Genomic DNA, 144179 nt, shown 5'->3' on the forward strand with positions numbered 1-144179 from the left:
TCACAGCAGACTTCTCAACACAAACCCTCAAGGAAAGAAGAGCTTGGAGTGATGTATTTCAAGCCCTAAAGAAAAAAAGCCTCCAACAGACTGATGTACCCTGCAAAACTATCTTTCAAAATTGATGGAGAAATAAGATACTTTCATGAAAAAGAGCACCTTAGTAAATTCATGAACACCAAATCAGCACTCAAAAAAATTTTAGACAATATCCTAGGAACAGACAACGAGGATCACAACACCAGGAAGCCCAGCAAAATGAATCCATTGGGTATGACAAGAAACTGAATGCAAAGGGGGAGAATCCAACAAAAAGAAAAAGTCATGACAATGAAAAGTCAATATGATCAGTTATAACCATCAACGTTACCGGTCTCAATTCACCAATCAAAAGAATTAGACTGGCAGAAGGGGTCAAGAATCAAGATCTAACAATATGCTGCATATAAGAAACACATTTAATTTAAGAAAAACCCTCACAGACTGAAAGTTAAAAGGTGGAAAACAATACTCCGTGTGATAGGAACCCCCCCAAAAAGCAGGAGTAGCTATCCTCTTTGCAGATCAAGTGGATTACAAACCAACACTGATTAAGAGAAGGACACTATATCCTTCAGAAAGGAACAATCCAAGAAGAGGAGATGACAATCTTAAATATCTATGCATCAAACACTAGTGCACCCAACTATATAAAACAAATATGAACGGACAGGAAAAATCAAATAAGCACAAATACAATAGTAGTGGGGGACCTCAATATCTCACTGTCACAAACAGATCAACTAGGCAAAAAATAAGCAACGAAATATTAGAACTCAATCAAACTCTTGAACAAATGAACTTAACAGATATTTACAGTGTTCCACCCCACAAAACCAGAATACACATTCTTTTCAGCTGCACATGGATCATTCTTCAAAATAGACCATATACACACTCATAGAACATGTTTAAGTAAGAGCAAAGGAACTGAAGTTATCCCCTGTATACTATCAGACCATAGTGTGATGAAATTGGAGATCCACAGCAAAAGAAATTGGAAGAATTTCATAAACACATGGAAATCAAACAACACACTTCTGAATAACCAATGGGTCACAGAGAAAATTGAAGAAAAAATCAGAAAGTTCCTACAATTAAATGACAATGCCAATACAACATATCGAAGTCTATGGGACACAATGTAAGCAGTCTTATGAGGAAAATTCATAACAGTAAATACTCATATTAGGAAAACCAAGTGAGCCCAATTTAAGAACCTGATTTTGAACCTCAAGCTTGTAGAAAAAGAAGAGCAGGACTAACCCAAAGCTCATACAAGGGAGGAAATTATAAAGATCAGAACAAAAATCAATGCAATGGAGACTAAGAGAACCAAACAAAAAAATCAAAGAAGCCAAGAGTTGGTCCTTTGAAAGAATAAACAAAATTGACAAACTCTTAGCCAACTTTATCAAATATAGGAAAGAAAAGGCCCAAATCCATGCAATTAGGAATGAAAAGTGTGAAATTACAATGTACCCAGTAGAAATCAATACCTACTTCAAGACCTGATAAGATGGAAAACACAGAAGAAATGGACAGATTCCTAGATACATATAAATTACCAAAGTTGAATGAAGAAGACCTAAAAATTCTAAACAACCCAATATTAATCAATGAAATTGAAAATGTAATTAAAAACTTACTAAGAAAAGCCTGGGTTCTGATGGCTTTACTGCTGAATTCTATAAGACATTTAGAGGGGAACTACTGCCACTACTCTTTAAACTCTTCAATGATATTGAAAGGAAAACAATATTCCCAAATTCATTCCTGGAAATAAGCATCAACTTGATCCCCAAAGCAGAGAAAGACTCAACACAAACAGAGAGCTATATGGCAATCTCACTAATGAACATAGATGCAAAAATCCTTAATAAGATACTGGCAAATAGAATACAGAAGTTCATCAAGAAGTTCATACACCCTGACCAAGTGGGATTCATCCCATGGATGCAGGGATGGCTCAACATATGCAAATCAATCAATGTAATACACTATATCAAGAGAGCCAAGGACAAAAACCATATGATTATCTCCATAGATGCAGAGAAAGCATTCGACAAAATCCAACACGCATTTATGATTAAAACCCTACAAAAAATTGGAATAGACAGTCTCTACCTCAATCTGATAAAAGCCATCTATGAGAAACCAATAGCCAATATCATACTAAATCATCAAAAACTGAAATCCTTCACACTAAAATCAGGAGCAAGACAAGGATGTCCACTATCACCACCCTTGTTCAATATAGTTTTGGAAACATTAGCCACAGCAATTAGACAAGAGAAAGAAATAAAAGGAATAAAGATAGGAAATGAAGAAGTCAAATTGTCATTATTTGTAGATGACATGATACTCTATATAGAAGACCCCAAGAACTCCACCAAAAGTCTTTTAGACTTAATAACAAAATTCAGTAAAGTAGCTGGATACAAGGTCAACACACAAAAATCAATAGCTTTCCTCTACATGAACAACAGACTCACTGTGAGAGAAGTAGAGCAAACAATTTCTTTCACAATAACATCCAAAAAATTGAAATACCTAGGAATCAATCTAACAAAAGAAATCAAAGACCTCTTCTCTGAAAACTATAGCACTCTGAAAAGGGAGATTGAAGATGATATCAGAAAATGGAAAGACATCCCTTGCTCCTGGGTAGGAAGAATCAACATAGTGAAAATGGCCATTAATAAGATACAGCAATTTTGGGAATTCAGCTCAGTGGTACTAAGCGCAAGGTACCCTGATGATCCCTGGTACCAAAAAAAAAAAAAAGATATAACAATTATGAAAACTATTTGTTTCTTGTTATCACTTTCAGCAAAGAGCAAAATAAGTTACATTCCTGGTGTTTCTGTCAAAAGATTGAACTTAAATCTATACACACTGAAACATCAGACATTAGGATATCCCACAAAATATCAAGAATATCAAAGTAAAAACTGGAGAATGATTCCAAATTAGAAAAATTACAGATATTTAACAAATAAATCCAAGTTAAAATCCTTGATTGGACCAAAGACCTTTTTATCTTTTGCTATAAGTGATTTCAAGGGTAAAACAAGTAAAAATCTGATAAAAATTATTCAATTAAATAATACTAGAGTAACAAATATAATTTCCTAATTTTATAATCACATCATAAAGTACAATTTTTAATTTTCATCTCATATGCATAACTAAGAATAATTTTTACATTTAATAGACATAAACACTGTGTTATGACAACAAAAAATTAAAGTTTTTAAAATCATGATAGTCAGTATACAGTTTACCAGTCTGATTCTGCATGAGGAAGATGATTGCAGAAATTCACCATTCTAGATTTTCTATTTTTTTCATTTCAAAAAGATCAATAAACCTTTCAAACATAGTTTTAAACATGTATATTTTATATAAAAATTGCTCAAAACATTTCTGTTACTTGAATCACCATTATGTTTATATACATAAACCAAGAAATGTCTAATTGCTATTTGCATGGTTTATTTATAGCTAAGTGGTCTATGAAGAAATGAGAGTCCATAAAAATGCTGTTGTGTGCTAAAATCAATGTCTTGCTCATTTTAATTAAGAGAATATCAGTTTATAGGTTTTCGAAACAGGCTTAAAAATGTTTCTCACAAACAAGAACAAAGGTTAGAGAGGTAATCTATGAACTAAATGCCTTAACAGATATTTCATACAGAATGTTTTATTTTCTCAGTGAACTATGTCTGATGTTTCAGGGACTGTATCACTGCAAAAAGAAATATGCAATTTTTAAGTCACTAAGATGTCCCTATTACTGTATGGAACATACTTTTCTTTTTATCTGATATTGTAGTAGTCATTTAGCACTGGTGAGTATGAGAGCTGATACTGTTGTTTTGTAATGGATTAAATATGTTCGTATGGGAAATATATTTTTATTGCTTAAAAATAAAATCTTCTGATCTGGTGAAGCTGGAAGGGGCAGACCCAGGTGGGTTATAGATGTACTGTGCCTCTTTCCACCTACTTTGTTTTATTTTTTTCCTTTCATGTGACTGATCCTGAGTTTGTAACTTTTTTAATGAACCATGTGTGGTCAACAGTACTTGACTTCTTTCCATATTGCTTTGGGACTTGTAACAGAGAAAAGAAAAATTCAACGTTTGTTTTAAAAAATTAGTTGGCTCAGAATAAGAAAGATGAGTTTGATTCCTTGAGAGGCTAGAAAACAAAGAATCCAGGTGATGTTAGCACTTTTATGCCCATTTAAATGCAGTTTTTCAGGGAGACACTGGTGATATGGGGCACAGGTGGTCGTTAAAGACTTTCAGAAACTCTTCAAAAAGAAAAACAATCAAATTGAATAGTCCTCAGTACAAAAGACAGAGAAATTTCAGAAATAAAGTTGGTAGTGCTTTGTTTGGCATACTTGTAGAAAGGTCTTCCACATGATTCTTCTCCAGCCTAGGGAGGATGAATCACAATTGCCATGAAGTGATTATTCATTGGTTTATCTGTTAAAGTACTCACTCTTGACATCATGTACAAATGTCTAGAAACTCAAAAGATGTTTTACAGTTTTTTCAGTGAATTGTTAAAATATGAATTGTGTCCTCTGAATAACATATTTTCAGGATCCTTGTTGTGAACCTCGCTGGCTTCTGTTATAGAAACTAAAGACTATAGTAGGAAGAGGGTTTATCTAGCTACAACTTTAAAAGCAGATTATATGTCCATATTCTTTCTGCTCTGACTTCTCTGAAAAATTTATTTTGGGGTGATAGATCTGGAGTTCCCTCTTTTTCTTCTTGTCTCCAAAGTTCTGTTCTTTACAATGAAAGGATAAAGGTCTTGAGATTATTCATTTACCTCTTGAAAAAAATCACCCACTGTGAGGTTGATATATTAAAACTATCCTTTGAACAAATAACTGAAAAGTAACAATAATACTAGTAATGATAATGATGATGATTGCTAGACACCCAAGGAGTTATCTAATTTGTTCAAGTATTACTTTAGTGACATTATTTTAAAGATAAAATTAATGAACTAAATGTTAAAATAATACAGAAAACTAATATTGGTAATCACTTATCTTAGTACATTCACAATGAAACAGAACTCAGGAGCAAAACAGCTGCACTTTCTTCTTTTTTATTTTATTTACTTCTTTTGAGTAGTTTTTAAAATATGATTTAAAAGTATTATGTACCAGTACAATATGTTAATTTTACAAATTTAAAATTTTATCAGCTATTAAGGCATTTGTAAAAACTGTACATCCAACTTCCTCTTTATTTCTCTGTAACTATATGAAAATTTTAATTTTTAAGTTGGAAAACATGAAAATAACTTCAATATACATGATACAGATTGATTTCAAAGAAAATACTATATAAGAATGTCTACTTGGAAAAATAAACTTTCACAAGATTCTAAGCTGGACAAATGTTTTGGCAAATCTGCTACAAAGCTCTCTTTAAAACCAGTACAAGATTAAGATACTTAATCAAAATGAAATCACCTTTCTTTATTAGAAATCTATACACTATGAAATGACTTCTTATACAAAAAATAATCTATCAATTGTCAATTCTGAGCATTATGGGTATCTTTTACTGATCAAAAGCAACACTTCCAAATGAGTAGTCATTTGCAGGTGTTTTCCATCATGTAGATTATCTCTGGCCATTGTTTTTAATGACTACCTTGACCAATTTTAATTTATGCTGGTAGAAAAATAAGTTAAAAACATTTTAAACCCTTGCCCTTTACAAAAAATGGGTTTATAAATTTATGTCATAAAAATTAGTGTCTAGATTGTCAATATGGTTGTATGTTAGATGATTTTCCCAGAGTTGGGATGACTTTTGTCCAACTTTTCTATGTAGTGTAATCAGGAAATCAAACTGAGCACTAAAGCAGAACTTGAAGGCAGGTTAGTCAACAGGATTGCATGGTGAATTTTAGTGGGTTATAACTCTGGAACTATATAGCAATGTAGGTGTTAAAATAGGATAGCAAACCTCAATGGGAATTTAATTCACCTCAAGCAATAAACACAATCTGAGATGGAAAAGGAAAAAGGTTCACATCTTCATTACTGATGGGATTATGTGTGTCATTAAAAAGGAAATAAAATCTCATTTATTAGAACAAGAGTTCACCAGATTGATACATATATCAACTTCACATCTTTTCCTATTAAAGCATGTTGGTTCATTCTCAAGTGTTTTCAAAGTTATGCCTTTATGGCCTGGGAAATTATCCTTTGGAACTAATGGCCTTCATATGCAAAGTTAAATATATTATCACTTACGGAGAAATACTGGTTATGCACCCACAAGTTTGTTGAAGGTGGACAAATTATCAAAACTCCAGATGCTTATAAACAGTTTACATTATTCAGAATCTCTTCCTTAGAAATCAGAGTAGTTGTTTTTGTGGAACTGCATTTTTCAGAACTCCTTAATGCACCTCATCTAGACTACATCTATCTACAGACTTCAAAACATCATATATTTCACCTTTATGGATTTTATCATATACTTCCTTAAAGTCCTTCAGAATTTAATAAACTCTCACATTCCACTATAAAAAATGGAAACACTCATAGCCTGAAAATTTTCTGGGTTCCACCAAATCTTGTGTAAAGTGCAATTTCCTCACATACAAATTTTGAAAAAACCCCTGATCATCTATGTTGGCATAGTCAGCTAATGGACATAACACAGAAAATTTACATAGTAGTAGTAAATAGGTTAAAATCTATTCCATAAAATACAATTTTCTATGACTCTTCAACTTAAATACATATCTGAAAAGCAACATGTTTTATTTATTTCTGTTTGGTTATTTCAATGATGACTTTGTTCTACCCTTTGATTTGGTCACTAGATTGTCACAACATCATAGAATGTAAGTTACAAAGTGATTAATTATTTTAACATCTTTATCTTTACTCTAGTTATATCTTATTTTAAATTTTCCAGGATACTTTCATTTATTAACTAATTCTAATATATTCATCCAATAAGTATCTATTATGCTTTTATCACATATAAAGTACATAAATGGCAATACAACAATAAATGAGACATTCCTCTATCTCCACTAAGAAGTGAATAGATGGTTACGGAACCTAACTATGCAAACAGAATATTGGAATGCAGGTATAAATAGAGGAGACAGCGAAAATATAACTCTGAGAATATTTTTAAAACTCTGATTTGTCATTTTGTCCTTATTTCATACAATATTTCAGAAATCTATACTTCTATCCAATAGTGAAATGAATCGAAAATATATAAGTAATGTGAAGACATGCTGGGGAAAAAATAACCAAACTAATGCTCCACTATAGATTTTATTAGTTGAAAAAGTTTTTACTTTCAGTGATATTTAAAAAATAAACATGATTATAATAAAAGAAAAAAGATAATTGTCTTAACTGTCTCATATCTGAGATACAAAACACCCACAACTCTAATGAAGAGAGGTTTACTTTGGCTCACAGTTTGTAGAGGTTTCAGTCAATAGTTGGCTGGCTCCAAGGCACGTTAGTATGGATGAGGACAGATGCTTATGGGTTGGCACCCCAGAAGCAGGGACAGATAGAGAGAGGAGCTAGAGAGGGAGATAAACCTTCCCAGGCCTTTCCCAGCAAGCTGCCTCTTTCAACTAGACCCTGTCTTTTAATAGCAAGTCACTTATAAGCCCCCATAATCCAGTTGTAGAAAAATTTGACAGACAGGCAGGGAAAGCTAAAGGGCCTCAGGGAGGTTTCTGGAAAATAAAGAGTTCAACCCCTGCTAGAGAAAATAGCTATGAAGAACAAACAGAGAGAGCTGGTAAGGCTCTTGGCTCACTCCTGGGCTGGCTTTCTTCGTGACAAGACTGAATTCCCTCCTCCCTCCACCTCCAATTAAGCACAAAAGAAACAAAGAGGGGGCTATACTATACAAAGTTACTTAGTATATAAAATATGCATACACACACACACACACACACACACGTTTTTTAATTCTCTCATCATATTAATACACTAAAATGAACATGTAACTTTTTTACTATTTCAACCTTGAATGTAACTCTGCTATAACTTTCACAAGTTAAGCACCCAGACAGCACAAAGAGAGCAAAGAAGTGCTTTGCCAAGAATATACACATAGACAATGGAAAGGACAATGGCCAAGTCAAGGTACTCAGAGCCCAGAATAGTCAATCAAATTATAATAGCTCTCAAGGAAAGAGTCCCCTTCTCATCATGTAATAAAAGACGCTGAGACCAAAGACTTCCCGAGTGCCAACTCTGGGCTCCCTACTTTACTCCAACAAGATAGTTATCTATGTATTTTCTCTCCTTTTCCCAATAAAATGATTTTGCTTCCCCATTTCCCTTTCTTTTCCAGTAAAGTGATTTTGTTTGTCCTCCTGAACTTATATCTCTGGTTCTTTCATTGATGTAGGTTTTTTTATGAACTCTAGATAAAATTCTACCTTCATGAGACGTAACACAAGCACTATGCAAAAGATCACTACTGAGCACATACGACTTTGGGGAACATCTAGATACAGACTATAAAAATAATCTTTGATTATAGAGATAAATATTCAAGGAAAAATGCTGCTTCCATTAGAATTGAGATTTTTTCTGAAAGTATAATGCATCTGATTATATTGAATGAAAAGTTTAATTGGAATTATATTAGACAGGAAATTTATACATATTATTGAAAGCCAAATCTAAATTAGCCAACTTCTTTAGAATCTTTAGAGAAGCTTAACATAGGTTCTCTTCTAATATTTCCCCATTCAAAGAGGATATTTCAGAAATTTCTGGTTTGCAAGCTGTCATAATCTAAAACAGTTCTGGAATGAAAGTAGTTTGAAGCTATTTCAATTTGTAGATGTGGCTGTGTATTTAGTCAGCTATTCTTATAATCATTGTTCATATCTGTATGACAGAAATTCTTTTGCAATGGGTAGATTAACACTGATAATATGCTTATGAGTTAGACTGTAGTCATTTTCTTCTCTTAGAATATGGATAATTTTTTTAAATTTTAAAGGTAATTTTATAGATCATGTATATTTAAGCAGGCAGGTAAATATAATAATACCATATAAAATTGAAGTATGATATTTGCATTATCTGCATAACTAGTATGCACAAATAAAAACCTTTAAAATAGAATCTTTAATTTTGGTTATTAACATAATTCTCTATGTTTTAGTAGAATATATTTAAGAAGATATTTAGTGTAAACAACTAAATGTTGGTTAGAAGGGCTTCTTTGTCATTCTTTGATGAAATTCATACTTAACTTTAAAATTCTTATTAAAATAGCCAGAGTCCGGGGACTGAAATTAAATAAAATCTTACCTGGCAAATAAAATCTTACCTAGCAAATAAAATCTCACCTAAGATGAACATAATTAAGGATAAAATTTAAACTCTATTTAAGTTTAAAATATGACATTTAAATTTGAGATTCATCAAAGGTGAGATTTAGTGACACAGACAGGATAAAATCACTCCACAAAACCTGAGATTACTTGCTCAAAATTCATAGTTTATAGATTAACTGTTTTCTCTCATATAAACTTCTGTCCATATGTTAAACCCAAGGGCTGTTAAACTAATAACATGTTTTTGTTGTTGGTTGCCATCTCTCATGCCATTCCTACACATCTTGTGTTAGCATTTGTCTTAGACTATGTTTTCCCCAATGTTTATATAGCAAAGTGCCTTCCAAAGCATAGGTAGTGCACTCCTCCAGGGAATAAGGCAAAGTTATTCATGATCAGGAAAATAAAATTCCCCTGTGGTGCAATGCGCAGACAAGTTTACTCCTGGCCCTCTCACAGGATATGGGTTTCTTGAGCATGGATTGCTCAGCTTAAACAGAAACTCACAGAGTAGCAGGGATCCAATCAACCCATTCCATATGCTTCCGATGTGACTTTAGTTGCTTTAGATTTGCGGGTAAAGCTACATGCTGTTCAGCAAGCAATACATTGTTCTATTTCTGACTCAGAAGTTGCTTGTCTCCTCCAGCTTCTTTGAAAGGGCAGTGGGCTCATTTGTGTGGTCCAAGTAGGTAAAATTGAACTCATCACAGCTCTTGATGCACAGCACACTGTTCTCTGATGGCTTAACGGTAAACTTATTTGGAGGTGAAATAAAATCGAAGTTTGTATTCTATCCCATAAACATCAGTATATTCTTTCTTTTTCACTGTGCCCTGGCCACCCTTTCAAATACAAAGTGCATTTATACACACACACATGTGCGCGCGCACACACACACACACACACACTCCTCAGAAACTTTATTTATATCTAGACACTAAATTATTGAGTTTGGCTGGCAATAGATAAAATTGAGCAATTTATTATTATAAATATGCCTCATGTATACTAGCATTCTTGTGGAACATTTATATGTGTTTGCATCTAAAAATATATCTAATTTTGCATACTTAAAATTGCATTTGATTTCATCCAAGTTTTAGTTTTAAAATTCCTACAACTAACTTGTCTGAATTTCATTGAAAACTCAACTGAGAGTGGCTTTCACTAATGCTGTAGTATGCAAATCCACAGAAGTCTGCACACCAGCTGTCACACCAGTGTCTGTATTCTGTGATATGTCCAAGAGGATCATAATTGTGGAAACTGAAATCATAAAGATAAGCATGTGAAAAGAGAAAATACTTCCTTGAGATATTCCTGCATAGTAGTTATCATGGGAAACCACTAGATAATTTCAAAGAAGCAGTACATATACTGACTTCAATCTTGAAAAAAAAAGTTGTGTTTTTTGTGTAGCAAAAACTTATAGAAGACAAGACTGAGAAAAGACTCCAAGAATTTTGAACTTATTTAGATGAAAGACAGTGGAATAGGGAAGTAACTTTTAAAGATGATGTGAAATTAATGAGTCCAGAATGTATGTTGAAGTTAGATCCAATAGGATACAGACTAGTTTCTCAGTATGGAAAAATCAAAACATTAGTATTTTGGCCTGAGAAACTGTGAGGCTTTTGCAAATATAAAACACCATAAAAAATGGAGTTGGGAGAATAAATGCTTTGTTTTCTAACATATATTAATATGTTTATAATATCAAAATGAAGATGTATATTATATATTACAATATACTTGCTGGAGATGACAGATTTGTTCCTAGTGTAAATTAATTATGCAGGATATTGGGCTTCATTATTACATTTCTATACATGCAGATAACATACTTGGATCATACCTGCCACCTCAAAGCAGATAATTTAAATGGACTTGTTGACATCATTTTTAGAGACAAATCAATGTGCACCAAATATTTAGTGTCTATAAGTCATCTTAAAAATTTTCCTTTCTTCTTAATGGTTCAACAGCTGCCATTTACAATGGATTATTGAAGATTATATTAAACATAAAAAATTAGAAAATAAATGTCTCAGAATGTTGTTTCAATTTTACCCTAAAAGTTATAATTTTCAATCATAAATTTTAAATCATAAAGAAAAAAGAATAAATTATCTGCAAATGACCTTATCTGCCCTACAATTTAAATTTGAGAAATTTATTACATTGCAGAGCACATGCTATTGTCAGAAAACATGGTAATGATTTTGAAATAAACATGGATAATATACATATGGATATATAAAATTTAAGAAACACTGTATTTGTCATTTTCAAGTATGTATAATACACCTATAAAATGCGAATACTGATTTAAAAAGATTTGGGTATTAGTACATGTTTGTAGTATGTAGTGTTTATGCTCCTCTTAGGAAGTTGGTACATTTTAATTTCTGTTTGCATCTCCTTTCCTTCACTCCTTTCACCCTCCAGCCATCTGTTGATCCCCTTCATTTTTGGGGTTTTGTTCATGTTTGCAGTATACAATTATTACATATTTTTTCAGAATAACATTTCTGACTCACATCCAAGGTTAAACTTCTAACACTCGATCTTTTTTCCTTATTTTTAGTATAAGGCTATATTAAATAGAGTTGAAATTTTTGTTAATTTATAGTTGGAGTGCTTTTTATTTCTATTCAGATATAAAATATTTAAAATGTATGATATGCTCTGAAGTAGTGGTATATAACGTTATGTAAGTTACTTGTGAAATATTTCCTCCATGTAATAATGACAAAATTTATAACTGGCATAAGAAGCTTGAGAATAAGAATGGAGTGTCTAACTGACTTTTATGTGCAACTTACCACACATGACCTTAACTTGTGTTCAGCTTAAGTGCAAGAGGTGTGATAAAAAATTTGATGACTTTTAAATATTAAAATTTTACAGTAAAAGTCATTGCCATTAATCCTCCTTAAAATAATCCCACTAATTTTGAGCATAATTATTCCATCATTCTCACCACATTCCAAAGCATTTCTGTCAATTTTCTTTTATGAATATCTTTAATTATCCAGTTGTGGCTGCCTCTATGCCCTGAATTCATTCAAAACATTTACCTTTTGGGCCAGGGATTTAGCTCAGTGGTTCTGCCACCTGTCTCGCAAGTGCAAGGTCCTGAGTTCGATCCCCAGTACCAAAAAAAAAAGTACAATATTAAAGTCATGATAGTGTCGTATTCAGAAAAATACCTGTGTACATGGAGATTATAAAGAGAAACTGAGGCACACATTGATCAAAAAGCAATGTTTATTTGGATTGATCAGAGTTTTAGCTGGGACATTCAAATTTCAGGCAGGCTGAAATGTGCCTCTCGGTGCTAGAAATTTTTTTTTTTTTTTGAGACAGGGTCTCGCTATGCAGTTCAGGCTAACCTTGAACTCATAATGTAGCCAAGGATGGCCTCTAAATGCCAGTGATTCTCCTGCCTCAGCCACCTGAGTGCTGGAATTCCAGTTGTGTGCCACCATGCCCGGCAAGGGTCTTAGAGATTTAAAATAAATGCTTTTGTCTGTGTTGGAGACTCAGTTTAGTGCCCACTGTGCTATAGCACAAACCTTTATATACTGAATTTATTGGTAAATTTTAGGGATACATTAAGATCACATTCATCATTGGGAATTTGTATCTGTACATGATATATTTTGGTTCTTATTTATTTTCCCATTTACCTGCCTTCCTTTCAACCTCTCTACCCTTCCCTATTTACATAAGCTTTGTTTCCATTTTTTTCCTTTTTTTCTTTTCCTTCTTTCCTTTCCCATGTACCCCCTCCCTAGTTCTCTTCCCTTTTGAACATTTCCTTCTATTTCACAATATCTATTATGCATTTTGGTCTTCATTTACACTTTCAGTTTCTCACACCAGAAATATAATTTGGTATTTATCCACGTGTTGTATGTATTTCACTTGAGAAGTATGGCCTCAAGATGTATCCCCTTAGCTACAAATATCTCTAGTTTATCTTTATAGCTGAGTAGTACTCCATTTTATATTTTTAAAAGACACATCTTCATTATCCAATCACCTGTTGATGGGCAATTGGGCTGTTTCCAAGATTTACCTATTATAAATTGTGCAGCTATAAACATGGGTGCACATATATCGCTGTCATATGATGCTTTTAACTCTTTTGGAAATAAATCCAGCAAGGGAATAGCTGAGTCAAATAGGACCTCTAATCCTAATTTTTTTTGAGGTATCTCCATACCAATTTCCATGGTACAATCTACACTCCCACCAAGAGTGGAAAGTGTTCCTATTTCTCTACAACCCCACCAGGATTTGTCATTGGTTGATTTCTTGATAGCAGCCATGCTTTTTTGAGTGAGATGGAATCTAGGAATTGTTTTCATATGCATCTCTGAAATAACCAGTGATGTTGAACATTTTTTCATATGTTTATTTGCTGCTTCTACTTCTTTGTCTGAGAATACGTGTTCCTTTCAGATGCCCATTTTTGGACTGGGACTTTAAATTTGAGGGGTCTGGTTTTTTAAAGTTCTTTACATATTCTAGATAGCAGTCCTTGATCTGAGGAACAGCTGGTAAAAAATTTTCCCACATTGTTGATTGTCTCTTCATGCTGCTGGTGGTTTCTCTTGCTGTTCAGAGCTTTTTAATAAGATGAGATCCCAGTTGTTTATTCTTTGTGGTACTTCCTGTGTGACTGAGGTTTTGTTCATAAAGTCTTTTCCTATGCCAATGTCTTCAAAAGTTCTACCTAATCTTTCTTCCAGCAGGTTTAGTGTTTCTGTTTTAATATTTAGATCATTGATCCATTTCTATTTTAATTTAGTGCATGGTGAGAGACATAGGTCTAATTTTAATCTTTGGCAAGTAGAAACCCAGTTTTTCCAGCACCATTTATTAAAGAGGCTATGTTTCCTCTAGTGAGGGTGTTTGGCTCCTTTGTCAAAGATGAGGTAACTGTTTTTATCAAAGTATCTTTGTAGTATAGTTTCAAGTTGGGGATTGTGATACCTCCTGGCTTGTCTCTTTTGTCTAGAATTGGTTTTGCTATTCTGGGTCTCTTCTGGTTCCAAATGAATCTTTCAATTGTTTTCTTTAGTTCTGTGATATGTGCTTTTGAAATTTCAATCTGGATTGCATTGAACTATGTAGCAGTTTTGGAAGTAAGATGATTTTCACTATATTTGTTCTTCCTACACAAGAAAAAGGGATGCCTTTCCATTTTCTTATATCCTCTTCTATGTCTTTTTTCAGAGTGCTGTAGTTTTCCATGTGGTGGCCTTTTGCTTCCTTTGTTAGATTGATTCCTTGATATTTGATTTTATCAGATGCTATTGTGAAAGGAATTGTTTCCCCAGTTTCTCTCTCAATGAGACTGTTATTTATGTACAAGAAGGCTACTGATTTTTGAGTGTTGACCTTGTATAAAGCTACTCTACTGCATTTGGTTATAGTCTAGAAGTCTTTTGGTGGAATTTTTGAGATCTTCTATATAGAGTATCATGTCTGCAAATAATGACAGTTTAAATTATTCATTCTCTATCTTTATTCATTTTATTTGCTTCTGTTGTCTAATTGCTGTGGCTAATGTTTTCAGAACTATATTGAACAAGAGTGGTGATAGTAGACATTTTTGTCTTGATCCTGATTTTAGTGTGAAGCATTTCAATTTTTGACATTTTAGTACGATATTGGCTGCTGGTTTTTCAGGGATGGATTTTATCAGGTTTAGATAAACACCATCTATTCAAATTTTCTGTAAAGTTTTTACCATGAATGAGTGTTGGATTTTGTCAAATGCTTTTTCTGCATCTATTGAGATGCTCATAAGGTTTTTGTCCTTGACTCTTAATTATAGTGTGTTACATTTATTGATTTACATATGTTGAACATTCTTACATCCCTGGGATGAATCCAGTAACTTGTTCAGGGCATATGGTCTTCTTGATGATCTTTTGTATTGTTTGCCAGTATCTTATTGAGAATTTTTGCATCTATGTTCATTAAGGAGATTGACCTGTAGAACTCTATTTTGGTTGGGTCTTTCTCCGCTTTTGGGATCAAGGTAATGGTTACTTCCAGGAATGAATTTGAAATTATTGCCTCCCTTTCAGTTTCATTAAAGAGTTTGAGTAGTAGTGACATTAACTTTTCCCTAAATTTCTTGTAGAATTCAGCAGTGAAGCCACCAGGACCTGGACTTTTCTTTGTTGAGAAATTTCTAATTATGTTTTCAATTTCATTGATATTGGATTGTTTATAATTTTCATATCTTCTTGGTTCAACTTTGGTAATTCATAAGTATCTAGAAATCTGCCCATTTCTTCTATGTTTTTCATCTTATTGGAGTACAGATTCTCAAAGTAGGTATTGATGATCCACAGGATTTCTGCTGGATCTGCTCTAATTTTACCCTCTGCATTCCTAATTGCATGAATTTGAGCCTTTTCTTTCTTTCTTTCTTTCTTTCTTTCTTTCTTTCTTTCTTTCTTTCTTTCTTTCTTTCTTTCTTTTTGATTGGTTAGCTAAGGGTCCATTACTTTTATTTATTCTTTTGCATAAATAAATTCCAACTCTTTGATTTGTTGATTTTTTTGTATCATTCTCTTAGTCTCCATTGCATTCATTTCTGCTCTGATCTTTATAATTTCTTACCTTGTATGAGGTTTGCATTTGTCTTACTCTTCTTTATATAGGAGCTTGAGGTTCAGCATTAGGTTGTTTATTTAAGCTCACTCTGTTTTCCTAATATGAGCATTCACTGCTATGAATTTCCCTCATAGGACTTCTTTCATTGTGTCCCATAAATTTTGGTATGTTGTATTGGCATTATCATTTAATTGTAGAAAGTGTCTAATTTTTTCTTTAATTTCCTCTGGGACCCATTGGTTGTTTAAGAAAGTGTTGTTCAATTTCCATGTGTTTGTGAAATTTTTGTGTTTTCTTTTGCTATTTATATCCAATTTCATTATGCTATAGTCTGATAATATACAGGGGATAACTTCAGTTCCTTTGCATTTACTTAAACATATTCTATGAGCTAGCATGTGACCCATTTTGGAGAATGGCCTGTGTGTAGCTGAAAAGAGTGTATAGTCTGATTTTATGGTGTGGAACACTGTGTAGACATCTATTAAGTACAGTTGTTCAAAAGTTTGGTTGAGTTCTAGTATTTCATTGTTGATTTTTTGTCTAGTTGATCTATCTATTTGTGATAGTAGGGTATTGAGGTCCCACACTGGTATATTAGTGCTTATTCAATTTTTCATGTCCATTAATATTCATTTTATATGGTTGGATGTACTAGTATTTGCTGCAAAGACATTTATGATCGTCATTTCTTCCTCTTTGATTCTTCCCTTTACAAGGATATAGTAGCCTTCTTTGTCTCTCTTCATTAGTTTTAGTTTGAAATCCATTTTGTCTGCAAATAGGATAGCTAACCATGCTTTTTTCTGGGTTCCTGTTCCATGGAGTATTATTTTCCAGCTTTTGGCTTTCAGTTTATGAATTTATTTTTGAATTAAGTGTGTTTCTTGTATATAGAATATTGTTGGATCTTGCTTCTTGATTCATTCTGCCAGTCTACTTCTTTTGATTGGTGAATTGAAGCCATTGACATTGATGGTTATAATTGATAAGTATTTACTTATCCTTGTTATGATATTTTTCTGTTGTTGGCTCTTTCATTTTTTATTTTTTCCCCTTTCCATTTAATTTCTCGCCTTGCCTGAAGGCTTTATGAAATTGTGACCTTCATTGTTTTTCTCTGGGATATTGTTTAGAATGCTGGTTTGGTTTGCATGAAGTTTCTCAGGTGTTGTCTTGAAAGTATCTTATTTCTCCATCAATTCTGAAAGATAGTTTTGCAGGATACCTCAATCTGGGTTTGAGGTTGTCCCCCTTTAGGGCTTGTGCTGATAAGTCTGCTGTGATTCTCATGGGCTTTCCTTTGTATATGACTTGTTTGTTTTCTCTAACTGCTTTTAGTGTTTTGTTCTTCTGTTGGGTTTCTGGAATCTTGAGTATTATATACCCAGGTATGGATTTTTTAAAATCATGGCTAGTTAGAGTTCTATATGCCTCACTAATCTGTATGTCAAATTCTTTTCTGTTGCTTGGGAAGATTTCTGCCATTAATTCTGTGAAGAGATTTTTTTATGTCATTTGCAATATCTTTTGCTTTTTCCTTGACTCCAATCAGTTTTATGTTATTCTTCTTTGCATCATCTAGCAGCTGTTGGATTGAATTCTTATGATCCCCTTCTACTGTTAAGAAATCTCTCCTTTCATTTTCACTAATTGCAATCCTGTCTTCCATTCTGTTCTCACATTGGCTCATTCTGTTGCATATACTTTCAATGGAGATTTTAATCTCTTGGATATCTGTTTGAATCTTTCATAGATTCCATTTCTTTAAAATGCTGAGTGTTCATGATTTCCATCATACTCCTGAGGTCTATTTTTTTGTGACCACAGACTTTTTAAAAAAAAATTGTTTTGAGACAGGATCCTCCTATTGTCCTTATTTGCAGATGAAATGACATTCTGTATAGAAGACCCCAAGAACACCACCAAAAGTCTTCTAGACTTAATAACCAAATTCAGTAGAGTAGCTGGATACACGGTCAACACACAAAAATCAATAGCTTTCCTCTACACGAACAACAGACTCACTGAGACAGAAATAGGGCAAACAATTCCTTCCACAATAGCATCCAAAAAACTGAAATACCTAAGAATCAACCTAATGAAAGAAATCAAAGACCTTTTCCCTGAAAACTATAGCACTCTGAAAAGCGATTGAAGATGATATCAGAAAATGGAAAGACATCATGTCCCTTACAATTTTGAAGCAATTTTTCTTTTCCTGGTCACTAATTGCAATCTTATCTTCTATATCTGAAATTCTGTCCTCATGTTGCCTCATTCTGCTGTGTAGACTTTCAATGGAGTTTTTGATCTCCTGGAAATGTATTTGCATCTGTTTTATGGATTCCATTTGTTTCCTATGTTGGGATTCCATCATGTTCCTCAGCTCCTCTCTAGATTCATTAATCATGTCTTGCACTACAAGCACAATCTCTGCTTTTATCTGAGAAATTATTTCTGATTTCTTTTTTTCCAGATCCCCTTTTGTTGCCAGTTCAGGGAGTTCAGGTGGCTTAGTATCAGAGTGTTCCATCTCATTTCCCTTTGGGCTGGCTGTAGGCGATCTGGAAGTCTGGCTTTGAGATTTGTTTATGTGTCTTCTCATTTTGACTCAGGGTGGTGGGTTGTGCCATCGGTGCTGGTGCAGCTCACCTCCTCTGCTCTGGTAGTGGTGGGCTGGAGGCTCAGAAGCTCCTTTCTTTGGGCCAGGAGTGGTGGGATGGATGGCGGCCTGGAAGCCCCTTCCTCTGGGCTGGGAGTGTCAGGACAGACCAGACTTCAATATTGGTCATGCACAAAGCAGGCTGTAAAGAGTTAACCCCACAATTAAATTGTTCAGCGAAGGGAGTCCAGTTGAAGCCTACATGCCAAGGTCAGAGTAACTTGAACCCAAAATTCATTCCCATGACTAAACCCTTCTTACTATAATGACAATGTTCTAATTACAACCATATATTTTGTCTATTCTGTTCCTAATTTGAAAATTCATTGTTTCATTCCTTATGAGGCTTGTTTACATTAATTTCCATAGAAACCACACACAGTTCTGCCCTTGCATGTAGCTTGCCTTTACCTCGATTGATTGCCAATAAAATCAGTGCCTGGGACTGGGCAGTGCCTTTGTTTGTAGCACTGGCATTGGTAGTCCTGGCACTCTGCTTTCTCTCTCTTAGTTCTGTCTTTTAGTTTTTTTTCTGCAGGCCTGCATTGTACACTGGGCAGGATATTGGAACCTAACTGTAGATGTCCCCAGTAGTTTCCATCATGTTCTTGAGCTCTAGTTTTTTTTTTTAACCTATGATCACAGACCATTTTTTAAAAATATCATTTTATTTTGAGACAGAGTCCTCCTAAGTTTTTAAACTGCCCAAAGTGCCCATATCATTCTCCAAAAATTCTGGTATTACAGGTGTGTGCTTCCATGCAAGCTAAGTTTTAATGGTTAAAAATCACAAAAAGAGAGAGGAATATCTCAGTTGTTTGTCAAGCATTTAGTTTGGTGGAGGCAGAGAAGGACTGTCTTGTTAAAAAAAAAAAAAACATAATTTAAAGAATTACATGAATCAGTTCTTGGAAAAAGAAGGTGAAAAGTAACAAGAAGGAAGACATTGTGGGAAAGGATCAGAGTTAGGGACAGATGACCCTGTGGCTATTTGTGAGAATGGAATATTCTAGTTTAATGAAAACTATAGCTCTCAGCAGGTAAACTACAGGAAGTACTGTACTCTCCTGTGGAATTTCAAGGTGTGCTGGGAAAAGGTTAAACAGTTAGCACACAGGGAATAAGTGATTCAGTCCTGGTCTCTGATGTTCTTTCAATCTACTATTTTGTCATGTCTCCATCTGCCTTTATCTGTTTGATTTTAATTTTTTCACAAATATGTGTCCGTATTTCATTAAACATTTTTTCTGTTTTTAAATATTCTATAGTGAACAACTTAAAGTACTTTTTTTTAGTTTTATACACATATAAAACCTGTGTAAAGACTGACTGCATTTTGTCTTGAATGATAGTTTCTAAATGAAAGGAAGAAAATTATATTTTTTATTAATGGCATCTGCAGTATATGCACTGAAGGATGGATTTTATAAAAAACACCAGTCATTTCATATACAATTTGTCTGAGAAGGTGAAAAAGTAGATTTAGGTGTTTCTCTTTTATACCAGTTTGTTTCTGTACTATCCAGTTTCAGAGTCATGCAGAAAGTTCTATTTGACATCCAACTAAAACCCCTTTTTCCAGAGAGTGGACCTATTACACTGAGAGTGTCAGCTGCTAATAACTTTCATTCTTATGCCATTCTACTCTCAACTTTTAGGGAAAAATATTCTCTTTTATTAAATAAGGGTTGCCATTCCAGGAAGATATTTTCACCATCTCTAAGAGGAAACAATAACTACCAGAGCCAATAACTGACACAAGGGTAAAACAAAATTGTTAACCCCTTTTGGAAGCTCTGAGTGTCAAAACATGCTGAGGAAGTCCTCTGAGATCAGCTTTTGACATCTGTGCTCAGTTTTTCCCTTGCCTTCTATGACTTGCTCAGTTCCTTTCTCCTGAGGACCTCCCTCCAAAAAAACAAACGGTTCCAAATCCATAACTGTGTCACAGGAAACTGACAACCTAGGAAACAAAGAGAAATGATGGATAATGGAGGTGTATCTGTTTGAAATTGAATTTTGTTGCATAAAATGAAATTTACATTCTACTGGTAAATACACATCATATAAAACAGTTAAGTAAAAATCCAACACAAATTTGCAAATAGTAAATTTGAAACAGGAAGTAATGGCCGGCCAGCTTCAATTAAATTTATTTTCTCTCTGTGGATGAATCCTAAATTAAAATCTCTTACTTTAATCTATTGTTTTATGTTCATATCATTTCCAATAGCTTTATCTGCATTTATTTTCATGAAGCCTTCATATGAGTAAAAGGTGAACTCATTATCTGACTCTGAAAATTACATATTATTTCTGTTCTTCTTGAATTATCCCTTGCCATTTATTATTTCAATAGTAGAATTGTCTAAGACTGTGTGTGTGTGTTTGTGTGTGTGATCTTCCCCAGAAGTCCATACTCATGAAGTATCTTGTGTTATCCACAATGGTTCATCAGCCATTTTCTCTTTCTCTTACTATAAGTCACAGTCTTTTGCCTGATCCAATGCAGAAATTGCAGTATGTGGTAATGGCATTTTTCTTGCCTTTTCTCTTTAATCCATGATAAAACTAGCATCTAATGTAAGTTTTTAAAGCATAAACCTAGTGAAAATGTTCTTATGAATTGAAATTAGGAATCAGCAAACAAAAATTTCAAACATACTTCTTATTCCCTGCATAACTAAACGTATTTCACTCACTCAACAATAGATGCATCACCTACAAAATATCATTCTTTGCTAATGATCTTCTCTCAGAATCTCCTCTTATATCCAAACATTGCACAATAAATTATCACACTATTTAGCTTTCAAGGAATCTATTAATACTGAATAAAACTTAAAAAAGCTTTCTATGTATCAGGAATTTTGAATAATTTTGATATAATTTTCATGAAAATTATGAAATGAAATGATACAACTTTTATGATGTTACAGTTTACCAGTCAATAAGGGCCAGCACCTGGATTTGAATTACTGTTTTTTAATCTGAATTTACCTGATAGTTATTTATTCATCTACCTTAACATTCCTGAACTTATTCCCTGATTTTAATGTTGGTTGGAGTACAAAGATCTTGTTACTGATCTCAAATCCCGTGTCACTAACATTTGACTATGTACTGACTTGATAAGACTAACAGCTGTGTAAATATACAGAACACAGGTAGAATGAAACCTTTGTAAATGTTTACACCAATACTAATAATAGAATTAATTGCTTGAATTAAACACTGTTTTGTAATGCAAAATACAATTTCTTTGAATGTCACCTCATTATCTTGATATTATTCTTTACACTGAATTAATTCTCAAAATGTGAATCTCTCATGTTTATATCCAGAAAAGGTATTAGTTAATATGCTAATTAGTCCCCTTAAAGGGGGAAATATGAGCATGTTAACAAACATATGCTATAATGTGTTGAATGATTATTATAATAATCAACTAATTTAACTACATTTAACCAGTTTTAAAGGTTACAATAGAAATATAACAAATGCTTCTTATGTGGAGAATTATGAGGAATACTGGTTTCACTTATTTAAATTAGATATTTTCAGGAAAGTATTAAAATCAGCTATTGCCTATGAGTTTAGAATTATTATTATTATATACAATTATGAGTCAAAAAATCTCATGAATCATATTTTTTACTAGTGCATATTGGTTATTCAGATTAATGGCTTTCATGTTGGCAGATTTGTACATACACATAAAATACTTTAATCACTTCTCCCTTGACCTTTGTGGCCCAGTCTCTTTTAGTTTTACATATTTGAGGGAGGTTTAATATGTATAATGTAGTTTGAACACATTTGAGCCTCCTATTGCCCACTCTCACACTTCCCATTTCTCCCCCTTCTTCCCTTCTTCTTGACTAATAATACTCTCCATTATATTTTCTTTTATCATCTTTAGATTCCATGCATTATCAAAAACATATAATATTAATCTCCAATCTTGTTTATTTTGTTCAAAATGATGTTTTCCAGATCCATCCATTTTTTCCACATGATAAAAGTTTGTTCTTTTTATGGTTGAATAGTATTCCACTGTGCTTCACATTTTTCTTATCCATCTCAATCATATTTTCACAGGTGTTATGGATTGAATAAATAAAGAAAAACATTCAGAAAATGATGAGGGCATAACACTGTGACTAACCACACAGAACAGTCCAGAAAAAAAATGTAAGAATTTTTTTATTATTCTTTTATATTTTCCTTTCCAAAAAAATGATCTGGAAATTTGAATAGAAAGAATTCAAATTTGCAGATATCATGAAAAGACATTTGATCCACTCTCAGTTACCAAGCAAGAAAAAAACCTAACTTCCAACTTACGTCTTCCAATTTATCATGAACAAACACTATATAATGCCATTCAACAAAATAGTAGACTCTGAAATATGCCTTTGGTAGTTTACAAGAATGGAGATGTCTCAGTGTCCTTAGTTCTTTGCTGTGTGTATTTTTGATATCTTGCCATACTATAGCTCTACCTCAATCACTGTATCACTTTCTTATACATTTAAAGTAAGATATCTCCATTTGCTAGAAATTTCTAATCTCTCTTAATTATGGAATGACTTGTATTTATTGATTTTAATAAGAAATAAAACGTCAATTTTAAGCAACTTCACCTCCCCCTCACTAAAATATTTTTAGGGTAGTCAGTTTGGGAAGTATATCAATATCCTTTTTAAAATGATGTTAGCATATTACACAGGGCAAACAGTTTTACAATATGTTAAAGTCTTTACATTTAAATAGATCTATATTTAAAATATTTTGATTATGTAGTACTTTTGTCTTGCAATATACAAAATAACACCCTATTCTGGTGTTTTGTTGAATAAAATGTAGTGAGATAGAAAGCAGATTATTCTCTAATAACTATCTTGTATTCCTTTTATTAAAAATGTTGGAGGGGGCTGGAGGTTTGGCTTGCTGATAGAACTGGGTTTAATCCCTATCACAAAAACATTAAATTAAACTAAAATAAATGAAATTTTTAATATTTTCTTTGTATACACATCTATAAATTCTGATAAAACTTACAATGTTTTATTGTTTTGTTCCTTACTTTTTAAATGTTTTTGTTAAATGATTTTTCTGATGGGAAATATAAATGTGTTAGGAACTCAGTCCAATATCACTATGGAGACATGATCTCATGAACATTTAAAAAAAAATTGGGGGAATAAACATTGATTTTGAACCCTCACATAATTCTAGGGTTAAATATGCTGCTTCAGTTGTTGAGAGTTTGTACCTTTATTTAAAACTAACATTAATCTCATGTTGTTGTTCTAAAAATTAGGGAGAAAATATACATGAATAAAATCAATAATATTTTTAATTAAGAAACTAGTATAGTACTCAGTATAATACAAAATACTTTGTTATCCAATATTTGTATAGTCTTACAATATTTAAATTACTCTCAAGTCAATATGAAACCAAGGAACAAATATAGGATGGAAGCATGCATTAATTAATCAACTAATAGACTGTTTGATTAATACATAAATAAGATTAAGAAAGGAAATACATTAGGCATAAAGTTGATTTAGGGTTTTGGCATGGTAGGAAGCAGCAGACTTACTGTATAATCCATAAGCACATAATCTTATTATACAGATTACCTTGTGGGTGAAAATGATAAGAGAAATTCAGTCACTAAGAGAGAGTTGGCATCTAGAAAACATAGGAAATTATTTAAAATATAAGTAATATGTTTAATTTATTAATCCTGACCGAATGCAAAAAAATATATTGGATTGCATGGGTTTTACAAACATGAGTGTAAAAATACATACAAATTTATTACAGATTTCCAGAATGACACATAGATATTCACAAGCAAATGAATGATAAATGATATAACTTCTGACATATCACACCATGAAGCAAATGGGTACACTATCAAAATCAAAAGGGAAACTAAGGCAAATGAGTAAACTCTTACAGAAAATGAACAGGATTTTGATAAGGATTGTTGGTTTGATGAAAGACTATTTAAACCATGGGCTACCTCTCTTCACTCTTCAGGATTCTATTAAAGGAAATAACTAATGACATATTATGAGCAGTTTTTTTTTTGGAGACTGAAAAGAACAATTAATTGTTGCCCATTGGGAGAAGGGAACAAAGGAAACAAGAAATTATATTTTTATATTCCAAGAAAATTTTACTATTTTGAAACATTTAGAATAAGATGGAAGAAAACATAGGATATGTTTATGAATGATACCCTTACAAACTAAGCCATATCAATAAGAAAATGAATAACTGTTCCAAGCTCGCCATCTGCTGGAAGACAAGTTAAGAAACAAAACCACCTCAGGACAGGAACCTGTTCATTGATGCATGGTGGCAATGTCCTCCTCCTGATCTAAACTTCATGTTACTAAAATATACTTTTCAAGTTTTAATGCTCCCTTGAGGAAGCAATAATAACTATGAAAACTAATTGCATGATAAAAAATATAATAAAAACTACTAAGTAATTAGAGTAAGTCCCTTGTAAAATACAAATTCACAATTTGCATTCCAGAAAAATATTCCTTTCTTACAAAATAAATATACATACTAACAGCACTGATTATTATAACAGGTAATTTGCAACACTGATTATGATATCTTTTCTATTGGCATTTGAAAAGATACATTATTTTCTTTTACACAACTTGGGTAATAAAATTACTTGGTACAAAAAAGGCTATGTATTCTTTCATTATAGATTTTACATGTACTCTTCAATGAGTTACATGTGTAATACATAACTCATTTATATGTTCATATAAGTTTCAAAAATGTAAACAAAAAGAAATAAGCTTGAGTTTTTTTATAAATCATCAGCAGGATTTAAAATTCTTATTTTATTTCCTACCCATTTGCAATCTGTTTTAAGTCTCACTGACACTTTTACATCTAATCTTTTGTTCTTCTTTATATACAGATTTCAACTACTTACATCATTTTTCTACCAGTATCCTTTTTTTTATTGTTAGATATGGCCCTGCTACTCATATTCCTAACCATGCTTTCATGTCTTCCTTCCAACTCTCTGAAATCTCCACTTTACATTTATGGATCTAAGTAGACTTTCTTCTCAAACAGTTCTTGTGCCTACCTGTCACACTGTTACAGCTACCACAAATTTCACTATGTTTTTGGAATCCACTGCTCTGAAATAAAAATTTGTAACCAATACCTTGTAGAAAACATAAAAATGTGTTCATCATGCATTCATACTCATACATTTTGTGTATAATTGTTAAAATTTGTTATATTTTAAATTTCCAGAGTTTTTACTCCATTGAAAATTCACATGCCTCATCTTTTGATAATCCATTCATTTAAAAATATGTAGCATTTTTATTACAGTAGGAACTTCTGTAAAAAGTGATTATTCTATGATACATAGCAAACCAAGCAGAAGCTTTAATAAAATGTAATGGAAAATACAGTCACAAAGTAAACAAAATTAAAAAATTTTGAATTAAATTCTGTATAATTATCAAGTGTAATCAATGCTAGGAAGAACAGCATGATTCTATGACAGTACAAAACACACAAAAGTTGTAGGTGAAGGGGGCTTGTTCAGGAAGAACTTTCCCAATGAAGAGAAATCTGAACTGATATGCTAGATTAGTTGCAAGTATAGTTGTTATAATTTCTCTTATCCCTTTATGTGTTTCCCTTTTTGCTGTCACTTTGCCACTACTTCTACTGAGGACTGGGGTTGATTTCTATCTCTCTTGAGTCTGGGTCAATCATATGACTTCCTTACATGACCCCAAAGCAAGAATGGCCACAAAAAAGATTTGAAACATGCTTGTGCATAGGGACTTGATGGCTATGAACACCATCCATTATGTGGGCAAACCTATTCCAGACCATGATAGAGAGGCCCATTAGAATGAGGTGATTGTCTTAACTGATGACTCTTGGGAGGGAGTCCATGGAAGCTCACTGAGGTCCAGCCATGACAATGCAGACCCAATGGACCTTTCAATCAATTTACTGAATCAGGAGAAACGCTGCTACACTTTAAGTCTCTATGTTTCAGGCCTTTTATTGAAAATTTAAAAAGATAACCTATACAATTTTATGGAAGCAAATCAGCTGTGCTATAATGCTCTGGGTTGAAGGATGAAATCATGGCAAATCTAGAGTCTAGCACTGGAGGTTTAAAACAAGATGAAAAATGTTTCATGAAACTTAACACAAAAAAATGAGATTTGAAAGTAAAGCAGAATTTAGACTATCAATCCTAACTGGCCATTTATAAAAATTTCAATTTTATGTAGAGTTGAATGAGAAACAGTAGCTTTGCAAAGTCAATTGGAATGATGAGGTAAAGATTAGAAGAAGGGAATAAGGGCATTATTTTAGCAATAAGGATAAGTCGTAATTATAGCTTGACAAAGGACAGTAGCATTGGTGTGGTAGATATATTTTCGACCTTTGATTTTTTTCTTCTCCTTGTAAAAATATGTAATTTTCAATAATCTTCAAAGTTGAATAATATAACTAATATGTTGTCATTGAAATGTTATGGTATTTTATAATAAATTAATCCTGATAGCTTTTAGAATGATAGTGTCCTGGCTTATCCAGAAGTTACAGAGTTGTTTTTAAATAAACTGGCAGTTTTGAATGATTTCATTTTAATGTACCTATTTGTCAAGTCTCTCCTCGATAATAGGTCAGCGTCTCAGCACAATGTGTAAAATTGATTAGTGTCCATGGCAAAGTAAAAAATGTAGGAGATATGAAAGCAATATCCCCTGAAGCACAATGCATTGAGTGCCTTTATTATAAGTATGCATGAAGATAGATAATGTTAAAACACAACTTTACTTTGATTTGGAGTGTACTTAAAAAGACAAATATCTAAAAAAGACAAATATTTGACTTTATGGATTATGGTACTTGAAAAACAAATTAAAGTTTGTGTAGTCAAAAGTATTTATTGTTTACAAACTCCTGTTGATTATATTGAGATGCATAAAATTATTTGATTAATGTTTCACCAAAAATGAATATAAAATTAAGTATGTGTTAAGGTCTTTTTAAGATATATTTCCAGAGAAAACTAATACAAATAATTTCAAAATAGCTTGGCATAATAGAAATGATATTTATATACGTGTACATATACATAATTCATTTTCTGAATTTTTATTTGCTTGGGAACAGTACATTCAACATACCATTAACTCTGAGGAACTTCATATTGTAATAGAAAATTAGATATAATTTTGATATGAAAACTAGTAACAATGATTTCTTTAACATATAATTTAGAAAATATTACACATAAAAGTGAATTGTATTAGTTAACAAATACATAAATTTAAGATCTCATATAAATAAATGAGGAAGGAAGTTTGTATGTAAAGTTTAAAGTAAAGAAAGTGAAATTCAGAAAGTTCAATCACCATTAAAGATTTATCCCATTGCTTAGGAAAATGATCCTTTGAAAGAACTGTTGGAGACTTCTGATTTCTGATCTAACATGGACAGACCTTGGAAGTCATCACTCTTGTCCTCTAACTAACAAAAAAGAAACAAAGAAAAGAACAAAGCAAGCTAATAATAACTGACCTTTCTTAGTTTCATCAGGTAATTGAGGTCATAGAACAAAACACTTGAGCCTCTAACTGGTAGAAACCGTTAAGACCAAGACCGAGGCCCTTACCAAAAGCTCCAAGGAGCTGACTGCAGTGAAGAACACACCGGACAAGTTGGAAAGTAAAACAGACCTTAGTCTGGCCAGAGGGCACTCCCAAAGCAAAGTAGCTTAGAGAGACAACTAGCCCAGAGTCTGAGGCTCTTTTTATAGGGGGTTGCAGGGGAAGTTAACAGATGAAATTTACAGAAGAGGAACAAAGGTTAGTGGTCAGCTGACACACACGTACTGATGGTCAGCAGATGTTTGTAGATTGTTCTATAGATAGCGGTGTCCGGAACCTCAGTTTTGAACAAAGAAAGAGTTGAGTAATTTACTTTGGGGCCTTATGGCTGATACAGATCTTATCTAGTGTCTGGGAACTAACAACCATCTTTATCTATTAACTCACATTCAATCACACTTGGGGCTAGGGGAGTTTTATGATTACAGAGTTATGCAGTCCCACAAAACCAATTTAAGAAGGATTGAAAACTGGCTGGAGGCTGAGCATGGATCACCCAGAGAATGAAAACCTCCCTTGGCTCCAGTCTAACTCAAATGCTGCACTTTCAAGGGTTTTTCTTCCTAGAGCTTCACAAGTTCTTGTGGTTGTGATTGGAGAAAAATACCCCTGAGCTTCCTGCACTGAAAGTAAAAAAGTAACCCTTTGAAAGTAGGATAAAGACATAGTCCATAACAAGGGCTGGTCCTCAAGGGAAGCTCCTGCAGCAGAGCCTTATCTGACTGAGATAACATTGCAATTCAACAACTGTAACTTCCTCTAGCCTTCCAGTCATGCTTTGGGTGAAAATAGACTAAAGAGTAAATCTAAATACTCCAAAAACTCAGGCTCAATATACAACTGAAATGTAATTAGCATATAGAATGCTTCTCTCCAGGATTTTTAACACCACAACGAGGCTCCCCGCCTGTGGCTATAGCAGCCAGCTGTAACATACCTGGACTGCTTAATGAGTTCTTTGAGAAGCTCAAAAGAATGAGAAAAAAAAATAGACCAGGTAACTTAAGCATTTAGCAGCTATAGCTGCAACCCACATTAAACACATTGCAGTTTTTAGCCAGATTGACATGAAACTCCACACTAAAATCCTGATCAGAATGGAAATAATAGTATGTGAAGAAAAAGAAAGGATCAGAGAAATTATTTGAAGCAAAAATCATACATAATTTTCCAAAATTAAAGTCAGTCACAGATATCAAACTATAGAAACAGGGAGTGCAGAGGATTGAACTAGAAAGCAATATAAAAAAAGATAGCTGAAAAATAATAAATATTATCAGGGTGTGGTGGTGCACGCCTATTACTAGCACTATGGGTGGCTATGGCAAGGAAATCACAAGTTCAGCCCAGCCTGCACAATTTAGTGACCTAGGGAAACTTTATCTTCAAATAAAAGTACAAAAAGTGTTGTTTGGAATGTAGTTTAATGCAAATGCCCGGGGTTCCTTCCTCAGTACCAAAAACTAATAATAATAATGATGATAATGATGGTGATAATAATACTATTTAGATTAGCAATAGACTTGTATATAACAGATGGAACAAAGAATTCCCAAGAGAAATTTTTAAATGAATGAAAATGAAATTATAACTAACGAAAACTTATGAAATGCAGCAAAACCACTGTTTAGAGGAAAATTTATAGTGTGAATGTATGCATAGGAAAATAAAACAGATAATTAGTATAGTAACAAATATACACATTAATTCAAGATAACTAAGGGAAAATTTGGGGGAGTGCAAGGTATATATGTATTCTTTCAATTGTTTCTGCTCTATTTGTCTATAAATAAATATGATGTAGGAAATGTTTTTAATGAAAAATGTCATTAACAACCTTTCCATTTTACTTCTGTTTAATTGATAATTCATTTTCTTAAAGGCTAGAAATGATTGGAAGATTGTGGTCAAGTCATTAGTTAAATTGCTGTATCTATTATGCCAAGTAAAATTGAGCAAAGTTTAAAAATTATAGGGGTCAAAGATTTAGCTCAGTGGTTTCACCGCCTGTTGTGCAAGCCCAAGGAACCAAATTGCATCACAGTTACCCCCCAAAAAAATTATGTCTTCATATGGCTTCCTTGTCTTCCCCTCAGTCTCTTATCTCTGTGTCTTTCACACTAACTCTGTCTCTCCCACAAACACATATATATACACATATGGAAATCTAAAGTTATATAATACTGCCTTTGAATAGCTTTTATTTATTGTTGAGTCCTGCTCCAAAAAGTCATGAAATTTGTACTGTATTAGGTCACCTGTTGTTTTCCCCACTTTTCATTATAGATTGTTTACAAAACTAATCTTTTCCACTGAAAGAATTTAGGTAAATTGAACACTTTTGGGAGGGGATATTTAAAAACTGAAGACTAAAATATACAGCTGTAAAACAAGCATGGTAGTTCATTGGATAGGCATATTAGGTAAAACAATATTTCTTAGTCACATTTTAAATACAATTAGAAATTTTGGTTTCTAACAAAGGGTTACCAGTAAAATGTTAATGGAATATATTAATTCACCCTGAGATTTGTGAAAACATAGATCTCTAATAATACTGTTTAATAATAAAATTTTAGTAGTGCTACTTGGATATTTCTAAACTAATTTTTATTCAGTTAATTAAATTCTATTCAATACATCTGAGTGCTTAATATAGCAAGGTTATTTTCTTTTTCTTTTACTTTTTTGTTTTTTTCTTGCAGTCGTGAAGGCCCAGAATTGTCATGACACTCAATCTGATGTTTTGAATTCAGCCTCACATTAATCTTTTAATTCCCACTGAGCTTTTCAAGTCCTAGTTTCTTCTAATATCCAAATCAGAGATTTAGCTGGATGTTCTTGTGAATGTTATCTGTCTGTTTTTCTCCTGGTTCTGAGGTATAATGTCATCTATGATAGAAAGATGATACTGGTGGATTTATTGCTTTTGACATCAATGAGTATGACCTAAGGGTCACCTGAGTGGATGCTCAGCCACAAAATAGAAGTCTTGAGGATTAAGTGGTTTGCTGAGAATGTACTGCAATAGCAAAAGTAGATGCTTTGTGATAGGTCTCCCACCACCTCAGCAGCTATTATGTATAGTAGCTGCCCTCTTCCTATGGTGCCTTGCCCCCTCCTCTGTGTGATGTCATGCCAAGATGTTTGCTCCCACCAAAGAACAAACCCTTCTTCCCAGCATGACCCTGGTCCTACCTACAGAGTAACCTAATACTCTCTCACCTTCTACCACCTAGTGACGTCACTGGCTCCTCCACTCCCTGGTCACTACCTCACTCAACCCCACCTCAGCCCCTGCAAGTCCCACTCCAGTCTCTATAAAAGACTCTCCCTGCCCTGGCCATATTGCTTTTGTCTCTCCTTTGTTCAGAGACAGCCCAGCAGATCTATTCCCCTAATAAAGGATTGTTGTGGCCTGGTCTGGTCTTGGTTTTCAGCCCTTTTATCTGACATTTCTGGTGCCATGACTCAGATGGTAGATAGTCCATTAATGGACAATGCCCCACAGGACGGGGTTGATTGGCCTTTTGGTCATCTCCATTGGACCATATCTGCCATTGTCAGGACCCTCCGGGGCTTTCTACCTTTGCCGTTGCTGACACTACACATCCACACCTGTCACCAATGTCTGGGTGAGTAGGGAGTTCAACCTCCCTCTCATCAGTTCTCTGTCTCTCACTCCGAGGACTTCAGAAATCCAAGCGCTTGGTCAGAGAAACCCCCATGGCCACTGGGCCCAGGACCGTGCCCCTGGGAGACGTCCCATCAGCCCACCTCCTCTTGTTCTCTCCTTCTGGGAGACTCACTTGGAGATTGACAAAGGAGACAAGGACGCTTCTCCCCTTTGTCTTTCTCCCCTGGAGCTGCCTCCTCCTCACCCACTCTAACAAGGAGGCCGAACAATCCAAACCCTGCCCCTCAATGCCTCCAGGCTGCCTTCTGGCACAACTCGAACCCCTCAGATTGTTGGGACCAGACTTTAAGCCAAAAAGACTTGTTTTCTATTGTAATCAGGTTTGGCCTCAGTATAAACTAGACAATGGGTTTCCATGGCCCAAAAATGGGACTTTCAATTTTAACATACTATGTGATTTACACAACTTCAGTCAATGCGATGGCAAATGGTCAGAAATCCCCTTCATACAAGCCTTTTCTACCTATGCTCTTAACCCTCCGTCAAACCTGTTCACCTTCTCAAGTACTCCTAGCCTGAGCCGATCACTCACCGCTCATACCTCCCCTCACTTTATAACTCTGTTGATAGGAAAAAGTTTTAAAGTTTAATAGATTAGCTATTAAAGTAGTTGTGGAAGCAAACTAGGTAGTATATCCCTTTAAAAACTTGCCTTAGCCCATTGCTTCTGCTGTTTAAAGTGAAGGTTATATAGCTTCTTTGATTTGTAGCTCCACTAGAGATAACATCCTAGCTCTAAAGAACAAAGTGGGAATCCTTGAACAAACTTGTGATATATGTGCCTTAACTGTCATGTGTTTAGGGCTGTAATCAGTTACAGAAACCACCTGTGTCTAACCATTAAACAGGAATTGGAACTTTATTTACTTAACAAAGACCACTAGGGATGAGATAATGACTGACAAAAGTATAAAATGTTTATAGTGAGTTGGAGACAAAATATTTAAAAAGCTATAAGTAAAAGATTTTTTTTTTATATAAAAGGATTTTATATGTTTGTCTTGTTAATAGGACAATACCAAAAGGCCTAGGTACATCAAGAAGGTGTGCAGAAGTGATTTATAAAGGAAATATATTTGTTTACTTGTTGGTTTCAAGTTTGTTATAAAAGGTTTACAGGAATAGAGGTTTCATTGTTTCTGATTTTAATTCTACAAGAGATCTCTGTTAATTGACCTACAAAAAGTTTTAAATAGTCTTATTTATAATTATAAACATAAAATTATAAAGAGATTATAATTCCATTGGGGTAAATATATTTGAGTGCACTCTAGTTTTAGAAATTGTCTTATATCTTTGTTTTTTGTACAATTGTACAGCTCTTTTGTTTATAGATAAAGGCTATTAAGTTCAAGGCATACTCCCCTTGGTGAACAAAGGAGCAGCTGCATGGAAATATTTTCCAGTCTTTGTTCACTAGGGGGACCTCAACAGTTTTCATCTTACAACAGACTGACCCGATAGTTTTCATAGCCTTATAAAAGACTTACAGAAATAAATATTACTTAAATATATTATTATACTATGTTTAGATCAGTTGTCATCAGAGGGATAAATTCTAAATATGTTATTATGGTATGCTTACACTGGTCATTTTCAAAGGACTAAATAGCCTGTAAAAACAACAATAACAAGGTTTTATTTTTTCTGGTGCACTAAATGTACTAAATGTATTTATACTTGCTGGATGTATAGGTTTTCTAATATTTGTTTATGATAATAACTTCTTTCTGATTCAGGTATTTACCTTTTTCATACACTGCAGCTATTTATGACAACAGATGCATATATGGGCTGAGATATTTTCTTTAGATGGTATCCTATCAAAAGATAATAATTTTATTTATTTATTTTTAAAAATATTATAATTTAGGTAAAAACTTTTGGTGTTTTTTAAAAAAATTAGTGTTTAACAATGGCTATTTTATATCAAGATGGACATTTAAATGTGTTACAAAGGTAAAGTCATCATAGTTGTCATGTTAAAATATTATTTGTGGCTCTTTTTCTGTTGATATTCTACAGGAATTCAACTACTAAAACAACCATGACTGATAACAATAACAGTTCTCTATATTTAAATTCCAAAATGCTTGTTATTCAGGTAAAATCATAATATTTAAACTCATTACTCTTGTTACAATGCTAATGCTATTGACTTTCTCTCCTGGGTGTTCAATAACTAAAGTCTGGAGACCAAAACTAAAAAGGTAACTGGGCCATGAGGACAGCCAATATTTTGGCCCCAGCCCCTCAAGGTCAACAAAGATTCAGGACATGAGGGAACCTTCTCTACAGGGTCCTACATCTTTGGTAAGTCACTCAACCTCCTGAACAGGGAGATTTCTGGACACCAGAGGACAATGTACTGTGTGCCAAAGGAGGGTCACCAAGAAAAAATTTCCCATGCTTTCACTGAAAACAACTTGGTCAAGTAAGCCCATGACCCATCCAGGCGGCTGACACTGACAGAGGAGCAGAGAGGCTCTATACATGGTTCTATATAATGGCCTGGGGAGACTTAACTGACCTTAATAGATAACAAGAGGTGCATATTGATTGACACAGGTCTCACTTTAACTTGGTCTTAAACACCCAGCAGAAAAAATAACCAAAAGAGGTATAAAACAATGACATAATAATAAAGCTAGACTTCAGAACAATTAAGACATAGCCCACCCATCAAAATCTTTTGGTTCACTCATGACACAGCCATTTCAAAAAGACAAAACTTTGGGTACTAAATAGAAGGGAAAATCATTAATTAGCTACAAGTGTGTACAGATTCTTTTCAGAAAAATTAAAATAATTTCTTTACAGGTGTCCAATCCTAGAAACCACTGGTCTCCAGATTTCTCCTTTTAGATAAGTGTTTTTCTGATTCTGTGATAACTAATTAACTATTGTGTAGTGATCAAAAACAAAAAACCCAAAAAACCATAAAGTAAGAGTATTGGGAAAAAATCGCCTGCTTGTCAGCCACAGTCAGGATAAGTTCTGTACCAAGCAGCTTCAAGATTTATTCCTTTTAAAATAATCTATATCCTTGTTCTCTGTTTATGATGCCTCTTCTCTCATTGTGCTCATATTTCCTGGATACCTACCCGTGTCTAAAAATATCAGGCCTTTTATGTTACACTTGATTGCCTTAAGTTGGCCAGTGTCCTTGTTGAGGTCATCAGTTCTCTTTATTTTTAAATATATCTAGAAGGCCTCCAAAAACTGAGAGATACAGGAATAAAACTGTCCTTTACACAACTATTCCATGGCTTTGCTGGAACTATCAACCTAAAATGTGTGTTTTCATGGCCTTGAATTTAAAGGACAAGTCAAGTTCATAGTAACACTACACTCATGGGTATATTGGCCTCCAAAAGACATTTGCTCAGTTACATACACCTTTTATATTCCATAAAAAAGGATTATAAGGATTATATAAATTGTGTGTATCACTTTTCTACTCATTCTCTAAGAGCAAGGACATGATACGTGGGCCCTTAGATCAGGAGCTATGATCTCTTACTTCCATAACAGTCTCTTACTTCTATAACAAATGAGCCCCTAAACATCCAACTGTCTCTGTAAAACCTATGTAAATAATGGATAAAAAAATTACATGTCAAATGAAAAAAATTAAAACTCAATGAGCCAGATAGATATGCCCCCCAAGGTACTAATCAATGGTGGGGTACGTTTGGTTCCCGGAGCTCATGGCTCCCCTGGCAATTACTACTCTTGGGACCCCTCAGTATTATCTATTTAATTCTCTGTTTTGGACCTTGCCTGGTTCGCTGTTTTCAAAATTTCTTGCAGGAATGAATGAGGGCATTCACCAATCAGTCACAGAATTCATCATGGCAGGGTACCAGCCAGTACGGCAAAAGGAAGAGGTCACCACTTGTCACAGGCCTCATGAGATCCAGGTCTAGCCCCAATCTTCACCCCTTGTCTGCAGGAAGCAGCTCCAGAAGAAGAGAACTTTGCCTAACTGTCATAAAACAAAAGCCTGGAATGATAGGTCTCCCACTACCACAGCAGCTATTATGTATGGTAGCTGCCCTCTTCCTATCATGCCTTGCCCCCTCCCCTGTGTGATGTCACTCCAAGATGGTTGCTCCCACCAAAGAACAAACCCTTCTTCCCAGCATGACCCTGGTCCCACCTACAGAGTGACCTAATACTTGCTCACCTTCTACCACCTAGTAACATCACGGGTTCCTCCACTCCCTAGTCACTACCACACTCAACCCCACCTCAGCCCCTACAAGTCCCACCCCAGTCTCTATAAAAGACTCTCTCTGCCCTGGCCTTATTGCTTTTGTCTCTCTTTTGTTTAGAGACAGCCTGGCAGATCTATTCCCCTAATAAAGGCTTGTTGTGGCCTGGTCTGGTCTTGGTTTTCGGCCCTTTTACCTGACATTTTGTGACATACAAAAAACCTATCATGGGAAAAATGGAAATGTACAAGAGCTGAGGATATATGTTGTATATAACCATAGTTCAAAGAAAATCATGTGAGTACTAATCCCTCTAGCCATCTCAATAAATATGCTTAAACACTAGGATTAGTGACAATTAGTAGGAATGGATGAGTTGCTTAGAAATTAATACATTTTCATAATGTCTGAACAAAATCTCTGGTAGTCTGCAAAGTCAAAAAAGAGAAGCATGAAAAATTAAATTATTTTGTTAAAATGATATTTATCATATACGGGGAAGAAGCAAATTAAACTTAAACATTTAAAAAAAATTTCTCATTCCAATATGGTAAATCTGATTGCATATAATTAAATAAAATTTTAACAAAAAGTCATCAATTTTACTCTAAAATGGCATTACAAAACTATTACATGAATTACAACCATTATTTAGGCTTATCATCCAGGACTTTCCTTCAGTATATTAACGTAAATGTCTTTTTAGTGTTCAGTGAGTTATTTATCTAGCATTTTTCTCTTTTAACAAAGTACATCTTCAACATTGAAGACAAATATGAATATATCTCCTTCTGAGTTCATAACGAAGACATAAACACTTAAAAAGCAAGAGTGGATACATGGCCAGAATGCAATGCTTGACTATCCCTTCAAGAAAGTACTTGTCTTTTAACTTCTAGAGATTTATTTAGCCCACTGCACTCAGCTGTGGTACCTTTTGGATCTGCCTCTGATTTGGAGTTCAGGTCATGCTCCTCCCAGTCATTTGCCCCCAGCCAATTACTGAGCTCAGCATGGTAAATAGGATCTAGTTACTTTACTCCAGAGCTCCCTTTGGGTTGACTGAGGCATTCTTAAAAGTAATTACAGGCAAAGGCACTCTCTGCTTAGTTTGGCTTCCTGCTGTATTTCCTTTCACTGATGTCAGACTTGCTTCACAGTCAGAAGTCTTTTCCTATCTTCTGTCTGCTTCCTCCTCCTTTATTCCCTCACAGCATCATCCCTTTGACAAAACTCTACCATCAGCATCCACCTCCACTAAATTCTCAATTGAAAGTGTTGGAAAGCAGTTTGTTAGATCAATAGATAAACTGGAGTAAGGACTGAATCAGACTTATCTCACTGTCAAGGAGGAGCCCATCCATGGAAGAAAAGAGGGCATTGATAGTCTCTGCAGTTTGAAAACTCTACTGTTAAAATATTCATTAGGTGATTCCGAAAATTCAGTGGAGGCACTATTTCGACATTTTTCAATACATAGGCATTGGAAAACTAGGAGAACAGTGCATAAAGGACAATAGAACTGGGTGGTTGAGATTAAACTGCATTAATGCCCTTCAAGAGATAATGAAAAACTGAAGCCAGCTAATAAACAATGAAAATTAAGTGTGAAAGGCACAGGAAATTTTGATTGATAACAAACAGGGAAGGAGCAAGTAAATGGAAGGCTACATTTGGGAGTTAAAAGATTTATAGAGCTTCAAAAAGATTTGTGCTGAAGAGCTCTGTTATGCCACTGTAGTAAAAAATATATGGATATAGTCCCACAAAGGTTTTGATACCTCAAAATTCTTAGGTGGACATACTAAGTCTCAATACTTCTGAATATAACCTCATTTGGAGATAGAATCATTATGAAGTAATCAAGTTAAAACAAATGATTAATATTACCAATATTGGTAATGCTCTTAAGAAAAGGGAAGTAGTAATCAGAGTAATGCATCTATTAGCCAAGAAATGCTCAAGATTATTGGCAAATAACCTGGGAGAGAGGCATGAAACATATTCTTCCTTATCATTCTCAAAAGGAACTAAGCTTGCAATGACCTGATTTCCATCAAACCTGTGAGAAAATAAATGTCTGTAATTAAAGTCATCCAGCAGGTGGTATTATGTTACAACAGCCCTGGCAAAGCTAATATATAGGTAATAGTTCATTAATATTTAAAGTGAGTGATCCCTCTCTTGAAATTAGATTGGAAATCTTCATGGTAACAATGATGTGATAAAAATTTTTTTGTATTATCTCTGAAAATGTCTTTACACAAAGATAGATACTGACAAATACTGGTACAAATCAATGAGAATATAATTTCAATTGAATTTATTTAAGGCTTTAAATGCATTTATAGAATCCTCTTAGATTTCCTATTGATGTTTTCCTATAACTATGTCTTTATATTGCAGACTAACCACCTCCAATTATTAGGTGGAAGCTCTTCAATTAAAGATTGAAAAATATTTTGAAAAATGGAAACTTCCTTTGCGCTTTCATGAAGGTCTGAAAAAGCTGCCAAAACTGTAGTCTGAGCTCATAACTTATATCTGCTATGGATTTGGGTGGGGGAGGATGGTGATCTCACTTTTTAAAAAAATTTTGACAACATAGTGTATAACACAGTTTTACAATACCGGGATTAAAATAGCATTTATTTCCATCTAAATGACATTATTAAAGTATAAATTTTAGAAGTTAGCATTCCTTGCCTTGGAATTTTACATTGAATGCATTTAAATAAAACAATGAACTCAGCATCCAAAGATAATTTCTAAAGCAAATCAGTATTTGAAAATAGTGGTAAAAATTGTTAAATTTTGCAAAAATTTCAAGGTCACACTTAAGGCTAAGTGATAAAGTGAGACTTTACCATGTTTACTCCATCAAGTTGTTGCATGGAAGGACAAGTCCACATGGTCACCTTCTATTTCAAATAAATAAATAAATAAAAAGTAAGCAAGCAATTGATATTGGTTAAATCTATAAGATGGACCAAAGTTAACCATTGACTCTATTGCTTTAATTGTGATAGAATCAAATAATCAAATAGTTTCACCAAATACTTGGTGCTAATAAAGAGCCAGAAACATTAAACTGCTTAAATTCTCAGAAGCCTTAATGTTTACCCTATTACACTGTTTTTTTTCTGTTCTACACAATTTTTATTCCCTTCAGTTGTAACCACTTCTTTTTTTTCCCTTAAATTCTTTTATTGGTACATTTGAGATATACAATGCATTTACATTTCTCATTGGGAACTTGTACCTTTACATGATGTACCTTGGTTCTTATTTTTTCCCTATTCCCTGCCCTCCCTTCACTCCACTACCCTTCCCTATTTATAAAGACTTTGTTTCCATTTTTTCCATTTCTCATTATTTTTCCTTTCCCTCCTTTCCTTTCCCCTTCACCTCCCAATTCTCCTACCCCTTTGGAACTTTTCTTCCTATTTCACATTATCAATTATTCATTTTAATCATTGGTATATTTTAGTATATTGGTATATTTATATTTAGGTATACCATATAATGACATTCATCATTGGAAATTTGCACCTTTATATAATCTCTCTTGGTTCTTATTTTTTCCCCTTCCCCTGCCCTCCCTTCAACCTCTCTATCCCTCTCTATTTACAGACTTTATTTCCATTTTTCCATTTTCTCATATTAATTCCATTCCCTTTGTTCCTTTCCCTTACCCCTCCCACTTCCTCTTCCCCTTTGCCCCTTTTCTTCCCATTTCACACTATCCCAGCTATTCCCCTGCTGGGTATCTTCCCCAAAGAATTAAAAGAATCATACCACAGTGATATATGTGCACCCATGTTCATAGCAGCACAATTTGTAATAGCTAAAACTTGGAAGCAGACAAAATGCCCATCAACTGGAGACTGGATAAAGAAAATGTGGGTTTTTTTTTTTTATAAGATGCAATACTACTCAGCCATAAAGCATCAGAAACTAGAGATATTTATAGCTAAATGGATGCACTCTTAAGTGAAATAAATTGGACACACAAGTGTAAATATCGAATAGTTTCTCTAGTGTGAGAAACTGAAAATGTAAATAAGGACTAAAATGTTGTAACCACTTCTTACCAAATTATTTCCCAGTTGTACTAAATTTGTATTTTCTCAATTTCTTTCAAAACATTCTCATGTGTGGTTGTTCCAGCAAACTATTCATAGAGGCTAATTATTTTAATCATTTCAAACTCAGCTAACTTTTCCTAAGAAAACAAAAACAAAACCAAAACCTGCGTAGTGATGGTAACAACTGTGAACTCATCAAGACAAGGACAACTGCTTCAAATCCTCTGCTTGTTTTTTAATTGACTCTAGATGTTGCTCCTGACATTTCTGATTTGTAAAACCATTATTCCAACTGAAGGTTAATAGTCTTTAAAAACTTTCTGTTGACTCAATACATTTTTTCAGCATCTATAATCAAACATGGTTTAATTAATTCACCACAGATAAAATAGTTTTTGTGATTTGGCTAATAAGTGAACCACTTGGAAACTATCACAGCAGCTTCAATTTGACTTTTAAAAAGATGTAAAGGAACTCTACTGTGAAAAAATATTGTTTTCAATTTTCTTATCTTTCTGACAATTTTTTAATTTGAGTATATTGTGGTACTTGTCAGTATGTATCACATTCTTTGTACTATTGCCTAATTACTAAAATGCCTTGCCACATAATTAAATGACAAAATAGTTCAGACTCCATTGTACCTGAAAGCATATCACTTAAAGTCTATTTTCTCTTCTTTCTTGTTTTGACATAACGAATGTGTATTGATAATAAGCACACAAAAGTGCTTTGTTAAGTTGAAACATAAAATATAAGAAATGCTGTCCAATTACTGTTTAGCTACATCTCTTAAATTTAGAGCAAGCCCAACAGAAGTGTGAAGACACAAGAGCACCAAATGTGATCTCAGACACAACTGTTCAAGCAATGAAACTGACATAATAGGATGAAATAGCCATAGACAATATATAAGCATTTGAAGGAGGCTAATATCCAATGAATTTTGTTTATATATATTCAAATTCTAATTTCATATAATATTGTGACACAAAATAGTATTCCCTATATTAAACCATTAAAATTCATTAAAACAAATATAAAACAAACAAGCAAAAAATTCTTGGCTGTGGCCAGTGCAAGAACACAGAGCTTCTATCACCATTTTCCAAATAAGCAAGTAAGGAACATCAAATATATATGCTTCTATCATGAAAACCAAATAAGATATACTGAAATAATCATGAAGCAAGTTTCAGAAAATATGCAGTTAGGGTAATCTTGTACAAGAGGCAAAGTGCTAAGTAAAGAAGAGAATTTTGCCAAGAGACATCATGTAATCAACACGGGTTTGCAAAATAGAGAATTGAAGACTATACAGCAAAGAAATTATTTAAAAAAGTAGTAGTGTAAAATTAATCAGAACTCACATTCTTGGCATTCTAGATTGAGAAGAACCATTGCAATCTTAATATAAAATTGCCTATTACATTCATCATGGAATGTGTAAACACCAAATACACAGAGAGGATCTAAGGTTTGAAGTGAGAAAATATAGGAAAATTATAGTAAACAAGAATACAAAGTAACAAACACTAAATACAAATTATTGTAATTCATGTAAGTATAAACTTTTGGCCTCTTTACCAGCACAGAGGAGGTGAACCACATGCGTGCCAGCAGCACAAACTCCCCACCCTGACAAAATGAGAGGACATGTAAAGAAGTCTCAAACCCAGCCTTCCAGATCACCTATAGCAACTCCACAGGGAAATGAGATGGAACACTCTGATACTGAAGCAACTGGACTCCCTGAACTGGCAACAAACGAGGATATGGAAAAAAGGAGAACAGAAAAAATTTCTCAGGTAACAACAGAGATTGTGCTCATAGTTCAAGACATGATTAATAAATCTAGAGAGGAGCTGAGGAACATGATAGAATCTAAACATAAGAAACAAATGGAATCTATAAAAGAGAAGAAAACAGATTTCCAGGAGATTAAAAACTCCACTAAATGTCAGAATGAGCCAATGTGAGGACAGAATTTCAAATATAGAAGATAATATTACGATTAGTGACCAGGAAAAGAAAAATTGCTTTAAAATTGTAAAGGATCAAAAGAAATCAATCCAGCAGCTGCTAGATGATGCAACGAATAACATAAGACTGATTGCAGTAAATGAAAAACAGGAAAGAGTGCAGATGACATAAAAAAAAACTGTTCACAGAAGTAATGGTAGAAAACTTCCCAAGGAGGGGAAAAGAACTTGACATACAGATAAGCGAGGCATATAGGACTCCAGCTAGCCTTAATAAAAAAAAAAAATCTACACATAGGCATATAATTGCTAGGATTCCAGAAACCCAACAGAAGAACAAAGTTCTAAAAGCAGTTAGAGAAAAGAAACAAATCACACACAAAGGAAAGCCCATCAGAATCACAGCAGACTTCTCAATGCAAACTCTCAAGGCAAGAAGAGCTTGGAGTGATGTATTTCAAGCCCTAAAGAAAAAAAGCCTCCAACAGATTGATGTACCCTGCAAAACTATCTTTCAAAATTGATGGAGAAATGAGATACTTTCATGACAAAGACCACCTTAGGAACTTCATGAATGCCAAACCAACACTCCAAAATTTTTACACAATATCCTAGGAACAGACAATGAGGATCAGAACCCCAGGAAGCACAGCAGAATGAATCTGTCAGGTGCAACAAGAAATTAAATGCAAAGGGGAAGAATCCAACAAAAAGAAAAAGTCATGACAATGATAAGTCAATAAGTATCAGTTATAATCAGAAATGGTAATGGTCTCAATTCACCCATCGAAAGAAATAGAGTGGCAGAATGGGTCAAGAAGCAAGATCCAACAATATGCTGCATACAAGAAGCATGCTAAATTCAGAAAGAAACTCAAAGATGAAAGTTAAAGGGTGGAAAACAATACTCCATGCAACGGGAAAATGAAAAAAAACCAGGAGTAGACATCCTCTTTGGAGATCAAGTGGATTTCAAACCAATACTGATTAAGAGACAAAGAAGGACACTACATCCTTGTAAAGGGAACAATCCAAGAGGAAGAGATGACAATGATAAATATATATGCACCAAGTGCTCGTGCACCCAACTATATAAAACAAATACAAAGGACATGAAAAGTCATATATGCACTAATACAATAGTAGTGGGGGACCTCAATATCCCACTGTCACAAATAGATAGATAACTAGACAGAAAATAAATAATGAAATACTAGAATTCAATCAAACTCTTGAACGAATGAACTTAACAGATGTTTACAGAGTGTTCCATCCCAAAAAATCAGAATAGGCTTTCTTTTCAGCTTCACACTGGTCATTCTCCAAAATAGACCACATACTCACTCATAAAATATGTTTAAGTAAGTTCAAAGGAAATGAAGTTATCCCCTTTATATGATCAGACCATAGTGCAATGAAATTGGAGATCAAGAGCAAAAGAAACCACAAAACTTTCATAAACACATGGAAATTGAACAGCACTGAATAACTAGTGGGTCACAGAGGAAATTAAAGAAGAAATCAGACAGTTTCTTCCATTAAATGACAATGACAATACAACATATCTGATTCAGTGGGACACAATGCAAGCAGTCTTATGAGGAAAATTCATAGCCATGAATACTCACATTAGGAAAACAGGGCGAGCCCAATTGAACAACATGATACTGAACCTGAAGCTTCTAGAAAAAGAAGAGCAGGACAAACCCAAAGCCCATACAAGGGAGGAAATTATAAAGATCAGAGTAGAAATAAATTCAATGGAGACTAAGAGAATGATACAAAAAATCAATGAAACCAAGAGTTGGTTCTTCAAAATAATAAACAAAATTGACAAACCGTTAGCCAACCTTATCAGAAAAAGGAAAGAAAAGGCCTAAATACATGCAATTAGGAATGAAAAGGGTGAAATTACAACAGACCCAGCAGAAAGCCAAAGGATCATCAATACCTACTTTGACAGCCTATATATCCCTATAAGCTGGACAACACAGAAGAAATGGACAGATTCCTAGATACATAAGAATTACCAAAGTTGAACAAAGAAGACCTAAAAATTCTAAGCAACCCAATAGGAATCAATGAAATTGAAAACCTAATTAAATATTTACCAACTAAGAAAAACCTGTGTTCTGATGGTTTTACTGCTAAATTTTACAAGACATTTAGAAAGGAACTACTGTCATTCCTGTTTAAACTCTTCAATGAAATTGAAATGGAACCAATACTCCCAAATTCATTCCTGGAAGCAAGCATCACCTTGATCCCCAAAGCAAAGAAAGACCCAACCGAAAAAGAGAACTATAGGCCAATCTCACTAATGAACATAGATGCAAAAATTCTTAATAAGATACTGGCAAATAGAATGCAGAAGATCATCAAGAAGATCATACACCCTGACCAAGTGGGATTCATTTCAGGGATGCAGGGATGGCTAAACATATGCAAATCAATCAATGTAATACACTGTATCAAGAGAGCCAAGGACAAAAACCATATGATCATCTCAATAGATGCAGAAAAAACATTTGACATTATCCAACATACATTTATGATAAAAACCTTATCAAATATTGGAATAGATTGTCTCTACCTCAATCTGCTAAAAGTCATCTATGAAAAACCAACAGCTAATATCATACTAAATGGTCAAAAACTGAAATCCTTCACACTAAAATCAGGAAGAAGACAAGGAGGTCCACTATCCCCACTCCTGTTCAATATAGTTTTGGAAACATTAGTCACAGCAATTAGACAAGAGAAAGAAATAAAAGGAATAAAAATAGGAAAAGAAGAAGTTAAATTGTCATTATTTGCAGATGACATGATACTTTTCATCAAAGACCCCAAGAACTCCACCAAAAGCTTTCTAGACTTAATAATCAAATTCAGTAAAGTAGCTGGATACAAGGTAAACACACAAAAATCAATAGCTTTCCTCTACAAGAACAACAGGCTCACTGAGTGTGAAATAGGGCAAACAATTCCTTTCACAATAGCATCCAAAAAATTGAAATACCTAGCAACCAACCTAACAAAAGAAATCAAAGACCTCTTCTCTGAAAACTATAGCACTTTGAAAAAAGAGATTGAAGAGGATATCAGAAAATGGAACGTCATCCCATGTTCCTGGGTAGGAAGGATCAACATAGTGAAAATGGCCATACTTCCCAAACTGCTATAGAGATTCAATGGAATCCCAATTGAAATCCCAGCAGCATCCTTCACAGACCTTGGGAAAACAACCCAAAAATTCATTTGGAACAGGAAGAGACCCAGAGTAGCAAAAGAAATTCTAGGTAACAGACATGGCAGTGGATAGCACAACCCCTAACTTGAAACTACGCTACAAAGTTATGGTGATAAAACCAGCATGATACTGGCAAAGAAACAGGCCTGAGGACTAGTGGAACAGATTAGGAGATGGAGAAACAACTCCAGACACACTCAGCCATCTCTTCTTCGACAAAGGAGCCAAACACCCTCACTGGAGGAAAAGTAGCCTCTTTAGTAAATGGTGCTGGAAAAATTGGGTTTCAACTTGCCAAAGATTAAAACTAGACCTATATCTCTAACCATGCACTAAAATAAATTGAAATGGATTAAACATCTAAATATTAAAATAGAAATGCTGAACTGGCTGGAACAGAGGTTAGGTAGAACTCTTGAAGACATTGGTATAGGAGAAGATTTTCTGAACAAAACCTCAATTGTTCATAAATTACCAGAAACAGTCAACACGTGGGAACTCTTCTTATTAAAAAGCTTCTGCACAGCAAGAGAAACCACCAGCAGTGTGAAGAGACAACCCACAATGTCAGAAAAAATCTTCACCTGCTATTCCTCAGGCAAATGTCTACTATCTAGAATCTATAAAGAACTTAATAAAATCAGACCTTCCAAATTTAAAGACCCAATCTGAAAATGGGCATCTGAAGTGAACAGACATTTCTCAGACAAAGAAGTAGAAATAGTAAATAAACATATGAAAAAATGTTCAATATCACTGGCCATTTGAGAGATACAAATGAAAACAACACTGAGATTCCACCTCACTCCAGAAAGAATGGCTGGTATCATGAAATCAACCAATAACAAACGCTAGCAGGGCTGTGGGGAAAGAGGAACCCTGCTTCCCTGTTGGTGGGAGTGTAGACTGGTGCAACCACTAATTTCTCTAAAGAATTAGAACTGGAATTATTAGGACTGAGTACCCTAAAGAATTAGGACTGGAAGTCCTATTTGACCCAGCTATTCCCCTGCTGGGTATCTTCTCTGAAGAATTAAAAGAATCATACCACAGTGATATACGTGCACCCATGTTCATAGCAGCACAATTTGTAATAGCTAAAACTTGAAAACAGCCCAAATACCCATCAACTGGATAAAGAAAATGTGGTTTTTTAATCAAATGGAGTACTTCTCAGCCATAAAAAATGAGAAATTAGAGACATTTATAGCTAAATGGATGCACATTAAAGAGATACTCTTAAGTGAAATAAATAGGACACACATGTGTAAATACCTAATAGTTTCTCTAGTGTGAGAAACTGAAAGTGTAAATAAGGACTAAAAGGTATAATAGATAATGTGAAATAGGAAGAAAAGGGGCAAAGGGGAAAGGGAAGTGGAAGGGCTAGGGGAAAAGAAAGAAGGGAATGGAATTAATATGAGAAAATGGAAACAAAGTCTTTGTAAATAGGGAGGGATTGAGGGGTTGAAGGGAGGGCAGGGAAAGTGGAAAAAGAAGAACCAAGAGAGATTACATAAAGGTGCAAATTTCCAATGCCGAATGTCATTATATTGTATACCTAAAATGTACCAATAAAATAAAATTTTGAAAAAGAATAAACTTTTGCAAGAGCAAACTAGGACAAAAATAAAAAACGAGTATTTCACATATTTGGGGAAAAAGCTAGTATCAACCAGGAAATCTATAATTTAAAAACTTTACAATATGCACAATCTATTCCTGTAGTCACTTTAACAGAAAGATGGTCTATAAAAATGAGTAATGAGTGGACAAAATTAAGGATGAGATATGAGATCCAGTAAATGAAACATTCACTTTAGAATAAAGGATAAAGGCGAGATAAGTAGAAAAATGGCTACATCACTACTCTGCAGCAACTCTAGTGAGAATGGAAGGAATACTGACCCAGTACCATATCTCCAGGTCCATGCTGAGCTTCTGTAGGTTACAAAGCACAGGATGTTTGATGCTTGGCTTTCAAGGTGCCTGCAACTTTGTTAGAGACACAAGGAAAATCCAGCAGAATAACAATTTCATCAGTAGCAATCCCATCAGAAATTGCCATCAGCAAAAATCTCTCCATTCTTTTCATGTGCCTCGATCAATTCCAAATGTTTTATGTTAACCTTTTTATTTGCTATTAAGCACCAACATTATAAAATGAACACTAACATCAGATCTCTTTGCAAACAGTGAAACTGAAGTAGGGAAAGACTAAATAAATGTGCCACACAGTTAGCAAATTAGCCAAGATAAACACTCTGGTATCTTGTTTTGGACTGAGCCAGGGAGAGAAACTGCAGCTTTCTTGAAAGATGAAAAGACATTTTTGCAGAAACACAGTGGAAATAGAGGGGTCTCATGGTGATATATAAATATGACTTTATAATGCATCTATCAGAAATATGTAAGTGTAAAGTAATATGACAAGACTGTTCTTTAGAGTATTATAAAATGAAAAACTGAAAAAGTAATCAAAGTGATGAAATCATTCAAATTGTTTATATTATAATCTTATATTATTACATTTAAATGTGAAAATGAAGCAAATATATATATATATATATGCCACAATAGATTACTTTGTCAAATTTATAAAAGATATATGTTACAAAAATAGAATAGAAACAGTACATTTTTAAAACTTAAAGATATGTGGATATCATTCAAGTTTTAATTATTTTTATTTTAACATGTAGCATTATCTCTTTTTTTCCTCTATTCTGTAATGGTAGGGAATGAGTTGTTAATGATATTTTCCTCCCTGAGCATATTGACATAATTAGTCATAATTTATCATTATATATTTGACATCACTGTGACAACTTAGAAAAGTGACCAATGATATTGAATTGCAGGGCCTAGGGTGTAGCTCAGTGGTACCACACCTACCTGACAAGCACGAGATCCTGAGTTTGATCCCTGGTACTGGGAAAAAAAAGATATTGAATTGCATCTTTAAGAAAACTGCAGTATATCTTATTTAAGCTGAGTCAGAACATACAGATTCAAAAGTTGAGCTGCTTTCTTTTTTTTTTTTTTTGGTACCTGGGATCGAACTCGGGACCTTGCACATGCGAGGCAGGCAGCGGAACCACTAAGCTAGTTCACAGCCCTTGAGCTGCTTTCTTAATTGGCTTGCACTCTGAAGCATGATCATTTGTTATAGAAAGATTCATTGTAGGTTGTTGTAAAAATGTCTTTGAATTGGGAAAGTTAACAAACAATTCTCCTGAGCTTCACCTTCAGAGATTAAGTTTTATCACAGCATTGGTGCTGAATTTTAGTCTCCTTGCATAACCAACCTTGGTGATTCTGACACAAAAACTTCTTACATCACAAAGGGAAATTCTGCGTAATGCATTCCATAATGCATATTTTTAAAAAATATCTGATTATCCTTAAAATTGCTCAATTCAGCAATCATAGCATAAACTCAACCTTGGAGAAAACAATGTATCATCTAATATAAAGATTTTTTTTTCTACACATTCTCTATGATAAATTAAATATAAATACACAATAGGTCACTCATATTACAGAGTTCTCATAAATTATTAAATCTCATATAACTGCTAGTATTTGGATGAGTGGTAATTGCTGCTTGTTTTAGTTATTTATTATTACCTAATATATTAATCCAAAATATAGTAGATTAAACAATAAAAGTTTTGTCTTATTCTTTCTGTGCTTCAGAAACCCAGGTATAGCTTAGCTGCTTATTGGAAGGATTTAGTTCCAGGTAAGCCTACAGCCAGGAGCCTCCCTCAGTGCCTCAACATGTAGACCTCTAAAGTGCATCTCTCAACATGGCAACTTGCTTCACCAGAGTTCTAGCAAAAGAGAGAGATTCTTAGGTTACTCAAAATGTTGACTTTCTGTCTTACTTTCACTAATCTTGGAAATGACAGACTCACTTTTGATATATTTTATTTATTAGAGGCAAAAAACTAGATTAAGCCCACATACATCTAAGATGGTTGTGCAGTGCAAAGATGACATATTAGGAGGCACCGTCATAGGGGACCAAGTCTGAAAGCTGTCTACCACCCTCCATTTGTCCATAGATGAGCAATTCCTGCTGATATTTTAGCAAGAAATGAGGTTCTCAGCTTGACAATTATGAGGAACAAAATTCTTCCAGCAACTGGAATATGTTTGGAAGCAGATTCTGAGCTTCACATTACAATGCTGCTCAGCCCATATCTTTTTTGTTGTTGTTGTTAAATTCTTTTATTGGTACATTTTAGGTATACGACACAATTACATTTCTCACTGGGAATTGTACCTTTACATAATGGATCTTGGTCCTTATTTTTTCCCCATTCCTAGCCCTCCCTTCACCCCCTCCACCCTTCCCTATTTACAAAGACTTTATTTCCATTTTTTCCATTTCTCATCATTTTCCCTTTCCCTTCTTTCCTTTCCCCTGCCCCTCCCATTACCCCTACCCCTTTGGACCTTTTCTTCCTATTTTGCATTATCAATTATTCATTCTAATCATTGGTACATTTTAGGTATACAATATAATGACATTCTTCATTGGAAATTTGCACCTTTACATAATCTCTCTTGGTTCTTATTTTTCTCCTTTGCCCAGCCCTCCCTTCAACCCCTCCATTCCTCCCTATTTACAAAGATTTTGTTCCTATTTTTCCATTTTCTCATATTAATCCCATTCCCTTCTATCCTTTCCCCTATCCCTTCTACTTCCTTCCCCTTTGCTCCTTATCTTGATTACTGCTGGTGAAATCCTGAGGAGAGACACCAGCTAAGTACTACCTATAAATTGGACCCACAGAAATCAAGAGAAAAGCAAAGTATAATGCTAAATTTTTCAGTTTGTGGTTATTAATTACATGGCAGCACACACAACATTCAAAACAATTCCTGGAACCCAGTGCCTACTATTTTTAAAATGTTTTAGCTGATTTATTTATCTTCCTCCACAACTCTAACATAGTCATTAAATTTCAGGTATTTTGGATGAATTTTCTAAAATGTTCTCTTTCTCATGCATCATCAAGTTCTGCTGCTTTATTTGTTTTTTTGTTTGTTTGTTTTGTTTTGGTACCAGGGATCAAACTTGGTTCCTTGTGCTTGTGAGGCAGGAAACGAAAACACTGAGCTAAATTCCCGGCCCAAGTTCTGCTGTTTTGAAAATATAATATTTTATGTTTTAGAGTAAGAAATAAATCACACACAAACATCCTTCATTTAAGAAGTTTCTGAGAATTGGTCATTAAATGAATTGGGCACTAAATGAGGAACTGTATATAATATGTACATTACATTATTCAGAACCAAAAAAAGGGTCAAAGGAAACTCCAACTTGATGACTTTGCTTTATATTTGCATAACTCTTACAGACAGTACTGTTATGTATAACAGAACATAAAATTACAGGGCTGTGCTGTATAGTACAATCAGCAAAAATTACAGTGTTATATAAACAAAGTTTACTGTACAAAAAGACATGGAGGCTTTATAAACAAGTTGTACAGAGCTATATAAAAATAGATGGGTCATAAGTCTGAGCAGTGGGTTATAATTCTGAACAGCACTCCACACTTGTAGGTCTTAACAGTTGCTATACATGTAGGTTGTTAAGTAATGAGTATTTGTATTGTTATGGCTTGAGTGAATAAAACTTTGAAATACATTTTGACAGAGTCCCAAGGTAGTTAGTAAGTCAATTATTTGTTCATTTAATTAATGGTTACTCTTATTTCATAACACATACATATCCAAATCTGCAAACTGGTTAAAATAAAAAGACTGAACTTCTGAAATTTGACATACTGAGATATATATGACCACTGTGTATTTGAGGAAAAGCCGTGATGAGTCCCTACTCGAATATTTGTCATATATTAAATAAAAAATTTTAATTGAATGTTAAGTTACAGTGTATTTGTGATTTTATATTTACTAACATTAGGAAAAACTAGTTTGCTATGTGTGTCCTATGTTTTGACATAAACTTCTAGAATGTAGTGATCAAAATGTAAACAAATTAATCGTGCTTATATTTAAAGGATTGCATTGAAATAGAAAGTAAAACTATCAATATTTTATTCAGGCACTTACAAGTGTAAATGCAAATTTATATATCACATTTAAATATATTCAAGGTGGAACATATAGAATGTTCATTCATCCATTCTATACAACTTCTGCTACCTACCTCGCAAGCTCAAGGTCCCAAGTTCAATCCCCAATATCAAAAAAACCCAAAATTTAGTGGTTTAAAACTGAAGGGTATTCATTAGATAGGATCAGTGCTAGTTGAGATACAATTAAATGTATTGATCTAAAGTTAAATTAGCTAATAAGAAAGATTACCTCTGTGTTACATTACCCAGTGAGTTATAAAAACAGCTGCAAATACAGAAAGGGAAGGAGTCATAAAATCAGTGTCTATAAAGGGAATAAGAATACCTGAAAACTACTAAAATTTGGAAAATTCTATAAAAGCTGGCTATGTTCATTGAGACATAAACTAAATTTTCTTCACTCATTTCAAAAAGAAAATTCTACTTTAAACATTTTGGTATAATTATAGTTAGTAAAGAATTAAAAACAATTGTGAACCATGTATAATGTATTTCTGAACTTAGCTACTTACTAACATATGAAAATAATTAGTTATAAAAGATTAATGCCTTAGACTAAAGAAAAATATAATTTATCTTGTTTGTCTGTATAGTTAGAAAGAATTACATTCATTCTACCTGAGTTTTAAAGATTTTATGTGCTCTACAATATCAAGGGATCATAGTGATCTACCTAATTGATATACCTTATCCAGTACAGCAGGTGCAATTAGGTATATCATTTGGCTAAGCTTACACGAATGTGTTATTATCTATCACAATGTACCTTCTTTAACTATGGCCTTTTAAATGGATTGAAGGATAATATGAGAGTGATCACTATTCATATATTCTTTAAAATGGTACTAATCTTGAATTCCTCTCCCAAGCAGTATGACATTTGTCTTCCTGTCTTGGCATGAAACAACTGCACTGGCTTCCAATAGTTGACATTTCTTTCACTGTAATGGTTATTTATGTGCAGGTCAGTATCAATATACAGTTGTTAATGGTATTTCAATTATCCAGAGGGCAAAGGGCAGTAAACAGAGTGCTCTCAGCTACCCATCAATCTCAGTGAGCACAAGATCTAGGTTGCAGGCTCTGTCATGACTTGGTTTTCATACACCCACACTTACAAGACCCAGAATTCAAGGATGTGGTAACTTAAGAGAGTTCCTTTCAGTCTTCCAGGGAAACAAAACAATTTTATTGGAACAAATAATTATTTATTAGAAGAATAAAAACCAAGATATGTTACATTAAAATTCTTTCCTTAGACTTGAATAAACCCCTCAACTGAAACATAATTTTGAAAATGACACAAATGAGTAGTGAAATATCTGGAAACAAACATCTTTGTATACACGTATTCTATCAAGGTGTGTAAAACTAAGATTAAAGGTCCAATTTGACTAAGCTATTCCCCTTCTGGAAATGTTCCTGAAAGAATTAAAAGCATCATACCACAGCAATATATGTGCAACCATGCTTATAGTTGCTCTTCTTTCTTGTTCAACTGGAGTTTTGTTCATAAAGTCCTTGCAGACATCTGACTTCAAGTGTTTTTTTACCTATTTTATTTTCCATTAAGTTCATTGTTTCTGTTTCATGTTTAGATCTTTGATTTATTTTGATTTTAGCTTAATACATACTGAGAGATATGAGTCCAGTTTCAATCTACAAATAGCCAATTTCCCCAGCAATATTTGTTGAATAGGCTGTCTTTCGTGTAACTATGCTTTTGCACTTTTTGTGAAAGTCCAAATAGCTGAAAATGTCTGAGAATGTTTCTGTATCCTCTATTCTGTCCCATTGATGCACATATGTGTTTTTGTGCCAATATCATGCTATTTGATAAACAATTAGTAGAACAAAGAGACAACCTACAGAATAGGGAAATTTTTTTGCCAGCTATTCCTGGACAGAGGACTAATATCTAGAATAAAAAAAGAATTCAAGGAATTAGACTGTCCCCCCAAATGAAAGACCCAATCAAGAAATGAGAATAGACACTTCTCAGAAGAAGTAAAAATGTCCAATAACCATACAAACAAATTTTCAACATGTGTCCATTAGAGAAAAGTGAAATAAAACAACACTAAGATTTCAATTTACACCTCCCCAAAAATAGCAATCATAAAGAAATCAAAGAATATCAAATACTGGCACAGCTTTGGTGAGAAAGGAACTCTTTTACATTGCTGGTGGGAATGTGAACTAGTACACCTACTATGAAAATCAGTATGGAGAATGCCTAAAAATTTAAATCTAGAAATACCATTTGATTCAGCTATTCCCCTCTACAAATCTTCCCAAAAAGCTAAAGACATCATATTATAGCTATACATACATAACAACTTTTATAGGAGCAAAATTTATAAAATCTAAAACCTAGATATACCCTGTATGCCCATCAACAAACAAATTAAAATATGGTATGAATAAATAATGGAATACTACTTGGCTATAAAGGATAAATTCTACATATTTTCAAGAAAATGAATACACCTGAAAAACATAATGCTTTGAAGTGAAATCAAGCAGACACAAAAGCTTAAATACACATAGGACTGATTGGAGTTAATGAAGAAAGAAGAGAGAGTGCAGATGACATAAAAAAACTGTTCACAGAAGTGATGGCAGAAAACTTCCCAAGGAGGGGAAAAGAACTTGACATACAGATAAGTGAGGCATATAGGACTCCAGCTAGCCTTAATCAAAAAAAAATCTACACATAGGTATATAATAGTTAGGATTCCAGAAATCCAAGAGAAGAACAAAATTCTACAAGCAGTTAGAGAAAAGAAACAAATCACATACAAAGGAAAACCCATCAGAATCACAGCAGACTTCTCAATGCAAACCCTCAAGGCAAGAAGAGCTTGGAGTGATGTACTTCAAGCCCTAAAGGAAAACAGCCTCCAACCCAGATTGATGTACCCTGAAAAACTATCTTTCAAAATGGATGGAGAAATAAGATACTTTCATGATAAAGAGCACCTCAGGAACTTCATGAATACCAAACCACCACGCCAAAAAATTTTAGACAATACCCTAGGAAAAGACAATGAGGATCACAACCCCAGGAAACCCAGCAGAATGAATCCATTGGGTGTGACAAATTAAAAGCAAAGAGGGAGAATCCAACAAAAATGAAAAGTCATGACAAGGCTTTTAAAACTTTTAACTTCATCTCCCTAATGAGTGTATAATTCAATCTTGTTATTGTACTGATTAGTATTTTTCTGATTCTAGAGTTGCACACCATTCCTTGGGCTATACTGGCTATTTATCATCTTCTTATGTCTACATTTTAATTGGGTTGGCTATTAATGAGCTCTAAGAATTCTTTATATATTCTCATCATAGGTTATATGCATTGTAAATATGGTCTGTTTAAGGACAACTTTTCATTTTAATGATGTCATTTAAAGTTCTAAATTTTGATGGAATCTCATTTATCAATTTTTTTCTTTTATACATCATGTGTTTTGTATCCTAGGTAGTTCTTGCCTACCCTGAATTCATAAATATTTTCCCTTATAATTTCTTCTTAAAGTTTTATACTTTCAGGCTTTCTTATTTAGGTTCATAGGTTCCTTCAAGTTATGTTCATGTATGGAAAAAAAGAGTTGAGGTTAATTTTTTATATATGGATACCAGGTGTTCTAGTGCCGTTTGCTGAAAACATTATCTCTTCCTTGGCTCTTGAATTGAGTTTATATTGTATAAAATGCTAATGTTAAATAATCTTTCAAAACTCAGTGGACCATATATGTGTGGTTCTATTTCTAGATTCTCTGTTTTATTACAATGATTTATATATCTTTCCTTACACCAACACTGCCTTGATTACTGTAGCTTTAGAAGAAGTCTTAAAATTAGGTACTAAACATCTTACAACACTGGTTTTTTTTTTTTTTTAACTTTTCTAGGTCCTTTGTACTCCTACATAACTTTTAAATTTCAATATCCAACTCTTCATTTATAGCAAGTATACACAGACCTGAAATTTTATATATACCTTGTGTTTTCTAATCCTGCTAAATTCAAGTACAAGTTCTAGGAGCTCCTAGAGATTTCTTAGTATTTTCTCTGTAGATGATCATTTCATCTACATATAAAGATTTTGCTTCTGCCATGCCAATCCTATCCTAGTTGTGTCATTTTATTGCCAGACTATTTTGGTGGAGACTAGGTTTCAAAGTTTAATGGACAGATAAAGAGTAAGCATATCTGCCCTTGTCCCCCACCTTAGCGAGAAAGCATTGTATCTTCTCCATTCATGTAAGGCGTTCTAGCTGGAAGTATGGAGAACATGTCTTTAATCTGTTGAGAAGTTTCTGTTCTACTTCTAGGCTCCTGATAGCTTTTACCATGAACAGCTGTAGCATTTAGTCCAATACTTTTTCTCCAACTAGTGACAGGATCATATGGCTTTTTCCTTTCCTCTGTTTAAATGATGACTTTTGGGGGTGGATCTTCCAATGCTGAACCAACAATGCCATCCCTATAGCAAAACCACTTTCTACATCCTGCCAGATCTGACTTCCAATAGTTTGTTTTGTTAAGGAAATTTCTATCTATGTTCATACTTTTTTCTTCTATTATCTTTATCCAGTTTTAGGATTAGCACAATGTTGATTTCCTAAAATGAGGGGAGAAGTGTTCCTTCTTTTTTCTGCTTTAATTATTTGATATAATTTATCAGTTAAAATGTTTATGAGACTGCTGTTGTCATATAGGTAGGTTTTCAAGCTAGGAATATACTTTCTTTAATAGGTGCTGTTCAAATTTTATATTTCCTCCAGAGTTAGTTTCATTAATTTGTCTTCCAAGGTACTTCTTAGAAGTTGTCAAATTTATTTCAAAACAGATTTTTGAAATATGCTTTCCATATCCTTTTAAATTCTGTAAAATCTTTGGTAATGTCTCCTAGATCTTAATATTGTAATTTAAAAAATGTATAACTGATATTGTGTAACAGGAAGAAAAGGTCTAAAAGAGCAGGGGAATTGGGAGGGGTAGGAGAAGGGAAAAAAGGGAAGGGAAAAAAGGGAAAGGAAAAAATATGAGAAAAGGAAAAAAATGGAAACAAGGTCTTTGCAAATAGGGAAGGGTGGAGGGGTGAAGGGAGGGCAAGGGAAGGGGAAAAAAATAAGAACCAAGAGAATCATGTAATGGTACAAGATCCCAATGATGAATGTAACTGTATTTTATACCAAAAATGTACCAATAAACTTTAAAAAAAAAGCTTAAATACCCTAAGGTATCTCTCATTTCAGTAAGGCAAATTAAAATAAAGAGAAAAATAAAAGACTAATAGAAGGAAATAGGGAGACAGATCTTTTGCAAATTGGAAGGTGTCCAGGAGGGCAAGTGTGAAGAGGAGTGGAAGTGAAGTAAAAACAATTTAAGACATGTCACTATATGCACCTTATATCCACAATGAATGTAAATATTATATATCATAGATATGAACTAAAAATAATATTATGACTTTTACATAGATGTTCCCCAAAGGCTCTTGTGGTCATAGGTGGGGCTTTTTGGAGCTGGCTGGATCTAGGGTATGTGCTGCTGGGATCAAGGATATGATGCTGGGATTGATTCAAGGTGGAATGCTAGAATTAAGGTTGCCCCAGACAGGGTGTGATTGCTACCTGCCCTAAAGGTGTGTGGCCTGAATAAGATATAAGGGACAGAAAGAGGGTCGCTGCTTGTTGCTTGTCACTTCCTGCTTGCTGCCTTACTACATTCTACCTGCTATGAACTATTTTTTCTCTTCTACCCTTCTCTATCATGCCACCCTGCCTTGGAGCCAACCAACAATGAAATGAAACTTCTACAAACTGTGAGCCAAGTAAACCTTTCCTCCTTTAGCTTTGGGTATTCGGTATTTTTTCTTATCAATGAGAGAAAAGTAACTAGGACAAATAATATAAACAAAGATGAAAGCGAAGAAGGGTGATTTATAATGGAGGAGAGGGATGGGAAGGGAATTAAAATAGAATTAAGCTGTGTTATGTACATTCAACTACACCCTAAGATAAATGTAAACTTCATGTACTACAAACATTCACTCCAAAACAACAAAACAAAACAAAACAAAAAACCCTGAATAACATCAATGGGCCAGAATGATTGCATAATAAAGCTCACAACTGCCTTACTATTTCTTATTACTGATTAGCAAATGTCAGCATATGTCCCAAACCTGACTCTCCTTCTGTGTTTATAAATAAGGTTTTATTGGAAAAGTGCAGTGTTCTTTGAATTCTGTATCATCCATGTCCTCTCTTTTGTTATGATGAAAAAACTGAGATCATCTGATCACTAAGGCCTAAACTATTTGATGTTTGGTCACTTACAAAAGAAACTCTCTGACGCTTTAGTTACAGAGTCAAAATCTTTTAAGATTCTTAAACATTTTCATTATGTAATTTAAAAATTAAATGCTAATTCATTATTAACCACTTTAGGACAACAATAATAATAACAAAAATTTTGTTATGGTATCTACTAATATGTAGTGTACGTATTTCATAATCAATACTGTAATGATTATAGTTACCTTACAGTCAAGATATAGAAAGGGTCATTAATTGCTAGTTTCTTTTTTGACAATTTTTATAGATGAGTTATATTAAATATTAGAAGAAAATGTTTTTTTAAAATTTGCCCCTTAGTTATTATTTCATTTTTACTGAAGAATTATGGACGTCTCAATCAATCATGATTACTTTCAGAAATTTACCTTCATTAAAAATATATAGTTTTAAAACATGCTGGTATGCAGTTTTTTTGTTACTAACTAAACACTTTGCTATCTAAACTCATTATTATGAAGTGACTACATTATAAAGAAAAAGTTAATATATTTGTCTAAGTTTGCAAACCTTACTTACCCAAAAGATTGTAAAGTTTTTTCATTTGAAATAATTTTACTCCTTATGAAAATTATCATAATGAAATAAATTGAATTATGAAGGAGCAGTGTACAAGGGAAAGGGAAAACCAAGAAGTGTACTTTATTCTGAAAATAAAATTAATTCTAGGAAAATTGTCAAACCATTTTGTTCAGATTGTTCCCAAATTACGTTTACTATCATGAGAAGATACATTTTGTCTGCAAGCATACTAAAATTACATATCCAAGGAATACTGTTATAAGTTAAATTTTAATAGCATTTATAGTTTTATTTTTTAAACTAAGAAATTTTAGTTACCAACTTTGTAAAGAGGAAAAACAGTAACCATTGTAGTTTGTTTTTTATAGATGAGATACACACATATATACATAAATATATAAAGATACAGTACCTCTTTTCATGAACTTAATTCATTGCAAGATTCTGAAAAAGATGATCATGTTCGAATTCATGAAAAAGATGGCTGTGGTTGTGTTCATTACTCAATGCAGACTTCACAAATAAAACAAAAATTTTCCAAAAGCTTCCGTTTGCTTTTGTTAGCAAACAAAAACATTCATGAACTGAAGTACCACTGTATTTAATAAACAGATAAATAATGTACTTCTTGTATTAAGAAAAAAAACTTTTTACAGTTTCTTAGAATTAGTGAAGAAAAGTTTGAGAACCATTGAAATGGACAAAGAAAAGTGTGCTTCCATGGAGATGAAAATAAAATACAAACATGACCAAGTATGTTTTAGATTTTCCAAATGGAAGGTGAATATGAAGAAAATATTTCTTACAAGGCAGTTGAGATTTAATGCCCACATTTTGAGTCAGTGCAGTAACCTCATTGTTATTTCTATTTCCCTCAATACTGTGAATTCTACCTATACCATAACAATGAAATTGCAATATTTTCAACTCATATATTTCAAGCATAATTGTATCTGAGGGTCAAGGCAGAGGGTAGATATTAAATATTGAATATCCAGGTAACCTTTCTCTTGTGAATAAAGTTTTCCTCTCTGTACAGACCTATCTTAAAGTCATCCAGAATCATCCCACATGCATTCCCCTATTCTAGGATATTTTCCACATCCTATAATTATTCAGTTTTGAGGAGTAGGGATGGTACCTATACTACTGAGTCTGGGACCAAAAATTAATTATTCATCTTTTGTCAATGAAGGGCCAAAAAAAGATACTGTTGAGAACATGATTCATTTTGTAACTTTTTTGTATCTGGTGAGTTTATCATTTGAGACAAGGAACACCACTCCTGTGGCAAGGAAAGAAAAATGCTTCTACTGCCCCAGACTGTCCAATGGGTAACATAGGTCAAAGATTATCAGATTCATTTATTCATTTATTCTCACCTCAAATCTTAGATCTTTTTATTTTTATAAAGTTTTGGCTTTAAGATAAGAGAAATGTTGAGACTCAACTTATACATGCTTTTAATCAGCTCCTGAGCTTAATATTCAGCATAATCTGACATGCATATGCCAGAAATGAGAATTTTCCAAGTATTCCTAAGTCCCTTGTCATTACAGAACTTTTTGAAATTTGTTCTCTTCCCAGAGCTTATAATTTTTTTCTCTAAGGCTTCAAAGCTTTTAATTTATCTCATTGTTCAGTACTTACAGTTATTGTTTCTGATTGTAAACTATGACAGCTCTTACTCCAATGCACTTTCTAACACTTTCATTGTCAATATACTACAGTGAACTTCTGAAATTCACAGGAGTTACATTAGTAGAGAATCCACAAATTGTGAAAAACTGAATTTCAGATCTGGTTAGAAAAATGTCTACAAATGCCTGTTTTTATAGTTGAAATCCTAAATATGCTATGTCTCCTGCAGTTATATAATTTAATTTAATAAATACTATATTAATAAGCCTAAGAAGGTGTAGGGGGTTTTGGTAGCATCTTAGTGATCTTGTGGCTTTAAGAAGAACAAAATCAAACTGAGAACACTGGAGATTGCTACAGTGGTACAGCAAACTGTAATGATGCAGGAACACTGGCGTATCTGCAGGAGATGGGTTACAGAGCAGGAGGCCATCAGCAGGAAGGAGAACTGACTAATGCTCTCCAGTTGGCTATTTTTAAACCTCCCGCTTAAAAAATCAATTGCAGAAGATATTTGTGGTTTACGTGAAATTGCAAGAGTTTCTATGAGCAATTATCAGTTAGGTTCTAAGGAAAAATTTGCCAATGACTGAGGCTGCAAACTCAGAACAATGACTTTGCGGGGGTATACCATATACTACAGTATCATAAAGCACACAGTAATGTAGTCACATGTTGTAAAGTAGGCACTAATTAGAAACTGATAAAAGAAAGATATGAGAAAAATGTGAATATTAAACAACACAATTCTCAAATCTGTCAATAAGAATATTCTTTAAAACATTCAATATCAACAAAACAAATATACAAATTTATTTCAATTTAATATGAATTGAAAATTCTGTTATCTGCTTTTATAATTCACTCTAAAGGCAAAATTATTTGTATTTTATTGAAAGTATAAATATATAAATCAATGCATTGGCCTAGGGTCTGGATAAATATACATACAAATGTAGTTAATGGTCTTTTGACTAAAGAACAAAACAATTTAATAAAAAAAGGATATGTTTTCAAAAATGGTGCAGAATAATTGACTAAGAAAATAAAAATAAACGAGCTTTTAATTACATTGTAACAAAAGTAAGTGAAAATGATTCAAGGACATTATTTTAAAATGTAAAATTGTGAAAAATAGAGAAGAAGATTTTGTGGCCATAAATTAGGCCAATAATAATTTTAAGGTGAAACACTACTCTGAGTGAGAGTCAACAGGAGAAAAACAGTATAATTAGTATCATGAAAGATTTTGTGGTATTTATTTATTTATGTATACATTTTTGCGGTCCTATGGATTTAACCCAGGGCCTGGCTCATGTTAGGCAAACACTATACGACTTAGTTACATCAGCCCAAAGAAATGTTTTTTGTTTTTTGTGGTACTGAGGATCAAACTCAAGGTTTCCCAAATGGTAAATATGTACCACTGAACTATATCCTTGACTTCAATTCTTTTTTTCCTTTTTTGAGACAGGGTGGAGTGTGTAGGAGGTGTCCCACTATGGAATTCAGGTTGATTTAAGAACTTGAGATTCTCCTGACTCAGATCCCTAGTAGCTGTAACTAAGATACGTTCCACTACACCTGATTATGAGTATTTTAAATGTTGAGACTGTTTGATTCAAAAATATACTGAGTGGGGCTGGGGATTTAGCTCAGTGGCACCACTCCTGCCTTGCAAGTGCAAGGTCCTGAGATTGATGCCTGGTACCAAAAAAAAACAAAAATACTGAGTGGAAGGAACTAAAAAGAAGAGTATATACTATATGATTTTATTTAATGCTGAATATAGGCAAAATTAGGTGTACAGTATGCATTGTCAAAGACAGTGTCCTCATTTCCCCAGAAAACAAAGAAAAAAAAGTATTATTTTTTAGGGGGTAAATAAAATTCAGACTCTTTTTCTTTTCATTTTTTTTTTAAGAAAACATGAGTATGCATGCACTATAAAACATGTACCTGGAGGAGTGGGACTATGATATAAATTGTCTCAAACTTACCATGGGTAAGAGGAATGATTAAAATATTTGAGAAAATACTAATATAGATCATCGGATATTAGAGTAATGATTTCTTTAGTGGAAGAAGGAATGATAAATAAGAAGCATGTGTTTGAGATGATGGTGTCATCCAACTTTCTTCTCTGGGCTATTATTCAACTAAAGTATTGTTAAATGAACTTACTGCATAGTTTATGAAATATATATGAATTTTACGTTAGAATAATGAAGTTGAATGTGGGAAAAAATCTTCACCTGCTGTTCCTCAGACAAAGGTCTACTATCCGGAATCTATAAAAAAATTTTAAAAAATCAGACCTCCCAAATTTAAAGACTCAATCCGAAAATGGGCATCTGAAATGAACAGATATTTCTCACACAAAGAAGTAGAAATAACAAATAAACACATGAAAAAATTGTTCAACGTCACTTGACAGATGCAAATGAAAATAACACTGAGATTCCACCTCACCCCAGAAAGAATGGCTGCTATCATGAAATCAACCAATAGCAAATGCTGGCAGGGTTGTGGGGAAAGAGGAACCCTGCTCCACTGAAAAAATGGAAACAAAATCTTTGTAAATAGGGAGGGATGGAGGGGTTGAAGGGAGGTCAGAGGAAGGGGAAAAGATAAGAACCAAGAGAGCTTATGAAAAGGTGCAAATTTCCAATGATAAATGTCATTATATTGTATACCTAAAATGTACCAATAAAATGATATAAAAAAAGGATAATGAAGTTGAAAAAGATTGGGTTGATTTTAAAACACAAATTATCAAATGCTCCAACATATTTTTATCTTACAAATGAAATAGAAAATTAGTTCAGTCAGATATAACATCCTTTTAGAAATTTACAGTAATTCAGATAAAGAGTTAGGCAAGGCAATCTTTTTTTTTTTTTTTTTTTTTTTGGCCTCAAATGATTTGAAGTTTTCTGAACCTGTGACTTTTGAACTTGGGGAAAGGTGGGTAACAAAAATTCTGAGTAACTAAAGATACTTTCACAAAATCTATCAATTCATATGCTGACAAAACTATTTCAATAAATGGTCATAATAGTTGTTGAATATATAAATATTTGACATTTATTTATACTAGATATTAAAAAGTAAACACGAATTTAAACTGTCGAAATTTGATAAATTATCTGTTTCATTTTCTGCCAAATGATAAACTTATTGAGAATGAAGCTAAGACAGTCTATGATCTTTTGCTAATTGAAATGTGCAAAATATTAGTAATTATTGTTTAGAGGAAGAGATAAAAACTTGTGATAGAATCTTCACAAGTTATACTAAAATCTAAAATAGTTCTTAGAGGATTGAATTAACAAGTAATCTTGATTCTAACGAGATCTTAAAAATGTTATCTTTACTACCTTTACAATCAGATTATAATGGTATATAATGTTAAACACATAAATGATCATTGAATTACTTGATATAAAATATTTTTATTTTTAAATTATTACTTAATTTGTTATAAAAATATCACACATATAAACTTGAAGTGAGAAAATAAGAATATAAAGCTATTGAAAATTTTAAGATAAATGTCAAATTAAAATCATCACATTTCCCTGCCTTAAGGCTCCCATTTGCTTCTGAGAAATTTGTATATTCCTTAAAAACTTGAGACTTCACCTTCACAGACATATTTTAACCATTTTTATGTTTCCAATGATTATTTCACCAGGTTATTTTTATTTTCATGGATCTATGGTTAAAGTCAAACATATAAAGGTAGATTGATGTGCCCCAAAATAATAAGCTGACGGGAAGTAATAGACCAGGCTTTGATTACATTTACCTCAAAATACACACAGCTCTGTGCATTTTGGAATATTTTGTAGTTTACATGCTGAGAGGCTGAGAGCTATAGTTTTCATTACAGTGTAATATTCCAAGCCCACAGATAGCCACCAGGGTGATCTCCTCCTAACTACCTCCCTGTGCACCAAATTTCTTTATTATTGTTTTCCTTCTCCCTTTTTGAAAACTACTTCCTGTGTGTTTTTTAAAATATTCATTTCATTCCTTCCAAGACAGCTTGCTACCTTCCCTGCAGCAATATAAATTCTTGACAAATAAATGTGAAAAGTTTCTTCTTATTGTGGTACCTAAACTTAAAAATTGTTTGAAATGTATAAGACCTCTGATTTTACTCAGTTTGTTAACTTTCTGGTCAGCTATTAAAAAGACATTTTCAGTTAAATAATATGGAAAAATATTTTAGAGTAATAAAATGTATAATATGTACATAAATATGCACATGCAATTCACTACTAAAATGTTTTACTAAAGAAGAAAAGGTAAATATACTTTAGTGTAGAATTCTGGTTTATAAAAGACATAATGCTTCAATTCACAACAATAAGTTCATTTTATTCTCCTGACAGAGTACCTGTGTTTGTCTTGGAACTCATTAGACTGATATGATATCATTAGACTGACAGTACATTCAGGGAAATGTAATTTAACCTTTATATTAAAAGATCATTATTAGAATTCGCTATTCTAATGAGAGATAAAATGAATTAATTTCAAGTAAAAGAAATATATAAATACTTTACTGTAATGTATGATATATTTTAATTAGCTAATTATAAAAATATATGTACATGAAAATTTTGTTACAAAAATTGTAACCTAAAGTTATCTTAAAATACACTATTATAATATAAATGTAGCAGTTATTCTATCTCATTGAATATGCTAACAGCATATTAAAATCCCAACCAATAGTATTAATACTTGAAATATTATATTCAGAATACAGTAAATAATTAAATTTGAGTTCTTTAGAAGAATTCAGTAGTTAATGATTCTTAATAATAAATTACTGAAAAATAACTTTCTAAAGTTAGTTATATACGTATTTTTATATGTTAGATTGGAGCACCATTCTTAGAATACTTGATGTCACATATTAATTAATTTATTTGAAGACACTTGGTTAAAACACCTATTGCAATTCCATTTCCAAAGTATTTGTAGAGAAAAATAGTTTTATCTGATATAAAATAATATCTTTGTTAAATACTGACATCTAATTTTGTAAAAAAAAGAAAGAAATGGTAATAGTTTCATGTTCTTGAATATTGTGAATATTACAATAAAATATATAGGCAAATATGTGAAAAGTAGTAAGAAATAAACATTAACATTTCAAGTTAATAGCATAGGAAACTATTGCTACATTTATAGGAGAAAATTAGGAAATTTAGCAATATTTTTCAATGGTTTTCTTTCAAATTCATGTATCTTCTGTCTTTTTAGAAAAATAAAGTATAACCATTAATATATGTTATTAAAATGTGAAGGAATTGCATTGTTATAAAATGTTTTGAAACACAAGAATGAATATATATATTAATAATATATATTATATATATATTATACAAATATATGCTGTGTCCCTAAGCAAACATAGTCAATAGGTTAGGTGCATTAAATGTATTTTCTATTTAGGATATTTTCATTTAATGATGGTTTACAAGGATGTAGCTCCATTGTAAGTCAAAGATCATTAGTTTTGTTGCTTAATGTTTGTGTAAGCATGAATTATTCATGTGTTTTTCTTGTTTCTTTCCCTTTTCATTTTTTAACTGTCATAATTTATAAGGAGGTGAGATTTACTAGTTTGCATTTACTAAATGTATTTTTCAGCCCTCAAAGAAATATTGCACATTCATTTACATGAATTCAGTTAATAAGAAAACAAAATTATAATAATATTAGTATAGAGTTAAATATGATGTTTACTAACAAAACTTAATTTTGCCATAACTTGAAAAAGTGTGCACCTGAATAATCCTTTTTTGTTAATAGAAATAATATTTTTTATAAGTTCTGTGAAATAAGCAGACCAAAAGCTGCTACCAAAATTAGCTGACTTATTTCAGCTGAGATAGTCTTCTCTGATCTAACCTCAAATAAAGGATAAAGCAAAGAAAATACGTTAAAACCTTTGGCAACATACGATAGTGATCATTAAAGGAAATGAAATAAATGAACAGATGCTTACATCTGCCTAGCTTCCTGGATAAAAAGAGCCTACGACATAGAAAAGACAAATCCTGTACATTCTGGCACCATCTCTGAGATGAAGAGAGGAAGTGGAAGTCTAAGGAGACCAAGGAGACTGGAGTGATAATAGAAAGAGAAAGAAAGAAACAGAGAGAGGGAGGGAAACTTAGCAACAACAGATCAGCTTATGCATATTTGGATAGGGCCACCAAAGAAACAAAGTGAAAAATTGCAGAATTCAAACAGCATTGGGAGAGTCTATTTTCCTCAAGAGTTTAAGTAAAATCCATGAAATTCAAGGAGGATCTTTTATCAGAAATGTATCACTTCAGTTATAAGGAAAAATGTGTGTTAGAGTACCATAATTTTGGTTCTAAAGAATCAAATACTCAAAAGTATTTATAGTGATAAAAAATATCCAGCATCAGAACTTTTCATCTCTAAAACAATTAGAATCCAAAAGGAATTACTGCTCACACAAAGAAGCAGAAAATAACTCAAAATGAGAAGAAAAAAATGAGTCAAAATAATCCAACTCAAAGTTTACACAAATAATGAGTCAAAAGTAACTATGATGTCATAGCTTTGTTTAATAAAGTAGATAAGTGATTGAATATGTTACATAGAGACATAGAAGATTTAAAAAGACTCATATTGAATTTCTAAAAATGAATATATATTTTATTTTTTAAATCCTGTATAATTAACAAAAAGGTTATTGAAAATTAAGACAAAATAGGGATAATAGCCACAAAGGAAGGAAAAGTTTTCCACCTTTGAATGTAGAAAATAATGAATAATGAACATGAAAAATTGAAGACAGTTGTGAGATGTAGCGTAGCTCTAGCAAATCTACAGAGGCAGCTAGACTTGCCACAAGAGAGAAGAGAGAGAGTGGACATGGAGAGATAATTTCTATGAAAGGATAAAATCATGAATTATTCAGTGCCTTAAGTCCCGTGTCCAGAGCCCTTACTAGAGACAGAGGAGTAGAATACATCCCAACAGAAGAAAGGCATTTGAAGACAGAACACAGGGAGAGATGTGGCCGTAAGCCCCTGAAATGTTGAGAGCCATCAGAAGCTGCAAGACACAAAGAAGAGACATTCAAGGAAATGGGGCATTGGCAACAACGTGATTTCAGTCTTGACCTCCAGATTCATGAGAGGTTACATTTTTGTTGTTTGAAGCCACCAAATTTGTGGGGAGTTTTGAACAATCACCCTAGGAAACCAGTCCAAGACAATAGAATTTGTTAAAATGCAATGTTTAGAAAATTAGTAGATAACTTTAAAATGTTTAATATTAATATAAATGCTATGAAACATATTAAACATATTTTAGGCTTTGGAAAAATGTACAAACTTTACTAAGTAATCTTGTGTCAACACTTTTATACTTTTTCATAAGTAGGGCAGAACCGTAGAGATGAAAGTCTTCTGAAACTATATACATTTTAAATATTGCTTACCAGTAATAACATGATTTACTTCACATATGTTCAGTTAATAGTCAAATGAATACAACAGGCATATTTTCCTTGAAGTTTAATCAGCATTTTATACTCATGTTATACATGCAAATTTCAGAGATAATATTTAAGGGCTAAAAATAATACAGTGATATGTGTCTTGCTATCTAAACCTAAACTCAACACATCTTTACTAATGTTTTCAAGGAGAAAAAAATAAATACAGAATGTTAACAAATGATCAACTATGATGAAACTGAGAGGACAGTAGTGACTGACTATGCTATGGCAACAGACTACTGATTTGGTAAAACAAGGGTAAGAAACACATCCTCTTTGCACCAATTGATTCACAAGGCAGATAAACATTCTATCAAAGGACAAATACATATCTCTGTCCCCCAGATTCCTCACTGCAGTAGTAAGCACATAGTGTTTTCATTTTTTAAGTATTTTATTTAATGTATCTGGAATCTACCTTCATGTATGGTTTCAGTAGAGGATACATATTTATTTTACTCCCCTGAAAAAGTCATATCTTTCCCAAGAATACTAAAACTTCATAATTTCATTGTTGATTGTGTTTGTTAAGTTTACAAAATCTCACTCATGTGTATCATGCATATATCACATATATTCCATATAGTCATATTTATTATAGAATTAAATATTGATGTCCCATACAATTAAATTAAATGCACAGATTAAGAAAATTTGTATTTTAACTAACTTAATTTATTTGAACAGACACATAAAAATTAAAAGTTGTATATATTAATGGAGTACCATGCAATACTTCAATATATATATATTATATACATGTTGAATAATGTCTCATACAAGTTTAACAGATATATCTCCTAAAACATTTATCATTTTAGTTTTTAAAAATATATAACATATTATTTTCATCTATAGCTACCCTATTTATAGTAACATGTTATAATTTATTGTTCCTATCTGGCTATAACTTAATATCCACTGATCAACATTTTCCTAGCCTCCAGAGTTTTTTAAAGTTCTCATCTGATAATTCTTAAATCTCTCCCATATCTGAGTCCCATTTAGTAGCTTCTTTTGCCTCTTTCAGTTGAGTTTCTTTTTGTCTTTTCACAGGCGTGTAATATTTTTTCTTTCTTAAATTTGAACATGAGATATTAAGTGATGGAAAATGAAATACATTTAGTGAGAAATTTTATGCTTGTTAGTCTAACAGTTACTCTGTCTTCAATGTTTGTTATCTTTGTATAAGACCAAGGATTTCATTTCCTCTTCCTCTAGTGACTTCCTTTTGTCTCTCTTGTTTTGGGAGTTCCCTAAAATCTCATTCAGGAATGTCTGTTCTTTGCTGCTTTTTCAACTTTAACCCACTGTGAGACCACAGAAGCTCTATTACTATGACATAAAAGTGTGTGTGAAGAAAGAAACATTCTCTAATTCTTTGATTTGTTCTGAGTCCCAGTGAGCTTGTGCCTGTGGACTCTGATCTTTACAAATGCCTCTTGCTCTCTCTCTCTCTCTCTCTCTCTCTCTCTCTCTCTCTCTCTCTCTCTCTCTCTCTTGCTCTCTCCTCAGAAAAGACAGTGAATCTAGAGATTTCCTGGCGGGGTTTTTGCTCTGAAGTCCAATAAGACTGGTGACATCATTTTATTTACTGAGTAGGACTTTCTTGTGAAGAATTTATGGGATTTTTCTTTAAAAATGGTTATTTTCCCCTGGGAATATTTCAAAATTCAAGCAGTAGGGCTGGGATTTAGCTCAGTGTCGCTGCCTGCCTTGCAACTGCAAGGTTCTGTGTTCAACCTCTGGTACCAAAAAAAATAAAAATTAAAAAAATGCAAGCAGTAACTTTTTAAAATGAAGGATCTTTCTAGTATCTTGGCCTAACATGAAGGGATTTTTCTCTGGTCTTTGCTGTAAGAAGGTGTGTAGGGATATAAAATGCATGAAAATGTGGGGGCCCCTGAAGACTACAGTTCTGACACTGAAGTTTGTCCATATTTTCCTCATTTTACTTGAAAACAGAAAAATTTTTAAAAATTTGAAACCTCAATTAGATTGAAATACAAGCAAATGTGTGTATATGCACTGAGACCTGCATACATTTATATGTGTATGTTTACAGTAATTGTATCACTGTGCCTGTGTGATTATGTACTGATATCTTACATACATATTGACATGGGTTTTCTTGGTCACCATGGTGTGGAATGGTGAATACAGCCAGACGAATTTACTAGTTGTATGACTTTGCAAAAGGTTACTTAGATGCACTAAGTCATTATTAGTTCCTATGTAAAGAAAAATATCACCTACATCAAAGGACGTAATTAGTTGTCATATGTGAATGAGAGAATTTGACATCATGCGTAATACTCATGATCTATGTATTTTCTTATCTTTTCACATTTAACAGTATTATAAATTAGGAATTATATACTCTTTAGAAATGTAATACAATGTTAAATTTCCTGTAAAAGTGACATTTATCCTGTAAGTTATTGCTATTCAAAACTTTTAAAAAATTAAATAATTTGGATCAAAATTAAGAATGATTATACATAAAAGTAAGATGAATAAGATAGTGTTTGTTTCTCACACTTTGGGTTATTAAAGTCAATATTAGTTTTGGATCATGTCACAGGCCTGGTACAAAATACAGTTTAACAATGAAGGGAGTATTTACTTTACTTTGATCAGATAAGGGAAAATGAAACTAGATATTTGTAACCTTGGCAGAAAGTTACATAAAGCAATTTTTAATGTCATGATCATTTTGGAGGACCACTCTTGGGATAAAAATAAGAAAATTTGCATATAATATCTTCTGTGAGAAATAACAAAAAAACAAAAATATATTTTGGACATATGTAAATGATAATTTAATTTTATTTTAAAATATGAATCTTGACACTTAAAGATGTGAAAAAATAATAAATGCCAAGATTTTCTTAGAAGAATGTGACTAATAAAGAACATAAAGAAAATTCTTCTTGCTAAGTGAGAGATAATTGTGTAGAAAGTATGTCTATTAGTTGTTTGAAAGTGGCCAAGGTTTTAAAACTGAGTATTTAAAAATGCTTTTCAAATTGAATTTTCAAAGGAAATTCCATTATTATTATGGATTATTATTGTTGTTGTTGCTTATTGATTGTAAACCATATAGATGAAGACATATTTATAACTTCAGGATATTTCACTAAAACTAAAGGAAAGACGAGATAACAAAAATTGATCACAAGATCAATATAAGAAAGTTGCATTTGTATGTATGTTGTATTGTGAATATTTAAATCTTTTCCTTCTTCACTTGACTGATTTGATTTATAAATTTAGGATTAAGTTATGAAATACATTTTAATAGACTATAACTAAAAACTGATTTATTATGAGAGGTTATATCTTTATTTTATAGAGAAATGCCCATGTATTATGATATGCCTATAATTTTATTGAAACCCCAACCAGCATTTTTTCTAAAAGTGATAACTAACTTGAATATTTTGGAAGCTAATATAACTTTTATGATTAGATGTCACTGTCGACTATTAGGAATTTTGGTTAAGTGAAGTATTACTGACAGATATTTAGATACTTGAGGATATAATATTTCTGGATTTTTGAATGAATGCTTTCATTTTTAACTAAAATATCCTCATTCAATTTTATTTTCTTAAATATAAAAGCAAACTTTTATTTTAAAATTCTAATTCATACTAAAATACATGATAGTATATTTTGCAGGAATATCTTTCACTTTCACTTAGAATTGACTATATAGAAGTCAATTAAAGAAGAAATTAGTGGCACACACCTGCAATCACAGTGCTCTGGGAGACTGAGGTAGGATAATCCTAAATTTGAGCTCTGCTTGGGCAATTTAGTGACATCAAGATGTTGTCTCAATCTAAAAAGTTAAAAAATGGTAGGAATACAGGTCAGTGCCAAGATCCTAACTTCAACCTCTAGTGGTTCTTCAAAATAAGAAATAATTTTTTAGTAAATTTATCATGAAAAGATTTCTGTAGGATTTTCAATTATAGTTTAGTTTTTAGAAATGTATGTATTGTAACATGCAGAAGTAATTGTACATATATATCTACAATGTTTATTAAAAACATGGCAGAAGATTAAACAATTACAGAAATAGATAAAATTTAACATCAACATAACTAAAGAAACTGAACTTGATTTTTTCACTTTTATTTAATATCTAATGTATATACCTGGTGTTATATGTGAATAGAGATAATCTATGTTTTTCGGTACAGGTAAAACTTGAGGCATGTCCAAGAAAAAGAAACAGATATAATCATGGAGACTCCAGACTATCTTATTCTTTCAGACAGACATGTTACATGTCCAATTCTGTCATCACATAAATTTTCCCATCTTAATCCTTTTGTATTAAATTTAAGACAGGGTTAGAGGAAAACATAAAGTTACTTGAAAGTTAAATCTTACTACTCTGGCTGGTGGAGGCTCTCAGTTCCTTCTGACATAGAAATATAGAGACTGGAATTTTTTTAGCACATAGATTTTTTTATAACTATACTAGTAGATTCAGTTTTGCATTTCAGATGTTCAACAAACTTTTTCCCTGACACACAGTAGTAAAAGCCCCATTTCATGATTTAGTGAATAAACAGATTGAACAGAAATGAGTTAATAAATGTACTGTCACACACAAATATATATATCTATAGAATTTGAATATTAAATTTTGCCATATGTTAAAAAGAATTTATTCATCTATATGATCATTCTGGGCAAGATTATCTTTCTCCATTTACCAAATTCTTGTCTTTCACTCTATGTGCATATGCTAAGTGAAATGACAATTTTGATCAACCCTAGTTTTGTTATTTTCACAATTGCTGGCCATTGTACATTTCACATAATTATTTTAGGTTGTAAATGTATACTAGAATGATCATAGTTTGTTTTGTTACAATACAGTCATTTGTTCATTTGTAAGAGCCTTATTGTATTTATTGCTCCATAAGTCAGATTGACAGCATTTCATATTTTCTAAATAGAAATGACTTTTTTGCCTCTTTAATTCTCTTTCAGGTATCTTGTTAAAGTCTTATTCATTATGAAGGCTATTAGAAGCCTGGAATTGACAATAATAAATATTATAGGCAAGTGACAATTTATTATTTAATTTAATTATCCTAAACAGCAGAGTATTTTTTAAAGTAGTAAGAATATTAGTTCTACTTTATTGGGCTTGAAGTGTACAATATTTCCTTTTAAATGATAGAAATAACCTCAAGCTATAATTCTGTATTAAAATAAAATAGTTGCTTAATAAAATACCTTAATAGAACACATATGATATTTCATTGATTCTATTATTTTAAACTTTGCTCTTTTTTGTTAATTTATCAATGTCTTTTTTTACTACAAACTATAAAGCTACTAATACAATCCAACATTTGTAGGCAGTTAGGGGACTGTAGTTATTTAGCATTTTTATTCAGATCATACAGTGAGAAAAGCATTCTGCAAGTGTTGGACAGCTTCATGAAAAAAGAGAGTGCTTAATTATGAGTGTGGTCCTAGACACGTCCTAACAAGAGCATTCTGGATACCTAGCATGAAGGCTCAATTCTGCCAAGCCAGTAACTAGAAATTTAAATTGACAATGTGTACTGTAAATTATTGAATGTGTCATATTTACTTTTTGATTAATAATAAGAGGTATTGATGTTAGCTACTACTTAGCCAATAATTTCTTTCCTTGTTAGTGACTGAAAATTTAAGCTTTAAAAATATTATTAACAAATTAAATCTTTGGAAGCATTTCTTCCCAGTCATTAGCATACATTCTGGTAATTACCAGTACCAGGAAGGAGTAAGGTCAATTATTGATGCAGTAATTCTATTTGGACCATCAAAGAAAAAGAATATTAGCTCTGAAAATTAACAGTCTAACACTGGCAAAATGAACATGTTGTGAAGTGGAATTCTTTCCTCCACTTTGTCACAGTATTTAATCCATACTTAGAATGACAGAGTTTGCATGGAAAAATATGAAAACAAAATGAATATAAACAAAATTTTGATATTTGTTTCTTCACTTGGATTAGAATTAGCATACATACCCAAAGCAAAGCACTTTACTATGGTATTTCTTTTTCAAAACTTGTATGAAGAAATAGATGGTTAATAAAATAAGTCACAATAATACATTTGGAAATTAAAAAGCAAGTGTAATCATAGGTATAATTTTTAGTAAGAAATAATATACATCAATAAAAAAGTATAAGAGATTTCTGAAACATATTGAAAGGGTATAGGTTAAATAAGAAAATTTTAAAATAAATGTATATGAGTGAAAACTATAAGGTCTATTATTGTTTAGTTTCTGAGATTGTTTTATCTTAATTTCTGGAGATTTTTATTCTCCCGTATAATGATATTAATATAGTCCCAGCAGTAAATAAGTATCAATACATACTTGTAACTCTATCATACTTATCTACATGTATTGTAATGTAATTTTCACATAAATATTTCTAAATTCTATTTTTATCATAAAAAATTTACAAGCCATCATTATATAATTTTGGTTTTTTTGTAAAGTTCCCTTAAAATTTATAATATTTCGATTTATTTTTCTAGTTTCTACATAATCACATTATTCTCCTGCTCATAGTTAGGAATTATAAATTATGGTTGCCCATTTAAATGACAAGTCAGAAGTCAGAAAAAAGACATTTTGATGAGAGTAGAAGAAAAACTTTATAAACAAATTAAATTTATCAATGTTTCAGCAGAAAAGAAAAGAAAAGATGCATGAATTGGGAAACGTCCTGTACTAGTAAGTGTTCAGAGCAGTATGCCTGGTAACATGTGGAGGTGATATCTACAGACAGAGAAAGGAACTGACCTGCGGAAATAGGCTCATTCCAGGGCCTTTGCATTATTTGACACTTCTGAGCAGTTTACAACTTGTTGTTTGTTAGAAACTCAGCTTGTAGGATGGCTGAGACTCAGTTACTTTTTATAAAGATACAATCTCAAGTTAGGTTGCCTGTTGTTTACATAGCAATGTTGTAGTTCACTATGTCCAGAGACACCTTTAACACTGATTTATTTTATTTTATTCTTAATTCATTTTTTGGTACATTTTAGGTATACAGCATGTTTACATTTATCATTGGGTGTTCGTACGTGTACATGATATATCTTGGTTCTTATTTTCTCCCCATTACCTGTGTGCCCTTCACCCTCTCCACCTTTCCCTATTTACATAGACTTCATTTCCATTTTCTTTCTTTTCTCATAATTTTTCCTTTCCCTTCTTTCCTTTCTCCTTCCCCTCCCATCACCCCTACCCCTTTGGAATTTTCTTCCTATTTTAAATTATCAATTATTCATTTTAATCATTTTAACTCTTATTTGCACTTTCAGTTTCTCATACTAGAGAAACTATTCAGTATTTACACGTGTGTCCTATTTATTTTACTTAAGAGTATGGCCTCAGTATGCATCCATTTAGCTTTAAATGTCTCTAGTTTCTCATTGTTTATGGCTGAGTAGTTCTCCATGTCATAAAAAAAACCCACATCAGTGGAACCAATTAGAAGATGCAGAAACAACTCCAGACATACTCAGCCACCTTATCTTTGACAAAGGAGCCAACCACCATCATTGGAGGAAAGATAGCCTATTTAATAAATGCTGTTGGAAAAACTGGATTTCAACCTGCCAAAGATTAAAGCTAGACCCATACCTATCACTATGCACCAAACTAAGATCAGAGTGGATTAAAGATCTAAATATTAAAACAGAAACATTAAACTTACTGGAAGATAAGTTAGGTAGAACTCTTGAAGACTTTGGCATACGAAAAGACTTTATGAAAAAAACCTCAGTAGCATGGGAACTAGCAGAAAGAATCAACAACTGAGATCTCATCTTTTTTTTCGGGGGGAATCTCATCTTATTAAAAAGCTTCTGCACTGCAAGAGAAACCACCAACAGAGCTGAGACAACCTACAATGTGGGAAAAAATTTTTAGCAGCTTCACCTCAGACAAAGGACTACTATCTGGAATACATAAAGAATTGAAAAAAATCAGACTCCCCCAAATTCAAAACCCAATTCAAAAATGGGCATCTGAAATGAATAGAAATTTCTCAGAACAAGAAGTAAAAGCACCAAATAAATATATGAAAAAATGTTCAACATCACTGGTCATTCGAGAGATCCAGATGAAAACACTGAGATTCCAACACTGATTTATTTTAATTATCTTCTCTCTCTGTGATTATAACATGAAGTATGAAGAGGAAAACTACAGTTGCAGCTGTGAATTATAAACCCCTTTGTTTTCTCACCTGTTCTTCTCAACTTGTGTATTTTGACTAAGGAATAGAAGCAAAAAAGGAAATATTTTTAACATCAAGGATCAGTGCTTCCTGGACTTGGCTTATGTCTGAAAACTTTTTCATCTTGGGGCTCTCCTACCTTTGAATTTTTGGTATAGATTAATGTAATTTAACTGCAATAGTAAATTGAGATGACTTTTTAATTCCTGAACATAAACATAATTTTATTCCTTTATTCCTAAACATAATTTATCTTCTGCTATTTGCCTTGTGTGGAAGTCGTATTGCTTCTCAGAACAGGACTAACAGTAACCTGCTCCCATTCTTTTGCATATGCCTCACAGAAAATACACATTTTTTAAAGTAATGAAAGTGGTCAGATCCATTCTGATTCAGCCAACTTGCCTTGGGCAAATGTATCTTTAATATCTTCTGCAAAAATGCATATAGATTTGTCAATTTTATTTGTAGCAGAAGTGCACCATGCCGTTCTTTGAATGAGATATATTTATACCATTGATGGCTATTAGGTTTTCCAGTTATTTGTATTTGCAATTGCAAATATAAAACTGAAGGTCCTAAACCATTTGAAATATCAGTTTAGTTGGGAAAATTTCTAGAAGTTAAACTGATAAAATTTATGTTTCAAAAACATTTTGAAAGAGACAAAATTTGATATTTTTCTTTCTAAAATGTATATCAATCCACCTAACTGGCAAGGATTTAAAAATCTAGCTGTTTTACAGATATTTATAAAAATCATTAGTTTATACTTTTCTTATGTGTGCATTATTTCCTTGAATTTTTATTTAGTACTTTTACTGTTTGCTTCATAAAACAATTTTACATTTACTTTTCTCTACAATAGGAAATATATTAAAAACATAAAAACAATTAATTTGTGAATTTAAGAGGTGTGTTAGCTTTCCCATTGATGGGGCAAGGTATTTGACACCCACAACTCAAAGAAAGATGTTTAATTTGGCTCACGGTTTTCTCTACTTTTATGGGAATTGAGCCTTCCATTGCATGGTTCCAAGGCAGAAATAGAATGGTGAAAGGCCACAATGGAAGAAGGCTGCTCATCTTATGATACCCTGGAAGCTGAAAGACAAGAAAGGAACCAAGGAGGGGGGATACTCTCTCTAACTGCCTGCTGTCCACAATGATTTACCTCTTCCAAAAAGTCCCACCTCCTCACAGCACACATCAGTTGATCAGTCCAACAGTGAGTACAGCTGCTCCTTGATCCAATCACCCTCCCAAACCCAACCTCTGAACATGTGAGAATTTTGGAGGATATTCTAGATTCAAATCATAATAGGAGGTAGGAAAATTTTATTGCTATTTTATCTTTTCTCCTTAAATACTTTCTTAGCTATTTTTAATGTGATAGGATTCCTGGAAAATAATGTGAAGATAGAAAATGTCCTTTCCTTTTTTTGATTATTACTTTTCATTATTAATATATTATGTTTACTTTTATTCGAATTCTGAGGTTTTAATTCTATTAAGTCAGAGATCTGGAAATATGAATGAATAAAACTTGAAGCTATGACTGTACTTCTATGTACAATATCATCCATTTACTTTGATTTTTGAGTAATTAAGGTAGACCTTATAAATATAACGCATAGAGTTGAGAAATAGAACTTATGAGAAAGTTCTGTGTAAATAAGAAGTTACCTAAATTCAAAAAGTGTCCTAGAGTTATATTTTAATCTATGAGTTGTTTTAATATTTTAGATTCAGTTTCACATGATGATAAATAAATACTCTAGAGTCCAGAAATAGTCACTATTTAATTTTGTTTTAAACTAAAACAATTATATAAAAATCATGTATAATTTACCATGATATATTTGTTTAATTATTGTTCTGGTTAAAATATATAGGGTATGTGCAAGAGAAAATATTTTTTGTTCCATTCATAACAAAATGTAATTTCAAATGGTACATTTAAGTATATTCTGTGCACAATATGATTCTGGAGCACACTGATATCTTTCATTTAGAGCAACTTATTGATGTAATTATTGTATGTAAAGTAATTGTAATACTCCATTTTATTTTATAGTTATAGGCTTCCATTAGGTGAAAGAACCTTCACTATTACAGTGAAAATATCACTTGCAATTTTACATTTATTGTGAATATGTAAATATATGGGTTTATAATATGGGCCCCCAAACTGATAACATATTAAACTAGAATTGCACAATACTTTACAATTTTAAGGGATTTTATGTACATTATTTTATTAGATGAATAATCTTGTGAATAAGTGGAAAGGGTTAAATAAAATAAGTTTAGAGCTTAAAAAAGTCAAAGAGACTGCACCATAGGATGCTTGTATAGAGTGCCATAGAAATAACATTACGTGACCTCTGAAAGTAAGTCATAAAAGATCTTCTATTTTTTTACCTTGTTCTTTGGTACCATTGCTATCCAGTCTCCATGCTGTCATGAAATAAAGGTCTTACCACATGAGGCCACTATAATTGAAAAAGCTAAAGCCACAAAGTCATTCTATTAGAGAGTTGCTGCTTGAGTATGGATATTGAATTATTGCATCTCAAGGTTGATCAATGGAGGACAAAATCAACCCCATCTTCTCCCCAGGAAGTGGTTGGCTTGTTGAGAATAGTGGCATTACACCATGCTCCAGAAGTGCATGGAGAGGTTTATCACCCATGTATAGGGTAGGCATGCCAGTTTTCACTGGGCTTGAGTAAAGAGTTAGGTAAGGGGCTAGTGTGTGAGGACAGGATGAGGCTTCCCTCAGGAGTCAGGACTTGTGCAAACTTTTCCTCTAGTGTCAAGGAGGAGACCATGTGAATTTTCTTATCAACTCTCTAGATGCGGGGCATTGTGCTTTCCTTTTTGAAAGCAATTTGTGGAGAATGAATATTATCAGTATTCAAACATCAAAATTGAGGTCAGTCTCTTTATTTATTACTGTGTGAGGGAAGAAGTCCCCTTTTGATTCTAGGTCCCAGAAAGTAGAGTCATCTGCAACAATTTATGTCTCCTAGCCAAAGCCTCAGAAATCATGACAGAAAAACAAACCATATCACCATTTTTTCTCCTTGAAATTCTGACCCACAGGTTGATAAATTTTAAAATAACGTGTATTTTATGTTGCTAAGTTTTACGATGATATTCTTCAAAGCAATAAATACAGAAACACCATGTGGTCTAGGGCTCCTAAATCCATAAAAGCTCACTTTGCCTAGACTATCATAAACAACCTTTTCTTACTTTTTATTTTTTGCTTTATAACTGACCCCAGATTTTGTGTTCCCACAACAGTTGTGATCATGTGCTCACCCCCTCAAAAGGGAACCATTAGAAGGAGAATAGATTCTCTTTGCTACAGCATAATCTTACAGTACGCAGCCAGGTTCTGGTTGGTCTGCATTCAGGTACAAGGCAGATGAAGTGGGAATGCATATGGATGCCAACTCTCCTTCCAGATCACTTTAACAATGACAAGCAGAGTTGCTGGTGCTTACCTGAGCACCACTGTGCAACAAGATTTTAAATTCAAGTATTTTAATTCCAGATTTCAGTCTTCTTTGACTATATTACAGATAATTTCATAATTTGTGGTGTGATATTGATTCTTAATATAATAATGTATATAGGGCTGGGGTTTTAGTTCAGTGGTTCTGCTACCTGCCTCACAAGCGCAAGATCCCGAGTCGATCCCCAGTACAAAAAAAAAAATGTATATATAAATAAGTATAATAATTAAAAATTTGCTTTTAGTAATTTTAATGAAATGTCAACATCAGGGAAATATTTTTGCTTTCTTTGCTGTGTAAATTTGTATAACAATACAAATATTTATAGTAAACACATTAGTGTCATTAACTGTGAGACAGTTTAAAATCATATATATTCTTTTATTACTGTAAAAAACCTATGCATTAAGAAAATATTTCTATGCATTTATTTTAGAGATTATTATATAATATATTTCTTTAAGGAGCATGATTTTTGTGTATATTAATTTTATAAGCTTATTGCCTGAATAAAATTGCTATTATACTCCTTAAGTGTAGCAGACATCCCTATCCAGTACTAGCAGGCTGTAAGTGGCACAAGCTTCTTGCTTGCCCCTAATTTGGCTGTAGTATATTAGGAGGCCAACCAAAGCTTTATGTAACTCAAATGAGCATGTCAGATGACAAAGTTGGGTGTGCAGAGCTCCTCAGCCAATGGGCGCCATGGATAGCTAAGACCTGGTCTGTGAAGTGGCAGGGACCTGCTAAGCTAACTTCCAGCTTGACCCTCATTAAATTCTTTTTCCCTGAATTATAGCTTCCCTTGACCTGATGAGTTGTTGGTTAGTTATGACCCAGTCCCGGTCTCCATTTTTTCTCTCCAGCAAGATAAGCAGGACCTCCCTTTTACACCCCTGCCTCCAGTGTATGATATCCGCTATCGCCAGATGCTTCACACTGTTATCAGATGTCTCAAAGCACACCCTGTTCTTCTTTCCACACTTGTAATCAATAAATACTGGATGTCTTTGGTGCAGAGATCAAGACCCACTGCCGAAGTCCCGATATTTAAGGTCTAGATATTTTACTGATTTTACTAGGTATTAGTAAAAATAATGTAGGTGAAATATTAAAAATTTATTCTTTATTAATTTTGAAACCTACTTTTTTAACATTCTTAGCACAAGAATGTAATTGATATGTTAATGAACTTGAATTAATTTTCTACAATAAATACACAGATCAAAATATCACATTGTATCCATAAATGTATACAATTATTATTTGGAAATTGAAAACATGTAAGTAAATCAAATTAAAATGCAAAATACAAAAAATAGTAAATAAATTTAAAATATAAGAAGTGGGTCATCTGAATTCTAAGTTATAAACAAATTAATAAAAAGATGAATCCCCGGGCAGGGGATTTAGCTCAGTGGTGCTGCCGCCTGCCTAGCAAGTGCAAGGTCCTGAGTTCAATCCCTGGTACCAAAAAAATAAATAAAAGAATAAAAAAGATGAATCCCTGAGTAAGACGAAAAGGATGAAAACATATTTTATTCACTTCTAATATTCTGAGCACTGATGAACTAAAGCAAAACAGAATAGCTTCAATTTTAATTTATTATTTCTTATATTTCAGAAATGTTGTCCTATCCATTGCCAATATATTTTTGTTACACTGAGCATATGAACTGAGACATTTGAAGAAATACAAAACATTTTATCAAATGAAAGGTAACATGAATTTCCAGTTGTAATTTCAAATACATTATTGTATTTGAAAGCAAAGGAAACATTTAACATTAGCAAATGTTTAAATATCATTCTAGATAGTCTCTTTTGTGAAAGATAAGAATTCATTTTATTCTGACAACTGTCATTCCGTAAATATATTCAGTGAGGACGGTGAGTAGAAAATGTAAACTCTGTTCAATTTGAACATATTTGACATGTTTTAAGCACTACTCATTACTTCTCACCAATAAATCTCATGACAAATGATGCATGCATTAAGGAAATAATACCCTAAAAGCACAATCAGTTGTTAACAGTAATATGTATATGAAATATATAAATATATTCATTTTAAATTTCTTTATGAAATAAATTCTATTTGTTTTTGATCACCTTATTTTTGGAACTTATTTTACAGCAGAAATATATTTTTTAAAAGATCAATGTTAAGGGTACATTTTCCTAAAATGTGCTATGAATCTAAATTATTGCTACATTTATCATTCCACCACAGTTTTAGTTTATACAAGTAAAGAAAGTGTTAACAGTATTCACAAAGTTTAAAACATTGATCAGTGCCCTCACTCTGTTGTTGTAATATCACTTTTTTCTGTCCTTATATGGGGTGGGAGAAATGTTTGGAATCTAGAAAGCAATCTGAATGAAATACTTTAATTTTTAAAATATCTCTGTAGATTGTATTTATGAAATCTAAACATGTAGACTTAGTTTAAACAATTATTGAATGCATGAGTTTAAATAGAAAAAGAGTAACCAAACTAAAGTAATGAGCTGTATTCATTTTATAATTATCAAACCTTCACATAACTACTTACATGGAGTGTAGAATTAGTATTATGTTACCTTTCTAAATGTTCACCAATGAGTAGATGAAAGCTTTAAAAAAAAAGTTGTTTATTTTATTACAGGCAAGGTCAAATTTTTTTTGAGTCAACTGTTACAATGAGAAAACTATGTAGATGGAAATTAGATTCCCAAACTATATGACAGAATAAATTTTGTTCTAAACTTCTACAACTAATTATCAAAAAAGTAACTGAAGTTTAACAAATATACTTTAGTGCATATGAAGATGATTATTCTCATATACATTTTCATGTATTAAATTTTGTTTCCTTTTTACATATTTAATCACACCTATATTTTTGGAGGATTTTCACACAGTGTAAAAATAGTTGAGATAGTGATAAAGTCATATTTTAGAAAATAAGAAAGAGAAAAGAAGGAAGGATAAGAAAGAATGAAAATTGAAATACATATCATGGAAATGTGGCATCTATTTTGATTGAAAAATTGTGGGTTTATGTAATTTAAATTACCCTGATTTGAGCATTATATAGTTAGAAATACTTAGATACATCATTTTCCTCCATAAATTTCTATCTTCATCATGTATTATTGTGGTTTTTATTTAGCTACCCCTCAAAACATCATGCAGACATAAGTAAGGCTTTTCAGAGATGGCCGAATCTAGGGTATCTGAATGTAGATTAAGAGTATGATACTAGAATTAAAAGTCAGTGGTACTAGATTCATCCACTAATTGGTCTATCACAGTTCTGGGTGTGAATAATGGGTATGGGTGGTACCACCCCAGAAGCATGTATCCTGGATAGCATAAAAGGGAAAGGGTGACTTGTTGCTGCTGCTTTGCTGCTACTACCTCCTACCTGCTCTCCCATGGACTGTTTCTTCTCTGCCATTCCCCTCTGCCATGCCATCCAGCCCTGGAGCCAGCTTGTTATGGGCTGAAACCCCTACAAACTAAGTCAAAATATACCTTTCTTTTTTTTAAAGAAGTGGGTGTTGGGTATTTATTCCCAGCCTCAAAAACTGTAATTCAGATATGTACCAATTTTTTTTTTTAAATAAAAGAGTGGATGTTTTAAAATTTCTGTTCTTAATGCCTATGTAGTGGACATCTCCTGTACTGACAATTTTTAAAGTGATATATATACAATCATAATAAAAAACTTTCAGATAAAGAGCAAAAAAAGACTTCAAATTGTTTTATAAAACCAGTATATTTTATGATTTTTATGAGATCAATGTACTTATGAGATATGTTTTACTATCAAAATCAGAAAAAGATGTTAATTGGTGAATGAAATTCATGATAATAGATTCCAAGGCCTAAATTACTAAAAGAAGAGAATATATATATTTGTTCTAAATGTCTACAACTAATTATCAACAAAGGTATTCAAGTTTAATAAATTCTCTCTCTATATATACATATATATATATATATACAGACACAAATACTCTCTATGCACATGCTCTCTCTATATATATTTATACTATTTATATGTGTGTATAGCCCTTACAATTTAATCATTCTACATATATTTTTTCACTTCATAATTGCTGGAAATCAATATCTATTCAGTAGAAATCATAATTTAAGTTTTGAGTTTCCATCTTTTCCTATGCTAGCATGGAGTGGGCAGTCTCTCTCACAATTCTATCAGTGTCCACAGCTCCCAGTCAGACTGGAGATCACAAAGATAAACAACTGACATGCTGCAGTGTACTGACATATTGAGATAGGACATTTAATATGTTAAATACATTTTCAACTTACAAAATTTTTAATTTATGCTGGGTGTTATGACAGGTTATAACCCCTCATAAGTGGAGGAACATTTGTATCTTTACAATGTCAGCCTTGCATATTTTCATTCAGAATTGTCCCAATACTTTTCAATATATTTAGAAATCCAATCATCACCTAAATTTTCTTAACTTTTATTGCTACTATACAGAAGTATAAATTATTTTTTTTAGTTTTATTTCATTTTTCCCTCTTAAAATATTTGTAATAATCTTAAATGATTGGTATATTCATTTATATTTCTATGTGCTTTTTATGGCATTTCTGAACAATGAACAGGTTGACTTATTCTTTCAGATTTGCATGATATCTGCTTCTTTATCTTATTGCTCTGGTTAGGATCTTTAATATAAACTTGAGTAAAATGTTCCTTGTTCTTGACATGCATTCTGATTTCAAAGGAAATTATTAGTATTTCATGATGAAATATAGTGTTTCATAAGAAGTGCTTTAAAATCATATAGTTCCTTCAATAGAATAAGGAATTTTCCTTCAATTTATAACTTAATTAAAACAAGCTATTAGCAATGTCATTCAAGTTAATAAATATATTTTAGTGCATGTCAAGATTATTCTCATATCTATTCATATATTGAATTGCACTAATTACTTTAGCATGGTCATTCATATGCAATATTCTTATTTTTATTCTCCTACAATCTTTCAATCATCATTCTTTCAATTCACAACAAAATAGTCATGCTAGTCACAATTAAATATGGAGATTAGCATCCTTATGTTACTGTATTTAATCCTGTACATAAAAGTAAAAATTAGGTACTGCTCAAAAATTGTCCCTGGGACATGCAACATGAGTTTATAGAGCCATCCCAAAGTAAAGCTATAGTGAGTCAACTCTGCTACACTAGCACAGTGTCATTAAACTGATCCATTCATTGACAAGACCTGATATGTAGGGTATTGAACACGACACCAGAGGTATCGGCTGAGCAACACTTGTTGGCTTCATTTTGCTTGGTGATATAGTCACAAAGGTAACTTATTTTTGAAACTTGCTTAGAGCTTATGGGTTTGTTTCAGCATGATCAAAAATATAACATTTTCATCATGTGTTTCTCCTCCTGTGCCCTCTGCCTTTTAGTTAGTGGGTCTGATAATTCAAAGTGCAAAACATGTCAAGTAATCATTTAAAGTTATATGAATCAGTTGTTCCATCTCTCTTAAAGCCCAGACACATGCCTAAGAATTAATTTTGAGCAATGAAGAATGAAGAATTATCAAATGCATACACCGTAACCTCACTTTTGTGCCCCGTGGTATTGCTCTTTAATTCTCCTTCTGGAGGCTAGTTAACATTTGTGCAAGTTTGAATCAATTGTGTTTGATTGGGCTTCTCATCATTGGACTTTTTGCCTTGATTAGTTGCATATAGTAGTTATTTTACAAAATTGTATTCCATAACTCAGAATTGATCATTCTACTAGTACAAAGAATCTTTGAGGTAAAAGTGTGAGACTAAGATTTTATACACAAGAAATTAAATTCAACTTACATAAGACTGAGGTTTTCAAGTTAATATCATACAGTGATGCTTATATGTTCTGTTAACCATGCTTTCTCATATTTTTTTAATGTGATTCAATATTTTCTTAAAGTTTAATTATTTATAAAGACCATAAAATCCAACATAAGTAGATTACTAATATTAAAACATGTTGACATTATTAAACTTTTAAAATTATCAAAATAAAAATGTACAGCTTTTTTGAAAGATTTAGAAAATACATATAATTCAGATCTACCTTATAGGATGTGATCATTTGTAGAAGCACAGGTAGGCTAATAGATGACTTTTGAAAAATAATTCAGTGAGGCTTTCTATCATTGAATCATATTACTTGGACTTTATTTTTGCCAGTATTTTTAAATCCCTGAATGAATACTTAGATATGGAGGGATACATACCACAGACTTAAAAATTCATTCAATTTTAGAGAATAATGAGAATTCTGAAGTTAGATTTTAGTTCTGCCCTCTTTTTAACATTTTTTTTTGCCCCCTCATATTTCCCTAATTCTTCACCATCTACCAGGACCTTAATTGCTGGTGAAATGCAGTGACCTTGGCATCAAAGCCAAGAAAACATCTGTCCAAAGTTTTTTTCTAATCAGTTTTTCCCTTCACATTGCCACTTTCAGTTTATTTACATATAACAGCAATATTAATTGAAATAAAATATTATATTTCTCAATTTCAAACAGTAGCATAAATATTTAAATGGTTATCTTAAATTTAAATTAGTTTCCTATTTTCCCAAGAATTTAAAGTTTTAAATAACTTTTTAAATAAGAATATTACATTTCAACATGTCTTCTTATTTCAAACATGTTTTTGAAACATTTCAGTAAACAGTCACATTTTCTATATGAAACATAATAATTAAGTTTTGAAAGTTGTGTAATTATTATTGTAATAAACAATGTTCAGTTGCCAATATTTTCTATACTTCCAGTATTATATTTGCAGTTTCATTAATATTATGGTAACCTTAAAACTATGTTTTCTCCCACTGTTATTTTTAACTTGGACTTTATTATATGTTCCATATATTTTAATTATTTTCTATATCATTACAAATAATATTTTTCTAATTATATTTTCCTACATCTGTTATTATTTATCATTCTTTTAAACATCAATATTTTCATTGTTTCTATTGAATTGACTGCTTTGTATAATTAGCGGGAGTATTAATAAGTGACTAACAATTTCACATTTCTTATGTTTGGTGTTATATGAGATTACACATAGTCATCTTTCAGTGTTGTCAGAGGATTGCCTCTAGGGCCCTCGGGATAATGAAACCAGGTATGCTCAATTCCTTTCAAATATTAGTTGCCTAGCATTTCCATTTAAATCATGCACTCCTTTTCCTATGCTTTGAATATTTTATGATGCCTAAGAAAATATAAATGGCATATAAATATTGCTATGCTATATTGTTTATTACTATGAGGAAAAATGTCTGTACATATTCAATATAGATCAAACTTTTATTTTCTGCAATATTTTGATTCATTATGATAAAATCTCAGATTTGGATCCATAGTTACAGAAAGCCAATTATATTTAGAAGTATAAATAAAAAAATTTACTAAAATGATTATTTTTATTATTACCATCAGTACCTGTTCATTATTTTAATTAATTTTGCTTCAATTGGTAAATTATTTTATTGGAGGGATTACCACTATTTTGGCAAACGAATGAATGGGAAAAGAAGGTTTCAATCTGTAAAACTAAATTTAAGGGTATTTTGGCAAAATTTCAGATATGCACTATAAAATACTATATATTTTAAACTTTATTCAAAATTATATAAATAAAATAATTTTAGTATTTATTTGAAAAACCATTTATAAACAATCAGATGCAGGTTTTAGAACTTTAAACATTTATTTTATGAAACTGAAGATAAATTTACACTTACATTGTTTGAAATTTTCTTATCTCTAATGATAAGATAAATAAAATGATCACCAATAATAGTGATAAATATACACTACCAAATATTTTATTTAATCTTTTAAATGGTTTAATTATATATTTTAAGCTGATAAAGTCTATTAACACTATCATACATATGTATATATTCTTTTTGGTAGTTTAAATATGAAAAATTCTTTTAAAAAATTCACAAACTAAAGGAGCAAACCTTTGATTCTTATCATGTACTTAAGCACAGTAACTATAATTTGAGTAAAGGGTGAATAAGATTTACATATCTGAGTATTGAAGACAATATGTATTACAACATTAAAAATGTGAATAAAATTTTAGTATTAGAGCACAAAGATTTGGTTATTTCTCTGATAGTTGATAGCATATCCCCAAAACTAATTTTATGTTAAAGCCTAGATATAGACTTTTTTCTTAACCTATATTAGTCCTGTGAAGTAATTACTATTACTTATTCTCATTTTACAATTTAATGAGATAGTTTAGTCTGAGATACATTTACTAAATCACAAAGAAATGAAGCACTGCAGTTTAAATCTTTATCCTATTCCTTGACAATTATCCTATTCTAGACAAGTTCAAGTTAAGGTTAAAGTAGCAACAGGTTTGTTATTGTGATAATTGGTCTTTATAATTCTTTTTGCATAAATAATGAAGAATTGAATTATATCGTCTCACATATGTAAATCCTGGAAAATCAAATGAAATTTCTTTTTGTATAAATTATTCTTTGTTCTAAGTTCATTTTGTTGTTCACTATAAGAGTAGCTGGAATATTATCAAAACTAGATTAAACATATAAATTAAATCCAATGTACTTTTTTCTTTTTAATTTCATAGAAAACCATGTCTGACTTGAACTACAGTGACATCTTGTGGCCCAAAGTGTTTCGTTTTCATATGTAAATCACTGTTCATTTTTTTCTACTCAGATCTAGGTTTTAAAACAAGTCATTTTCATTAAGAATAAAGATGTGGTATGTATATACATCACCTCCCCACGATGAATGTTATTATTATGTACTGCAAACATTTACTAATAAAAATTTAAAAAGAAAGTCCTACCAGCATGAAGTCTGAAAGAAAATCACTAAACATTACAGAAATAAAATATTAGGGAGAATTGACAATAAACATGACTTATGACCATTGCTGTCCCAATTTCTTTCAGAAGAAGATATATAATTTGAAATTTTTTTTATTTTTAAAATATTTGAAGGATATATAGGAAAATAATTTGCAGATTCATTTCAACTTTGAGAGTTAGTAGTTTCAATGATATTTTGTTTGAGAGTAATCAAGTTATTAACATGATTTTTAAAAATTTTAAACAAAATCCTCATATATACATATTGAGTTCCCTTTTTTTCTATGATAGGTATATTATCTTTGTAATGTATAAACTTTGGTTTGATCCCTCAAGTGCATACTGATAAACAAATTAAAGTTGTAATGTCCTCAAGCCTGTTTTCTTCACTTATTTCAATATTTGCCAGATGGCTCTGATTTTCAGTCTTCCCCAGGGTTCCATATTAAACACATGAATCACATCTTTAGGTTTCAACATGAAATATAATTGCACCTCAAAAGCTCTTATGACATATTTTATAAAACTATAATTATGAACTGAACAATATATCTTGACCTCAGTGTATAGAGGGCTATAGCTTGTAATGTTAATTTGAATAAATGTATAATATGGTTATCAATGTATGTATAATACTTGTATGCATATATAACATATTTAAATTTAATATAATGTAATAGGCAACTTGTTTATACCATATATAAAAAAGTAATAGGTTAAAATCTGTATCTAACTATTTATGGTACATAATCATTTAAATTTTGAATAACAATTACTTCATCATAATAGATATGATTAAGTCAGTCTCTATGACATCAATTGTACATACTAATTTTTATAATTTTGTATTTTATTTCGTTTAGGATTTCTTGTACAATTCCAAAAGTAGTGTATCTCTTTAACTGATTAGTATTTTTTCATATAAAAGAATGTGATTAGTTATGTTACAGATATTCATTCCAAAGATAAAATGGCAACACCAAAGGCCTTAATCTCTGTTGTATATAAATTTGAGTTTCACCAATATGGCAAATATTTCATTAATAATTACTGTTAATTTTGGTACTTCTAATTGATAACCAAAGAAGTATTTTATCTTAGCATCCTTTGGATAATTTATTAGAATTAACTCAAAAGACTGCATTTACTCTGTGAAATATTATCTTTAATGTAAACCTAGAATAATATATAAATAATATTTTAATAATAAAATAATAACAAAGGCTGATTTATTATTTTTCTGAGCACATCTACTCTTTACTACTGACTATTTCTTTTTACTAGTTTGAAGGTAAAATCTACATTCATTTTTGCTACTTGTAGAGGTATATTCACTAAGTTAAAACGTAGAATCTTTGTAAAATAAGTTTACTGATCATTATATTTTTACACTGATGACTATAATCATAGAATAAGTGAGGAGTCAATAAATATGTTAATGGAAAAACAAATGATTTTATGGTGAAAAGAATAAAGGCATAAAGCCAAAATAACTTTTACATTCACAATTTGTCCTACCATTGAAAAAGAAAAAACTCATCTGTATAACAGGATGTGTAATACTTTGCATGCAAATATGAAAGAACTATTGAGCTGAGGAAAAACATCTGTTAATTGATTTTATGGTCCAGTACACACAACTCTAAGTATCTTGATGATTCAGGGCAAGGACTTCATTTTTTGTTGTAGCATCTGGGTATTTCAGGCAAAAGCTATGAATAGTTTTAAATCTGAGGAACTTCAAAATTGCCATTGATTTTAATCTGGAAAATAATGTACTTAAAAGATAGAGAAATAAAACTACTATTTTTATATTTAGAAAATAAATACACAAATTTACATTTTTAAAATTTTTAAACTACCTATTGAGCTATGTTGACACGCACATTTTTGTACATATCTAATATGTACTACTTGACTGTGGAGATAATTACACACTTGTGAAACCATTACCATAATCTATCCCATGAGCTTATACTTCAGCTTCAAAAGTTTCTTCCCATATTCTTTACTTAGTACTATCATTATTATTGTAATAAGAACACTTAAATCTACTCTCTAAGCAAAATTCAATGCAATATGGTACTAACTATAGGCATTACGCTGCAGAGCAGATCTCTAAGATTACTACATTTGTGAAACTAAAAATTCTCCTTTGATTAATAAATCTATTTCCACTCCTTTGAGACCCTAGAATTCACCATTGTACTCTATTAAGCTTCTGTGAATTTGACTATTTTAATTCTTCTCATATATATGGGATCACGTAGTCTTTGTATTTCTGTGTCTGGTTTGTATCACTTAATGGAAGGTCTTCCAGATTAATTCATGTTGTAGCAAATGACAGGATTTCCTTTTTTATGAATGAACTTTATTTTTAATTTCAAATTTTATGTTTGAAGAACAAAATGATTATATTTATTATGGGGAGTTGCTACATGTACATAAAACATCTTAATATTTTTACATCCCTTTGCCCTCCTTTCAACTTCCCCCCCAGCTCTTGGTCCACTTCACATATGCAAAGTATCTATCTCCCTGTTTGCTATCATCTACCTTTTATTTTTCTCTTTATTTATTTATTTCATGGGATTTTTTTTTTTTTTCAGTTAGTCCTGGTCAGGTTTTGGAATCAAGGTAATGCTAGTTTCTAGGAATAAGTCTGAAGGACTAAATAGAATTCTGTTATTGGTATGTGCCTCCTTTTCCTTATATATTTAGCTATCAGTAGACATTTATGTTGCTTCCGTGTCTTGGCTATTGTGAATAATGCCTCAGTGATAACTGGAAGTTGACATGTCTTTGAAGTCCTGATTTCAGTTTCTTTGACATATACCAGAAGTAGGATTGATGGATTATAGGATAGTTCTGTTTCTAATTTTTTAAGGAACATATTGTCTTCCATAGTTGCACCAATTTACAATCTTCTACTTTTTGGAATTTGCCACTCACCATAAAAATATGAGTTTCAAATTGCTTAAAGATAATAGTTCAAAACACAAAATTATTAGAAAAAAATAGAGATAACATCTTACCATTGACCTTGGCAATGTTTTCTTGGACACAACACCAGAAGAATAACCAACAAAATAAAACATGGACAAGTGGGACTTCATCAAGCACAAAATATTTGTCTCAAATGAAACAATTAAAGAGTAATCTGTGAAATGAAAACAAAAATATAAGGAAACATATCCATATATCTGATAAAAGATTAAAGTAAAATATAAATGTTTAAAAAACACTTAAAACTCAATAGAAAACAAACATACAAGCAAAAATCATATATTTCAATTTATAAAAAGTGAATGAGGAACTGAATACTTGGTCCTCCAAAGATAGACAACTAGCCAATGGTTCTATGAACAAATGTTTATCATTACTACTCACTAGGGAAATACAAATAGAAACCACAATGAGGTATCACCTCACATCTGAAATGATGGCTATTTTCAGACGTGGTTTGCAAGGAAGGATGTATCTGTATACATTTGTACTCTAAGTAGCACTAGTTAATATTAGTCATGTTTTCTTCTCTGTACTATATAATATAAAGGAAAGAGCTTCACAGGTCTCTGATACTACTTAGACTTCACTGATGTTGGAAGTTTTTCCATATGTAATCGTATGGGGTAATGTGAGTGAAAGAGTTTTTAAAGTGCTCAATTTTATATATTTTAATACAAAAGAAAGTAAAAGAAAAGATACTGTAACTTGACTTGGATCCAAAACTAACTTTAATTCAAACACCAAATGTGGATCTATTTTGTTCAAACATTGTGGGTGTTCAGGCAGAGGAGGATATAAAAACAAATTGCTATTTTTTCAGTTCCAAAATATTACAAGTTTGAAGAAAAAATATATATGAGAACATAAGAATAAATAAATTAGAAGTAGTGATATATACAGAATATTTAAAAATAAAGTATCAGTATGTTCTAAATTTTGAAAATCTGGATACAATGAAGCAAATACAGGGAAATAGATACATCTAAAAAGGTGAACAAAAAGATCAGTGAACAAAAAAAGGTATTAAAATCTCATCGCATATTATTTTAGCATGAATGATTTCAATATTAATAAACACATTGTCATACCTTCTCATGCAAATAATTCCAGAGGGTAATATAAGGAAAATCCATAATTTACTGAATAAAATTAGCAAAATGTTGCCTAATAATCTGATCAATTTTAAAAATTAAAAATATTTGCTGTACAATACTTATTTTTGTTACTTTAACAAAACATTTAAGGTAATCAATTTAAGAGGCAGAAATTATTACTTTTTGTTTTTTAGAAAATGTTAATTTTGGTTCTCAATTTTGGAGATTTAATTCCTTTATCATTTGGCCCTATTCTTACGTGGCCATTGGTGAAGCAGTACATCATGGTAGAACATGCTGTTCACATTATAGTAACAAGGAAGAGAAAGAAAAATTAAAAGAGTCTGAGGTACCACAGTACCGCAGTCAATTTCAAAGGTAGTTCATACCAATGGTCTAAAGACCTCATAAGAACCCTCACCTTCTAAAAATTCCACCAACACCGAAGAGCACTACAAGCTGATGATTAGGCTTCTAAAATCATATGAGCTTTTGCAGGATATTTAACATGCAAATGTGGACTGTTTTCATTTTCACTGACACCTATCTTTTGTCTTTTTGATAACAAACATTCTAACAGGTGTGAGGTGAGATCTCGCTCTGGATTTAGTCAGAAGAACAAACCACAGAGAAAACTATGGACAGTGAATGTTATGTTTATGAAGTTTCAGATGGAAATAACAATATTGAAAGAGAGGCTAATCTTTTTTCACATAGTAGAAAACTTTTGATATATTTTATCCGTACTTTGATCTTTTGGGAGACTAGTTTAAAATTGATGACTGTATTTAGTCAGATTTACATAGAATTGTAACCAGAAAGTAGTAGAGCAGAGAGAGTTGAAAGACCCAAAGATTATTCAGCAGTGCAGCATGTTAATCATGTGGCCCAAGAAAGTAGCATTGATAGTAACTGATGAAAAAGAAGTCAAATGCTTTACATTTGGTGACAGGAAATACATATGAGGACCTCTCAGAAATCTGACATGAGGTCCTGACCATTATAGGTTCAGAAGTGTAGACAGACAATTTTATTTTGAAGACTTTTATAGGCTCAATTCTTATTTTCAGAAAAGACTTCTATACATATTAGTCCTCTTTCTTGATTCAGGGACAAAATATTTGACACTCACAATTTAGAAATGGAAAGGTTTATTTTGAGTTTATTTTAGAGGTTTCAGTCTATGGTCAACTAGCTCCAAAACAGAAATATCACGGTGGAAAGATATGGTAGAGGAAAACTTATCACTTCATGCTGGCCAAGAAAAAGAGTACAGAAACGTGAAATGAAAGATATGCTTGTCAAGGGCATGGGTCCCTTGACCCTCCTCCACCTCAGTCCCATTTCCTGTATTTAGCTATGAACATACTGAGTATAAAACCCCATGATCTCAATACCTCTCCAAGTGTCTCTTAATAAGTTGAAGTTAATGGTTAATTTGTAAATGCTGGATGTTCTGCGTGCCCAGAACTGCCCTGAGATTTAGACCCCAACATTAGCAGGTGAAATGTTTTGAAGCTCGTTTTGTAAACCTTCTCCAGATTCAGAAGAAAACTAACTCAAAGATGTGGAATAGTCAAATAATACTAAAATGCACACTAAATGTAAGAACAATAGAAAAGATAATCAGCTCTGGACAGCTGGGACAGACACCTGAGACAAATCAATGTTAAAGGAAGAAAGATTTTTCTCCACAGCTTCAGTGGCTGCAGACCATAGGCACTGGTATGCTTGCTGTGGCCTGTGGGGGAACAGCATGCTATGACATGAGTGGATTGGTGAGGATACTGATTCACTTCATGGTGGTCATGGCAGCAGATTACTTAAAAATTAAAAGATAAAATTGATGTGGTAACGCAAGGGCACATATTTTCTAAAGAAAACACAGAGCAAAAGGATAGCACATTTAAAAAAGTATAGCTTTGTTAATAGTTTCATTGTGGAATTCATGCAAGGATGGAGCCCAGGAGCAGATTTAAGTGTGTAATGGAAAATTATACAACATAATTTAAAAAAATATCAGTGAAGCAAATATAGATAGTTAAATAAATGATACAGTAATAGATAAAAAACAAAAACCATAAAGAGAAATATTGATCAATTATTCTATATTGTTGTTAAAAACAAGTAGAGGCAAGGCATGAGAATCACAGACCTGAGATATTTGCAACATATAAAGAAAAAATAGAAATATATATGTATAAATGCAAACAGTACCGACTAACATATATGCAATTTAAAATTGAATAAGAAAAAATGGGCTAATGTTATGAACATACAAGTAAAATAACATGAAATTTAGATAGATAATAACCTTGAATATGTTGTCGTATAATAAAAAATGAATTGAAAATTAAGACTAAAGTAAGACAATACACTTGGAAAAAGAAAAACCTTAGTATCTGTGAATATTAAGCTGCAATTATCAAAATGTACTGAAGTTTAATCTGTGCATATATGTATATAAATTAAATTTAAAAATCATTCTTCAATCTATATATGCCAGAATAATTCTCAAAATAATAATAATAATACAGACTTTGTTTTGAGTAAAACAGACAAGAATAGGTAAATTTTGATAAAACTAGAACTGCTAAACAATCTATATCGAAAATAAAAAGGAGTACTATTTCTCAATCAAATAAGCTCATTATTATCATTTATGATGTAAGTCATCTTACTCAAATACAATATTAAACAATATTTCAGGAAAATGCATATAGAATTTAAACTGTTATAAAATGTTTATAGTACCCAGAATAATACCGTGATTAGGTGGATATAACTCATTAAGCAAAAAAATGTCATAAACTTCAAATTGAGGGTATTATATTTAGTGAGATTTGGAAGGAAAATATTATGCAGGAAAAATACACAAGATTTTAATTAGAAAAAAGTCTTATGTTTTGTTAAATGATATAAGTAATTCATTACTAATAACATTCTTCATATTAATTTTATGTTTTTCACACCTTTTAATGTATTTTCAAAGCAAATAAATACATATAAATCAGAACAGTAGTAGAAATAATTCCAATAATTTAATATGCATACAATAAATAAATACGGAATTTAAGAATTAAGTGCCTAACCAATATACTATGGATGAATTAATAGATGTGTTGAAATTGATGCCATTTCTGCTTATAATATATGTTTATAATATATAAAAAATCTACTTATAGATTCTTTGTGGTGAGGAGCAACATTAGTTGTTTCAAGTATTCAAGTAAAACAGGATAGCATGGTAAAACAAAGACACACTTAAATATGAGATGTTCTAAAATGTCATAATTCTAGAAATGACAAATACATAATTTTGAATGTCTATATAATTCATTATGTATACTAAAATAATTTGAATGAAATAACGTGGATGTTGGAGAGATTTTAAACTCACTGATGCCCATAGATTGTAATTTGCCTTACTTTGGAAACAGATTGAGTATTGCTGGGTTATTTTACTGACTAATATATAACTAATTTTATAAATGTAGGTCTATTTAATGCACTTGTGTCATTTGCATAAGGAGTAATAGAAAAATTAATCAATAATATACATTATTTCAAATAAAATATCCGTAAACATATATAATAAGGTTTGGTTAATTCAGTGTCTCAAAGGTATCTTCAGAACCCCAAATAATGCTTATCTTTGTCCAGTGTCATTCTCTGTAGAGTCATATCCCTCTTCTAAAATCATAGTGCTGCAGCTACATTCACACACACACACACACACACACACACACACACACACGCACAGTCCAAAAGGAAAAAACAGGTCTCTCTTCTAAATTCATTTCTAAATGGACAAAATTTACCGAAAGCTAAAACTGAATCACTTTTGTACTATGAACTTCCTCCACTAATAAGAAAAAATTCATTAAAATTATGTGAACTAGTAGTATTTACTAAAAGCATTAGGGACAAAAGTAGACACAAGAACAAATGCTATTTGACCCAGCTATTCCTCTGATGGGTACCTCCCCAAAAGAATTAAAAGAATCATACCACAGTGATATATGTGCACTCATGTTTATAGCGGCACAGTTTGTAATGGCTAAAGCTTAGAAACAGACCAAGTGCCCATCAACTGGAAACTGGATAAAGAAGATGTGTTTTTTTTATAAAATGGAGTACTACTCAGCCATAAAGAATGAGAAACTAGAGACATTTATGCTAAATGGATGCATATTGAGAACATACTCTTAAGTGAAATAAACAGGACACACATGTGTAATACCAAATAGTTTCTCTAGTATGAGAAACTGAAAGTGTAAATAAGGATTAAAATGATTAAAATGAATAGTTGATAATTTGAAATAGGAAGAAAAGGTCCAAAGGGGTAGAGGAAGTGGGAGGGGAAGGGGAAAGGAAAGAAGGGAAAGGAAAATTATGAGAAAAGGAAAGAATGGAAACAAAGTCTTTGTAAATAGGGAAGGGTGGAGGGGTTGAAGGGAGCACAAGGAATGGGGAAAAAATAAGAACCAAGATACATCATGTACAGGTACAAGCACCCAATGATAAATGTAAAAGTATTGTATACCTAAAATGTAACAATAAAACAATTTAAGCAAAAAAAAAAAAAAGAACAAATGCTGATGTAAAACAAACTGATTTGAATATCTTTCTAGCTTTCATGATTTTTAGTTAGGTTTTCAGTTCTTTCTTACATCATAAACTATTATAACCTCACATTTGAGTTTTTTAAATGCATTTTATATATATACTTAAAAACTAATTCCTTTTGCCGGGGATTTAGCTCAGTGGTTCCACCACCTGCCTTGCAAGCGCAAGGACCCAAGTTCGACCCCTGTTACCAAAAAAAAAAAAAAAGTGCAAAAGTAATTCCTTTTTCTATATATAAACAAATATAATTGACTTTAATATAATTTATGAACCTAAAGTTCCATAGTGTATGCAAATATATGTATATATATGGGCAGGGATGCAGCTCAGTGGCACCCCGCCTGCCTGGTAAGTACAAGGTCCTGAGTTCAATCCCTGGCACCAAAACAAACAAACAAACAAACAAAATATATGTAAATATATGTATATGTATGTAAATGTTTATATATATATAAATAACTTCAATATTGTTTTGATTTTACCCCATACCATATGATACATATGAATAAACCTGATGAAAAAATTTGAAGATGTCACTAAAAAATTGAAAAGCCATCCTGTGTAAATGTGTTTGAAAAATCAATATACCTGAAATTTCCACATCATACAAATAAACCTACTGGTTGAATATAGATATTTTTTAGGGAATTAGGAAAAACAGTCCTACAATTTATGTGGAATCAGAGAAAAATTCCTGAACATCTCAAGCCAACTTATAAAAAAAAAAAGAAAGCAGGAGGCATTACACTACCTGATTTCAGAATATAATACATTGCTGCAGTAAGCAAAATAGCATGTATGAAAAAATGACAGTAGACCAATGAGACAGAAAAGACAGCCTTGGAAGTGAACCCACACATCAACAATCAACTGATTACAAAATGTGTGTTAAAACTTACAGCAGATAAAGGACAGTCTATTCAATAAATGTGCTGGGAAAATTAGAAGGCCACATGCAGAAGAATGAAACTATAAACTTATCACCACTTACAAAAATCAACTCGAAATAGATTAAAGAATTAAATGGAAAACCTGAAATTACTGGAAGAAAACTACTGAAAAAACTATTGGAAGAAAACATGAGGAAAATGCTTTAAAACACTGTGATGGGCAAGAAATCTTTAGACAAGTACCCCAAAGCACACACAATAAAAGTAAAAATGGACCAATGGGATTGCTTAAAAATTTTTATCCTATATCTATATCTATCTATATCTATATCTATATCTATATATCTATATAGAGATCTCTATATAGATATGTATATTCTATCTTCAAAAATATTAAAATTTATAAAAATAATACTCTCATAAGTTTTAAATTTTTATTTCTATAAGTGCTCCTTAAAAATAATTTCATGAAACATACTGAAAAGATTCATTAGTGTTATCTCTTACATTACATTCAAAAAATTTATTTCTGAACATTTTGATTAAAGTGAAATATAGATTTTGTTATATTACATGGCATATTTTTAAAAGGCTTGACTCTAGCAAACAAATACTTCATTTCCTGGTTTCACTTTCCCTATTAACAGGAAAACCATGTTTCATTTCAACAAATGCAGTGTATTTGATGAAAATATTTCCTGCAGGTTTTTGCTTTCACGTTCATTCCTTCTGTAGAAAGAACCTTATGTGGCCCCGAAATCATTTTATAAATTTGCTAAAAAGCAATCTTAATCACATTCAAGGCCTCAATTCTTGCATTTGAATTTTCCTAAATATATATCAACTTATCATTGTATATGAAAGTGCACATTTAGGGAATAAATTTATCAAATTTAAATGTTGTGAAGTCCCAGAGAGCATAAAACCCAGTTACTTCTGTGCACCTGTTCATGTAATTGATTTCTATATTCATAGGGATTCTGAGACACTAAGAACAGGAGCTGTTATCATTAAGACAGTTTCACAAGCCTCTGAATGCTGTGTTCTAGTGATCCAGAAACTGTAAAAGGGACTGTGAATAAAGACTCAGCAGTTGCTTTGAATTTCATGAATAGCTGTTTTTCTTTCTTTGCTCCATGGAAATGAATCACTGTATATTTGCATTAGATCATTCACTTCCCTTTAAAAATTATGTACTTTATTCTGTGGAAGAAATGTTAGCTAAAGATCAGAGATTCTCATATTATGTGGAAAAGCTCTTATGGACTTGAATCAGTGATAATTTAGCAACCTGGTATTAAATATATGAATAATGTTTTTCTTAACATAGATTTTATTTTTATGTAATCCTATGCACCTTGGCTAGGACATAGCAAAGGACAGTTTTTTAAAATTGTACATTTTTTTCCTAATAAACTACTCAGTTTATATCCACTGGTATCAAATACTTAAATGAATAATTATTTATAGGTTGTTCATCATAGAATATTTCTGTATAGTGACAAAAAAGTTGGTATCTTGGGTTTAATATTTCTCAGGTCTCTGAGTCTATAATAGTTATATATTAATAGGTACACTGCTAATTGTTTTTAACTCTTCATAAATTTTCTAAATTAGGAATTAAGAAGGTTAAATGATTTCTTTAGCAGTTTTATTGAAACATTTTCTAGACCAAGATGCATTAATATGTATTAAAACCTGGTTAACACCAAACGTGTTTATTGTAATGAATAATCTGATTTTCCTAAATTTGTATAATACTTTGGGAATACTATTCTAGCTACAATATTACTTTGATTAATCAAAATAAGGTTTTTTTTACCTTTTAATTTATATAAATTAAAAAGATTATCGTTGCCTAAAACCATGGAGTAAAACTATCTATGCTCCATTGTTCATTGGAGTCATCTACTTATTGTTTTTGTTTTTAAAAATTCAAGGTGACCTATTCAGTCCAGATGATTTTATTATTATTATTATTATTATTTTGGTACTGGAGATCGAACTCGGGTCCTTGCACTTGCGTAGCAGGCGGTGAAACCACTGAGCTAAATTCCCTACCCAGTCCAGATGATTTTAAATGTATTTGTTCCTACTTTTTCATAGCAACTATTCCAAAATTGAAATGCCATGTCTCACTTTCCATCCAGTTAGAGTTTACTCTTTTCATCTTGACTAGGTCTACTCAAAAATGGTCCACTTGTTTTTCTGCTCATTGCTAATTGAGCAGAAATACTATCACAATAAGGTTCTATGCAGTTTAAATGTGTAAGAGAGAGATTGATGGAGTTATTTAGTTTGATGGACTTAGGTAGTCTGGGCTTCTTGTGACAATCTTTTGAAGATCCTAGAAGAAGATGTTTTTACTGGGACTCAAGATGTGGCGGGAGGGGCTTTTCAGCAGAGCCACAGCCCACTGGCTCAGAGGAGTTTGCCCACTCTGAATTCTGAGCAATGAGCTGCAGTCAGCTTATATACAGTTCCAAAGGGTGGGCCTATGTGCTGGGTGAGCATGGTCACAGAAGAGAGAGGGTGGAGTTACAGAAAATTTCTGACACATGTACCAAGTGAGTGTGTTCATAGAAGCAGAGGTGCAGAGTTAACAGAACATTATTGAAAAGTATGGTAGAAACATCTGCATCTCAAACAATTACAAAACATTTTGATACATTGGGCAGGAGTACAAATAGTTACATTTCTGGAACAAAACATTTTGTGGAAAAAAATGGAGTGGGACAAAGGCTTGCCCTATAGTGCATTATTGCTTTATCAATATGAGAACTGTCACTTTGGCTTAAAAAATCACCACACACAGTATTACCTATATTTTACATAGCTTATAATATTCTGTGTGGATTTCCCAATAGCTGCAATAGAAGAATAAGAGTGGCACTTAGATTATAACACACAGATAAGTTCTTTTCTCTAGATAATTAGACTCATCTTGCAATATAGAACTAAGCTTATTATTGAGCCCTATTAAAATTGGATTCTAAATATGTTTGAACAAAAGGCTATAAAATCTGAGGTTCTTCTTATTAACTGGCCAATCAAACAAAAAAGTATCATATGTACTGCCCACCCCAATATTCCATGCAAATTAAATATAGGAATTCATATGTAGGAGATCTTGGTAGAACAGTAACACACGAGACAGGCCCTTGCCTTGCCCTTGCTTTGGTTCCATGTTTTTTCCACAAAATGTTTTATTCTAGAAATGTAACAGTTTATGCTGCAGCTCTCCTGCCCAATGTATCAAAACATTTTGTAACTATTTGAATTGGGTGACCTTTCAAGAATATTGTTAACTTTATTCCTCCCAGGAATCTTCTATAACTCTACCCCTCTGCTTCAGTGAGCATAATCACACTGCATGTGTTTCAGGAATGTTCTGTAACTCTGCCCTCCTGCGTCAGTGAGCATGCTCGACTACCCCTTAGATTCCCTATATAAGGAGGCTCCCATTTCTGGTCAAGTGCTCAGACTTTGGATCATGAAGTCCTCTGAGCCCACTGGCATAATAGAAGATTTTTCTTCACCTCTTCAAGTGACTTTGAGGTCCATGAGTCTTCAAATTGCAGTAGCTGTGACCCAGAGCTGTAACACTTGGCTATGACTCACAGCTGTGGCACTTAGCTGTGACACTGAGCTGTAAGATTTGGCAACAGCACTGAACTGTTCTGCTTTGCCACAACACTCTTGCTGGCAAAATCAAGTGTTTCTAGCATAATCCATTTGCTCTGCCCTGGTATTTTTCTCCATTCAACTTTGTGAGCTTCGTGGGGCTTACTTCTGGTAGAGGTATCTAAGGAATGTGGGGACCATAAATGTGAACTTCAAGAGCACTATCCTCCTTAATCAGGGATAAACCATAAGTAGAATGAGCATGTCTTTGATGAACCTGAAATTAAATAGGCAAAATAGAATGGCTATTCATAATTAAAAGGTTACTAGAGACATGAGTTGTCATGAATCTGAGGACAGTCACTAAGAATTAGCCTAGACTGTCTGCAGCTTTAGAGAATAAGAGTGAAAGAATTTGATAAGGGACTAGAAAACAGGTGGAAAGATATGTCCTTTAACATTGGGAGTTAGATGTAAGGATGTCCACTATAGCACACGTACTGAAGAGGAAGCCCTAAGTTTAGGTGATTAACAGAATTCAAACCCTTTGACATCAGTTGATCTCTTTCTGCAGACACTCTGATATTAATTAGTAGTGTCATTAATAAATGGTAATAGTGACAACAACTGTAATTGAGATAATGCATGGGCTATTATGATCTTCTGCACATCAATATTTATCTGGTAATATCACTGCTGCGTGCTTGATGTTTGAAAAAGTCCAAAAGTAATCCTCTTATTGGCACAATGTATCAGTTCTTAGTGACAGATTGATTGCATTAGACCTCTCATCTTGTAAAGTATTGGAAGACAAGCTTTGTGCTGTTTGCAGTTTTGTTATTACTTTTGTCCAGAAATACCTTTTTGAAGGGTATATCAGTAACAAATTGCATTGGGAGCTAATCAGCATCTTCTCTTTGTTTAAGAACAGGTTTGTTTCCTAACCAGTATAAAAAAGATAAAGTCATCCACCAAAGAGAAGGCTGTTTTGCTATCATTCTCCTTCACCAAGCTCAGGATCTCTCAGTTTTGACCTCTTTGTGAACTTGTATTCACCATGACTCAGACTCATGAGTCTTAGCAGGACAAAAGGAACCAATGGTAATGTAAAGTTTCTGATTCTTTCTCTTCCAGGTGTAATAAACTACCTAAATCCGTTTGGGATAATGGATCTCTTATTGGTCATATAAATTAAATTCTGGCTTCATAACCTAAACTCATCCTGTTATTTAAGGACTGTATGACTTCTTTTTAAAAATTAATTAATTTTGGGGGTACATTTTAGGTATACATAATGATCACATTCATCATAGGGAATTTGTACCCTATGATACATGCTATATCTTGATTCGTTTTCCCCTTTTCTTCTCCTCTCTTCAATTCATCCTCCTCTCTTTATTTACAAAAGCTTTGCTTCCATTTTTCCTTCTATTATTTTTTCCTTTTCCTTGCCTTCCTTTCACCCTTCCTTCTCCTTTGTTCCCTCTCCATTTGAACATTGCCTTCCTATTTCACAATATCTATTATACATTTTGGTTCATATTTATATTTTTGGTTTCTCACACCATAGAAACCATGCAATATTTGAACATGTGTGTCTGATTTATTTCACTTAACAGTATGGTCTCAAGGTGCATTTACTTGGAAGTGTCTTAAGTTTATCCTTCTGTATGGCAGAGTACACCCTATTGTATATATAAAAAAACACATCTTCTTTATCCATTCATTGGTTAATGAGTATTTGGGTTCTTTCCAAGATTTAGCTATTACAAATTGTGCCACTATAAACATGGATGTGGTTATTGTGGTATGATGCTTTTCATTCTTTCAAGAAGATACCAAGAAGGGAAATAGCTGGGTCAAATGGAACCTCTAGTTTTAGTTTTTTGAGGAATCTCCACACTGATTTCCACAGTGATTGGACCAGTCTACACTTCCACCAAGAGTGGAGAAGGGATACTTTTTCCCCACAGCTCCAACACTATTGTTACTGGTTGATTTCTTGATAACACTCATTCCTTCTGGAATGATATGTAATCTCAGTGTTGTTTTAATTTCATCTCTTGAATTACCAGTGTTGTTGAACATTTCTTCATATATTTATTTGCTGTTTCTACTTCTTCTTGTGAAAAGCATCTGTTCATTTCAGATGCCTATTTTTGGCTTGGGTCTTTAAATTTAGGGCATCTGATTTTTTTGAGTTCTTTATATATTCTAGATATTAGTCCTTTATCTGAGGAACAGCTGGCAATTTTTTTCCCACTTTGTAGGTTGCCCCTTCACTCTGTTGCTGGTTTCTTTTGCTGTGGGAAAGCTTTTTAATAAGATGAGATCCCAGTTTTTGATACTTTGTGATTTTTCCTGTGCAGTTGGGATTTTGTTCACAATGCCTTTGCCTACACCTATGTTTTTAAGAGTTCTACCTATTTTATCTTCTAGTAGATTTAGTGTTTCTATTTTAAAATTTAGATCTTTGATCCATTCAATTTTAGTTTAGTGCATGCTGAGAAATATGGGCCTAATTTTAGTCTCTGGCATGTGGAAAGCCAGTTTTCCATCACCATTTATTGAAGAGGCTATCTTTCGTCCAGTGAAAGTTTGTTACTCCTTTGTCAAAGAAAAGATGACTGAGTGTATTTAGAGTTGTTTTTGTATCTTCTAGACTGTTCCATTGATCTTCAGGTCTGTTTATTTTTATTTTTTAACCAGTACCATACTGTTTTGGTCACTGTAGCTTTGTAGTATAATTTCAAGTCAGAGATTGTGATGGGCCCTGCCTTGTCTTTTTTGCTCAGGATTCCTTTTGCTATTCTAGGTTTCTTCTGTTTCTGAAGGAATTTTAAAATTTTTTTCTCTAATTTTACGATTTCTTATAAGAGGATATTTTTTTTCACAGGAATTACTGTTGCACTGCTCACAATGCTACTGAATATACCAAATCCATTATTTTCTATCACCCTTCTCCCTGATGCTACTTCTGTGGAAGCAGAGCAAGTGAAGTATGTACAGAGGCTTGTGCACTGCACACGACACATACATGAAGTGGAGGAAGAGCTTAAATTATAGAATGAACTACTAAAGATTCAGAAAGAATGCATGGTAGTCAGGTTTCATCCACTGTAAAATAATATCTGAAATAATAAAGTTAAAGGGATAAATGATTCATTTTTGCTCATGATATCATGTTCCAATAGATGGTTGGTTGGCTCTGTTTCCTTTGAACCTGTGGTGAAACACTGGGTCATGATAGGAACATGTAACAGGGGAAGATAGGAAGCAAAGAGTGAGACAAGAAGAGACCAGCATCCTAATATCCCCTTCAAGAGGATGACTCCAGTGATGGGTTTTCTCTCAGGAGTATCCACCTTTCAAAGGTTCTGGCACCTCCCAAAAGCCCCAAGCTGAGGACCAAACCTTGAACACATTGGCCTCTGGGAGACATTCCAGACTAAAACTACAGCACAGAGTAACAACACCTACCAATCAAATATTAGATACCATTAAATGTTCAAACTAGGAAAAAAAGATATGACACTATTTCATCTGAATACATAATACACCAGTCTGGGAAACAAGGACTCAAAATAAATTACTTCTCTCTTTTTTATCCCAAGTCTCTCTTCAGCCTTGTTTTACTTCATAAAATTTAAAGCTTTGCTGAATTAGAGGTTTTTATTATTGATGGAGAAAACATTCTACTAGGGGAAAAATTGTTAGCACTGAACTGGAAATGAAAAATTTTACCCAGTTACTTTGAGTTTAACATGGCAGTAATTTGAAGCAAAGAATGAAATATTTGGGCAATAGAATATAACATTTTAATATTTAATTGTCTAGGGTAAAAACTATAGAAGAAATGTCACATAGGCAGGTTAACTAATGGCTCATTGAATATAATCTGTCTTTAAATGCCGGTTCAAAGTGGACTGCAGTGGAATGCACTGTCATCTTCTGCCAAACAAAGAGGTCCCTGTGAGGATCCTCTCTGACCAATATTCTCCTTCATGCTTTCCTTGATAGACTTTAGGAGTATGCTAATTTAATTCTCCCAGAGATCTTATATAAGAAGCAAACTTTATCCTAATGGATTATTTATTATTAACCTCTCTTAAAAATTGATTAGATATGATTTTTTCTTGGTCTAGGTGCTTGCATTATTTTGGTTTTCCCCAGAAACAGACTATGATATGAGGATTTACATATCATTTGTTTGGAGGGTGTTCCCAGGAAACCTTGGTAGAGGAGAAGAGAAATGAGACAGGGAAGGAAAACAAGCCAATACATGCTGCCTTATGAAGCAAGTTACCATGGTGAGCAACTGAAGATAAATCCTGGTTTGGAGCTGGGGGCTCCATTTTGAGCACAGGGTTCTGTGAGATCCCACCTAAAGGAAAGAGACTCAGGGTGTATCTACATTAACACCCATCAATCATCAGAAGAGAGGTGCTGCTCTGATGGGCAGATTAGTTCATTGGCTCTTCAGTGTGGGGGAGACAGCAGGTTGTGGAGGGAAGGGAACGCTCAAAAGGAGGAGCACACAGGTTGCCAGCAGGAAGTCTCTCTGGTGTGAAGGAAAATGTAACTACTGTCAGAACTTGGACAGGGTCCCAGTGACATTCACCGCATCTTTTGTTGTCTAGGTTACAACAAATTTACTACTATTTATAAATGCATTTTATTTAAAGTATCCTGATTGGAACAAAAATGACTATTGATTTTATTTCCTGGAAATTCTTCATTACCATTCTTAACTTTAATGGCAGAATAGTGTAAAAAGAAATTAATATTCAAAATTTTCTCATGTAAAGCTTGCGATCTTATTTTAAGAGCAGGTTTATAATATCACATCAAATAAGGTCAATGGGATAATTATACTGGAGAGTGCTATGTAACGCTTAAGTACTATAATGGTTTTGTTTAATTAATTCCATAAATTCTGACATTTAAAGATTAAATAGTGTTAAATGCCTTACCTGAGAATAAAAGCTAATTAATTAGGTAAATGGATTTTTTTAATATTATTTAAAAAATTATTCTTAATTAAATCTGTCATATGAAAAATATTTCATTTCATTCTAAGCATATTTAACTATGGAACTTTATATTTTCCATGAAATTAAAAACATTTTACTCAAAAACATTAGGAATTTCATAGACAAATTTAAGGAGAAAACTCTTATTTCCATGACAATATATTATCTACTACAGTGAAATAGTATAACAATATTAAAATCCATTGGTAGAAAAAAACTTCTTTAAAAATACATCTGTTTAATACTAATAATTCTTAAAATTACTTGGGAAGTTTTAGATAATATTATAGATTACATATAATATGTACAGTTTTAATAAATTATACATGCTGAAGTTTCTTTTATAAAATGTTTTCTATTGTTTTACCATTAATTCAATAAAATTTGGTATAACCAAGCTTTATTTTAAAATATACCTGCCAGTTTTGTTATTTATAACAGCTTTTTTATTATTTGAAAGATAGTGTTAGCCCATAGAGGTCAGTGACTGTAACAATTTATTGTGAATAATTGCACAATAAAACAAAATCAGTAAATAGTTTTATGAACTTGTAGTGAATTTTTTTGCATAATTGAAGCATTTAGACAGAAAACCTAACCAAAATTTTGTTTTTTAAATTACAACTTTATATATTTAGTGAATAATAACAATAATATGGCCTAAATTTTAATATTTAACACATTGCTATGGAAATCATTAAAATAGCTTTAGAATTCTCAAAAGTAATTGTAAATAAAAGTAAGTTCTTAAGTGTTATTTTTAAGGTATAAATATACCATAATACAATGTGACACTTAATTTTATATCTAAATTAAATAACTATACATTTGAATAACCTAGTTTTGTCTATATATACCCAACCGACTTTGTTCAGATTTACTGAGGTATTACTTGACAAATAAATATTGCAAATACACATGAAGTATATGTGATGCTCTGATATATGTATGTATTGTAAAAATTAATCAGGCTAATTAACATACCTTACAAAGTTATTTTCCATAGGAGGACTATATAAAATCTAATCTCTCTGTCCTTTTCAAGTATACATTATTACCTATAGTCAGTATATTTTACAATGTATCTCTGAAAATTCTACTTGAAACTTTCTGATTATTTTGTAGATCTTTTGTTCTGTCCTTTCTTGTTCTCTTCCTTTGTGAATCCGCAATTTTCTATAATAGCATGGTTTCATTCTTTACTATTTATCTTTCCATCATTCTTGAAAGTTCTCTTTACTGAGCTTGTTTTGTCCATGCTTGGATAGATTGATCCTGAGCCTCAGTACACAGATCCTGGACTGAGGGTGTTAGGAAACTGATTCTGAGTCCATATTGACAACATGGTATTAGGGTCCACTGTTCAGTCCTGGTGCCTGAAACTCCAGAATCTGGCTAAGCATCAGTCTAGAGCAAACCTGGTTCCCGGATCTTGGAGTATAGGACCATGGAGATGACCTGAGGCAGGAGTAAGATTGGAGGCTTGGAGACTGAGACTAGATCCAGGCCAGGTACCTCAGTGTTTGGTCTGGCACTGGAGAAGGTCAGATATTGCTTCTACAGCAGCTAGCTTGCAGTTAAGAAAGACTTGACACCTGGGTGCAGACCAAAGCAGAATCCGTGGGAGTTTACATGGTTCTGAGGTAGCCTGGCACCAAATTCCACAGAGGGAGGCCCGGTCCTACTTCTGCGTTAGTCTTGTGCTCCTTTCACTCTCCTTCAGGCACCAGGGGGTACTCTGCTCCCGCTCTGCTGCTTGGGCTAGGGGAAAGGTACTGTAAATTTCATCCCTTATTCAATGTGTCATTTTTCTGCTACAGCCAGGCACTGTAGCTGCTGTTCTGTTTACCTTAACTCTTATGAGGGTATTTCATAAGAGCTCTTCAAATTGATGTTTCTTTGAGAGGATGAGTGTGAGAAAGTATTGTTTTATTCCACAACATCTCCAACTTGTACTTTTTACGTTCATTTACAAAAAAATATTTTGGCTATAAAAATATCTTCTCAGTATTTTGGCTAAAATCAAGTGTATTGGCCATAAAAATAAATGTAAAGGGCTGGGGATTTAGTTCAATTGTTCCCCAGCCTGTCTCGCAGGAGCAAGGTTCCAAATTTGGTCCCCGGTACCAAAAAAAGAAAAAAATGTAAAGGTGTTTTTGGCATCAAAATTGATATGTATTATTTTCATTAAAATACAAAATATATTTTACTATAAATAAATTCTAAGTGAAAAACTCTTGGCTTTTATCAGTTGCAATTTTTATTACTAAAGGATTGCACAATTGCCTCTGTATCTTTGTTCCTTGGCATAATATCAGAATGTTCATATTCTTCATATAAGTCATTGTGTATTTTTATAATAGAATACAAATAATTTATGTATATAAAAACAATTTAAAATATTTTAAATAACAGGGATATTTTAGTGAAGCATTATTAATATTACATTATAAAGTAATGGTGTTACTAATTTAAATAACATGAATATAATATGTGTTTGAGATGATAGAGTGATTAATTTGTTTCAAAATGGTAATCTCATTGCTGTTTTAGTAAAAGTTTTACAATTTCTTGTTCTTTGGTTTGAGGAAAAACAAATCCCCCAAAGCTTTTCAATCTTATGCAAATGTTTGAATAATATTTGAATTTTAATTATTTGGATTCAAATTCTGCCTTTACTAACATCACTTGAAAAAAGCTGTAGTTTTTTTAAAGAGTGTAAAACAGATGTTTACGCTTTATTTCTCTCCAGTGTTTCTAGTTACATGGATTTATCTCTCAAGAAGAAACCAACAGGATGACATCAACACTACCCAGTAAGTCAAGAAGTGGAATAGAAAATATTTCAATAAGAGATGATCTGACAATCAAAAAGAAGTAGAGGAGAAAGAGGAGAAGAAAAGGAAGAGGAAGAAGAAGAAGAAGGAGAAACAGAAGAAGAGTAAGAAAATGTATGTAATTCCTTCACAGTGAGAAGCTAGTACCATCTCATGTGTAAGTCATGCTTGTCTCCTTAATTTATATTTTTAAAGATGAGAAAGGATGTACAGAAGAAAGTTCTGTGGATGTTTAAATCTAATAAAGGAAAAATTCATCTGTCAGATAATCAAAGAAATATAAAGGCTATATAAAGCAAATAAAAATAAAGAATAAAAGAATTCACTGGTTAGTGATTAGGGAAAAGTCAAATGAGAACGTAATTACAAAAACTGAAACAGAATATATTTTATTGTTCCTATCAGACTGTTCCTTTGCCATCCCAAACTTGAAAATGTTGCCTTTAAAGAGAGATTAGGAAGAGCCACAGAAGTTTACTTTGTTCAGGAATTGCATGATATTTTGAATAAGTTTCAAGACAAGATGACTTAACCATGTAATACAAGCCAGGTCCTACAGAACTGAGTCTGAGCTAAATTCATGCTGACATATGTTGATGTAATTCCCCATCCAATACATAGAGCCCTGTACTTTTAGCTAATGACTTTCAGTTAAAAAATAGTTTGAAAATCTATTCTTTTCACAAGGGATTATCAAAGTTTAAAAATCTTCAAATTTTCTTGTTCCTGAATGATCTTTGAGTCAATTTGTAAAATGTATTTACACTAAACATAAAACAGCTATTGAAAAAATCAAAATCATATAATTAAAAATTTAGTTCAAAAATTTAAGGAATGAAAAATAAAGAGTAACTAGAATAATTATGATCTAAATCTAAATATTAGGAAGAAATATCTTGGGTTAAAATAAATTGTATAAATTCAAATTATAAAAATTTAAAAGTTTTCCTTTGATCATCAGAGGAGCTACAAAGCAGTACTCATTTTTGTCTCCCAGGGAGATATTCTTGTCGATTTCCCTTGTACATGACTGTGAATATTTTATATCCTTTCCCTTTGTGGAAATGAAAATGACAAGATATTTGGATACTTAGTTTATCTTAAATATCTAATAAATATTTTTAGATCTGAATTCTTTCAATTGCACATGCCTGTGCCAGAGTTTAGACAGATGGCTAATATGTCTGAGTACCTGTCCAAACACCCTGCCATTTTTCTATTTCTGTGCATTAATTGTTCACAATCCTACCCAAGGATTACCTAAGGCTTTTGAACAAGATCATGTCTCTTGCTGTCAATAGGTTAGATTGACACCACAATATCTCCTATTTGCCTTACTGGTTTTTAGTGTCTTGATTGAATCATTACTACTATTTCTTGCATGTGAAAATGAAAATGTTGTTTAATTCCAATTCACTATTATACTTCCATCTTGGTTCCTTTCAGCCTTTAAAAGTGATTGTTGATAAAAAATTTTGTATACACAATGACACTGAATTTTCTGTTCTATTCCTCTTGGATCTATTCAATGCAGACTTTTCCCACTGATTCTACTGACATAGTTTTGTCCACATCAGTAGTAACTTTATGTAGGAAACAGGGAAAGGGAACATTACTAGAACCTCTGCAGTGAGTCCTAGTCTCCTGGGAGCCACAGCAGCACAAGGCAAATTAACATATTATACAGGAAAGGAAGAAAAAATGAGACTTGAAAAAGCTGAGCTTTGGGCGGGATCAGTGCTGCTCAGAGCAGCAAAGACAAAAGCCCCTGAGCTTGCTACACCTTTTATTCAGTACATTGGGAGAAACAAATGTAACCCATGACTGGGGAGTGGTGGAATTCCTAGATCAATGAGGAGCTATGCAGATGAAGACTTGGTTCCTCCCAGGTTGTCTCCCACTGCTGTGGTCTTGCCCTGGAGCATCACAGCATCACCAGATCATTGAGGTCTCAGTTGTGATGGAGGCCAAAATGGAGTTATGTCTCGAAATGGCATAGCTGGCCTGTAAGCAGGAGAACTAGGCCTAATCAAATGATTTTTCCCTAAAATTATGTAGCATTGTTCCCGACAACTATAATATTGCTAGATCCAGTATTTCCATTTATTATTTCTCATTGCTCTGTCTGCCAAATTTTAAAGTCAAGTACTTATTTTTCTTTTTAATGCAATGTCAGAGATGGATGGTGTGTGAGTCGGCTTTCTATAAAAAATAACAAAAAACCCTTATGTAAACAACTTATAAAGAAAAAGTGTTTACTCACCTGCCACTTTTGGAGTTTTCAGGCCACACTTGGTTGGCTTTGTTCTTTGGCTCTGTGACAAGCAGACACATTACTTCAGGATCACAGGATGGAACCGAAGGGTTCATCTCAATTCCAGAAAGTAAAACATAAGAAGAAAATTGGCAATGGGTTTTACCGTAAACTTTAAGTGGACACCCAGGAGACCTAAGGATCTCTGTTATTGTTTTGACATATAATAACACTCAAAGTTCTCATGTGCTCAGAGTTGGGGCTTTTGGAAGTGACTGGATCATGGATGTGCTACATTCATCATTGAATTAAACTATTGATGAGCTTACAGATGAATGTGCTGTTTGGAGGGATGTTCTTCCTGGCCAGTTTCTGCCCTGGAGCCAGTCAGCCATAGAGCAAAACCTCTGAAACTCTTGTTTAAATTGCAGATATAAAACAAACTTTTCCTCCTTTAAGCAGAAGGTGTCAAGTGTCTTTTCCCTGCAACAGGAAAGCTAATTCAATCTCCCATTATGTTCCACTTCTCAAAGATGACACTACCTCCCAAAAGTGCAACCTTGGGACTAAGTCCTTAATACATGAGCCTTTGTGGTATATTCAAGATCCAAATCAGAGCAGATGCTATTATATTTAAGGATTTTCATCAGAGAAGTGGGTTCATTTATGTTTAATGGAATCCCTCTTCCTGCTGCATGGATAATATTGAAGGAAAGACCTCTTTGATTCCTCTTTTCTCTTCTATATTAGAAGGTTCAGATTTATAGTTTCTTTGCTAGAATTTCCTCCTCTTCTAAAACCTTCACCAAGATGTAGCTTAGAGCTCAGTTTTTGCATCCCATATCTATATTCACTTATGCTGTGACTTCATTTAGACTCTTGGATTTTAGCATCTATCTATCTATGTGCTGTTGCAAAACCAAATGTTTTCAGGATTGGACCTCTACCTTTTAATATAAAGATAGATATCCAAGTTCATAAATTTCTTCCTTTGTGTATTAATAGACATCAAGACACCAGGGGTTTTGTAAAGAATGTCAACATGCATTCTTCTCTTTCCCACCTAAAATACTTAGCAAGAATTTGGCATCAGTTGAATTTATATCATATAAAACATTAGTAATAAAATGATGAGAGCAATTTAGAAGGACCATGATTCCAGGAATTAAAAAAAGAGAAACACAGGAGTATCTTAAAACAAGAAACACAATAATTAATGAAAATTTCCTGCCAATGTATTGTTTCCTACTAATGATGGTGCTTCAGTCTCAGTAATTATTCCACTTAATGATTTCTCAAGTGTTTTAGGCTGCAGGAATTTAACTCCATCTTCATTACTCCTTCCTCATTGAGACCTATAATTGCAGTCTTCTCTCAGCATGAATCAGTATGCAAATTGCAGATTCACATTAAATATAAAAAGAATTTTACAGCAATATTAAGGAAAACCTTCATACTTTAGACAATATGTGGAGATTACAACTACAAATTTATTCTATGTATAAAAGACCAAAAAGAACAAAAACACTTCTAATTGAGATATGTGCATCAATATTTCACTTATCTTAAAATCTGGATTTAAAATACTACTATTAAAATCAAGACTTTTTGATATTTATTTAATTAGAAGACTAAAACATGAACTCAGTAGCTGTCCTGTAAAATAATATTAAGAAATATTACACCTAAATTGGAGAGGAAGGATTTTAATGCCTGAGAGTGTTAGAACAGTTGGAGTGAATTTGAAAGTTGCTAAAGTGGTCTTTAATGTTAGCTGCATATAAATATCTGCAGAGAACATATAATAACTCTCAGTACTTTTCTCTAAATATTTCTGAAAACTGAAAAATACACAAAAAATAAAGAATGTTAATTTTTAAAAACGTATGACATCATTACATATATATCAGAATAATTAATGTAAAAAAAGTGATAACAGTAAATGCTGGCTCCTGAGAAATTGGATTAGTCACACATTGCTGATTGGGATATAAAATCATGTAGCCTCTTTGGTAACCAATTTGAAAGTTTGAAAACAAGATGAGGCAAACTAAATTAAATCTGCATCTACCATATACCTCAGTAATTTCACTCTTGAACATTTATCCCAGATAAATAAAAATATGGTCACACAAAATCCTACATAGAAATATTTATAGCAACTTCATTAACAATAATCACAAACTAGAAACACCCTCATATCCTTGAAATGATGAATAAATAGCAATACATTCATACATGGAAAGCTACCTAGCAAATAAAAGGAACACACTATCCATACACACAATAGCTGAAGGGATTTGCAAAAAATTTTTCTGATCAGAAATAGCTAATTCCAAAAAATTGCATGTGTTCCTTCCAAAGACAAATGAAAGAGACATTCACAAAATGCTCTGTAGGGCTGGACTGTCAAAGTGTAATGAAATCATACAAAGAAACTTTTCCAATCCGCTGAAGTAAGTTGGTGGTTGCAGCAGGATGCAGGTGCATCTGAGTTCCTGAGAGTATAAGTCCTTTGAGAACACAAATTTTTGGCTTCTTCACAATTGATTCAGCCTGGAACTAATCTTGGTGTATAATATCAAGAAATGTTCACAAAGCATTAAGATCTGGGCTAATGAAGGTACAATGTTTAACAGATCATTGTGACTGTGACCAAGGCTTATTAGGCAGTTAAAGTGAGCTCTGAATTTTCAGTGGAGATTGCGGTTTTCAAGTGGTAGGTGTCACATGTACTTTCCCTCTAGAGAAAATGCTAGAAAAGCATAATAAACAGCACATTATTGGCTTGCAAATGGCTCAGTCTATTGGTACTGTAGTATTAAAATAAGATGGAAATGCAAAAACTCTATTTTTAATCATGAACAAAAATAACTCAATATAATGTGTAATGAGAGATTTGATGTCAGCAACCACAGTAGATGATGCTGTCCCCACTGTGGAATTTTTTATAGATTCAATCCACAGTTTGAGAGAGAGAGAGAGAGAGAGAGAGAGAGAGAGAGAGAGAGAGCACTCATGTAAAACTGAAGGACTTTACAGTTTAATATGGAAGCAACCTTCTTTGGTTCTCTGGCAATATTCAGCTAAACACCTGAGGCTATTTATCTAGGTATTTGTTTACTGGAAAAAGGAAAATAATCTGATATTCCAGAGTTAATGAGGAATTGGTTCTATCCCCACATTGTTTTCTGGATACCTGAGTATAACTATCTTTGATTAGGTAGCAGTGATCTTCTGGAAGTAAGGCGATAATTAGAGTTTCCACACGACCCCGAGTTTCCACATGGAGTTGATAGTGGGCAGAAGTCATTGCACAGTAATTTGTCACCAACTTCAAAGAATATTTAGAGTAGTTATACTTAGCAAATAACAGAAGCCCTACAATGTGCACTACTAAAGAAATCATCAAGTTGTCACTGTGATTCTATCACTAAAGGTAAATCAATATGTATACACATTCTAGAAAGATGGCATTTGGTACAGTTTATCATACATCACTGGTCTCTCCAATTTAGCTGATATATAACATATGCAAATCATGAATAATAAGGAAGATTACAGTAAGTCCCTGTTGCGAACTTTCACAACTGTATAAGATTCACTGTATAAGATTGAAGTACTGCAAAAGATTCAAGTTGTCAGGTTATGAAAGAATCCAACTTAAGAATGCTCTCCAGTAAAAGAACTTGTTCATAAGTCAGGAGGGATTTACTGTACTTTAGTGTTAATAAAGTTTTTACTTTAATTCAGGTCTTGAGTGTGTGTGTGTGTGTGTGTGTGTGTGTGTGTGTTTACCTGTTTGCTACTGAGGACTGAAATTATATCCCAGCCCTCCCTCTCTCTCTCTCTCTCTCTCTCTCTCTCTCTCTCTCTCTCTCTCTCTCCTCTCCCTCTCTCTCTCTCTCTCTCCCTTCCCCTCCCTTCCTCTTCTGTTCTCTTCCTTTCCCTTCCCTCCCCTTCTCTTCTCTTCCCTTTTTAACCTTCCCTTCCCTTCCTTTTCTTTCTTCTTTTCTTTCTAATTTTTATTCAGAGACATCTCAAGTGGCTAAGTTGTCCAGGTTGAATGGAAACCTGCAATTCTACTGCCTCAGCCTCTAAGAGTGCTGAAATTACAGGCAAGCAAAGCTATGTCCAGCTTAATTCCAGACTTTTATCCAAATGTGTGATCTCTTTCCCAACAACTTTATGACTTCTTAAATTGTACACTTTCTATCTCCCATTAATTGGAATTCATCCTCTCTTAACCGCACATCACACACTTTCTTAACTATTGAATTTACTGGTGTTATGATCAACAATGCACTTATTGAATTGATAAATCCAATGGTTACTTCTCAATTTTCAGCAGCAAGAGGAATGACTTATCACTCCACACTTGAGACCTGTATTTTGCCTTCCCTGATACTACAGATTCTTGATTCTGTACCAATCTATCACCAATTCTTTCCCTGTCACTTTTGATTTTCTTCCACCCCCTGACTTCTAAAATTAGTTGTCTTCCTGGAATAAGAACTCTAAGTTTTCTTCTCTATCAGTACTCAGCCTGGAATGACATAATCCAGTAAAAAATTAAATATCTACTCATATTTTCATATATTCTAAATTTATAATTTCAGCTCTATCGTCAAATTACATATGTGAGAAACAGATAAATAGTTTCCACCCACAGTTTCTGCTATTTCTCAAGTAGTTCATATTACAACACATACCACCAGTATCTGTTCAGTTCCTGATGATAAATACATTTGAATTACCTTTTCTCTCATAACACATTATCTAGTATTAGGAAATCAGGTTGTCTCCATTGTCAAATTGCATATTTCAACAATTTATCATAAATTCTGCAACTATCTTCCTTAACTACATGTTTTATATCTCTTTTTTAAAACCTCTTTCTGTCTATCCTTCACATACTAAGAACCCGAGCATACTTAAAAGAACATAAAAGTTTTTTATTAGAGTCATTATTGCTTCTATAATAGGGCCCATTATGTTCTTCCCAATATCAAAACTTGTTTTACACACTCCAATCACATAGGCCCATATTTTTTCCCAATATGCATCATATAGAAGTAAATATAAAATAAATATTAAATGTATCATATTTAGTCAAAACTAGAATGTTAATGGCACACTGATTTTTTTTTTGGTACCAGGGATCAAATTTGGGTCCTTCCCCTTGCAAGGCAGGTGGCGTTGATTTTGACTTTAATATTTTACTTAGAGGAAATTGCAAGGAATTACAAGAAAGTAACAACATTTCTTTTCAAGTCAGCTTCTTACTTGAGAATAAATATCTGTATAGCTATGTTTGTCTAACATTCCTTGGAAAATGTATACAGTAAAATTATTCAGTTAAAACTTGAATGAAGACATTGGCATTTTCTAGGTGGAAATATTAACAAATTACTTACAAATAAATATCACAAAAATATAGAAAAGAATTATTGGAACAGACTGTATACAGACAAAATATTAACCACTAAAAGTTGCTTTAATGTCACATCACTACATTCTGCTATTAGAATTCAGAAACCTAAATAATATGTAAACATGTTAGATGATTTTTATCTAGACTGTAAGTTGGTATTTATGAAAACAAATTAAGAAAGTGGAAATATGGCACATAGAAATAAGAAAAATTACATACATATACATTTACTGCCTTTAAAATCTATGTTTTACCTAAAATGAAGAAAAGGAAAAGCATGCAAGTAATTTGCAACTATAGTATTTTATAAAACATTGTTGAATAAAAGTAGCAGTTAAGCATAAGCACTTCCTCTCTAGAGTTTGCTGGGAATTATTAGTTATTCAATACTATTTTCCTGAAAAGAAGTCCAGAAGAATGAAAAATATAGTTTCTGAGTGCTTCCAAATTTAAAAACATATGTGTGATTGTGAGTACAACACACAGGATAAAATAAATATTTTCCTGAAGCAATAAATTCTAATAAATCACAGTCATTAGTGTTACTTATTCTCTAAGAACTTGGCTTTTGGGCCATGAGCAGTCTCTTGGTAATTCAAATGCTAATGCATCTATTTTCACGTATTATAATGCCTCTAGCAAAGACCCATATAGTTACTTGAAATTCAGCATCTACACACTTGTCTGGTTTATGTTTTGTATCACACTGATTTTACTCATATATGATCATTTATGGCAGATATAATTTTCAATTACTTCTATAAAGAAAATGACAATGAAGAAATAATCTAAATCATTTGTAAATCATATTGGTTTGTAAGTTATATTTTCACTACAAAGACAAATATATTACTCATCACATTTTGCTTTACATCCAACCTTTTTGCAACTATTTTTGACATCCCTTCAACAGTTTGTATATTTTATATTATTTTACTTGAAAAACCCATATGTTTATATATGTGAGACACTAATTTAACACAACTCTATAGGAAAAAATGTCAGTTCACTTCTTAGAATGCTCATATATTTTGTGCTCATAAAAATAACCTCTTATTTATGGTCTAAAGATAACATTTTGTTTCATTTTTATATATTAACTTTAAATTTATGTTATTGTTATATCCCAAAATGTAACACTATTTCCATAAATTCAATCCTAACTTTGAGACAACCATAAAAATGCAAAAGTTGTCTTTTGGGTGATAAGTGTACCTCTAAAATCAAGATTAATAGATAATTCAACTTATTATCACTGAATTGCATCATCTAATAAGATATACTATATATTATTTCTAAGTCAATAATGCTAGCTTTACTAATCAAGGTTTTTGAAATATGCATTTCTTGCTATGCCCCTGAAAGAAAGAGATTTATTTTTGCCTATTTAGTTGTAATATGGGCAATTCTATTTTGAAAAGCAAATTAATTCCCACATAAATAATTATGCTGTAACTCCAAAACTTGGTCCTGATTACACTATAACTATGAATCTTGGTCATGATTACATAAAATCTGAGCTTGCTCCTCCCAGTTATACACTACTCAGTAAGCTAAATATACAGAATCTACAGAAGAAGTTAAGACAGTGGCAGGTTGCATGTTTTATTCAGAGGTGGGCCCCAGCTTCTAGAACAGCGTCCAATGCATCTGGAAAGGCAGGGATGTCTATAGAGTCAAACCCTAAGCAGCAGCATGTTCATTTTCCTAGTACTCCTTTTCTTTCCATTCTTCCCCCTTTCATCCTCTGCCTACATGTGCAAGCCATCTGAGCTAAAGCTACAGATTAGAGCACCTGCAAGTGTTTTTTCCATGTGATCCAGACTCCTTGGATGTGACGGCTGGGTTTCTAAGGTCAGCATCCTGAGGGACAGCATGGAGTTGGATGGAAAACAAATTAACCTTCATGACTGACCTCAGGGAGCAAACCAGGGAGCAAACCAGGTCATTACCAATGTGTTCTGTTTGTGAAGATAGTTACAAAGATTTTCCCAGTTTTGGAAGTAGGGAACATAACTTCTCAATGGAGGAGTGGAAGCATCACATTGTAAACAGGATATGTGTGTTTACACACACGCTTACACACACAAACACACACACTTTGAAATATACAATCTGCCATAACATTCAGACTGTCCTCAGTGTGCACATTATCAGACATCTCTACTCTGCCTTCTTTGTTCAGTGTTCAGAAGATTTGCAGTGAGTATACAAACAGAACCATCTTCCTTCTCATTAAATGTCCCCAAAAGGGAAGGGGTGGTGCTTTTGGGGAGTGTTGGAACCTTTGAGAGGCCAGCCCTAGTGGACGGTCCTTAGGGAGATGCCTTCAAGGGGAATTGTGAGACCTCTTCCGCAGCCTGCAACTTTCTTTCTTTGTTTCTTTCTATTTTGTTTTCTGACTGATGAGGTTAGTGCTTGTGCTCTATCACATGCTTCTCCATGATGTGATATCTCATCACATGTACAAAACAATGTGTGTGAACAGTCATGGATAACGAATCTCAAAAAGCATAAGACATTTATATTTTCCCCTTATGAAGTAATTGTCTCAGGTATTATAGTGACAGGAAACTATCACATTGCTAAAACTCAGAACTGAGGGGGTAGGGCCTGGGAGTGTGTCATAGTAGGACATTTGAAATGCTTATTTCAGCAAGTAGAGGACTCGCTTAGACTCCAAGTGACAAGGGAGCAAAACCACACACAACTGTCATCACTGCCTCCTTGATCATGCTGCCTTTCTTGTTCCTTTTGCTTCTTTTTGCCAATAATTTTCAGGCTTGCTTGGTTCATGTTGTACAGATTAAATCTTGTTGGGGAAAGTTTTAACTCTCTGGTGCTGTGTTAAAAGGCCAGTGAGAACTGGACATGGTGTCACCTACCTGTAATCTCAGGTCCTACAGAGACTGAGACAAGATAATTGAAAGTTCAAGGCAAGGCTAGGCAATTTATGAGACCCAGTCTCAAGATTTAACAAAAGATAAAAAGTAAAAGCACTCAGGGTATAGCTCAGGGGTAGAAAAATTCTGGTTTTGATCCCTAGTACTCCCCCCTCCTCCAAATCCCTGCTTGTATTGAAGAAAGCTGCTTGTATCAAGGGATCCAGTAAGCAGGGAGATAAGAGAGGATTGGGAGTAGGGAGATACCCTCCCAAGTCACATCCCCTGTAACTTCATCCCACAGCCCTTAACTTCCTACAAATGTTTAGTTCTGAAATCTTCAGTGAATTAATGCACTGATGAATACAACAGCATCATGATACAACTGCCTTCCAAAAGCCCAATTTAGTACATGAGGCTTTTAAAGGACATTCTAGATCTAGACTATACCATTCTGCCTCAGGCCCCAAACGTGGCTTTATTTCAGCTTTTCAAAAGTCTAATGGAAAATAAACCTTTTGAGAGTAAACTATTTTCAATTTTAAGTGAAATATTTTGTAAATATGATTCATATTCTTGACAAGAAGCATGCATACCTCTGGAACACCTCCATTTCCATAGCAGTAGCTAAATATCTTTTTCCAATCTCATCAGGTTGAAATTTTATCCTGGTTCTTGCTAGACTAACAGATATACTGTATTTAAAATTACTTGGATAAACATGAAGTTGATATAGATGCTGAATGACAAATTGGCTTCAGGTAACTGTATGAGTCTATGTATTTGAATTTTCAAACTTTGTTATAACTTTTTGACCAAAATCAGTTTCTCTTTTAGGGACAGAAAAAATTCATTGCAGAAGTTTTGGTATTACAATTAACAGCACATTTAGGTTTTTTCTTAATTTCCCAGAATACTTAACAATGCTGAATTTGAGCTTTTGATAATAAAAGGTAGAATGAATTTAATAGGAACATTTTCTCCTACTGAGTTAAAAATCTTAAAGTGTCACATAGCTATCCAGATACATTAGGATTCCAGGCAAATAGGCATGCAGAAGAATTATGGCATTAATGTGATATCCCTATTAAGATTATGGAAAAATTGGTCTGGGGATTTAGCTCAGTGGTTTCACCACCTGCTGCGCAAGCACAAGTACCAGAGTTCAATCCCTGGTACCAAAAAAAAAAAAAAATTAGGGAAAACATTTTTATATGAAGTGTGGAGTTAAGAAAAATGTAAAAGCTAATATTACAAGTGATAGAGATTTAAATTACATAATCTGTCTTAGCCTATGTATCTGTTCATAGCATCTAGTGATGTTATTAATTATATTACTTGGTCTCTAATATTTTCACTGTGGCTTAATCACTCAAAATGAAAATGGAATGAACATCACTTAGAAATCTTGGAATTACAGCTTCTAGCAGTAACTGAACTCTGTCTTTTCTCTATTTTGAAAAAGAATTTGAATGTTATTTTTATTTATATGAAAAAATTATGTTTTGTTAGCTAGAGGAATAAAATTGTGCTTAGAAAAACAAACAAACCAACACAGAGAGCTGTCCTGTGATGTCTATATGTTATTTTGTTTGGAAAATAACATATAGTTTCTCTTATATTATATAGACTTCAATTGACTTATTTTTGATTAAACAGCACAAGGATATTTTGGTGAGAACATCAATTTCTCTTTCTTCCTAAGGTGGGAAAGAGAATCAAACTATTTCATTATCATTATTTTGGTGACTCAATGAGATTTTGAGATGAGTAATATAAATAAAATTGTGCAAGATAAAAATTATAATGTAATTTCAGCTGTCTCCACAATACTTAGAAAACTGATAATGTTTTAGTTCCTGTTTAGTTTAGCTCTTGTTTGTCTCAAAAGCCAGGTGTTACTTTAGTCTTTAATAGTATAAAGTTTATGTGTGTTTTTGTACTTGTAGGTAGTATGAATTTAGAAAATGTTCAGTGAAATTGGGACATGTATAAAATGCATAACCCTAACTGCACATTTTGAGCTTGCATGAAGTGATACACCCTGTTATTAGTTCCTTGTGCAATAGCAGAAAATGCTCTGAATCACACCAAGCACTCCTGGAGATCCGCCGGAATGATTTCTCACTTCATACCTATGTTTACCTGCTTTTGAAATTTAAACAGAAGGATTTCGTATTTCTAGCTTCTCATTAACATTTTATTTCTGATAATTAGTTCTTTTGTACAGGGAAGTTAAACACTAACTGGTTTTTCACCACCTGTTTTACCAATTGTGAAAATATGCTGCAGTTTCTAATTATGGTGTAGATTTGTCAATAACTCCCATTAGTATTTCATCTTATTTTATATATTTAAAACTGTTTTTAGTACATACAGATTTAGAATATTGATTCCTTTATGATATAATTTTCATCTTTATTATTATAAATATCTCCTGTACCTTTCTGTTTATATTAGTTGAAATAATTGTAATTATGTCAGCATTTTTAAAAAGCATTTGCATGTGGTATCATTTCTCTTACTTGCAACGTTATTCAAAACTTTAATTAAATGTTATGTTCCTAATATACACTTAAATTTTTAAACCTTTTTAACAGTCCTGTCTTCTGTTACATTTATTGCATTTAATTTTTAAAATTAATTTTATTGGTACATTTAAGGTTTACAATATAATGCATTCATCATTGGAAATTTGCATAATCCATCTTTACATAATCCATCTTGGTTCTTATTTTTTTCCCATTCCCCTGCCCTCCCTTAAACCCCTCCACCCCTCCCTACCTACAAAGACTTTGTTTCCATTTTTTCTTTTTCTCATATTAATTCCATTCCCCTCTTTCTTTTCCCCCGCACCTCCCATTTCCCCTTCTCCTTTGCACCTTTTCTTCCTATTTCACATTATCTCATACCTTTTAGTCCTTGTGTACACTTTCAGTTTCTCACATTAGAGAAACTATTCTGTATTTAAACGTGTGTCCTATTTATTTCACTTAAGAGTATCACCTCAATGCACATCCATTTAGCTATAAATGTCTCTAGTTACTCATTCTTTATGGGTGAGTAATACTCCATTTTATATAAAAAAAATTTTATATCCAGTCTCCAGTTGATGGGCATTTGGGCTGTTTCCAAGTTTTGGCTATCATGAGTTGTGCTCCTATGCACATGGGTGCACATATATCACTATGGTATGATTCTTTTAATTCTTTGGGGAAGATCCCCAGCAGGGGAATAGCTGGGTCAAATGGGACTTCCAGTCCTAGTTCTTTGAGGTATCTCCATACTGATTTCCACAGTGCTTGAACCAGTCTACACTCCCACCAGCAGGGGAGCAAGGTTCCTTTTTCCCCACAGCCCCACCAGCATTTGTTATTGGTTGATTTCATGATAGCAGCCATTCTTTCGGGGGTGAGGTGGAATCTCAGCATTGTTTTCATTTGCATCTGTCTAATGACCAGTGATGTTGAACTTCTTTTAATTGTTTATTTGCTATTTCTACTTCTTTGAGAAATGTTTGTTCATTTCAGAGCCCAATTTTTGGATTAGGTCTTTAAATTTGGGATGTCTGATTTTTTAAAGTTTTTTATAGATTCAAAATAGTATTTGTTTTATATAGTTGGGCACACTAATGATTGGTGCATAGATATTTATGATTATCATCTCTTCCTCTTGGATTGTTCCCTTTACAAGGATGTAGTGTCCTTCCTTGTCTCTCTTAATCAGTGTTGGTTTGAAATCTACTTGATCTGCAAAGAGGATAGCTACCTCTGCTTTTTCTCAGGTTTCTGTTTCATCAAATATTGATTTCCACCCTTTAACTTTCAGAGTATGAGTTTCTTTTTGAATTAAGTGTGTTTCTTGTATGAAGCATATTGTTGGATTTTGCTTCTTGACCCATTCTGCCAGTTCATTATTTTTATTGGTGAGTTGAGACCATTAGCATTGGTGGTTATAACTGATACATATTGACATCATTGTCATGACTTTTTCTTTTTGTTAGATTCTCACCCTTTGCATTTAATTTCTTGTCACGAATGATGGATTCATTCTACTTTGCTTCCTGGGGTTGTGATCCTCATTGTCTTTTCCTAGGATATTGTCTAACATTTTTTGGAGTGCTGGTTTGCTATTAATGAAGTTCCCAAGGTGCTCTTTTTCATGAAAGCATCTTATTTCTCCATCAGTTTTGAAAGATAGTTTTCTCCAATCTGGGTTGGAGGCTGTTTTCCTTTAGGGCTTGGAATATATCCCTCCAAGCTCTTCTTGCCTTGAGGGTTTGTGCTGAGAAGTCTGCTGTGATTCTGATGGGCTTTCCTTTGTAAGTGATTTGTTTCTTTTCTTTAACTGCTTGTGGAACTTTGTTCTTCTGTTGGGTTTCTGGAATCTTAACAATTATATGCTTATGTGTAGATTTTTTTTTTTTTTGATCAAGGCTAGTTGGAGTCCTATATGCCTCACTTATATGTATGTCAACTTCTTTTCCCCTTTTTGGGAAGTTTTCTGCCATTACTTCTGTGAACGGGTTTTTTATGTCATCTGTACTCTCTCCTGTTTCTTTGTTGACGCCAATCTGTCTTATGTTATTCTTCTTTGGATCGTCTAGCAGCTGCTCGATTGATTTCTCATGGTCCCTTACAATTTTGTAGCAATTTTTCTTTTCCTGGTCGCTAATTGCACATATCTTCTATATCTGAAATTCTGTCCTCACATTAGCTCACTGTGCTGTGTAGAGTTTCAACCGAGTTTTAATCTCCTAGAAATCTGTTTGCATCTGTTTTATGGATTCCATTTGTTTCCTATGTTTGGATTCTATCATATTCCTCAGCTCCTCTCTAGATTTATTAATCATGTCTTGCACTATAAGAACAATCTCTGCTGTTATCTGAGAAATTATTTCTGATTTCATTTTTTCCAGATCTTCTTTTGTTGCCAGTTCAGGGAGTCCACATGGTTGAGTATTAGAGTGTTCCATCTCATTTCCCTTTGAGATTGGTGTAGGTGATCTGGGAGTCTGAGGTTGAGACTTATTTACCTGTCTTCTCATTTCAATGGGGTGGGTTTCTGTTGGTGCCTTCATGGCTCACCTCCTCTGTGCTGGGAGCAGTGGCCCAGAAGCCCCTTCCTCTGGGCTGGGAGTGGTGGAACAGTGGCCAGGAGGCCCCTACCTCTTTGCTGGGTGTGGTGGTATGGCGGCCCAGAAGCCCTTTCCTCTGGGCTGGGAGCAGTGGAACAGTGGCTAGGAGCCTCATTCCACTCTGCTGAGAGGAGTGGAACCATTTCTGCATCTTCTAATCTGGTCCTCAGGTTTGTTTCTTTTCCAGTATCGTGCTTTTTTTTTTTCATCACAGTAGCTTTGTAGTATAGTTTCAAGTTGGGGATTTTGATACCTCCTACCTTATCTTTATTACCTAGTATTATTTTTGCTCTTCTAGGTCTCTTCTTGTTTCAAATGGATTTTTGGATTGATCGCTCAATGTTTGTGAAGGATGCTGCTGGGATTTCAATTGGAATTCCATTGAATCTACATAGCAATTTTGGAAGTATGGCCATTTTAACTATGTTGATTCTTCCTACTGAGGAGCAAGGGATGTCTTTCCATTTTCTGATATCCTCTTCAATCTCCTTTTTCAGAATGTTATGGTTTTCAGAGTAGAGGTCTTTATTTCTTTTGTTAGGTTGATTCCTATGTATTTCAATTTTTTCGATGCTATTATGAAAGGAATTGATTGCCCCATTTCTCTCTCAGTGAGTCTGTTTTTCGTGTACAAAAAAGCTATTGATTTTTGTGTGTTGACCTTGTATTCAGGTACTTTACTGAATTTCGTTATTAAGTCTACAAGACTTTTGGTGGTGTTCTTGGGTTCTTCTATATAGAGTATCATGTCATCTACAAATAATTATAATATGACTTTTTTATTTTCTTTGTAATGTATTTATAATGAACTCACACGCAAATATATTTACTCATCCTATTATATGGTTTTAGTTTTTAATTCATCTCTCTGTGGACTTTTTTCTCTTTTAGTATGTTTAAGAGAATATTTTTATTATGCATTTAACATTAACTTATTAAAACTTGCTTTACTATCTTTCTGATTTTATCTTGGAATTTTACATGCATTTTTGACATGTTACAGTATAACAAAAATGTGTTTTCTAATTTTTCTAGTACTACCACTAAAATCATAGGAAAAAAAAACCCTGGTACCTATAGATATAGAAACAGATGTATACACAGCTGTTACACACTCACATGTATACCTTGGAGTTTTACCTACATTATTGACATATTATAACAATATGTATTTTCTAATTTTTCTAGTACTACCTCTGAAATCATAGGGAAAAAAACCCCTAGTATGTATACATATAGAAACAGATATATACTCAGCTGTACACACTCACATGTATACCTCTAGTCCTTCTTCATTGTTTTCTTCCACTTCTCTCACTTTTCCATTATTTTACTTTTAAATGAAAATTACCTTGTAGAATTCAGTTCATGTGGGCTTGCTAGTAACATTATCTTTGTAAGAAGTTATCATTTTACCTTCAGTTTGAAAATGATTTTAAAAGTTGCAGAAATTATATTTAAGGATGTTAAGGAGGCCCTGCCATATTCTCTACACTGATCCCTTATCTGTTTAGGTTTCATGTCTTACTGCTCCTCTACAGAAGATATCTGACTAGTTTCTCCTGGTGCTTTATGTTTTTCTTTAATTTATTAAAATAGTCTCAACATTTTCACTACTAAATACTTAGGTACAGATTATTACATTTTGTATATTTCCATCTTTCAGTTTGCAAAAATAATTTTATCCAATAAAATTTCTCATTTAAAAATATACGTATTTCTGACTACATTTCAGTTAGAACTGTTCTTTATGTACCACTTCATTATATTCTGTCTTTTATTCTTTCTTGTTCTTGCTAATAACCAAAATTCTAATTCACTAAGCTCTATGCTTAACTGCATGTATTTATATCTTTAACCATAAATATTTATTTTCCAAATTTAGAGCTGTTTTGATATATTTTGTACTCTCCAAATCTCTGGTGTGAAGTTAACATTTTACTTATTGGCTACAATTTTTCTGGTGTTATCCTTCATTGAATTAATCAAAGTGATATGAAGACCTTATCCACTTATGCTAATGCCTGGCACCAATAGATCTACTTCTATTACAGGGTTTAATCTTAGTTGTATAATCTTGTTTCTTAGTATGCACAGTCTGTTAGATTTCCATCACTGAGACAAAATATCTGAGAATAATAGCTAAAAGAAGGAAAGATTTGTTTTAGCACACTTTTTTTTGGTTTAAATTCTTTTATTGGTACATTTTAAGTATGCAATACATTTACATTTATCATTAGGTAATTGTACCTGTACATGATGTATCTTGGTTCTTATTTTTTTCTGATTGCCTGTGTTCCCTTCACCCCCTCCACTCTTCCCTATTTACAAGACTTTGTTTCCATTTTTTCCTTTTCTTATAATTTTTCCTTTCCCTTCTTTCCTTTCACCTTCCCCTCCCACTTCCCCTACTCCTATGGACTTTTTCTTCCTATTTCAAATTATCAGTTATTTATTTTAATCATTTTTATTCTTATTTACTCTTTCAATTTCTCACACCAGAGCAATAATTCGGTATTTACACATGTGTGTCCTGTTTATTTCACTTAAGAGTATGGCCTCACTATGTATCCATTTAGCTATAAATGACTTTAGCTTCTTGTTCTTTATGGCTGAGTAGTACTCCATTTTATTAAAAAAACCACATCTTCTTTATCAAGTTTCCAGTTGATGAGCACTTGGGCTCTTTCCAAGCTTGCTCTATTACAAAGTGTGCTGCTATAAACATGGGTGCACATATATCACTGTGGTATGATTCTTTTAATTCTTTTGGGAAGATACTCAGCAGGGGAATAGGTGGGTCAAATGAGACCTCTAGTCCTAGTTCTTTGAGGTATCCCCATACTGGTTTCTACAGAGGTCACACCAGTCTGCACTCCCACCAACAATGAAGAAAGGTTCCTCTCTCCCCACACTCCCACCAGCACACTCTTTCAGAGGTCTTCTTCTTTAATCTTTTAGCTCTATTGCATTCTATTTTTATCACTTCCCCCAAATCCATCAAATTACCAACCCTCAATGATTTAATCCATGATGAGGTACAGGTCTTCATCATCCAATCAGTCCCCAAAATTCATCATCTGAAACTGGCTGCAGTGGGAACAAAGGCTTCAACACATGAGCATTTGGGGACATTTCAGAACAAAACTACGAAACCCAGTGAGTTTTGACTGAATACTTGAAAAATAGGCATTGTGTATAAAAAGTGTTGAGGATACAGAAATAATTTAGTCTCATCTTGCTGGTAGAAACATTGGGTGGTATTTAACATAATGCAAACAGAGACTAAACTGATCCACTGCTGGATGGCAATTTCATTAAGATTGAGTCTGTTTCATTTCTGTCTCTTCTCAAAGCTCAGCCTTGTACACATTTAATGCATTACATGTGTGCTTATATATTCTATCACATCACCCATCTATTTGTAAACTTCAAACCTGATTTATTCAGCAACACACTAGTATGGAATTCCATTCTTCTTTATAGAGGCGGCTGGTTCAGTAAATCTGTTCTAAAAAAAGCAACTCCAGAATATACTTCACCTCTCTAAGGTTCTCCTTCCCCTCCCCTGCCCTCCCCTCCCCTTCCTCTTCTCCCTTCCCTTCCCTTCTCTTCCCTTCTACAGAACATTGAGTTTTTAATTTTTTAATGCTTTGGGAGCTCCCAGATATCTTTAATTTCACTGAAAATATTTTTTGCAAGCATAATCATATTGGATTTGTTTTCCTACTTCCATATGCAAGAATAGTTTATTTTCTCACATAAAATATTTGCTAAAATTATTTCTCGGGTTTATTGGACATATGCTTTTAATATGCACATAGTTTTAAATATAGTTATGATTTTGAACTATTTTTATCTCTGTGAGAATGCTAAGAGTTGAATAAATTAAATAATTCCCCTAAATGTCAGAGAGCAGTGCAATCAGGAATTGACTATGAGTGTTCAGCACCTGAATTTTTTTCCATTGAACTATGTTGAACAAATAAGGACAGTGTAGAAATGTATTTGAACTGTTGATGGGAATGTAAATGAGTAAAAAGATTTTGGATAACTGTATGGAGTTCTTAAAAAAAACATAAAACTACCAGTGATCCAACTGTCCCACTTCAGGGTATATAGCCTAGGAAAATGGAATCAAAATAACATAAGGGTATTTGCATGTCCATGTACATTGCAGAATAATTCACAACAGCTAATGCATGAAACAGAACCCCATTAGTGGAAAGAAAATGTTCTGTATGTATGGAATGGAATACAATTCATCCATAAAGAGGACTGAAATCTTGTCATTGCACCAAAATGTTCTTATGTTAGGTGTAATAATTTATGCATAGAAAGGTACATTATGTTCTCACTCATATTGAAACTTTAAAAAATAAAAAACTGAACCTGCATGTGAATTAATGATTACTAGGGGTTGAGAAGAGGAGAGAGAGTAGACAAAGGGAGAGATCAATACACACCATTGAGCCATACTAATGTATATAATAAATACATGTTAATCAAAAATAAAACTTAAAAATATTTGTTTTGAATGCTATATACAGGATCTATTATTAAATAAATTTTTCTGTAGTTTATGCTTTAATTCACTATTTGGTACACTTTCTGTAAAATGTGGTTTTTAATATTGCAGTATTGATTGCATGTTAGCAATATGGCCTCATTTTATTCCACATCATATAATGTTAAATATGCTAAATTACAAAAGAATACATGTCCTAGATTTTCAGTGTGCTAAAATATAAAACTTTATTAGCAGACTCAAATATATTTAGTGTCTTTGAACTATATAAAATAAGAAGGAAAAAGTATACACTTATGTTTAGTAATTAATGATTTATTATTTAATCACATATAAAATTATGCAGATATTTAATGAATATCTACTACTTAATTAGCATGCCTGATGTTTCAAGTCACCAGAAATGTTTCTAAAACTATTTTAAAACATATATATTATGAAAACATATTGTTATTAATTACAATTTTTCAGACTCAATTTTTTATCAAAATTGTATTCATGATGTTTATAATCTTGCATACTCTCTAGAAATGTTAATTTATTTCATATGTAATTCCAAGTAGAAAAAATTAAACTTCTGCATCACATTTAACATTGAGAACTCAGATGACATGGCTATGTCTCTTAAAGCAATAATATTAAACTAGTCTATTTGTCAAAGATTTACTTGAATTATGTGAAACTAGATTTAATTTTGAGACATTTGGAAATATCCCATACATATAAGTGCTTATTTTTCTTGAATCCAATTATAACAGTTAAAGAACTGCATAAATTATTTATTAATACTATATAATGGTAGAAAAAATGACATAAAAACATACAACCATATATACATATATATGCAAATAGTGACCTGCTAGCTAGCATTCTAAATCTGTCGCCATGATCAAGTATAAACACCACAATACAAAAACCAGTTATGTGTGATTTGTCTCTCATCTCTGTGTCACTTTATATTTTTGTCAGAACTGTACTTTTGACAAATAGATTAAGTTGAGGTTATTCTATTTGAGGGCTAAAATCTATCAATATTCATATTATATTCTATTAATGTTTTCTTTTGCCCTGATATTTAGTTTTATGAAGGCTATGGACTAAATTTTGGTTGTAAAACTAAAGAAACACCAAGCAGATATAGCCAGTCTTTTTCTATCAACTTGTTCAGCCTCAGGGGTGTGCTACTGGGGGTTACCTGAAGCCCTCAAGAGCTTCAATGAGACTGGGAATTGAGGGTATAAAGATAGAGTGAATGTTGGAAATTGAAGGATTAGAATGGGAGGGAAAGGTTATGCAGGAAAGGATAATGGGTTGAGGGAGCTGGATCAAAGGATTACAAGAGTTGTAGAGAGTTTGAAGTTGGTAGTGAGGAAAGAGAACTGGAGTAGATGATAAAGGAAAGGGTAGTAGAAACTGAGGAAATCTTGCTTTCAAATAGACCATGGAAGTTACAAATTGTTCTAAAAGATGCCACATAGAAAGGAACCAGGCAGTGTGCTGGTCACTAACCACCTTGTAAGCAAGAATATGGGGCCGGGGATTTAGCTCAGTGGTTCCAGAGCCTGCCTCGCAAGCACAAGGTCCTGAGTTCAATCCCCAGGACAAAAAAAACAAAACAAAACATGGTGTGGAAAAATATCAAGTGGGTAAAAAGTATCTATTTCCATTGTCACAAAGCTCACATTTTATGAGACTCTAATTTGTGTGTTGGGGGAATTTTAGCCATTTGTACTTACTTTGAAAATTGTCTATTGAGCTCATGTCTAATTTTTTGATTGGGTCATTTGTTTTTGGGGGTAATTTTGTTCAGTTCTTTATATATTCTAGATATTAGTTCTCTATCAGAAGAGTAGCTAGTAAAAAATTTTCTCATCTGTGTGTTGTCTCCTCACTCTTGATTATTCCTCTGCTGTGCAGAAACATTTTAACTTGATGTGAATGTGCTCCCAATTCATGATTCTCAACACTATATCCTGTGCTATTGGGGTTCTTTTCAGAAAGTTCTTACTTGTGCATATGACTTCAAGTATTTCCCCTATATTATCTTCTAACAGTTTCAAAATTTTTGTTTTTATAACTAAGCCTTTGATCCATTTTGATTTGATTTTAGTACAGGGTGAGAGATATGGCTTTAGTTTCAATCTTCTGCAGAAGGATATCCAGTTTTCCCAGCACCATTTGCTAAACAGGCTGTCTTTTTTTCCAATGTATGTTTTTTGTCCCATTGTTAAAAACAGATGGTTCAAGGTGGGGAGAGTTGTTTCTCTGTTTTCTATTCTGTTCCATTGGTCTAAATGTATATCTTTCAGCCTGTGCCAGGTTGTTTTTGTTACTACAGCTTTGTAGAATAATTCGAAATCTGGAATTGATGTCTGGAACTGTGAAATCTGGAATTGTTCTTTTTCCTCACTTTCTAAGCTCAGTCCTTTGCTTTGAGAGTCCTTTCCTTTGTAAGGTAGAATAGCAGAGAAGTTTCACATTAGGTGGTCTTCCCTTTCTTCTGCTGGAGAGTTTTTATTTTTCTCATTGTAAGAACTTGGCAGGATTCCTGGAGGCAAATCTGTTTGGGGTTCCTCTAAGGCTTGGCTCCAGGGATTTCTAAGTCCCTGGTTAATCCACACTGGATTTCTAGCTCAAGCTATTTGTCAAAATAGTCATTTAAGTGTTCCTACCATTTTGTGGCTCACGTGCATCTTCTCCAGGTAGTCAGACCTCAATTTCTGTCTCTCATTGGATGTAACTATTCACTGATTTTAGGATAGTAATTTGCCATATGATCTGGTCTCTGGTGGGCTTTAGAAAATTCATTTATTTGCAGGTGGTTCAGCATTTTTTCTGTTCTTATGGATTGTAATTATTTCTAAGTTATTTATAGATCTAAGTGAAAACAGTAGCACTGCAATACTTTTCTGATTATAAATTTAATTTATCCTCATTGATGAGAATTTATAAAATGTAAGAAATATATATTATATATTTATATTTCATTTATAGTTTACTTTCTTAAATTAATAGATAACAAGGAAAAAATTAATGGCAGCAATAACAAAAGCCTTCAGTGGACTCCTGTTGGGATCAAAATGAAAATCAAGTATTCTATAACAATCATGTAGATCTGTGAATGGTTCAAGCACTTCCTCTTTCACTTTTTCCCTCTTGAATAGGCCATGGTCATATCAGTTATAAGAGCCTTAAAATGTTATTTCCTCAAGCAGAAACACTATCTCTCACGTCCCATAGGTCTTTCTTATTTCTGTCATTTATTTATTTATTTATTTATTTATTTATTTGTTTATTTTTGGGTACCTGGGATCGAACTCAGGACCTTGTGTTTGTGAGGCACACGACAGGAACATTGAGCTAAATCCCAGGCCCTATTTCTGTCCTTTACATCTCATTTTAAATATTCTACATAGGGATACATTTCCTTAACCACCCTATGTCAAATGAATTCTCACATAAAATGTTATCCATCTTAAGCCAAAATCAATTGTTTTTTGAGACAAGACCTCCTTAAGTTGCCCAAACTGGTTTTAAACTTGAGATCCTCAGCACCTCTTCACCCACACCAATTCCTACAACCCAGGAGCTGAGATTATAGGCATGTACAACCATACTCACCCTTCAACTTTCTTAATATTGCTTGCTGCACTGTTTGTTGACTAGGTTTTGCCAGATTCTTGGTTATAATGAAACATCTATGAAGTCAGACAGATTTTTCATGTTTATCACCATACTTTGGTGACCCACATCTAAATTGACACAGTGTGAGTCATTAATATCCATGATTCAGATTATTCTTAAATAATGATTCAATTATTCACACAAAAGTGAAGTTGAAACAGAATTAATTTCTGTAGATTCTAAAGGTATAGTTTTTACTGATTGTGTTTAGTTAGCAAGGACATTTTCCTCTTGTGCATAAATTTCCTCATCTGAAAAGCAAAGCTAGTAATAGTGATTGTTATATGGAATTTTAGTGAAATACAATAAGAGAATAAGGATAGAACTTTAGAACATTTCTCAGAACATCAATGCTTCATAAAAGTTTGTATTTCATATAGGAATTAAACATGAATAATAATCATGTATGTCAAAAAAGAAAAATATAGCCTATTGGTATATAATAGTACCAATAATTTATTGGTACTAATAGTCTATTGGTATATAAAATTTCTTTCAAGTATTTAAAAGCTTTATAAAGACATAAACAAATGGACTTTTATAGCTATCACAATTTACATAGTATATATTATAGCCTATTGGTATTTCTTTTCAGAAGTCAAAGACATATTGTAGGTAATTATCTTTTACATGGTATATATACATATATATATATATATATATATATATATATATATATATATATTCTTTTTAAGATATTGTTTGCATATGATGAACTGATCTGCCTGGGTAAATTCATAGTTATTTTGAAATTAGTGCTGATTATAATTTCATTCAATGTTAACACTGTACAGGTAAACCACTTTCAGATAAAAAACTCATGATATTGCTTAGGACCTTAGAAAATGTGCCTTTTGTTACAGAAGGAGAAAGGAGAAATACAAGAGAAAAGGCCTCCTTAGAAGCTACAATTTTCCACTTCAATTTTCCATTCATTAAATTGTTCAGATTCATCTAACTAACTCTATAGTGGCAAGCCAAATTTTCAAGGTCACTCTGAAGTGTACTTTCTTTGTTCTTCAAGTCCAGTAGCATTTCTACAGCAAGGTTAGCTCAATAACAATGACATTCTCCACTTTGGATTAAGTAGAATGCATAGACTGAACTCTCTGTTCTGCTCTTCAGACCTAATTACATGGCACCTTGGAATATTCTAATTAAGCCACTATAAGAATGTCATTGATAAATAAATATTTCATCATTATCATAATGATATATGTGAACATGCTATGTGTCACCATATGATAAAAAGTGAGCTTATGACAAAGTTGCTTAGCTACTGTTGTTTAACTGACACATAAAATAAAAGAATTAGAGTTGACAAATGTTGCCCTTGGTCTCTAACAAACACTCTTATTCCATTTTATATTTTAATGCAACAGAAATAATTTTTAAAAGGTTTATATCTTTTATTCCTGTAAGTCAGTGGTTCTCAAAATTAGTTGTGCATTGAAAGCTTCAGGGGAACATTGATATATCACTCATGTCGGGGTCCTACCTGCAGAAATTCAAATTTATCTGAAGTCGTCTCTGACTACTGGGATTCTTCAAATCTTCCCTGGTAATTCTAATGTGCAGGTGAATTTGTTAGTGACAGTGTTAAGCAATGTTTTCTTCCTGCAGTTTACCCCTTTACTGATCTTTTCTCAGAGAAACCCAACCTGATATCCACAGATGAATCTTAAGTTATACTCCTGAACCATTTTAATACTCCCCTGATGACAATACTCATGAAATTTTACTGACCGACATATTTAAGCTTCGTCTTTCCTCCCAGAAGACTCTAAGGACATGGAGAATGTTGGTGTTTTCATTGTGGTGTTCTTAATCTTTTTCCAATTCAGGTATGCACTAACTCCTCAATGAATGAACTCAGACCAAGAGGTAAACATTTTAATAATATGAGGTACAATATTAATATTAAATACTATAACTGAATTTTCTATAATTTGTTCAACACATGACATAACAGGGAATTCACAAGCATTATTTCTAATTCTCAACATTCTTCATAGATGTAATACAAAAGTGATACACCAAAAAGGTAAATGAAGGCAATTTCTAAAGGTTACAAGTAAGGAAATAAAGCTCAATTTAAACCCAAAGTTGGCTTGGCACAAATCTGTGTGTTTTGTCTTAAATACACTGCATCTTAATAACATGAGAAAAATACTCCATGTTTATTAGACATATACTAGAATAAATGAGACTATCTTGGTAGCTATACAAATTGTATAATTGGTGGTAACAAATGTGTACTTTGAAAATCATTTATTTATATTTCAGCTGAATAGTCATTTTTTTCAGAAAAGCCTAACTCAGAAATTCTCTCCAGAACTTTAACAAAAATGGTATATGCTACTATATTTCTTGAATCTCAACTGCTTTTTAAGACTCATCTATACTTTGTGATCTATTTTTAGAACATTCCAGGGTATGTATTTTAGAGAGACATCTTTGGTATCTTCATTATGAACATATTAATGAGTATTTTAATAAAAATATGATGGTAATAAGTAATGTGATGTTTTGTGTCATTTGTGTAAATGGCTGTTTAGAACATAGTGGCTTGCCTTTATTTCATTTTTCCTAGAGTATGAACATCAATATATTTTTATGTAGAGATAAGGAGTTTTCTGCTGGCTACAAATAGACTACATACAGAGTGTTTATGTTAATTTAACACCATATTTTGGCATGAAAACATAAATTCAGTGATTTTCATTTTTAGAAATATAGAATATTAAACTTGTCTTAATTTGAAATTGTATTTAGAATTATATATACTCAAAAATATACACTGTGATTAATGTATGTACAATAATTTACTGCGAGATGTATTTTTATTCTAGAGAATTATTTCAAGTGCTGAAAAGAAAATATTCACAGTTCCAAAACTTAAGAACTTATTAAAACTTAAAGAATGAATGCTCAGTGTCAGCATTATTTTTCCTGCTGAAAATATTTAACTGGAAAAATGACCTGTCTTATGAATGTACTATTCTATTCATTGAAAAAAGGCAAGTTTAAAGAGTCTTTATCATATTGCTGTTATGCATGTTTTCAGATCAAAGTTGAGTGTAGTTATTACATTATTATTATTGATTTGGAACTTCATGATTTTCTCCCAGTAACTTATAGGACAATTTTTAAAAAGAAAGAGTTGTTGTAGTCACTTGATTTAAATATTTTTCAAAATATAATGCTAAAACAAGAACTATTTCATGAGACCATCAGGTCTCTAATAGACGTCTGAATTTCTTGCCAAGTATGTTGAAGCTTCCTGTTGATCAGGAATTTTAAAATTTTAAACATTCACGTCCCTCATATAAGAAACTACACACAATTACTCAGTTGTTCAATGTTCAGTCCTGTGGCTTTAAAAGAGGGTGTTTATCACATTCAGAATTGACTGGGAGAAAAATTATCAAAGCATTGTTGTCATATTGCCTTTTAAACTGAGGGAAGCTTGACAGAAAACAAGAAAACAGAAGCCAAATGTAATTGTAATTTGTTACTGACTTTAAACAATCTATGAGCAATTTTTCATTTTCACTATTAAACAATTTTACTTTCAAATACATACAAAGCATGAAAAATTATTTGAGACAAAAATTTGTACTTAGTTTAATTGCATTGTAGCATTATAATTTTATGTAGAAATGAATTTATTTACAGATGTTATCTGTTGGGAAAACATCACTTAAAATTAAAATTTTGCATTTAGACACTTAATTTTGAATTTGCATGTATAATTCATCATTTATAACAACCAATTCAATGTCTGCTCTGCTTGCATTGTGAGAAGGAAGTACTTTCTGAATGTTTATCTAACTGAAAACCAATAAAATTAAATAAGTAGAAGATTTGAATTATGATTTCACTATATTTTTGAATGACTAAACTGGTTTATGAAGCACATTTAACATTTCTGACCATTTTGATAATTACACTAGGAAGTCTCCTAAATCTTATTCTGTGTGTTCATGAAAATGGACATAATATTGCAAATAAATTACTATGTGTTCATATGTGCTCCAATTTGTTTCCCTAAAAAACTGACAAAAATTAATACAGTAGGCAAATCCTGGGGAGCAGCTGTGGGGCCCAGATCAGCGTGGCTGCAGACGGATCCCAGACTGGGGTTGGCCTCAACCCCAGAGGCTTGGGCACACCCACCCAAGCCAAAGGCCTGCCCAGAAAGGCGCTGCACGGGCACACAGGCTTCAGCCAGAGGGTCACCATACCTTTGGCCACAGCCAGGGACCTGCCTGGAGAAAAGCTGCACAGGCACACAAGCAATACCCAGAGGATTGCCCCAATACCACTGATAAGTGTGAGGAGACCCTAGCCAAAGCCTGTGCAAACAACAGAAACTGGGGTGCACAGTCCCCCAAAAAAGGGCCTCAAAGACAATAGCTACATAGGGGTCCCAGCGAGAGGCATGAGTAGATATCATCCCAAGTGTGCTCAGGCCCCTGCCAGAAGTCCACCCAGACAACATGTCAGCTCAAGGATCTAGAAGGCCACCACTCTGAACCCAGGAACTGTTGAACTGGTAAGCAGCAGAGTAAAGGCTCCTTGGAGGCTTGCTGAGAATTCAAGACCACTGGGTGAGCAAAAAGTCACCTCAACAAAGACACAGCAGGTTGCATCGGTTGAAATGAGAAGACACGTAAAAAAGTCCCAAAACCGGACTTCCAGATCACCTAAGGGAACCCCAAAAAGCAATGAGATGGAAGAATCTGATACTCAACCACCTGGACTCACTGAACTGGAAATAAAAGGGGACCTGGAAAAAATGAAATAAGAAATAATTTCTCAGATAACAGCAGAGATTGTGCCCATAGTAAAAAACATGATTCATAAATCAAGAGGAGACACAGATAAATAAAATAGAGCAGCTGAGGAATATGATGGAATCACAGCATAGGAAACAAATGGAATCCATAAAACAGATGCAAACAGATTTCCAGGAGACTAAAAACTCCAATGAAAGTTTACGCAGCAGAATGAACCAATGTGAGGACAGAATTTCAGATACAGAAGATAAGATTGCAATTAGTGGCCAGGAAAAGAAAAATTTCTTTAAAATAGTAAAGGATGATGAGAAATCAATCCAGCAGCTGCTAGATGATGCAAAGAAGAATAACACAAGACTGATCAATGTTAATGAAGAAACAGGAGACAGTTCAGATAACATTAAAAAAAACTGTTCACAGAAATGATGGCAAAAAACTTTCCAAGCAGGGAAAAAGAACTTGACTTACAGATAAGTGAGGCATATAAGACTCCAACTAGCCTTGATAAAAAAAAAAATCTAAACATAGGCATACGAGTTAAGATTCTAGAAACTCAACAGAAGAAAAAAAATTCTACAAGCAGTTAGAGAAAAGAAACAAATCAGACACAAAGGAAAGCCCATCAGAATCACAGCAGATTTCTCAGCACAAACCCTCAAGGCAAGAAGAGCTTGGAGGGATATATTCCAAGCCTTAAAGGAAAAAAGGCTCCAACAAGGATTGATGTATCCTGTAAAACTATCTTTCAAAATTGATGGAGAAATAAGATTCTTTCATGACAAAGAGCACCTTAGGAACTTCATGAATACCAGTTTTAGACAATATCCTATGAAAAGACAATGAGAATCACAACCCCAGGAAGCCCAGCAGAATGAATCCATGGGGCACGACAAGAAATTAAATGCAAAGAGGGAGAATCCAACAAAAAGAAAAAGTCATGACAATGATAAGTCAACACATATCAGTTATAACTATCAATGTTAATGGTCTCAATTCACCAGTCAAAAGAAATAGAATGGGTCACAAAGCAAGATCCAACAATATGCTGCATACAAGAAACACACTTAATTCAAAAAGAAACTCATAGACATAAAGGGTGGAAAACAATATTCCATGGGACAAGAACCCCCCCAAAAAGCAGGAATAGCTATCCTCTTTGCAGATCAAGTGGATTTCAAACCAATACAGATTAAGAGAGACAAAGACACTACATCCTTGTAAAGGGAACAATCTGAGAAGATGAGATGACAATCATAAATGACTATGCACCAAACAATAGTGCACCCAACTATATAAAACAAACAATAATGGACATGAAAAGTCATATATGCACTAATACAATAGTAGTGGGGGATTTCAATATCCCACTGTCACAAATAGATAGATCAACTAGAAAAAAAAAAGCAAAGAAATGCTAGAACTCAATCAAACTCTTGAACAAATGAATTTAACAGATGTTTACAGGGTGTTCTACCCCACAAAATCAGAATATACATTCTTCTCAGCTGCACATGGGTCATTCTCCAAAATAGAACACATACTCATAGAATATATTTACATAAGTGCAAAAGAATTGAAGTTATCCCCTGTATATTATCAGACCATAGTGCAATGAAACTGGAGATCAATAGCAAAAGAAAACACAAGAATTTTATAAACACATGGAAATTGAATAACACACTTCTGAATAACCAATGGGTCACAGAGGAAATTAAAGAAGAAATCAGACAGTTCCTACAATTAAATGAAAATGGCAATACAACATATCGGAATCTATGGGACACAATGAAAGCAGTCTTACGAAGGAAATTCATAGCAGTGAACACACGTATTAGGAAAACAGAGTGAGCCCAATTAAACTACCTGATGCTGAACCTCAAGCTTCTAGAAAAAGAAGAGCAGGACAAACCCAAAGATCATACAAGGAGGAAATTATAAAGATCAGAGGAGAAATCAGTGCAATGGAGACTAAGAGAACAATACCAAAAATCAATGAAGTCGAGTTGGTTCTTTGAAAGAAAAAATAAAATTGACAAACTTGTAGCCAACCTTATCAGAATAAGGAAAGAAAAGGCCCAAATCCATGCAATTCGGAATGAAAAGGGTGAAATTACAAGGAGCCCAGTATAAATCCAGAGGAAAATCAATACTTACTTCGAGAAACTATACTCCAATAAGATGGAAAACAAAGAAGAAACGGACAGATTCTTAAGTACATATGATTTACCAAAGTTGAAGGAAGAAGACCTAAAAATTCTAAATGACCCAATGTCAGTCAATGAAATTGAAAACATAATTAAAAACTTACCCACTAAGAAAAGACCAGGTCCTGATGGCTTCCATGCTGAATTCTACAAGACATTTAGAGAGAAACTACTGGAACTACTGTTTAAACTCTTCAATGAAATTGAAATGGAAGCAATACTCCAAATTCATTCCTGGAAGCAAGCATCACCTTGATCCCCAAAGCAGAGAAAGACCCAACTGAAAAAGAGAACTATAGGCCAATCTCATTAATGAATATAGATGCAAAAATCCTTAATAAGATTCTGGCAAATAGAATGCAAAAGATCATCAGGAAGATCATACACCCTGACCAAGTGGGATTCATCCCAGGGATTTAGGGATAGTTCAACATATGCAAATCAATCAATGTAATACACTATATCAATAGAGGTTAGGACAAAAACCATACGATCATCTCAGTAGATGCAGAAAATGAATTTCATAAAATCCACCATACATTTATGATAAAAATCCTACAAAAATTTGAATAGATGGACTCTACCTCAATCTCATAAAAGCGATCTATGGAAAATCAACTCTCAATATCATATTAAATCATCAAAAATTGAAATCCTTCATGCTAAAATCAGGAACAAGATAAGGATGTCCACTATCACCACTCCTGTTCAATATAGTTTTGGAAACATTAACCACAGCAATTAGACAAGAGAAAGAAATAAAAGGAATAAAGATAAGAAATGAAGAATTCAAATTGTCATTATTTGCAGATGACACGATACGCTATATAGAAGACAATAAGAACTCCACCAAAAGTGTTCTAGACTTAATAATGAAATTCAGTGACACAGCTGGACATAAGGTCAACACACAAAAATCAATAGCTCTTCTGTATGCAAAAAACAGACTCAGAGAGAAATGGGGCAATCAGTTCCTTTCACAACAGAACCCAAAATATTGAAATACACAGGAATCAACCTGACAAAGGAAATCAAAGATCTCTACTCTGAAAGCTGCAACATTCTTTAAAAAGAGATGGAAGAGGATATCAGAAAATGGAAAGACATCCCTTGCTCTTTGGTAGGAAGAATAAACATAGTGAAAATGGCCATACTGCAAAACTGCTATATAGATTCAATGCAATCCCAATTGAAATCCCAGCAGCATACTTCATAGACCTTAAGAAAACAATCCAAAAATTCATTTGGAACAAGAAGAAACCTATAATGGTGAAAGCAATACTAGGCAATAAAGACAAGGTAGGGGGTGTCACAATCCCCAACTTGAAACTATAGTACAAAGTAACTGATTAAAAAAAAACGCATGATACTAGCAAAGAAACAAACCTGAGGACCAGTATAACAGATTAGAAGATGCAGAAAAAACTGCAGAAACACTCAGCCACCTCATCTTCAACAAAAGACCCAAACACCCTCACTGGAAGAAAGATAGCCTCTTTAATTAATGGTGCTAGAAAAACTGGGTTTCAACTTGCCAAAGATAAAACTAGACCTATATCTCTCACCATGCACTAAACTAAAATCAAAATGGGTTAAAGATGTAAATATTAAAACAGAAACACTAAACCAGCTGGAAGAGTTTAGGTAGAACTCTTGAAAACATAGAATTCTTGAAGACATTGGTATAGGAAAAGATTTTATGAACAAAACCTCAGTTGTCCATGAAGTAGCAGAAACAATCAACAAGTGGGATCTTTTCTTATTAAAAAGCTTCTGCACAGCAAGAGAAACCACCAACCGTGTGAAGAGACAACCCACAATGTGGGAAAAAATTTTCACCAGCTGTTCCTCAGAGAAAGGTTTACTATCTAGAATATATAAAGAACTTAAAAAAATCAGACCTTCCACATTTAAAGACCTAGTCCAAAAAGTGGACATCTGAAATGAACAGACATTTCTCAGACAAAGAAGTAGAAATACCAAATAAACATTTGAAAAAATGTTCAACTTCACTGGTCATTCGAGAATTGCAAATGAAAACAACACAGATTCCACCTCACAGCAGAAAGAATGGCTGCAATCCTGAAATCAACAAATAACAATTGCTGGTAGGGCTGTGGGGAAAGAGGAACCCTGCTCCACTGCTGGTGGGAGTGCAACCACTATGGAAATCAGTATGGAGATACCTCAAAGAACTAGGACTGGAAGTCCCATTTGACCCAGCTATTCCCCTGCTGGGTATCCTCCTCAAAGAATTAAAAGAATCAAACCACAGTGAAATATGTGCACCCATGTGCATAGCAGCAGAATTTGTAATAGCTAAAACTTGGAAACAACCCAATTGCTTATCAACTGGAGGCTGGATAAAAATATGTTTTTTTAATAAAATGGAGTATTACTCAGCCATAAAGAATGAGAAACTAGAGATATTTATAGTTAAATGGATGCACATTGAGGTGATATTCTTAAGTGCAATAAATAGGACACACATGTGTAAATACCAAATAGCTTCTCTAGTGTGAGAAACTGAAAGTGTAAATAAGGACTAAAAGTTATAGTAGATAATGTGAAATTGGAAGAAAAGGGGCAGAGGGGAAGGGGAAATGGGAGGAGTAGGGGAAAGGAAAGAAGGAAATGGAATTAATATGAGAAAAAGAAAAAATGGAAACAATGTCTTTGTAGATGGGGGAAGGGTGTAGGGTTTAAGGGAATGAAGGGGAATAGGGAAAAAATAAGAACCAAGATGGATTATGTAAAGGTGCAAATTTCCAGTGATGAATGTCATTATATTGTATACCTTAAATGTACAAATATTATTAATAAAAAAGAAGATTACAAGTACGGTCACCCAGGTAATATTGATTAAATGAGGGTCAAATGGGGATCAAGCCACATAGCAAGCTTACAAGGATATTCAATAAGGGTGGATCAGGGCCCCCACCCAGGTGATTGATAAAAAAAATGGATACAGCATTAAATTTATTAGATTCCTTCCTGAATATTTTAAATTTATCTAATTCAATGACATTACTTTCTATTTTATCTTCATGGATTCCTTGCTGCATTATCTTTTATAGCTCAGTCTCTTTGGCCCAAGGAATAGTTCTAGGTGTCCTAGATGTTCTATCATTACTCTTCTCTGTAGTAAACCATCAAGGGTGCCTTATTTTAGGGGGCAATGTGCCATATCTATATTTTTGTTACTTCAAAAGTAAACCTCCACTGAGATCTGCAACTATTATTTTGAGTTTGCAAATGTCATAAAATATTTTCAAAATCATGGAATTATCTTTTAGACAATAAATATCATTGAATGAGTCCATTTTTCTTTGCTACACATTTCTACTCTCTATTTTTGGATTCATCTAGACTCCATTTTATTATTATCAACATCTTCTACCATACATCAAAAGTTTAGATGATTCACAATGGCAACACAAATGTATTGGTTTAAATATTTAATTTACCTCAATTTTTTAATTGAAATTTTTATTCATGGTCTGAA

Source organism: Heterocephalus glaber, unplaced genomic scaffold, assembly GCF_053883595.1.
Source record: "Heterocephalus glaber isolate CG9 unplaced genomic scaffold, H.glaber_assembly_v1.0 deba00001690, whole genome shotgun sequence".
NCBI lineage: Eukaryota > Metazoa > Chordata > Mammalia > Rodentia > Bathyergidae > Heterocephalus > Heterocephalus glaber.